At 43.0% G+C, this 113,060-nt stretch overlaps 3 protein-coding genes and 1 long non-coding RNA gene across 9 annotated transcripts; 3 read left to right on the top strand and 1 right to left on the bottom strand.

Moving 5' to 3' along the window:
- Nucleotides 1-39,642: 39,642 nt before the first annotated feature.
- On the top strand, nt 39,643-62,186 carry LOC129868331 (protein FAM114A2-like). Of its 4 annotated transcripts, XM_055942219.1 has the most exons (15): nt 39,645-39,754; nt 43,545-43,598; nt 44,230-44,512; nt 45,255-45,354; nt 45,543-45,644; nt 45,819-45,922; nt 46,024-46,158; nt 46,262-46,417; nt 47,036-47,159; nt 50,944-51,029; nt 51,242-51,340; nt 51,432-51,571; nt 51,749-51,821; nt 57,967-58,020; nt 61,424-62,186. In XM_055942219.1, exons 3-15 carry the CDS (start codon nt 44,309-44,311, stop codon nt 61,523-61,525), a joined length of 1,479 nt encoding a protein of 492 aa, XP_055798194.1. In that variant the 5' UTR covers nt 39,645-39,754; nt 43,545-43,598; nt 44,230-44,308; the 3' UTR covers nt 61,526-62,186. The 4 variants fall into 4 exon arrangements, with proteins under 4 accessions (XP_055798193.1, XP_055798192.1, XP_055798194.1 ...); XM_055942218.1 differs by lacking the exon at nt 43,545-43,598 and having other exon boundaries at nt 39,643-39,754; XM_055942217.1 differs by lacking the exon at nt 43,545-43,598 and having other exon boundaries at nt 39,644-39,754; nt 44,207-44,512.
- A 376-nt stretch (nt 62,187-62,562) lies between these two features.
- LOC129868332 (CCR4-NOT transcription complex subunit 8-like) lies at nt 62,563-66,967 on the top strand. 2 transcript variants are annotated; one of them, XM_055942222.1, is made up of 7 exons: nt 62,563-62,672; nt 64,412-64,612; nt 64,735-64,928; nt 65,088-65,249; nt 65,397-65,541; nt 65,884-65,994; nt 66,170-66,967. In XM_055942222.1, the coding sequence occupies exons 2-7, from the start codon at nt 64,496-64,498 to the stop codon at nt 66,296-66,298; spliced, it is 858 nt and encodes a 285-aa protein (XP_055798197.1). In that variant the 5' UTR covers nt 62,563-62,672; nt 64,412-64,495; the 3' UTR covers nt 66,299-66,967. The 2 variants fall into 2 exon arrangements, with proteins under 2 accessions (XP_055798197.1, XP_055798198.1); XM_055942223.1 differs by having other exon boundaries at nt 62,564-62,672; nt 64,434-64,612.
- Nucleotides 66,968-67,380: 413 nt separating this feature from the next.
- gemin5 (gem (nuclear organelle) associated protein 5) lies at nt 67,381-88,503 on the bottom strand. 2 transcript variants are annotated; one of them, XM_055942216.1, is made up of 29 exons: nt 88,439-88,503; nt 87,604-87,773; nt 87,345-87,499; nt 87,034-87,215; nt 85,044-85,195; nt 84,096-84,197; nt 83,817-83,949; nt 83,515-83,680; nt 83,086-83,298; nt 82,894-82,979; nt 82,642-82,724; nt 81,947-82,083; nt 81,711-81,784; nt 81,306-81,487; nt 80,856-80,995; nt 80,408-80,579; nt 80,014-80,220; nt 79,765-79,872; nt 79,466-79,588; nt 78,747-78,842; nt 72,079-72,216; nt 71,686-71,833; nt 71,346-71,465; nt 70,988-71,198; nt 70,591-70,851; nt 70,243-70,405; nt 67,892-68,399; nt 67,688-67,772; nt 67,381-67,606 (listed from the first exon to the last, which is right to left on the bottom strand). In XM_055942216.1, exons 2-29 carry the CDS (start codon nt 87,764-87,766, stop codon nt 67,445-67,447), a joined length of 4,470 nt encoding a protein of 1,489 aa, XP_055798191.1. In that variant the 5' UTR covers nt 87,767-87,773; nt 88,439-88,503; the 3' UTR covers nt 67,381-67,444. The 2 variants fall into 2 exon arrangements, with proteins under 2 accessions (XP_055798191.1, XP_055798190.1); XM_055942215.1 differs by lacking the exon at nt 88,439-88,503 and having other exon boundaries at nt 87,604-88,384.
- Nucleotides 88,504-102,185: 13,682 nt separating this feature from the next.
- LOC129868333 (uncharacterized) lies at nt 102,186-107,134 on the top strand. The gene is made up of 2 exons (XR_008761748.1): nt 102,186-104,460; nt 104,850-107,134. It is a non-coding gene; the product is annotated as an uncharacterized LOC129868333 (long non-coding RNA).
- Nucleotides 107,135-113,060: the final 5,926 nt, after the last annotated feature.

The raw sequence follows: 113,060 nt of genomic DNA on the forward strand, positions 1-113,060 counted from the left end.
CTTTTTCATTATGTCTTTTTGATGTCGTGAAAAATACATCATATTTTTTGTTGATATCTGTTTTTTGGTTGAAATCTGATTTAACTATCGACCAAGGCCCAGTTTCCCAGTTGCAACGTAACTTAAGCATTACGATGATCGTAACAGTTACATCGTTATTTATGTGCCAACTTTTTAAGAGTGTTTCCCAACCAAGCACGCATAGAGAATGTTTGCTACTGTAAGTGCGCCGTTAGACCATTTGCCGATACTGATAGGATCGAAAGAAAAGCAACGCTGCTCTCGGATCAGCCTTTTCCATTCAAATCTTACCTTAATATTATAATTATTCCACAGTACTGACGACGGATCAGCTTATAGAAAGATATTACCACCTATGGCTGCAAATATTGAGGCGTCTTATTATGCTTACCAAATAATAATGCACTAAAATCACAGATTAGGCACATTATTGCTCACATCTTGTCACACATCATGAAACATATTTTGGCAAAAATGACAGACAGTAGTCTGGTGGCAAAATAAAACTCAATATGATTTCAATATGATTGAAATATATAGGCCCATGTAGCCTATTAATCTTTTAATACAGTCATATCTGTTATCATTTGAAGCATCTTTTTATATTTCACTTGTTTGTAACAATTGCAAATACTTTTCCAACTTTGTATTTGTAGTCAACTTCGTTCTAAAGTTTTCAGCGGTCACAGTCAGACAGATACCTAGCCTAAACATCTTGATTCTATAATTAGCGGATTCTGTGAATAAAGTGACGTGGAAGGGCAAAAACCCTTGGAGTCAACATGGGCCAGCATCCCTTTGGAACGCTTTCAACACCTTGTAGAGTCCATGCCCCAAACACTTGACACCTCGTAGAATCCATGCCAACCAAAAATTGAGGCTGTTCTGAGGGCAAAAGGGATGGAGTGCAACTCAATATTAGGAAGGTGTTCCTAATGTTTGGTATACTTAGTGTGTATAAACATGTGCATAGTGTTTGTGGTTCATGCATCCATTTGATATAAGACGCTAGAACCATTACAATTATTACAATTGGAGTGATGTTCTTTTTCAGCAGGGTTTGCATGATTCAGCTTAGCACAGTTGACAAACAACAGCTGGCAGAGTGCACCAAAGCGGGTTAGGGTCTCATGGCATACTGTACCCAGTCAACCCGCTGGGCTCGGGCCTATACCGCTTGAGACTCGGAGAACTCAGCCTGGACTTGGACTCGGGGGGTTTCATGCGGGTCGAGCTCTTCCTGAGTCTGGCAGAATCATATTACTCTGGGCTCTGGCTAATCGTACTCGGGCTGAGTCCACTTCAGCTTTTCGGATCCAATTAACTTTTTCAGGAGTAGGGCAATTTTAGGTTTTTATTCGGCAAGGTGATGAAATAGCAATTTAAAAAAAAAAGAAACTTGATATATTTCACCTTCAAGTCATAGAATTTGCTAGGTCATTACAAGCTAACATTTGGGACAGTCTCTGCATACTATAGCTATCAGATATGGTCCCTAATTTAGAGAATCTCCGATGCTATAAATGCTTTTGCTTTTACTACAGGCTATAGTGTTTTTTGTAGTTGCAGTCCACCCAATTGAAAAGTGCACATTCACTTCTGTAACATTTGTTCTAGGCTACCTGCATGTAAACATGCGCAATAATACAGAACAGCCTTACAATTTAACAAATCATACATAGGCGTATATCTTATTTCAATATCCAACTACACTCCACCAGGATTTACAAAACCCAATTTTTTCACATTAATTTCCATCAATAATTAGTCAAATTATTGCACCTGAATTTGATCCTGGAAATATGACTTGGCTATTATAGTTTATCTTAAAGCTTTTAAGCTATTGACAGAATGCATGCAGTAATTACATTTTAATTTCAGTAGCTAAATAAGGAGGTATGTTAGGCATATCAGTTCCAGCTAAAACTTGGATTGGAATCTGTGCCTTGCACACAGCAATAGATCTATGCACGCATGCAGCCTGTTTGCTCGAGCTCATTGCTCGAGTGTCAACATTCCATACAGTCGTTGGGACAGAGCGCCCGGTAGTCTACACATCAAATCAGCTGGAAAACAACAGTTTCTCTAAAGTTTTCATTTTTACCAGTAGTAGCCATAGGTTGTAGCTAGTTACCAGGTTTTTAAAAATTATGTATAAATGGGTCTTTCAAAACTTACCCGAATCAAAAACCATGGATTGATGGTAGCCTTGTTGGGAAACTGAAGGAGAGAGATGCTGCTTATAAACAGGGCAAGGCGATGGGGACAATTGGTTAAACAGTGCAAATAAACTCCTATGTAGATCGATCAAGAGGTCAGGACACAAGAATAGGGACAAAGTGGAGGAGCAATTCAGTGGGTTTGGGCACGAGGTGTATGTCACAGAAGCTTCCAACGATCACAGATGACATAATCTCTTCACAGTCTATGCTGTTCCATAAGGTGTATTTTATCTGTTTTTTAAATCTGATTTTACTGCTTGCATCAGTTACCTGATGTGGAATATAGTTTCATGTAGTCTTGGCTCTATGTAGTACTGTGCGCCTCCCATATTCTGTTCTTGACTTGGGGACTGGGAAGAGACCTCTTGTGGCATGTCTTCTGGGGTATGCATGGGTGTCCGAGCTGTGTGCTAATAGTTTATAGAGACGTACAACTAAACAGAAGTCCAGGTGCGACAAAACTAGGGCCTGTAGGACCTGCCTTATTGATAGTGTTGTTAAGAAGGCAGAGCAGTGCTTTATTATGGACAGACTTCTCCCCATCTTAGCTACTGTTGTATCAATATGTTTTGACCATGTCTTGCATGCCAGCATTATACCAATCCTTAATTTATTTTATTCTATTTGTATTCTTAGTAGCTGTGTTTCCATCCAATTTGGCGACAGATTTTCTCAAATCTGTATAAAGAAAATATGCTTATTTTCCCACCAGTGGTGAACGTTTGAACATTGTGGCCATCTATAAACATCTATGAATGTTTGAACATCTTGGCCATGTACTGTTATAATCTCAACCCAGCACAGCCAGAAGAGGACTGGCCACCCCTCAGAGCCTGGTTCCTCTAGGTTTCTTCCTAGGTTCCTGCCTTTCTAGGGAGTTTTTCCTAGCCACCATGCTTCTACATCTGCATTGCTTGCTGTTTGGGGTTCTGGGCTGGGTTTCTGTATAGCACTTTGTGACATCGGCTGATGTAAAATGGCTTTATAAATACATTTGATTGGTTGCAAAATCAATGTGTGATGACATAGTGCACACAAAATGTACTTTTTTGCTTACATTTTCATGTACCAAATAAAATCTAAATTTCATTGTTCAACTCTTCTGATAGTTGTCACAAAAACTGCTGCGTTAAATAGCAAATATGCCTACTCTGGTCTTGGCATGTGCACTCTAGCCAACAGCTTTCAGATACAGGTAGTCTACATGAGATTATTATGGATAAGAGCGATAATATTTGTATTTGTCAAACGGCAGTCAAGCATCAATCATCATGCCACCAGAATCAGACCCCTGATATTTATTGTAAAGATGCATCACGATCACCATGCACTTTTAAAAAAATATTTTTTTTATTTATATAACCTTTATTTAACTAGGCAAGTCAGTTAGGAACAAATTCTTATTTACAATGACGTCCTACACCGGCCAAACCCTGACGACAATGGGCCAATTGTGCGCCACGATATGGGACTCCCAATCACGGTCGGTTGTGATACAGCCTGGAATCAAACCAGGGTGTCTGTAGTGACGCCTCTAGCACTGAGATGCAGTGCCGTAGACTGCTGCGCCCCCACCACATACACTTGCAGGGGAGATAGTTATGTTGAAAAGAGATAGTTATGTTGAAAAGAGAGAGAAAAAAAAGCACAGCAAACCACGCGGAATAACAAAGAGGAAGCATGCAAATTCCTAAAACAACCACTACATGCCAAGAGTATTTAAATATAAGAATGTGCACAAAATCATATCATTACAAAACAGCTTGTGATAAAATCCCCGACACACCGAAATGGAAGCAGTGAACAGAGTGTGGGAACCTTACCTGCTTGCCTGCTAGAGCGGGAGAAACAGACAATCCACAAGATTAGTGCAATACACGCATAGAAAAAGAACACAATTCAATCACACATCTAACAATGTTTCTCTTTATATGAATACTCTGGTGTCTAAAGGAAACAGTGATTGGTACACATTTTGCAGGCTCTGTACATGCGCCTGCACTGGCTCCATTTCCATCGTCCCTCCTAAACTCTGTCTTTCAAAGACAATTTGTTAAAATCCAAATAACTTCACAGATCTTCATTGTAAAGGGTTTAACATTGTTTCCCATGCTCGCTCAATGAACCATAAACAATTAATGAACATGCACCTGTGGAATGGTCGTTAAGACACTAACAGCTTACAGACGGTAGGCAATTAAGGTCACAGTTATGAAAACTTAGGACACTAAAGAGGCCTTTCTACTGACTCTGTAAAACACCAAAAGAAAGATGCCCAGGGTCCCTGCTCATCTGCGTGAACATGCCTTAGGCATGCTGCAAGGAGTCATGAGGACTGCAGATGTGGCCAGGGCAATAAATTGCAATGTCCGTACTGTGAGACGCCTAAGACAGCGCTAAAGGGAGACAGTACGAACAGCTGGTCGTCCTCGCAGTGGCAGACCACGTGTAAAAACACCTGCACAGGATCGGTACATCCGAACATCACACCTGCGGGACAGGTACAGGATGGCAACAACAACTGCCCGAATTACACCAGGAATGCACAATCCCTCCATCAGTGCTCAGACTGTCCGCAATAGGTTGAGAGAGGCTGGACTGAGGGCTTGTAGGCCTGTTGTAAGGCAGGTCCTCACCAGACATCACCGCAACAATGTCGCCTATGAGCACAAACCCACCGTCGCTGGACCAGACAGGACTGGCAAAAAGTGTTCTTCACTAACGAGTCGCGGTTTTGTCTCACCAGGGGTGATGGTCGGATTCGCAATGCCACCAGCCATACTGTCGTTCTGTGCGTGATTTCCTGCAAGACAGGAATGTCAGTGTTCTGCCATGACCAGCGAAGAGCCCGGATATCAATCCCATTGAGCACGTCTGGTACCTCTTGGTTCGGAGGGTGAGGGCTCGGGCCAGAAATGTCCGGGAACTTGCAGGTGCATTGGTGGAAGAGTGGGGTTACATCTCACAGCAAGAATTGGCAAATCTGGTGGAGTCCATGAGGAGGAGATGCACTGCAGTACTTAATGCAGCTGGTGGCCACACCAGATACTGACTGTTACTTTTGATTTTGACCCCTCCTTTGTTCAGGGACACATTATTCCAATTCTGTTAGTTACATGTCCATACAAATATGTATACATGTTAAGTTTGCTGAAAATAAACACAGTTGACAGTGAGAGGATGTTAATTTTTTGACCTAGTTTATTAAACTTTTGTGGACACAAGTTTAGCACAGGTAACGGGTGCATTAACCTCACTAGGGTATGTGGAACGCTAGCACCTCGTCAACAACCAGTGAAACTGCAGGGCGCCAAATTCAAAACAACAGAAATCCCATAATTAAAATTCCTCAAACATACAAGTATTTTACACCATTTTAAAGATACACTTGTTGTAAATCCAGCCACAGTGTCCAATTTCAAAAAGGCTTTACGATGAAAGCACACCAAACGATTATGTTAGGTCAGAGCCAAGTCACAGAAAAACACAGCCATTTCTCCAGCCAGAGAGTAGTCACAAAAAGCAGAAATAGAGATAAAATTAATCACTAACCTTTGATGATCTTCATCAGATGACACTCATAGGACTTCATGTTACAATACATATATGTTTTGTTCGGTAAAGTTCATATTTATATCCAAAAATCTCAGTTTACATTGACACGTTATGTTCAGTAGTTCCAAAACATCCGGTGATTTTACAGAGCGCCACATCAATTTACAGAAATACTCATAATAAACATTGCTAAAATATACAACTGTTATGCATGGAATTTTAGATGCATTTCTCCTTAATGCAACCGCTGTGTCAGATTTCAAAATAACTTTACGGAAAAAGCACACCATGCAATCATCCAGCGCTCAGAGTCCAGCGCTCAGACACAAAACCAAGCCATACAGATATATGCCATGTTGTGTAGTCAACAGAAGTCAGAAATAGCATTATAAATATTCACTTACCTCTGATGATCTTCATCAGAATGCACTCCTAGGAATCCCAGTTCCACAATACATTTTTGATTTGTTCGATAAAGTCCATCATTTATGTCCAAACACCTCCTTTTTGTTCTAGCGTTTAGCCCAGTAATCAAAATTCATGAGCCGCGATAACTAGGTGCAGACGAAAAGTCAAAAAGTTCCATTACAGTCCGTAGAAACATGTCAAACGATGTATAGAATCAATCTTTAGGATGTTTTTAACATAAATCTTCAATAATGTTCCAACCGGAGAATTCCTTTGTCTTCAGAAATGTAATGGAACGCAAGCTAACTCTTACGTGAACGCGCGTGGCCAGCTCATGGCACTCTGGGAGAGACCTTACTCAATCTCCTCTCATTCACCCCCACTTCACAGTAGAAGCCTCAAACAAGGTTCTAAAGACTGTTGACATCTAGTGGAAGCCTTAGGAAGTGCACCATGACCCCATAGACACTGTATATTTGATAGGCAAAGAGTTGAAAAACTACAAACCTCAGATTTCCAACTTCCTGGTTGGCTTTTTGCCTGCCATATGAGTTATGTTATACTCACAGACATCATTCAAACAGTTTTAGAAACGTCTGAGTGTTTTCTATCCAAATCTACTAATTATATGCATACTCTAGCTTTTATGGCAGAGTAGCAGGCATGTTAATTTGGGCACGCTTTTCATCCAAAATTCTGAATGCTGCCCCCTACCCTAGTGAAGTTAACCGTATGAATGACACCAGATAAAACCAGATAAAACCAGTTCTGGATCTGAAGATTCCCTGGCATACCCTAAACAGAACATTGGATTAATTCATATTACATTTTACACATTTTACACATGACCTCCCAACCCCTCCCTGAAATAAAATAAAACTATTAAATGAGTCAGCCAGAAACTCACAGTATAGACTACTCATCGCCATCCATGGTGCTGAAACAGCGTCATTTCTATGCAGCTGCCTATTGAATTGATGATAGCCTTTCTGTGGTGCCAGGGCATGTAGCTTATAGCTGTGCTTCTGTCACAGTTCATGAATCCACTGCCTCTCTCTCTCTCTCTCTCTCTCTCTCCTGTGTTTGTGTGGGCGTGGTTTCCAATCTTAGCCTGATTGTCTGCGCCAGCTGGAATTAATTATCTTCCCCTTTATATGTTCTGTAACCTGTGCTTCTTGTTGTCAGATCGGTGTTTCTTCCCTGAGGTTGTGTCGTGTGTCAGTGCTCTTTCTCTCGCAGCCCTTGTGGGGATTATCTGCTGTGCTCCTTCCTACCCAGCCGGACTCACTCCCTTGGATTTCTCAGCACGCTATCATCAGAGGATGTGCCCTAGGCCCTGGGTTGGATTCTGTCTGAGTATATTCTGTCTGTCCTGTTGATGCTGTAAACTATTTTATTAAACCATCGTTGCTTGCATCTTGCATCCGCCTCTGTATTGTGACAGAACGATCTGACCACATCATGGATGCAGCGAGTTCAACGAGTCTGACCGAATTCATTTCCCGCAGTATCACGAGAATGGACCAACAAGAGGAGAACATCTCTAGCACAGGTCGGGCAGTACAAGCTATTGCGACGCAGGTATCCCAGCTGACCCAACAATTACAACAGCTGGGGGGTCTCGCTGCGCCACCTACACCGGCAGTTCAACACGCCCCGCCAGAGCCGGATTCCCAGCTAGAGCCACGGCTACCGACACCAGAGGGTTATTCAGGTGATCCTGACTATTGCAGAGCTTTTCTGACGAGATGTTCCATGCATTTCTCGTTGCAGCCACGGACCTTCAACCATGAACAGTCTAAGGTAGCATTCGTACTCACACTGCTATCAGGCAAAGCGGCCCTTTGGGGATCGGCGGTGTGGGCGAACCAGGACCCATGCTGCACCTCCTTCCAGACACTCTCCGAGGAGATGAGAAGGGTTTTCGATCGGGCCGTGGCGGGTAGGGAGGCGGCCAGACTACTCGCTGACCTTCGCCAAGGAGACCGTTCAGTATCGGAATACTCCATTCAATTCCGCACTCTGGCCGTAGAATGTCAGTGGAACGAGGAGGCGCAGTGGGACATGTTCCTGCATGGGCTGGAGGACCGGATCCAGAAGGAGATTTATGTTCTGGACCTTCCCAGGAGTTTAAATGGACTAGTGGAACTAGCATTGAGGGTCGACGCTCGTCTGAGTCGTATTGGCCGCCGAGCATACCCTAACAGACCGCATAACGACACGGAGGGTTGGCATGCCAGCAGCGGGAACACGGCCAGTTCAGCCTCCGCTCACGAACCCATGCAGGTGGGGAGAGCTCGCCTCTCCCGGGAGGAGAGGGAGAGGCGGAGATCCCAAGGACTTTGTCTCTACTGTGGTAGAGCGGGCCACTTTATCCACTCCTGTCCGGTAAAAGATCAGGCCCGGTAGTAAGTATGAGGCTACTATCGGGTGGTGTCATCACAGAGAAGACCTCATCATCTACTCTCCTCCCGGTAAGACTAAGATGGGCCACCCACACGCACGACACCCAAGCTTTACTGGACTCAGGAGCAGAGGGTAATTTCATGGACTTCAAGCTCGCTCACAAGCTCCAGATTCCTATCACCTCACTCACGCACAAGATATCCGTCAACGCTCTCAATGGTCAAGAACTCCCCAACATTTCTCACACCACTGAACCTATCACACTCATCACTTCTGGCAATCACACTGAGACACTATCATTTCTACTCATGGACTCACCCCTTGCACCATTAGTTCTCGGCCACCCTTGGCTCACCCAACACAACCCCAGAGTTGACTGGGGTCATAACTCTATATCTATGTGGAGTAACAAGTGTCTTGAGTCCTGTTTAGTGTCTGCTTGTTCATCTGTGTCTGATTCTGTGTTTCTAGAGGAGGCAGTGGATTTGTCTAACGTGCCCGTTGAATACCTCGACCTGAAGGAGGTGTTCAGCAAGTCCCGTGCTGCTTCTCTTCCTCCGCATCGTCCCTATGACTGTGCAATAGAGTTATTGCCAGGTGAGTCTCCGCCTAAAGGCAAGTTATATTCACTCTCTGTTCCTGAGAGAGAGGCTATGGAGAGATACATCTCTGATTCTCTGGCATCTGGATTCATTCGTCCTTCCTCTTCTCCAGCGGGGGCGGGGTTCTTCTTTGTGGGGAAGAAGGACGGATCTCTGCGTCCTTGCATTGATTACCGTGGGTTGAATAACATCACAGTGAAGAATACCTATCCCTTACCGTTGATGTCCTCAGCCTTTGAAAGGTTACAGGGAGCATCCGTGTTCACTAAGTTGGATTTACGTAATGCTTATCATTTGGTTCGCATAAGGAGGGGGGACGAATGGAAGACCGCGTTTAACACCCCCAGAGGGCACTTCGAGTATTTGGTCATGCCTTTTGGGTTATCCAACTCCCCAGCGGTTTTCCAGGCACTCGTCAATGACGTGCTGAGAGATATGATTGATCAGTTCATATATGTTTACCTGGATGACATACTGATTTTTTCTTCTTCTCTCCAGGAACACGTTCAGCACGTCAGACGAGTGCTTCAGAGGTTGTTGGAGAATGGACTTTTTGTCAAGGCGGAAAAATGTATTTTCCATGCACAATCCGTTCCATTCCTAGGTTACATCGTCTCGACTGAAGGTATTCGCATGGATCCTGACAAGGTTAAGGCTGTGGTGGATTGGCCAAGCCCAGATTCCCGTAAGGCCCTACAGAGGTTTCTGGGATTCCCCAATTTCTACCGGCGTTTCGTTCGCAACTTTAGCCAGATAGTCGCTTCTCTTACCGCCTTAACCTCCCCCAGAGTGACGTTCAGGTGGTTCGATGCAGCCGAGGCTGCATTCACCAAACTCAAGAGCCGCTTTGTTTCGGCTCCCATCCTCATAGCTCCCGATCCCTCGCGTCAGTTCGTGGTGGAGGTAGACGCTTCAGAGGTGGGGGTAGGTGCGGTACTTTCCCAACGTTCCTCTTCTGATGACAAGATGCACCCTTGCGCTTTCCTTTCCCATCGGTTATCACCTGCGGAACGCAACTACGACATTGGCAACAGAGAGTTGTTGGCAGTGAAGTTAGCACTGGAGGAGTGGCGCCATTGGTTAGAGGGTTCGGGGGTACCTTTTATAGTTTGGACCGATCACAAAAATTTGGAATATATCAGAACCGCCAAGCGACTCAATTCCAGGCAGGCGCGGTGGGCACTCTTTTTCGGACGTTTTGACTTTTCTCTCTCGTATCGGCCGGGTTCCAAGAATGTCAAACCCGATTCCCTTTCTCGTATTTTTGACCATTCCGAACGTCCATCCACTCCCGAGTGCATCCTACCCGGGACCCTAGTGGTCTCCACTCTCACATGGGAGGTGGAATCGAGGGTCAAAACGGCCTTAGAAGGAGTAGAGCCTCCGCCCGGTTGTCCGCCTAATCGGTTGTTTGTGCCGGAGGGGTGTCGGTCCGATGTTATTCGGTGGGGGCATTGCTCCAACGTAGCGTGTCATCCAGGAGTCAGCCGTACTAGCTTTTTAGTAAAGCAACGCTTTTGGTGGCCGCTGATGGCTCGTGACATTCACAGTTTTGTCTTGGCTTGCTCGGTTTGTGCCACTGGGAAGAGTTCTAATCGACCCCCAGATGGGTTACTCCAACCGCTGTCGGTCCCTTCGAGACCCTGGTCCCACATCGCGCTAGATTTTGTTACCGGTCTCCCGCCCTCCCAGGGCAAGACGGTTGTTTTGACCGTGGTGGACCGGTTCTCGAAGACGGCTCATTTTATTCCCTTGCCTAAATTACCATCTGCCAAGGAAACAGCGGTAACGGTCGTGGATCATGTCTTCCGCTTACATGGCCTGCCGATGGACGTAGTTTCTGACCGGGGGCCCCAATTTGTGTCCAAGTTTTGGCAGGAGTTTTGTAGGTTACTGGGAGCAAGTGTAAGTCTTTCTTCAGGGTTTCATCCCCAGAGCAACGGTCAAACGGAGAGGGCCAACCAAGATTTGGAGAGAGTGTTGCGATGTTTGGTTTCTAAGAACCCCTCTTCCTGGAGTCAACAACTCTCTATGGTTGAGTACGCTCACAATTCGTTGCCAGTGGCAGCCACGGGTCTCTCTCCGTTTGAGTGTAGTTTAGGTTACCAGCCACCTATCTTTCCCAGTACTGAGTCCGAGGTCACTGTTCCCTCCGCTCACGCTTTCATCCAGAGGTGCCGTCACGTATGGAGCAGAGCCCGTGAAACTCTCCTCCGGGTGGGGGCGCGCACCAAGGCTAAGGCCGATCGCCACCGGTCGAAGCCTCCGGTATACGTCGTTGGACAAAGAGTGTGGCTTTCCACGAAGAACATTCCACTCCGATCCGTTTCTAACAAGCTTGCCCCCAAATTTATCGGGCCGTTCAAGGTCACCAGGATCATTAGTCCGGTGGCGGTCCGGCTCAAGCTTCCTCCGGCGTATAGGAGAGTTCATCCAACCTTCCATGTGTCCAAGATAAAACCGGTGTTTCAGGCACGCATTAACCCGCCGGTCCCGGTTCCCCCGCCGCCACGACTTGTTGATGGGGAGACCACCTTTTCTGTCAATCGGATTTTGAACTCGAGAAGGAGGGGACGCGGATTCCAGTACCTGGTAGACTGGGAGGGTTACGGTCCGGAGGAGAGAAGTTGGGTACCCGCTAGGGACATTCTGGATCACTCCCTTATCGATGATTTCAATCGACAGGTAAATTTGTCTGGGAACGCCAAGAGGCGTTCCTAGGGGGGGGGGTAGTGTCACGGTTCATGAATCCACTGCCTCTCTCTCTCTCTCTCTCTCTCTCTCTCCTGTGTTTGTGTGGGCGTGGTTTCCAATCTTGGCCTGATTGTCTGCGCCAGCTGGAATTAATTATCTTCCCCTTTATATGTTCTGTAACCTGTGTTTCTTGTTGTCAGATCGGTGTTTCTTCCCTGAGGTTGTGTCGTGTGTCAGTGCTCTTTCTCTCGCAGCCCTTGTGGGGATTATCTGCTGTGCTCCTTCCTACCCAGCCGGACTCACTCCCTTGGATTTCTCAGCACGCTATCATCAGAGGATGTGCCCTAGGCCCTGGGTTGGATTCTGTCTGAGTATATTCTGTCTGTCCTGTTGATGCTGTAAACTATTTTATTAAACCATCGTTGCTTGCATCTTGCATCCGCCTCTGTATTGTGACAGCTTCAGCTAATGCATACATGTCTATTGGTAGGCCTATTTGGTCATAATTTTCTCATGTTAACCTGTCTAGGATCAGCGTGGCGCTAGCGGCACACCCCCCCCCCCCCACTGAAAAACCAGTGCCGCGAAATTCAAAAAAAATATTTTTTTAAAATATTTAACTTTCACACATTAAAGTCCAATACAGCTAATGAAAGACACAGATCTTATGAATCCAGTCAACATTTCCGATTTTTAAAATGTTTTACAGGGAAGACACAATATGTAAAGATGTACATCTATTACCTAAAAACACATTAGCATAATCCACCATCTTTTATTTGTCCACCAACACCAGTAGCCATCACCAATTCGGCTAAACTAAGATATTTATAGCCCCTAACCAACAAAAAAACTCATTAGATGACAGTCTGATAACATATTTATGGTATGGGATAGGTTTTGTTAGAAAAAAGTGCATATTTCAGGTATATGGCATAGTTTACAATTGCACCCACCATCACAAATGGACTAGAATAATTACAATGAGCAACGTGTTTACCTAACTACTAATCATCAAACATTTCGTAAAAATACACAGCATACACGAATCGAAAGACACAGATCCTGTGAATACAGACAATATTTCAGATTTTCTAAGTGTCTTACAGCGAAAACACAATAAATCGTTATATTAGCTTAGCACATAGCAATTAGCAGCCCAGCATTGATTCTAGCCAAAGTGAGCGATAAAAGTCAACATCGCCAAAAGATATTAATTTTTTCACTAACCTTCTCAGAATTCTTCCGATGACACTCCTGTAACATCACATTACAACATGCATATACAGTTTGATCGAAAATGTTTATATCTAGCCACCAAAATCATGGTTAGACAATGTGAAATGTAACTCGGCTGGTCAGAATTTGTCCTTGCGCCACTTAGACAGTGATCTACTCTTATACATAAATACTCATAAACGTGACTAAAAAATATAGGGTGGACAGGGATTGATAGACAATTTAATTCTTAATACAATTGCGTTATTACATTTTTTAATTTATCCTTACTTTTCAATACAGTTTGCGCCAAGCGAAGCTACGTCAAAAAACATGGCGTCCTAAGCCACTAAAATGTTTCGACAGAAACACGATTTATCATAATAAAAATGTCCTACCTTGAGCTGTTCTTCCATCAGTATCTTGGGCAAAGGATCCTTTCTTGGGAGAAATCGTCTTTTGGTGGAAAGCTGTCCTCTTGCCATGTGGAAATGTCAACTACGTTCGGGATGAACTGAAAAGCGTGCCCAACTTTTCACATCGTTGCAAAAATAAATGTCCCAAAATCGCACTAAACGGATATAAATTGCTATAAAACGCTTTAAATTAACTACTTTGTGATGTTTGTAACTCCTATAACGAGTGAAAAGATGACCGGAGAAATATAACAGGCTAAACTAACGCTTGGAACAGGAGAGGGTCGGTGTCTTCCACGCGCGTTACGCAGCAAGAAAAGACTTGCTAGCTAAAGGTTTTTTTCATTTGTAGGGCCTGTGAACGAGCAATCGAGCCCGTTGGAATCGTCATCACGTAAAGGCATCCAGGGGAAGACGTAAGAAGTGTCCGTATAGTCATAGCAACGACAGTGCCCTTTTAACTGACTTCAGAAAAGTGCCCAACATTTCTCAAATCTGACTCCATGTCAGGGAAATTGCTGTAGAATGGGCTCTGTTCCACTTAGAGACAAAATTTCAACTCCTATAGAAACTATAGACTGTTTTCTATCCAATAATAATAATAATATGCATATTGTACGATCAAGGATTTTGTGGGAAGCCGTTTAAAAAATTAGCCACATTAGCATAAATAGTCTAAACAGCGCCCCCATCCCCAACAGGAAGCTATTACGTGGTGTTGCAAGGCTGCCATGATTTAGACTGCTGGCCGGTGGCAGAACAGGTGCCAGGATAAAAGTGACTAAGGGGGCAGTTGAAATTGTGAGGGGGCAAACATTTTTGGGGGTTCTTGCATTGGAATTATATTGAATTCTGCTTTTTTAATCACACTATACCACAATAAACATAAAGTTAAAATGCCATTGATCAGTGAGTGCTTTTGAAATCTGTAGCCTATCTCTGCTGCACTGTATCAGCACAATGGACAGCACCCTAAAACAGCAAGGCCGTTTTGGTTATGAATATAGGCTACAATATAGATAGGTCGTTTGTAATAAGTAAATTGCCCTATGTGAATGCAGCCAAACATACGGCTGTCTTACCAAAATAATGCTAACTAAATACTGAAGGTTGTAGCGTAGTTGTTCATGCATGCAAACAAAAATACTGAATAGCAGTTTGGCTTAGAATACTGATAACTGCGAATGAAGTAATGCGAACAGAACAAAACAGCGGTACCAAGTAGTAGGCCTAGTAAACAAAATATCAGATCGATAAAGGCATGATGCAATCTATATATAGACTAGTTACATTAACAGTAAACAAAAGGTAAACGGAGATCCCAAAAAATAAAACATAGCCTATAGCCTACTACAGTGAGATGCAGCCATGCACAGCTGTCTTGCCAAATAAACAGGTCCGCTTCAAACATGAAATATCCTGCCGCTCGCTCATGAGTTCAGCAACACGTTGTGATATGGCACAGTACACTTGCATTTACAGCAAGGGTAACCAATAGGCTACCAAGAAAACCATAATAGAATGTATATATTTCTATGACGAAACGTACCGATTCGTGCATTGGAATTATATTGAATTATGATTAAATCACGCTATACCACATTAAACATAAAAGTGCAAATGCTTTTGATCAAGAAGGTTCAATGGCCATGGACAGCGCCCTACACATTAAAGCAAGATTTTGATTAAAAAAAACAACCAGCTAGATTTTTTCAGTTTTACCTTTTCGAAAGAGTTGCAGCCTCCTTGATGTTCTGTGGAACTTCCTGAGTAATCGATCATTCCATTCTTCCTGAAATCTTCTGGTAAGATCCCCCCCAAATGCCAGTTGGATTAGTTGAGCTTTCCTTGGGTGTAGCATGCTTCCTCTGTGTTGACTGAACATGTTTGTCAAAGTGGAAAATGAGTTCTCGCATGTACCTGTGGATGGCCCAAAAGTGTTTCAGTGCAGTAAGCACGGTCGGCATAGCGAAGACAGGCCCAGAGAATCATTGCAGGACATTTCACCATTGACAGCATCCCAACATGCTGAAGAACAGTATTTTATATTCAGTCTCTCCTCCTCTGTCCTTACTGTATTGCTGGAGATTTGTCGTTACATAAGGTCATAATTTGTTTGGAGCTGGTGCATCAAATCCTTTGGTACTATCAATGTTATTCTTCCAGTTAGAATACCCAGCTTGAGTGAAGGCCTTGTCTGTGTTAGCATTAGACCCAACACAGCTTTCCACAAGGGAAACAAAATGCCACATCGGCAGTAACCGAGTATTTCAGCCAGTCCTTCCTCTGAACCAGTTGCTATTAAATGAAGGTGTTTGGACAGAAATCCTGCAGCTAGGGTAGAATTCTAGGCTAACCTGGGCTGGCCCCTCTGTTCCAAGATCATCAGGAACAGTCGGAGGTGGAGGCAGCAGTGGAGCCATTATCCTGGGGCAGCTTATGGAAGGTTGGGTAGGCTCTGCACACAGAGACAACTGGAGCGTGCCAGCATCGTCGCTGCTGGGCTTGGCAGCGGCTTCGGTGGGTTGATGCTGCTGCTAATCGCTGTCCTCCTTTGTTTGGGTACTTTGACAAAGCCAATTTCTGATATCTATTGTGGCAGATTAGCTGGTTCGAGCTAGCTTAATAGGATAAGGCTAATAACACTAACGCTTTTTACAGCTAGCTAAGAAGCTAACTAAACTCGGTAGTGGTGGGGTGTGAGGCAGAGTTGAGTGAAGCAGCTTCAACTGTAAACTTGACCCCGCCCTTATAAATCAAAATAAAATATTAGAGGCGGAGGTGTATCGCATTATTTACTTAACCAACCTTAGAGATGAGAAGTGTTTTTCCCACTTTTTATGGAAACCCAAAGGAGTCATACCTAACCGCTCAGTGGCTTTCCATAGCCCCCCTACACACACCGAAACGAGACCTGTCAAATGTGTGCCAACCTGTTAATCATTTGAACTTTTTTGTTAGTTTTATATAGGGACATAAAGTAAAACTAAAACTGAGGGGGCTCGAGTTTGAACTGAGGGAGCTAAGAGCCTTTTAGCCCCCTCAAGGTGTCGGGTCCATAATCACTTGTTCAGTAATGCAAACTCTGCAGATTATAACATTTATGTGATATAACAGCATACTAATCAGCAACCAATTGATTAAAAAAGATATACAACTGTCCTGAATAGCCTACCTGAACCTGCATGACATTGGTATGCATCTCGTGATTTTAACCAATTATGAGTACGCATTGCCTCCTAATTGTCTACTATTTAGTTGATGATGTCACTGGAAATGCTTATCTTCCCCTATCTTAGAAACGGGCCATTTTCACATATGCTGATGTTGGGGTGGTGCTTGAGATTATGAAGTTGACATTTCCCCCCCCCCCCCCCCCCAAAGTATATCTGGAGGATGGATTTCCAAAAGTTGGAGGGGCTTTGGGGACAAGGCTTCAGACCTTAACTGGGCTTGTAATACCCACATTAACGTTTCATTTAATGGAAGAGATAATTTAGGTTAAGAATTACTCTGACAAGTTGGAAGGTGTTGGGGCTCTGATTAGAAGCAGTGCATGCAGGCATGCTAAGTATGAGAGGTGGTTTGTGTATACAGTTGTGTGTCAGAGCTGGATAAGGGTAACCCTCACACTGCAATTGTCCATAAGAATTGACCATGTTGAATTGTATTTGCATCAGACCGTAACAGACACGTACGTCAGCCTTACAGTTGACCAATGTCATAGTAGAGTAAACCCAATTTGGAAGCTTGTGAAAAATACTAATCAAATCATACAGGCATGAATATCTTGAGTATTTATGTAATTACACTATTTAACATTTTCCTTCCTACTTTTCACTCTGCTGACTTGGTTCAAAAGCTGAGGGATGTATTTCCTAAACCCTTCACAGAAAGCAAATACAAGTATTGTTTGTTCTGAACAAATTACCCAATAATGCTGTTCCTAATCCCCCAGCCAATAAGGATTTTTACCATAGCTAATGCCACAAACAAATAATCCATCATCCGAACTGTGAGATGATCCATTGCATAGATGATATTGTTTGATGCGGGCATTACATGTCACACCTGAAAGTTATGCACTTAGGTCACTAATTAGTAAAGAACTCCCCTCACCTGGTTGTCTAGGTCTTAATTGAAAGGAAAAATACTAAAACCTGCAGAAACTAGGCCTTCCATGGAATGAGTTTGACACCCCTGGCCTAGAAAGTGCCAACCCTTCCTGCCTCCTCTCTTCATCACTTCTACTTCCTGTACCACTAAGGACAGTTTGAAATCACCTGACATCACCTGGCATTACTCATTCATAGACAATGATTAAAGTCATGATGGTATTTATGTGGAGAGGTTGCTGGTGGTAGTGGTGATGGTGGTATTTATGTGGAGAGGGTGCTGGTGGTAGTGGTGATGATGGTATTTATGTGGAGAGGTTGCTGGTGGTAGTGGTGATGGTGGTATTTATGTGGAGAGGGTGCTGGTGGTAGTGGTGATGGTGGTATTTATGTGGAGAGGGTGCTGGTGGTAGTGGTGATGGTGGTATTTATGTGGAGAGGGTGCTGGTGGTAGTGGTGATGGTGGTATTTATGTGGAGAGGGTGCTGGTGGTAGTGGTGATGATGGTATTTATGTGGAGAGGGTGCTGGTGGTAGTGGTGATGATGGTATTTATGTGGAGAGGGTGCTGGTGGTAGTGGTGATGGTGGTATTTATGTGGAGAGGGTGCTGGTGGTAGTGGTGATGGTGGTATTTATGTGGAGAGGGTGCTGGTGGTAGTGGTGATGGTGGTATTTATGTGGAGAGGGTGCTGGTGGTAGTGGTGATGGTGGTATTTATGTGGAGAGGGTGCTGGTGGTAGTGGTGATGGTGGTATTTATGTGGAGAGGGTGCTGGTGGTAGTGGTGATGGTGATGGTGGTATTTATGTGGAGAGGGTGCTGGTGGTAGTGGTGAGGGTGCTGGTGGTAGTGGTGATGGTGGTATTTATGTGGAGAGGGTGCTGGTGGTAGTGGTGATGGTGGTATTTATGTGGAGAGGTTGCTGGTGGTAGTGGTGATGGTGGTTGAAACAAGTGACATTCAGAGAAACAGGAAGATCAGAAAACAATGATGTTAGGTACAAAGTTAATGACAGGATTTTACTACACAGCTCAACTTTGAAATCTCATATTGGTTTAAATGTCTGTCTTTAAATATGTAAACAGTCTGCTGTAGCATGATGGTAGTAGTCACACTGAAAGCACATAATCAGACGAATGTGTTCAAATCAAATTGTATTGGTCACATGAGCTGAAGACAACAGGTGTCGACTTTACAGTGAAATGCTTACTTACCAGCCCATTCTCAACAATGCAGAGTTAAAAGGTAATTTAGGTAATAAAGTATGTACATGTGGGTAGGGGTAAAAGTGACTAGGCAATCACGATATATAATAAACAGAGTAGCAGCAGCTTATGTGAAGTGTGAAAGTGTGTCTGTGTGAATGTGTGTGTACGTGTGTGTGTGTGGTGTCAATATGCATGTGTGTGTTTTGTGTGTGTGAGCATATTTAGTGTGTGTGTTGGAGTGTCAGTGTAGTATGCGTGAGTGTGTGGGTACCAAGATTTAACGCTCCTGTACTGCCTGGTATAGAGATCCTGGATGGGGAGGGAGTTCGGCCCCAGTGATGTACTGGGCCGTATGCACTATCCTCTGCCTTGTGGGCGGATGCTGAGTAGTTGCCATACCAAGTGGTGACGCAGCCAGTCAAGATGCTCTCAATGGTGCAGCTGTACATTAGAATGTTTTGAGGATCTGAGGGCCCAAGCCAAATCTTTTTAGCCTCCTGAGGGGGAAGAGGTGTTGTCGTGCCCTCTTCACGACTGTGTTGGTGTGTTTGGACCATGATAGGTCGTTAGTGATGTGGACACAGAGGAACTTGAAGCTCTCTATCCACTCCACTATAGCCCCATCGATGTGAATGGGGCGTGTTTGGCCCTCCATTTCCTGTAGTTCACGATAATGTGTTGCATAATTGTTCTCAAACTCCTAATTAGTTTGCAGCTTACTGTACTGTCTTAACCTGCAGTGAGCAGACATCAAATAGTTCCTTGCAGATGAGCGTTAGACAGTTGTTACAAGCGAAGGGTTGGTGGAAATGGTGGGGGGGGTTTTTGTTACACAAGGTGGGGTTCCCTTCCGGAACCCATTCCGCAGAGGTCTTCTCTGTGAATGTACTGCTGAACTCTCGTGTTTGTCTACAACTGCATCCAATTCCAGGACTAAACGATAACACAAGGCATTTGATTTCCACGATTGATTCTCCACTCACCCTTATTTTGGGGTAATTGGTGCTCTGAGTCAAGATAATGCCTTTTATAAATGGACATCAGCCAACCCACTAACTAATCTGCTACAAATGGACTGGTGTGTTTCTATATGTTGTGGGTTTGTGGAGATTTTCCACAAAAATAAAGGTTTCATTGCCTTTCTTATTGTCTTTACATCAAGCAACAGAGAATGTGCATCTCACCATGCACACTTGACACTAAGAGACGTGCAATAAGTAATCACATTAAGAGTCGGCTTTATATAGAAGTGTGTAATACTCTAGGGACACAGCACACTGCAACACTCAAGTGGACTTAGACATGGACTGTGAGAAATGAGGCACAAAAATGATGTGCAAAATTGATTTTGAGGAAGCACGCTTTCTTTTTGCACTCTGTCTACCAAAAGGGCACTCGTCTTTAATCTTCAAACCCAGTCTTTATGTTCCACTCATCTCAGTCTTCTCTATGTGAGGCCTGTGAAGGCTCACAGTGCTGCCTTGTTGTGGAGTGCTGCCCACCTCGACAGATGCTTCAGTTGCGGGCTGCGGAGTGCATTTCAAGTCACTGATCAAGTGCAACAGTGTTTTTCTCTACTTCACATAATAAACACTCATACGTGCATGTATGCACACATACATCTTCACACATACACAAACACACATGGGCGCTCATGTGTTTACACATGCAAATGTACCCATGCATGCATACGCAAGTGCACACGCACACACACACAAACACACACAGATCTGCATTTTCCCTGGCTGTTGTCTTTTGATCTTGCTCTGTTTTTTCTTACCTCTCTCACTCTGTGCAGTCACAAATACTTAAGGTTTGGTGCATAAACAAATTACTTTTTGTTGACTTATTCATTCTGTCCTCTCCCTGTGTATCAAGCTGCTGTAGAGAAGAATGGGAAATGGCTTTGATGCTCCGTTGCCTAGTGGAAGCTTTCAGTTTGCTTACTGAATCCCTACACTGAGCCCTCTCATTCTCCTTGGCATGACAGGGGCTATTGACTGCCAATGCAGATGGGATCACAGGGGCCTGGGCTTCCAAAAACTGTTAGAGGAGGCAACTAACTTAGCCATTCCACTTACATACTGAGCGTGATGCAACAGAGGGACCACTCTCCATGATCTAATTCAACAGCTCCAAAACCAAGCATTGCTACTTTGAGGATGTCTTGGAAATCTCACAGAGACGTTAGAGAATGAAATACACTAGCAGTTTAGTTAGTGGATATATGGGGCTCTTGGCCAAACAGGTTGAGTATTTGTCATGTAATTTGTCATGGCATGGAACATAAGCAAGCAATGTAAAAATAAGAAAGAAACACACACACACAAATCTAGTTTTTTCAACTAATTATTATTGAGTAATTGGTTTCATAGCCTTTTTTTTTGTTTACTCAAATTTTTGATCCAAGTGTTACCTGAACAAAAAAGTATTAGTTGGTCTAAACTTTTGTCAATTAAAAATGATGTGTTTGCTAATTATTTGGTCATCCTAACTAAAAAAGGCTGAACATCTGGTTACACACATCCACAAACAGTGCTTTTAACATACAATTTACATATTTGACACACAATCCCATTTTGCATGTTCATTTATACAGTAATTATTATTCCCCTGGGATTAGAACTCACATTCACAACCTCTTGGTTCATCACATTCCAATCTTGCTGCTACGCCACCATGTCTGTGTCAATTTTCAGTTCCTCTGACTATTCCCTCATTATTGATTTGATTTACTTATTTAAACATTTTTAGGTTTTTCAGTATAGTTGTCTAATGTTGGTACTCTGTTTTTAATGTTACTCCTTAATCATGTCACGTTCCTGACCTGTTTTCTGTTATTTTTGTATGTGTTTAGTTGGTCAGGACGTGAGTTGGGGTGGGCATTCTATGTTTTGTGTTTCTATGTTTAGGTCATTGGGAATTAGCCTTATATGGTTCTCAATCAGAGACAGGTGTTTGACGTTTCCTCTGATTGAGAACCATATAAAGGTAGGCTGTTCACACTGTTTGTGTGTGGGTGGTTGTCTTCCGTGTCTGTGTATGTTGCACCATACGGGACTGTTTCGGTTTGTTCATTCGTTTGCTTTAGTCTGTACCTGTTTGTGCGTTCTTCGTGTTATATGTAAGTTCTCATAGTTCAGGTCTGTCTACGTTCGTTTGTTATTTTGTAGTTTGTTGAAGTGTTTTCGGTTTTCGTCTTTACTTTAATAAACTTCATTATGTCCACATTCCACGCTGCGCTTTGGTCCAATCCCTACTCCTCCTCTTCTTCTTCCGAAGAGGAGGAGGACAACCGTTACAAATCACTATGATAAATGGTCTGTGGCCTTTTAACAGAGCTGAGATTTACTTTGAATTGGACAGTGTAACCATACAATTGAAATCAGTTAATGACACAGACATGGTGGCGTAGCAAGACAATTGGAATGCTGAGTACCAAGAGGTTATGAGTTTAAAAACCAGGTGAGGACATGTTGAAAATGAATTACTGTATAAATGAACATGCAGAATCATGTGTCAAATATGTAAGTTGAAAACATTGTATGTTAAAAGCACTGTGTGTGTAACTAGTTCCACAGCCATTTTTTAGGTAAGATGCCCAAATAATAATTTCTAGTTGAACATAGGAGACTTTTTGCCTATGTTTTCTCATGTTGTAGCTTGGGTGAACTAAAAATGTTAAGTTCAGGTAACACTTTGATGAAAAAGTTGAGTAAACAAAAAAAAGGCTGTGGAACCAGTTACACAATAATATTTAGTTGAAACTAGATTTATTGTGTGTGTGTGATTACCACGGAACTTTGGCAACAGACACTTTGGCGAACAGAGACTTTGGCAAACCTTAAAACAATTCTGAAATACAGTGAACTCCTTAAGTGCCTTAAATGGGGCCTGCTGATATCTGGAGAGCTTGTAAAATTATATATTTGAAGTGGGACTAGTGAACAGTGAACTGTACTCTTAATGATATAACTGGCTAAGAAATGTGTTTCTCTTTCACATAACAGTTATGAGACGGAACATGGAAAATATCTTCTACCTGTCTCCAACAACAAGATGGAAGAAGAAACTGTTCAGTAAATGTTTCATGAGTTTCATTACTGCATATCTCATAGGGAGCTTGCCACTCTGTAAATCAGCAAAGTCAGCACAATGAATCTTTTAAGTTCAGAGCTAGAAAGTGGAGCAGTGCAGTCAGACCAACTCATCTAACTTATTGTCTCATTGCAACTAAAAGAGCCCAGCTATTATTCAGAGTAAAATCGCAACACCAGTAAAATATTCTTAGCTTATCTATTCTGGTGTGAAATTCCATTTTGAAACTATTACAAGATAGAACAAAGGGAACTACAGATAACGGCTCAAGCATATTGCAAATTGGGCTATGATAAATCACAGAGAATAGTTAGTGAAACACACTCCCATAAAGCGCTTGCCTTATAACTTCTATGAAACTTCAGAATGGGCTGGAGCTGAAATTATACTACAACAATCAACAAGATTGTAAGCATACAGTCTTTGGTAGTCTGATGAGGAATAGAAAAATGTGGTTGCACTGAATGTGATTTTTCAACAGAAAGGGACCAAATCTCCTGTTATTTTATTGTATGCAGTTACTATTGACATGAAGAAAGGATTCCCTATGCTGAATACGGTAAGTGTCCCTGGTAGGCCAACACAGTAACCATATGAATAGTAAATGGGCTGCAATGCGGCACAAGCCTTCACAATCACACTACCTAACATTTTCACCTGCTACCTTAGTGTCTTATGGAGATGTCCCTTACACGGCCATGTGCCACCCTACAAACATATCGAATCGAGAGATCTGACCCCAATATGTCCCCCCGAGTCCCCAACCTGCCACCACTCATCATGCTTTCCATTAGTATATGACAGCAGGCCCTTCCTAGACGACCCTATAGAAGAGCAGGTTAGCAGTAATTATTCAACAGAAAGGTTATGAGTGGAACAGTCCTGTCACCCCCCTTCATTTCATGGTCTTAGTGAATCAGAGCCCCCAAGGACTTCCTGTCACAGAAGATATTAGTCACTCCAGTAGCTCCAACCTCCCCAGAGGACTCAGACACACCACTAGTACTGCTATGGGACCACTGGATTGGCTTCTATTCTATTAGTCTTACTCTGACTTACCAGGCCCGGTATGATAACAAGTCTTGTCTTTATATCTTGGCTGGTACATATGACTAATGCTTCTATTAGGCTGGTTCAGCCATGTGCTAATATGATGCTCTTTATCGTGACCCATTTCTGCAAATATATTCCAGATAAGAGTAAGATAAAAGCCATCGCTGGGGGTTTTCTAAATCATTGCAGGATTCAATTTACATTTTTTGTTTCATTTTAGTGTCAGCCTCATATCTCTTTTTCCCTTTCATGCTGTCAGATGTTCATATCTCATATCATCAGGAGAATTGGTAGCAATTAAGAGGGTGTAGGCAGAGTGCATAATGTTTTAGAAATGGGATGTAAAATGAATGTGAGGTCAGTCACCCCGCACAAAACCGACTTGTGTTTCAAATGGATTGACAGTTGGAATAGTTCAGGCAAAACAGTTAAAGATCTTGGTCAAACGGTTCAAGGCTCAGATGTCAAAGTTCATTGGGAGGAAAGAAAATGCTTCAGGGCTTTTTCTACTCATTTATTTTTCTCAAAACTTGAAGCAGAATATAAACTCAACATATTTGAGTTTCTTATCTATTCTATTTCCTGAATCAGATGCTTGTATTTCCATTCCTGCCACCTGTATCCAGAATAATCACTAGATTATATACTGTATTATTGCATTGTTCTGTGTCTGAATACATTACACATTGGTAAAGTACTGCTGGGGTTCATTACAATGATGCTTCAGAGGCAGCCAATCTTTAGTCAGAAATTTCTGTGATTTGCAAAGGAAGAAAATAAATAATCTCAGACATTTATGTATTTCTATTTATTATTATTTTGAAACATTTCATTTGTGAGCTCTTGAAATTAACCTTCAAGGTCTACAATCCCAAACATTAAATTAAGTAGGTTATAAATGTTAAAGCAGATTAAATCTGTCGCTTAGTCCTTGAGCATGGCACTTAATCCTATTTTGCTCAAAGGGCGCAGTACTACTATGGCTGACCCTGTAAAACAACACATTTCACTGCACCTATCCGGTGTATGTGACAATAAAACATATTTATTATGTTTTATAATGAGTTGGCACCTAATGTTTTCACCCAAAGCACCAAAGCCACAGCAGTCCCAGAAAACACAATATTAAAGCTGATAAACTCACATGGAAACAATGTTTGGCACTGGCTTTGTATCTGAGTAACCTTCCAATGATTTTTCAATTCAAATTTAATTTGAACTAAACTAAAACCTGCTTAGCCAAATTATTTCTATGAAACAGACAGTACAGTAAATAATATTTCCAAAGGTCATTGAAAATCTTTAAATTATGTTTAAATTATATATTACATGGGCAGTGAATGGAATGAACCCACTGGGAAAAAACTGGTTGAATCAATGTTGTTTCCACGTCATTTCAACTCAAAATGTATATGTGATGATGTTGAATGACTTAGAAAAAGTTATAAATGTAAGGACGTTTTGTGTTTTGTTTTTTAAACTTTTAACCTAAATTCAATGACATGGTGACATTTTTTGTTGATTTCATGTTGAATTCACCAGAGGTCAGCAGCAGCCCATTCTACTGCAGAGCTCATGGAGGCCTCTGCTTATGCTTCATCAATGAGTTTTGTAAACCACATTGTGAATGCCTTTACTGCTTTTCAGTAGCTTTGAATGGAGTTAAACAATGCTGTATGTTCACTGTTCATAAAGCCAAGGTAAAACTAATCAAAATAATAATTTAAAAACATCAGTTACATGCTGTAGGTTTGAGTTCATAAGACCTTGTTTACAATATTAATGTTTTGTTTTTTTACTTCATATTTTCACATCTGAATATTACTGAGCCCAAAGTTGCAGTCCTGAGGTATACGATAATCAATTATTTGGGACTGCGGCAATGAATCACTGCACCTAAACACGCAAACAAACATGTAAACACATACTATCACACACCACCACACACAAGCACACACCTTTGGACCAACAGCAGTGAGAATTTGAGCTAGTCTTCTGCTGTTGAAGTGCATTTGTTCAAAGTCCTTCAGTAAGATAAGAGAGTGCCAGAGAAGCACAACTTGTTCAGCCAATTCAGAATTTGTTCTATGCTTGAGATTTGTTCTATACTTGAGATTTGTTCTATGCTTGAGATTTGTTCTATACTTGAGATTTGTTCTATACTTGAGGCTGATGAAGGAATTAAGAAATTAGCACTAGTGTATTACGCATCTTAGGTTAAATTCAATGAATCATCCCTCAAACATTCCTTTTAAACTCGGACAAAACAGAGTTGCTAGTTCTAGGTCCCAAGAAACAAAGAGATCTGCTGTTGAATCTGCCAATTTATCTTGATGGTTGTACAGTCGTCTCAAATAAAACTGTGAAGGACCTCGGCGTTACTCTGGAATCTGGTCTCTCTTTTTTCCATCTTCGTAATATTGCAAAAATCTGAAACGTTTTGTCACAAAATTTTGCAGAAAAGCTCATTGATGCTTCTGTCACTTCTAGATTAGACTACTACAATGCTTTACTCTCCAGCTACCCAGATAAACACTAAATAAACTTCAGTTAGTGCTAAACACGGCTGCTAGAATCTTGAATAGAACCCAAAAATGTGATCATATTATTCCAGTGCTAGCCTCTTTACTGTACAATGACTTCCTGTTAAGGCCTATGATTGAGTGTAGTCTGGCACAGCGGTGCGAAGGTGAACGGCAAGGCACTGAAGCGACGGACCGCCATTGCTGTCTCCCCTCTTTCCACTGGGATTCTCTGCCGCTGAACATATTACGGGGGCTGAGTCACTGGCTTACTAGTGCTCTTCCATGCCGTCCTTAGGAGGGGTGCGTCACTTGAGTGGGTTGAGTTACTGACGTGATCTTCCTGTCCGGTATCTTCGTGGGCTATACTCAGCCTTGTCTCAGGGAAGTAAGTTGGTGGTCTGTTGATATCCCTCGAGTGGTGTGGGGGCTGTGCTTTGGCAAAGTGGGTAAGGTTATATCCTGCCTACGGGAGGGGTCGAGGGACACTGTGGCCCCGTCCGACGATACCCCCGGACAGGGCCACAGTGTCCCTCGACCCCTCCCGTCTCAGCTTCCTGTATCTATGCTGCAATGGCCTATGTGAGGGGGGCAAGGGTCAGTCTGTTATATCTGGTGTAATTATCCTGTCTAATCTGGTTTCCTTTGTAAATTGAAGTATGCTCCCTCTACTTCTCTCCCTCACTCTCCCTTTCTCCCTCTCCTCCCGGAGGACTTGAGCCCTAGGACCATGCCTCAGGACTACCTGGCCTGATGACTCCTGGCTGTCCCCAGTTTACCTGGTCGTGCTGCTGCTCCAGTTTCAATTGTTCTGACTGTGGCTCTGGAACCCTGACCTGTTCACCGGACGTGTTACCTGCTGTTTTCGACTCTCCATCTCTCGCTCTCGCTCTCTCTCGCTCTCTCTACCGCACCTGCTGTCTTGACCTCTGAATGCTCGGCTATGAAAAGCCAACTGACATTTATTCCTGAGGTACTGACCTATTGCACTCTCAACAACCACTGTGATTATTACTTGACCCTGCTGGTGATCTATGAACGTTTCAACATCTTGAAGAACAAGCTGGCCTAAATGGTAATATATCAATCAATCAATCAAGTTTATTTTATATAGCCCTTCGTACATCAGCTAATATCTCGAAATGCTGTACAGAAACCCAGCCTAAAACCCCAAACAGCAAGCAATGCAGGTGTAGAAGCACGGTGGCTAGGAAAAACTCCCTAGAAAGGCCAAAACCTAGGAAGAAACCTAGAGAGGAACCAGGCTATGAGGGGTGGCCAGTCCTCTTCTGGCTGTGCCGGGTGGAGATTATAACAGAACTATGCCAAGATGTTCAAAATGTTCATAAGTGACAAGCATGGTCAAATAATAATCATGAATAATTTTCAGTTGGCTTTTCATAGCCGATCATTAAGAGTTGAAAACAGCAGGTCTGGGACAGGTGGCGGTTCCATAACCGCAGGCAGAACAGTTGAAACTGGAATAGCAGCAAGGCCAGGTGGACTGGGGACAGCAAGGAGTCATCATGCCCGGTAGTCCTGACGTATGGTCCTAGGGCTCAGGTCCTCCGAGAGAGAGAAAGAAAGAGAGAAGGAGAGAATTAGAGAGAGCATACTTAAATTCACACAGGACACTGGATAAGACAGGAGAAGTACTCCAGGTATAACCAACTGACCCTAGCCCCCCGACACATAAACTACTGCAGCATAATACTGGAGGCTGAGACAGGAGCGGTCAGGAGACACTGTGGCCCCATCCGAAGATACCCCCGGACAGGGCCAAACAGGAAGGAAAAACCCCACCCACTTTGCCAAAGCACAGCCCCCGCACCACTTTGTACTTTTTTATATACTCTTATAATCTCCACTCGGCACAGCCAGAATTTTTAAAACATTTTTATTGAACCTTTATTTAACAAGGATAAAGAATAAATTCTTATTTACAATGCCGGCCTACACCGGCCAAACCCAGACAACGCTGGGCCAAATTTCCACCGTCCTATGGGACTTCCAATCACAGCCAGTTGTAATACAGCCTGGATTTGAACCAGGGTGTCTGTAGTGACGCCTCTAGCACTGAGATGTAGTGCATTAGACCATTGCGCCACTCAGGAGCCCAAGAAGAGGACTGGCCACCCCTTTGAACCTGGTTCCTCTCTAGGTGCCTTCCTAGGTTCCAGCATTTCTAGGGAGTTTTTCCTAGCCACCATGCTTCTACATCTGCATTGCTTGCTGTTTAGGGTTTTAGGCTGGTTATGACATCTGCTGATGTAAAAAGGGCTTTATAAATACATTTGATTTGATTTGAAACACACACCGATGATAGAAGAGGTAGGTAGGAAGAGGTGTCTAGAGTGCATTCGGAAAGTATTCAGACCCCTTGATTTTTTCCACATTTTGTTACGTTACAGCCTTATTTTGAAATGTTTTTTTTCCTTCATCAATCTACACACAATACCCCATTATTACAAAGCAAAAACAGGTTTTGAAATTTTTGCAAACGTATAAGAAATACAAAACTGAAATATCACATTTACATAAGTATTCAGACCCCATAACTCAGTACTATGTTGAAGCACCTTTGGCAGCGATTACAGCCTCAAGTCTTCTTGGGTATGACGCTACAAGCTTGGCACTTGGGTCACTCAAGGACATTCAGAGACTTGTCCTGAAGCCATTGCTGCGTTGTCTTGGCTGTGGGCTTAGGGTTGTTGTCCTGTTGGAAGGTGCACCTTCGCCCCAGTCTGAGGTCCTGAGCGCTCTGGAGCAGGTTTTCATCAAGGATCGCTCTGTACTTTGCTCCATTCATCTTTACCTCGTTCCTGACTAGTCTACCAGTCCCTACCACTGAAAAACATTCCCACAGCATGATGCTACCCCCAGGCTTCACCATAGGGATGGTGCCAGGTGTCCTCCAGAAGTGACGTTTGGCATTCAGGCCAAGGAATTCAATATTGGTTTCATCAGAGATGGTTGTTCTTCTGGAAGGTCCTCCCATCTCCACAGAGCAACTCTCGAGCTCTGTCAGTGACCATTGGGTTCTTGGTTACCTACCTGACCAAGGCACTTCTCCCCCGATTGCTCCGTTTGGCCGGGCGGCCAGCTCTAGTAAGAGTATTGGTGGTTCCAAACTTCGTCCATTTAAGAATGATGGAGGCAACTGTGTTCTTGGGGACCTTCAAAGCTGGAGACAATTTTTGGTACCCTTCCCCAGATCTGTACCTCGACACAATCCTGTCTCAGAGCTCTACGGACAATTCCTTTGACCTTATGTCTTGGTTTTTGCTCTGACATGCACTGTCAACTGTGGGACCTTATATCGACAGGTGTGGGCCTTTCCAAATCATGTCTAGTCAATTGAATTTACCACAGGTGGACTCCAATCAAGTTATAGAAACATCACAAGGATGATCAATGGAAACAGAATAAACCTGAGCTCAATTACGAGTCTCATAGCAAAGGGTCTGAATACTTACTTATGTATTGTGTGTAGATTGATGAAGAAAAACATTTATTTAATACATTTTAGAATAAGGCTGTAACGTAACAAAATATGGAAAAAGTCAAGTTGTCTGAATACTTTCCGAATACACTGTATATCCCTGTAATAGTTTATCCCCATAGTTCTTACTGTTTACCCACTGAAGCCAAGTAAGTTACAGTCTTCAATTGCCATTTAATCTGAATGGTATTCAAATGTAATTTTAACTATGTATAGTCCTTGCTAGAATACAAAACCCATTTCACATGTAGGCAAGTAGGAATCATGTATGTAGAGCACACGTGTGGTGTGACTCAACAGTAAGAATGAAATTATTATGCAACCTTACTATCAATTGTCCCTATAGTTATCCAATATGGCATTTAATTTCACGAAGTATTGCTTTTGTCCCACTTGAGAGACCCAAGCTGGCGCTGTAAAAGTTTTGTGCAGCACCCCCACCAACTGGAAATATAGTAGAATTACACCAAATAATACTTTAAATTATTTTTCTATACTGAACAAAAACATCAACGCAAGATGCAACAGTATCTAATATTTTACTGAGTTACAGTTCATATGAGGAAATCTGTCAATTAACATAAATAAATTTGGCCCCAATCTATAGATTTCACATGACTGGGAATACACATATGCATCTTTTGGTCACAGATATCTTTAAAAAATGTGTCCTAACAATGGGCTTCAGGATCTCATCACGGTATTTCTGTGCATTCAAATTGCCATTGATAAAATGAAATTGTGTTCGTTGTCCTTAACTAATTAATGCCTTTGTCAGCAAACCACTCATCCACACGACGCCTTACACATGGTATGCGGTTGTGAGACCGGTTGGATACACTGCCAAATTCTCTAAAATGACGTTGGAGACTTTGGAGGCTTATGGTAGAGAAATGAATATTCAGTTCTCTGGCAACAGCTCTGGTGGACTTTCCTGCACAAATTTGTTTACATCCCTATTAGTGAGCATTTATCTTTTTCCAAGATAATCTATCCACCTGACTGGTGTGGCATATCAAGAAGCCGATTAAACCGCATGATCATTACACAGGTGCACCTTGTGCTGGGGACAATAAAAGGCCACTCTAAAATGTGCAGTTTTGTCACACAACACAATGCCACAGATGTCTAAATTTTGATGGACGTGCAATTGGCATGCTGACTGCAGGAATGTCCACCAGAGCTGTTAATTTCTCTAAAATAACGTTGTTTTTGAGAATGTGGTAGCATGTCCAACAGGCTTCACAACCTGCAGACCACGTGTAACCACACCAGCCCAGGACCCCTTCATCCGGCTTCTTCACCAACGTGATCATCTGAGACCAGCCACCCGGATAGCTGATGAAACTATGAGTTTGCACAACCAAAGAATTTCTGCCCAAACCATCAGAAACCGTTTCAGGGAAGCTCATCTGTATGCTCGTTGTCCTCACCAGGGTCTAGACCTGACTGCAGTTTGGCGTCGTAACCGACTTCAATGGGCAAATGCTCACCTTCGATGGCCACTGGAACGCTGGAGAAGTGTGTTCTTACATTTACATTTACATTTAAGTCATTTAGCAGACGCTCTTATCCAGAGCGACTTACAAATTGGTGCATTCACCTTATGATATCCAGTGGAACAACCACTTTACAATAGTGCATCTAACTCTTTTAAGGGGGGGCGGGTTAGAAGGATTACTTTATCCTATCCTAGGTATTCCTTAAAGAGGTGGGGTTTCAGGTGTCTCCGGAAGGTGGTGATTGACTCCGCTGACCTGGCGTCGTGAGGGAGTTTGTTCCACCATTGGGGTGCCAGAGCAGCGAACAGTTTTGACTGGGCTGAGCGGGAACTGTACTTCCTCAGAGGTAGGGAGGCGAGCAGGCCAGAGGTGGATGAACGCAGTGCCCTTGTTTGGGTGTAGGGCCTGATCAGAGCCTGAAGGTACGGAGGTGCCGTTCCCCTCACAGCTCCGTAGGCAAGCACCATGGTCTTGTAGCGGATGCGAGCTTCAACTGGAAGCCAGTGGAGAGAGCGGAGGAGCGGGGTGACGTGAGAGAACTTGGGAAAGTTGAACACCAGACGGGCTGCGGCGTTCTGGATGAGTTGTAGGGGTTTAATGGCACAGGCAGGGAGCCCAGCCAACAGCGAGTTGCAGTAATCCAGACGGAAGATGACAAGTGCCTGGATTAGGACCTGCGCCGCTTCCTGTGTGAGGCAGGGTCGTACTCTGCGGATGTTGTAGAGCATGAACCTACAGGAACGGGCCACCGCCTTGATGTTAGTTGAGAACGACAGGGTGTTGTCCAGGATCACGCCAAGGTTCTTAGCACTCTGGGAGGAGGACACAATGGAGTTGTCAACCGTGATGGCGAGATCATGGAACGGGCAGTCCTTCCCCGGGAGGAAGAGCAGCTCCGTCTTGCCGAGGTTCAGCTTGAGGTGGTGATCCGTCATCCACACTGATATGTCTGCCAGACATGCAGAGATGCGATTCACCACCTGGTTATCAGAGGGGGGAAATTGATCACGGATGAATTGCGGTTTCAACTGTACCGGGCAGATGGCAGACAGCCTGTATGGCGTTGTGTTGTCGAGCGGTTTGCTGATGTCAGTGTTGCATAAACTACAAACAATGAACACAATTGCATTTTATCAATGGCAATTTGAATGTACAGAGATATTGTGACGTGTTTCAGCAGGATAATTCACGGCCCCGTGTCGCAAGGATCTGTACACAATTCCTGGAAGTTGAAAATGTCCCACTTCTTTCATGGCCTGCATACTCACCAGACATGTCACTCTTTAAGCATGTTTGGGATGCTCTGGATCGACGTGTACGACAGAGTGCTCCAGTTCCCGCCAATATCCAGCAACTTCGCACAGCCATTGAAGAGGAATGGGACAACATTCCAAAGGCCATAACCAACAGCCTGATGAACTCTATGTGAAGGAGATGTGTTGAGCAGCATGAGACAAATGGTGGTCACACCAGATACTGACAGTTTGTTTTCATCCACGCCCCTAACTTTTTTTTAGATGCATATCTGTATTCCCAGTTTTGTGAAATCCATGGATTAGGGCCTAATGAATTTATTTCAATTTCCTTATATGAACTGTAATTCAGTCAAATCTATGAAATTGTTGCATGCTGTGTTTATATTTTTGTTCAGTGTATTTGTGTGATGAAAAATACCATTATGTAGTAGCTCTATCCACGGGTGCCATTTGAGTTCTTGCATTGGAATTATAATGAATTCTGCTATTATCACGCAATACCACAATAAACATTAAATATCAAACAATTATTTTGACCAAGAAGTGACAGGTTCAATGCCACGAAGCCCCATGGACAGCGCCCTACACACTAAAGCAAGATTTTGATAAAAAAACAACCAGCTAGATTTGGTTTCAATCTTCCCTTTTCAAAAGAGTTGCAGCTTCCTGGATGCTATGTGGAACTTCCTGAGTAATCAATCATTCCATTCTCTCCAAAATATTCTTGTAAGATCCCCCTCAAATGCCAGTTGGATTAATTGAGCTTTCCTTAGGTGTAGCATGCTTCTTCTGTGCTGGCTGAACACGTTTATAAAAGTGGAAAATTAGTTTTACGGGCTACTAACCAACTGTGCTATTTCACATTGTTTGTAACTTATTTTGTACATAATGTTGCTGCTACCATCTCTTACGACTGAAAGGAGCTTCTTGATATCAGAAGAGCGATTACTCACCTCGAACTGGATGAAGATTTTTTCTTTACTGAGTCCGATGCAAAGGATATACTACTTCTCCAAGACCAGGCCCAAACCCCCATCATTCGCGTGAGGAAAAGATGGAAATACAGGGGGCAGAGATCAGGGTGCCTTGTGAGAATTAGTTGGTGAGTGTGTAACCCGCCTCTGCCATCCGTTCTATTGGCCAATGTGCAATCACTGGAAAATAAACTGGATGTTATCCGCTCGAGACTATCCCACCAACGGGACATTAAAAACTGTAATATCTTATGTTTCACATAGTCAAGGCTGAACGACGACATGGATAATATTCAGTAGGCTGGGTTTTCGTGCATCAGCAGGACAGAACAGCTACGTCTGGTAAGGTGAGGGGTGGGTCGGTGTGTCAGCTGGTGCGCAATGTCTAATATGAAGGAGGTCTTGAGGTATTGCTCGCCTGATGTAGAATACCTCTTGATAAAATGTAGACCACACTATATACCAAGAGAGTTTTCATCTATATTTTTCGTAACCGTCTATTTACCACCACAAACCGATGCTGGCACTAAGACCACACACAACGAGCTGTATAAGGCCATAAGCAAACAAGAAAATGCTCATCCAGAAGCAGCGCTCCTAGTGGCCGGGGACTTTAATGCAGGCAAACTTCAATCCGTTTTACCTCATTTCTAGGAATGGTACTTTAAAATCATATTTCAACAGGATTCTACTTTATCAGGTACGTTTTGATGATATTAATACAATAGTGAAAATATGTTTGTCCTGGCTAGTATATCTTGGGGATCCGTGTTATCACAGAGTTTCTAAACCTTGCGAAACAGACAAAACCAAGCAAGACGGGATTTGGGATATGAGAAGTCAATGAGAAAAGTAAAAAAATCTTCCTTAGTTGTTAATTTTATTGAAATCTAAAGGCACAACCTAGATTTGAGACAATATCTTAAATAGTTGATTATGTTATTACTCCAATATCGTGAAAATGACAAACGGAAGTTTTCATTTTTGTCAAAAACAACTTGATATTGAAGAAGTGCCTTTGATTTGTCGTCCTGCACATGCGCAGTTTGGTGCGAGACGACCGTTAGACTTAATGATATATTTCTGCGCATGAGCTTAGCTAGCCAACGCCACCATGACACTGCCTACAAGTGTGATCAGGGATTTCTATTGGAGAAGCAGTCAAATTTGGTGCGGTCTTGATTTCAACGTTCACGGACATAGATTTTTGGTCTGGTCTGTCTATGATTGGTTCAGATTTGGCTCGGACCAGACCAAAAATCTATGTCCGTGAATGTTGAAATCAAGACCGCACCAAATTTGAACAAACATAGAAGTCTATGTTTGGGTCAAATCAAGGCTGGTCCAGACCGGACCAAAAACCAACATCAGTGGAAGTGGAAATCAAGGCCGGTCTGGACTGCACCAAAAAAAGACTGCTGGTCTGGAGAGGCTACCGTATAGCCTACCGTGTCGGCCTGCAATGGAATTTGATGATTGCCCATCCATGTGTTAGGCCCACCATTTGTAAAACAGGCCGTTGCATTGGCTTTACTAGTCCTTATTCCTGTGACTAATCAATTTGGCAATTGAAGCTCTGAATATTAGGACGCTTAGATGGTGACAGACAGGTGCACTGGTGTGCATCGTGGTGGTGTGGTGCTGAATGAAATTGCTGGCTTGGAGGCGCTAGCTAGCTAACGTTAGTTAGCAAATGTCAGCTACAATGTTGCTCAGTAACGTTAGCAAGCAAAAGTGCCCTGATGAAGATTAATCATAGAATACTTATAGATTCTCACAACACAGCTTAGATACAATCGACAACAAAAGGCATAACTACAGCAGCCAACAAACAGAAAATGAACTATACACTTTCTTTGTTTAGCTACCATCATGAACAAACAGTAACTGGTGGCTTCTGTATTCGAGAAGGGTGCAACTGCAGCCTGCAATTCGGGGCGTTCCTGCATGTGGGCATTTCTGCATCTCCAGGAACCCCTCTTTATACTTCTATTAGTACATTTTTAAGCTATGACTCCGGTACATAGGCGAGGGGCAGGTGCGCTCCAGTACTGTAGTTGGTGGTAATGAACCATAACGTTGGATGCCAACTGCCGATAAACCCCACAGAAGACGAGGCGGGGTTGACAACGGTAGCCGGCTATAGCTACAACACACCGGTAGACAGTGTCCTTCGCCCCACCTGTTGGGCACTTTCCCCCCGCAGTTCTGTAACAGCGGCACACTATTGCTGCATTCAGCTGGCAGTCGGCGTGGTCACCGTAGATATACAGTGCCTTCAGAAAGTATATGTGCATTTTCAAAGGATAAAGCTAAGAACATTAACAACTTCATAATTAAAAACACTAGAACAATATGGAAGAAAATTAAACGTGTTCTACAAGAACCAATATCAGTGCCTAAAAACACAACCTCATGGAACAATCCTTGGACAGCTTTTCAGAATTCACAGATAAATAGGTCCACATGGAAAACCAAAGGCATAGAAACCGTAAATGACTTGGTACCAGGTAATACATTTATTTCCATGATAGAATTAAAAAGTAATTTTAGACTGACCAATGTAGATAGTTTAAAATACTGTACATGCAACTTAAAAGTTACATATCACAAAATGTAATTTTTAAATGTTTTGGACATCAGAGCAACCTTGAGGGAATCTTACTTGAGTGAGAAAATGATATTGTCACTCCCTAATCTGTTTCACCTGTTCCTGTGATTGTCTTTACCCCCTCCAGGTGTCGCTTATTTTCCCCAGTGTATTTATCCCTGTGTTTCCTGTCTCTCTGTGCCAGTTCGTCTTGTATGTTTAGTCAAATCAACCAGTGTGTTTTTCCCCGTACTCCTTTTGCTATTCTCCTTTTTCTAGTCCTCCTGGTTTTGACCCTTGCTTGTTTCTGGACTCTGTACCCACCTGCCTGACCAGTCTGCCTGCCTTGACCATGAGCCTGTCTGGCACTCTGTACCTCCTGGACTCTGATCTGGTTTTGACCTTTTTCCCTGTCCACGACCATTCTCTTGCCTACCCCTTTGGATTATTAAACATTGTAAGACTCCCGTGTTTACATCTGGGTCTTGCCTTGTGCCTTGATAGATATGATATAAAAATATATAAACTATTGGAACCAAGACTTCAAAAGAACTGATGTTGGCACAATATGGAGGAGAAGTTGAAGCTTAACTAATGAAATTACAGTTAATAAAAATGTACGCTTAATCCAGTATAAACTAATGTATAGAATTTATTATACAAGAGACAAAAGCCAAAAATTCTACAACACAATGGCAGAGTTATACCTTAAGTGTCAAAATAATAATGACTCAATAATCCATGCTTTCTGGGAATGCTAGAAAGTCCGGAAGTTGTGGGTGGAGCTAGAAAGTTGCCTGTCAGAATATTACAATGTAAATGTACTTTTAATCTGTCTCTCTGCATATTTCAAGACATGGCATATGGAGGTGTAGTGAGATACCCAATGGGCTGGACGATTCTCTTCTCATCACTCAACTTGAAAAAAACGTGTACTAAAAACATGGAACTCAATCAATCCGCAATCACTAACACAATGGAAAAATCGCATGGGCGACCGAGAAAAACAAATGTATACAATTATGGCCAAGTGGCAAACAATAATGTACTTACTAAGGATGGGGGTGTGAGCATGTGGGTCTGGACAGATGAGATGTAGTCATTGTTTATGTGCGTCTGTAAGTTGTTGTTCATATGTATAAGTTTGTATATGGAGATTTTTAAAAACCGTATTCATACCCCTTGACTTATTCCACATTTTGTTGAGCTACAGCCTGAATTCAAAATTGATTAAAAAAAAATATCTTACCCAGCTACACACAATAACCTATAATGACAAAGTGAAAACATGTTTTTAGAAATGTTTGCACATTTATTGAAAATGAAATACATAAATATGCATTTACATAAGTATTCACACAATAAATGTTAGAATCACCTTTGGCAGTAATTACAGCTGTGAGTCTTTCTGGCTAAGTCTCTAAGAGCTTTGCACACCTGGATTGTACTATATTTGCCAATTATTCTTTAAAAAGTTATTCAAGATCAAAATGGTTGTTGATCATAGATACAACCATTTTTAAGTATTGCCATTGATTATCAAGCAGATTTTAATCAAAACTGTAACCACTCAGGAAAATTCATTGTCTTCTTGGTAAGCAACTTCAGTGTAGATTTGGCCTTGTGTTTTAGGTTAATGTCCTGCTGAAAGGTGAATTAATATCCTAGTGTCTGGTGGAAAGCACACTGAAACAGGTTATCCTCTAGGATTTTGCCTGTGCTTAGCTCCATTCCGTTCCCTTTTTATCCTGAAGTCCTTAATGATTACAAGCATACTCATAACATGATGAAGCCACCATATGCTTGAAAATATGGAGAGTGGTACTCAGTAATGTGTTGTATTGGATTTGCCCCACATATAACAATTTATTTTCACATATGCCACATTTTTTGCAGTATTACTTTAGTGCCTTGTTGCAAACATGTTTGAATATTTGTATTCTGTATAGGGGTCCTTTTTTTCCCAGTCTGTCATTTATGTTAGTATTGTGGAGTAACTACAATATTGTTGATCCATCCACATTTCTCTACTATCACAGGAATTAAACTCTGTAACTATTTTAAAGTCTCAATTGGTGAAATTCCTGAGCGGTTTCCTTCCTCTCTGATAGGAAGGATGCCTGTACCTTTGTATCTTTGTAGTGACTGGGTGCATTGATACACCATCCAAAGTGTATATAGTAACTTCAACATGCTCAAAGGGATATATATATATATTTTTTTACCCATCTACCAATAGGTGCCCTTCTTTGAGAGGCATTGGAAAACCTTCCTGGTCTTTGGGGTTGAATCTGTGTTTGAAATTCACTGCTATACTGAGGGACCTTACAGATAATTGTATGTGTGGGGTACAGAGATGAAGTAGTCATTCAAAAATCATGTTAAACACTATTATTGCACAGAGTCCATGCATCTTATTATGTGACGTGTTAAGCAAATGTTCACTCCTGAACTTATTTAGGCTTGCCATGACAAAGGGGTTGAATACTTATTGACTCAAGACATTTTAGCTTTTCATATTTAATTCATTTGTACAAATTTTGAAAACATATTTTCACTTCGACATTATGGGGTATTGTGTGTAGGCCACTGACAAAAACTATATTTTGAATCCATTTTAATCCATGTAACACAAATGTGGAAAAGGTCAAGGGTAGGGTGACCACATTTAAAATACCCAACAGAATGATTTTGTGGGACATTCGCGGGACAGTGTGGCCTACATGAATACAACATGTTGGCAGCATCGTATGCCAATCATTTCATCGCAATAATTTTCATGGGAATATGCATTTAGTCTAATACGGCCATTTACTTAGGCTACTTTTGTAGCTCTTCATCAGAAGCACACATTTTGTAAGTAGTTACACCTAACTGTCGTCTCCAAGTTTAGCTGGAATTTAGCTCGAAAGGATTTTGATAAAAATTGGTTGCCTATGATATTGGCCTATGTCTCTAAGGGCCAAAATACGGGACTGTCCCGGACATGTGGTCACCCTAGCACTCAAGGTCAGTAAATACTTTCTGAAGGCACTGTATGTATGGTGGTCAGAATCTGCATAGATAGACCAACATAGAAGTTCAAAGTACAGTATGCTGATTGACATTTACAATGTTCATTCTCTTGCAAGTTGTTATCTCTAGTTATCTAGGCGCTATCTTTGGTAATTTGATTTTGGCCCTAATAAACTCATGAAACCAACTGGCGAATGTTTTTTTCCCTCCAGCTCAGCAGGTGGCGGTGTGTAATATTTTGTACAGGAAATCCACGCGCCTAGCAGTAGAGGAAACTCTCAACCCAAACAAATCATCGTGTGACGTGGCTAGTCGCAAAAGCCCTTGCAAGATAAAGAATAAAATCAAGATTATGACTTTTGGGATACAATTGCTAGGTTTGTAACGTCAATAGTTTGTAGCCTTTATTTAAACAATGTAACTTATTTCGTAGACTTTTATCTGTCACCTTTCTAGAAGAAATTATAGCAATATTGGATTAAAAACAAGCTAGAATAAAGTGCAGTGTCTAGAGTGGAACTGACAGCGTTTTAGCTAATTAAGAACACATTCTTATTTACAACGATGGGGCAAGAGGTACAGATTTTTACCTTGTCAGGTCGGGGATTCGATCTAACAACCTTTCGGTTACTGGCCCAATGTGCTAACCACTAGGCTACCTGCCTATCTGTACTTTTCAGTGCAACTGCAGTTACATTGAAGTATAACTGCAGTTCAACTGTAGTACTTTGCAGTTATTCTGCAATTACTGTGTCCAAAATACCACAGTCAACAACTACTTTTATTGCAGATTCAAAACTGCCATCTTTTTTTGTAAGGGCTCTGGATGGAGGGTGTGACGCGATTGCGAAGCCTCGCAGAGGCCAAATTGCACTCCATACCGCATCGCTTTGCGCCTCCAAAATGTTGTAACAACGCGGAGGGCACCATATAGCTCTTTATTGACATGATTGATTGACTGTAGGTGGGGGCGGAAGGTCCTGTATAAACACAAACTCACTTCCTTGACAACGGGACAAGCGGGTAATTATCCCCCATCGGTTATCAGTGCACTTTTGACGGCCAACTAGCTGAAAAAGTTTGAGAGGGATAAACCCTCATTATATTTTTAGCTAATCTTGCTCTGCTAGCGTTAGTTGTTGATCTTGTTGTTTTTGATGTGCATGGGCAACTGAGGGAAAGAGCCTTCCTTTTAATGGTTGTTTGGACTGTGATGTTCCCAAATGTAAGAGGACTCCCGTGGTATTTACACCGAACAAAAATATAAATGCAACATGCAATCATTTCTAAGATTTTACTTAATTATAGTTCATATCTGGAAATTAGACAACTGAAATAAATACATTAGGCCCTAATCTATTGATTTCACATGACTGGTAATACGGATAGGCATCTGTTGGTCACAGGTACCTTAAAAAAAAGGTAAAGGCGTGGATCAGAAAACCAGTCAGTATCTGGTGACCACCATTTGCCTCATGTAGCGCTAGATCTCCTTGGCATAGAGTTGATCAGGCTTTTAAATGTGGCTTGTGGAATGTTGTCCCACTCCTCTTCAATGGCTGTGCAAAATTGCTGGATATTGGTGGAATTTGGAACATGCTATCGTACTGGTCGATCCAGAGCATCCCAAACATTGTCAATGGGTGACATGTCTGGTGAGTATGCAGGCTAGGGAGGAATTGGGACATTTTCAGATTCCAGGAATTGTGTACAGATCCTTGCGACTATCATGCTGAAACATGAGGTGATGGAGGCAGATGAATGGCACGGCAATGGGCCTGAGGATCTTGTCACTGTATCTTTGTGCATTCAAATTGCCATCTGCCTGGTACAGTTGAAACTGGGATTCATTCGTGAAGATCACACTTCTCCAGCGTGCCAGTGGCCATCGAAGGTGAGCATTTTCCCACTGAAGTCAGTTACGACGCCGAACTGCGGTCAGGTCAAGACCCTGGTGAAGACGACGAGCATGCAGATGAGCTTCGCTGAGATGGTTTCTGACAGTTTGTGCAGAAATTCTTTGGTTGTGCAAACCCACAGTTTCATCAGCTATCCGGGTGGCTGGGCTCAGATGATTCCGCAGGGGAAGAAGCCGGATATGGAGGTCCTGGGCTGGGTTGTTTGTAGTTGTGAGGCCGGTTTGACATGCTGACAAATTCTCTAAAACGATGTTGGAGGCGGCATATGGTAGACAAATGAACATTACATTTTCTGGCAACAGCTTGACATTCCTGCAGGCAGCATACCAATTGCTCGTTCCTCAAAACTTGAGACATCTGTGGCATTGTGTTGTGTGACAAAACTGAACATTTAAGAGTGGCTTTTTATTGTCCCCAGCACAAGGTGCACTTGTGTAATGACCATGCAGTTTAATCAGTTTATTGATATGTCACTCCTGTCAGGTTGATTGATTATTTTGGCAAAGGACATATGCTAACTAACAGGGATGTAAACAAATATGTGCACAACATTTGAGAGAAATAAGTTTTTTTTGTTGTTGAGAGAAATAAGCTTTAAACATTTCTGGGATCTTTTATTTCAGGTCATAGAACATGGGACCAACACTTTAAGTGTTGCATTTATATTTTTGTTCATTCTACATATTTAAAAAATTTGTTCAGGTGTATTTTGTCACTTTTGGCGAAAGTGTTCTAATGCTCTCTGTTGCTACTGCCTGTAAACACACAGTCCAGTTCAAAGTGAATGATGGCAGGCCCGTGTGGCAAATTGCTTTTTTGCATATAGGCCAACTGTAGCCACGCTCAAGGTCCTAAACGATATCATAACCGCCATCGTTAAAAGACAATACTGTTCAGCCGTCTTCATCGACCTGGCCAAGGCTTTCGACTATGTCAATCACCGCATTCTTATCGGCAGACTCAACAGCCTTGGTTTCTTAAATGACTGCCTCGTCTGATTCACCAACTACTTCTCAGATAGAGTTCAGTGTGTCAAATCGGAGGGCCTGTTGTCCGGACCTCTGGCAGTCTCTGGGGGTGCCACGGGGTTCAATTCTCGGGCCGACTCTTTTCTCTGTATACATCAATGATGTCGCTCTTGCTGCTGGTGATTCTCTGATCCACCTCTACACAGACGACACCATTCGGTATACTTCTGGCTCTTCTTTGGACACTGTGTTAACAAACCTCCAGACGAGCTTCAATGCCATACAACACTCCTTCCGTGGCCTCCAACTGCTCTTAAATGCAAGTAAAACTAATGCATGCTCTTCAACCGATTGCCGCCCGCCCGTCTAGCATCACTACTCTGGACGGTAAGCTCTCCTTCCAGACTCACATTAAGCATCTGCAAGCCAAAATTAAATCTAGAATCGGCTTCCTATTTCGCAACAAAGCATCCTTCACTCATGCTGCCAAACATATCCTCATAAAACTGACTATCCTACCGATCCTTGACTTCGGCGATGTCATTTACAAAATAGCCTCCAACACTCTACTCAGCAAATTGGATGTAGTCTATCACATTGCCATCCGTTTAGTCACCAAAGCCCCATATACTACCCACCACTGCGACCTGTACGCTCTCGTTGGCTGCCCTTGCTTCATATTCGTCGCCAAACCCACTGTCTCCAGGTCATCTATAAGTCTTTGCTAGGTAAAGCCCCGCCTTATCTCAGCTCACTGGTCACCATAGCAGCACCCACTCGTAGCACGCGCTCCAGCAGGTATATTTCACTGGTCATCTCCAAAGCCAACTCCTCCTTTGGCCGCCTTTCCTTCCAGTTCTCTGCTGCCAATGACTTGAACGAATTGCAAAAATCACTGAAGCTGGAGTCTTATATCTCCCTCACTAACTTTAAACATCATCAGCTGTCAGAGCAGCTCACAGATCACTGCACCTATACATAGCCCATCTGTAAATAGCCCACCCAACTATCTCATTCCCATATTGTTATTTATTTTTTGCTCCTTTGTACCTCACTATCTCTACTTGCACATTCATCTTCTGCACATCTATCACGCCAGTGTTTAATTGCTAAATTGTAATTATTTCACCACTATGGCCTATTTATTGCCTTACCTCCCTAATCTTACTACATTTGCACACCTGTATGTAGACTTTTCTATTGTGTTATTGACTGTACGTTTGTTTATCCTATGTGTAATTCTGTGTTTGTGTCGCACTGCTTTGCTTTATCTTGGCCAGGTCGCAGTTGTAAATGAGAACTTGTTGTCAACTGGCCTACCTGGTTAAATAAAGGTGAAATAAAAAATAAATATTTTTTTTAAAACTCTGATTGGCTATGCAGCACCGGTCTGCGTGGACTCTGGTCCTGGACAGGACAAATGTTTTTAATTTTATTAGGTTTTATATACGGCAGTGTCTATTAATTGTCAAAACGCACGGCTGCTTTCCCACTCTATATTGCTATATAATTTTCACAAATGCCTTACTATAGTAATTACCAAACATTCTATGCATTTATGAGAACGTGAAAATTACCACATCTAAGTGCTCGCTTGTCAGAAAATGTAAAAAAAAAAAAATACAAGTAATATTCCTCCAGGGAATGTATAATTACTTCCACTTGAATGTGTTTTATGTAACACTGCCTACCTTGCCATCTTACGTTTGGCTCAGACAACTGTTATCTTAGTTTCTGAGTATCAGTCCCTAATCTGTCATTTAGCTAATCTAGCTAGCTAGGTAGACTAAATCTGCAAGAAAAGCTTATGCCTTGTCAATATTGCACGAGACCTCTACCTCCAGCTTAATGATTGGAAAGAATGTCCTTTTTAAACCTGTTTTTAGTTGCCATTGTACATTGCACATGAAGTTCTTATTTTATTTTCATCAAATAACAACAGGTATGTGTTAATATGTCGGACAGCGAAGCCCCAGGTGACACTGCTGGGAGTTCTGAGTTCGCAGAGCCATTCGCAGAGACAGAGGCCCCACTGCAGCAACCCATGCCTGTGACATTAACAGACAGTGCTCAACAGACACCAGACAGCTCTCCACAGATACCACCTGGAGACAGCACAGATAACTCCACAGATGTCGCCCCGACCAGGAAGGAAAGGAAGACCAGGAAAAGACCAGAGCCAAAACCTCCAGTTGAAGTCCAGGAGACTCAGGAGGAGAAACCCAAAGTAGAAGAAGAGCCTGCCATGGTAAGACATGATTTGATACAGCTGGGTGAAAGATTCAATAAGCTTAACTTCTAACCTTAAAAGACCAATCAGCAGTTGAAAGAATAACAAAGCGTGCTCCCGCCACTGTTTTGGTAAAAAGCTGAGGGATGGGTCTGGAGAAATTTTTACTCTCAAATTCATAGACAGAGCTATGGATGCAGGGACGGACCATCCATGATATCAAAATTATAGTTTTAACCATGTTTTGAGGCTATATAGTGTTTGTTAATATTTACTACCGTTCAAAAGTGTGGGGTCACTTAGAAATGTCCTTGTTTTTGAAAGAAATGCAAATTTTTTGTCCATTAAAATAACCTCAAATTGGTCAGAAATACAGTGTAGACAATGTTAATGTTGTAAATGACTATTGTTGCTGGAAACGACTGATTATTAATGGAATATCTACATAGCCGTACAGAGGCCCATTATCAGCAACCATCACTCCTGTGTTCCAATGGCACGTAGTGTTAGCTAATCCAAGTTTATCATTTTAAAAGGCTAATTGATCATTTGTGGGTTCAATTACAGGCTCAAAATGGCCAGAAACAAAGTGACCCCAAACTTTTGAATGATAGTGTATATCTAAAAAAACTGATGTAGCAACTGCTGATTGTCCCTTTTAAGGTCTGGATATGGTTTAGGTTTTATTATAGCCGTATAGGCTAGAAACGGTAGAGTCTGGTACAAACATTTTCTTTTTCCATCTCTCGCTCTCCTCCAGGCACCCAGTGAGTTGACAGTAGCCCGGGGAGGATGGGGCTACTGGGGGAGCTGGGGAAAGTCCATCATGTCAACGGCCTCGGCCACTGTGGCCACTGTAGGTGAGGAGATCCAAAAAATGGATGTACATATTTTAATGTCAGAGTTTTGGGTTTGTCTCTGTCTGAGTATTAGTCAGTTTGTTTTATCATTATGGTGTCATGTTAAACAATATGTCTGCTCTTTCAGTCAGCATAGGTAAACTTTCAAAGATCTAAAAATACATTTATTCCTTTCTTTTCATTCTGAGGCCAAGGGATCACCCAGGCTATTGAGAAGGCAGAGACTTCACTGGGAATCCCCAGCTCCACAGAGCTGTCTGCACCAATTAGAGAGGAGGACAAACAAGAAGGTAATGATAGCACACGTTGGTCATCAACATTATCAACACGCGTCATCACTCTGGATTTAGCATCAGCCGTGATAAGCCTTAGTATATTTAGGATGCGTTTGTTGTGGAGATGTAGAGTGCTTCACTGTTGTAACTGCACATTAGGTTGATGTCTGACATGTATATTACTTCTAGGTGAACCCAGTAATGAGACTGATAAAGGGGAAGGAGATGGAGCATCAGCCATGGGAAGCGCCATGGGAATGTTCTCAACCCTCAGCAGTGTTGTTCAAAGCACTGTAAGAAACAATGCTTCTCTGATCTTTTGACGATATCTCTTATAATATGTTGTTTATGGGCAAAAGTGACTTGGTTACTGACTTAAATATCTATATTCCAGGGGAAAACAGTCCTAACGGGGGGTTTGGATGCCTTGGAGTTCATAGGCAAGAAGACCATGGATGTCATAGCAGAGGGGGATCCAGGTTTCAAGAAAACAAAGGGTCTGATGATCAAGACTAACACTCTTTCTCAGGTGAATGGATGTAGAGAAGCCACCTCCAGTGTTGTGCTTACACTTTATTTGCGTTTGAAAGCTTTCTGACCAAGATTGAATAAGGTTTTTGCTTTTGCTGAAGGTCTTACGGGAGGCCAAGGAGCGTGAGGAGCATCAAACAGCCGAGGTTTCCTCAGACACGGAAAAGAAGGCCCATTACGGAATGCTGTTCGATGAATTCCAGGGCCTAGCCCACTTGGAAGCTCTGGAGATTCTCTCCAGGGAGAGTGAGTCAAAGGTAATACTGAGCAAGTTCCACATTTTGTACCTTGTACAAAGAAACAAGTAAACAGCCTCTCTAAACATTATTGATTGATCACAGCACACAGCCTTCCGTTGAAATGAATTCAACATCTTGTTAGCTGTATTTTTGCTCACTTGTAAATGGAGAACCTACAGCGATTGCAACCTCTTGAAATATAAAAACAGGTCCATGGCACTTTAAAATCCTCCTGGCTCCTTTTAGTACAGGGGCTAGCAACAGGCGGCCGGCAGGCAAGTGATTTTCTTTGAGAGGGTAGATAAAAAAAAGACTAAAATCACCAAGAATTCAGCTAAAAATGAGTTTAATTTAGGAAATCTGTTCCCAAGTATTCCCACAAATAAAGTAAAAATATACATATGTGATCATGTCTCATTGTGTCTGTCTCAAGGAATGAAATTATTGTTAGTTTTTAAATATAATCTCTTTTTGGGCCTAGTTGTAGTCAATTTTCAGTGTACCAATTAGTATATTATTTTCCGGCCCCCCGACCATTCGGGCCGACAAAAATCAGCCCACGGGCTGAATCTAGTTGCCTACCCGTTTTAGTAGATGTTATTTATGACTGAATCAGTTGTATGTTGTGTGGTGTAGGTGAAGTCTGTTCTAACCACTCTGTCTGGAGAGGAGCTGGCCCAACTCAAAGAGGACCTGAAGCTCATCAAGGAACCCTTCTCTCTGGTAGAGTTTGACGACGAGGAGGTGGAAGAAAAGAAAGGTAGCCTACCGTCACAGAACAGTCACATAAAGTCTATTATCACAATGTTACATTTACAGTCTTTTAGTACTCAAACTGACAATTTTAGCAAGTAAATCTTGCTGGGGCAAACTCAACCAATTTTTTTTTAGATGCATGCCAACAAAGTCACTACACAACATTAAACAATACATTAAACAGCACTATAATAGTGACAAACAGTGCCCACAAACTGTTAGGGGCTACATAAAGCTGTCACAACAGCAGAGCTTTCCTTTCAGCACCATAGAGTGAATCCATACCACCGCTACACCTGGCTTTCAGTGGAGTCTGGCGGGAAAACAGTTCCATCATCCTCATTTACTGTCTTTTTATAAACCATAGCTGATATGGCTGACTTGCTTAAATAAATATGGTTTCCACTGACTCTTTGTGGATTTGTGTAACTCAATTAAGAACCGCATTTTCCTTCAATAATAACAAATTTGTTTTTACTTTTGAACCATACACAAACATTATCCAATGTATGTTCAGTAAATTCATAATGTTTGTTCTTCTATTATTAACACTTAGCTCTAAGTATAAGCAAGTGCAAGCAAACGAGGTAGGCCTTCATTCTGCAGTTTCGAAATGGACACAGACAGAAATTCAGATGTTAGTTTAGATAAATTCAGCAAGATGTTCAGGCCTTAACTCTAGTCTTCTTTAAGTCACCACACAGAGAGAGAGAGAGCAACACGGTAAGCCTAACATTTGATGTATTTTATTAGGCCTATGTCAAAATCAAATCAAATCAAATTTTATTTGTCACATACACATGATTAGCAGATGTTAATGCGAGTGTAGCGAAATGCTTGTGCTTCTAGTTCCGACAATGCAGTAATAACCAACAAGTAATCTAACCTAACAATTCCACAACTACTACCTTATACACACAAGTGTAAAGGGATAAAGAATATGTACATAAAGATATGTGTGGTCTAAAAAGGAAGCAAAATACAATCACGAGTATCCACTTACCACTATACCAACGCACAGAGAGCGCATTGCGCAAACAAAACAACCCTCGCAATATCAACTGGAATTACATGGGTCTATTACTGAACTTTTTGTTGAAAATAAATATATATTTGAATGGGAAGAAACTGTCACTGGCAAACATGACTACAGACCACAACATAATTGCATAATTTCAACATTGCCTGAAAATGATGAATAAGATACTAATGAGATATACCTATATAAGCAATATAACAGTTGAGATGTACAAACTATGGCATAAGGGAACGATGAGCTGATAAGAGGCAAGCCGTAATTTCGATAAAGACATTAATGAGCGAGCGAGCTGTCCTTCTTCTGGGCAAACTTTGCCATCAAAGTCTGGCATTCTCTGGATTTATGGTGCTTTCAAGACAACTGGGAACTCAGGGAAAAAAACTAGAACAAATCATGACACCAGTGATCTTTAGGTTGGAGCTCTAGAAAGAGGGCCGAGTGTCCGACTTGGAATTCCAAGTAGGATGACCATTATAAATGTATTTTTATCAGTCAGAGCTTGTTTTTTTCAAAGTTCCCAGTTGTCTTGAACGCTCGGGAGTCTGAAATTTCCAAGTTCCCAGTTGTTTTGAACGCGGCAGAAGTTATGCTGGATTGAGTGTATAGCCAATGTATTCAACCTTTTCTGGGACATGGTGTTGCGCGTGAATATTTATCCTTTTAAGCTCGGAAAAGAGACCCTTTCAGACAGATGTTTTAAATCCTTAAACACAGACTTGGACCACACACTCTCTCCACCAAATAGCAGGCAGGGGAAACAAAATAGTGATTGCTTTGCAACGCTTGCAGTTAGCCACTGATTTCTTCAAAACTACTCATTGTTGAATTTGCGATTTCCGACTTGTTGTGTAATGTTTATGGCCAATGAGCACCGATACGTTTTATCTATAATTTCTCTTCACATGACATAAATTGAAAAGGATTTGTCAGTAGATTGTCTACATGATTCATGATGACTGCTTATCTAGCTAGCTAGCTAAGATTTTGAAGGTATGATGTTAACATGATCAGTCCAATCAAAGCTATGGTGGATATAATGTGATTTGAAGTCATTTTATCTGTGGCCAATGACCTTGAGCCTTCTTGGAAGGGAACCTCTATTGTACATCTATGGCAGCACCCAAGGGGGCTTGAACTGCCAAGCTCTCCCTGTAGATTCTGCAGTGTCCCCATGAGTCACCAAACACTAAGCCAATCACAGTGCAACTAGAGAACATTACCAATGCCTTCGCTCTGTGCTTTCGCTGGCTGCCCCTCCACCACTGAAAGCAATGAGTTAGTCTGAAACACCTGCTTTTGGAGCTGCCTTACTCAAGAAAGAGAGTATGTGGCTTTATTAACTCAATTATTATAGTTGTTTACTTTGTTTGAAAACTGATATGTAACACGAATGAATGCCAAAATAGCATGCAAAACAGGCAATATACAGTACCAGTCAAAAGTTTGGACACACCTACTCATTCCAGGGTTTTTCTTTATTTTGACTATTTTCTACATTGTAGAATAATAGTGAAGACATCAAAACTATGAAATAACACATATGGAATAATGTAGTAACCAAAAAAGTGTTAAACAAATCAAAATATACGTTTTATTTGAGATTCTTCAAAGCAGCCACCCTTTGCCTTGATGATAGCTTTGCACACTCTTGGCATTCTCAACCAGCTTCATGAGGTAGTCACCTGGAATGCATTTCAATTAACAGCTGAGCCTTGTTAAAAGTTAATTTGTGGAATTTATTTCCTTAATACATTTGAATCAGTTGTGTTGTGACAAGGTAGGTGTAACAATCTTCGTTGGGAGAAAGAGAGGAGGACCAATTCATTTTCTTTAATAACGAACGAACACAGAAACAAAACAATAAACGATACGTGAAATACAAACCGAAACAGTTCCGTGTGGAACAAACACTGACGCGGAAAATAACCACCCACACAACCCAGGTGGAAAAAGGCTACCTAAGTATGATTCTCAATCAGAGACAACTAACGACACCTGCCTCTGATTGAGAATCATACCAGGCCAAACGAAAAAACCAACATAGAAAAACGCACATAGATAACCCACCCAACTCACGCCCTGACCACACTAAAACAAAGAAATAACAAAAGAACTAGGGTCAGAATGTGACAGTAGGGGTGGTATACAGGAGATAGCCCTATTTAGTAAAAGACTAAGTCCATATTATGGAAAGAACAGCTCAAATTAGCAAAGAGAAACGACAATCCATCATTACTTTAAGACAGGAAGGTCAGTCAATCCGGAACATTTCAAGAACATTGAAAGCAAGTGCACTCGCAGAAACCATCAAGTACTATGATGAAACTGGCTTTCATGAGGACCGCCACAGGAAAGGAAGACCCAGAGTTACCTCTGCTGCAGAGGACAAGTTCATTAGATTGCAGCCCAAATAAATGCTTCACAGTTTAGAAAATAGTAAAAATAAAGAAAAACCCTTGAATGAGTAGATGTGTCCAAACGTTTGACTAGTAGTGTATATATTTTGCTAAACAGGTAGGGCTCAAAACAGGTGGGTCTCTGCCCTACCTGCCCAGAATGATGGGTCGCCACTGTACTCACAACAGAAACAAAATACTTTTGATCTATGATTTTTTTTCTTCTTTGGGTGATAATTCAACTGATAAACATCAGAATTGTTATCTTGTTTTAGGCAAAGATGGCAGTATGTTTTTGTGATAAATACAATGAGCAAAAGCAATACATTTTGTTTATTCATATTTATTTTCAGAGGAAGATGGCGCTGAGTTTCTGAGGGAATTAACAGAGGCCCTTGATGGACTACACATACCCACAACAGCTGACAAACTTGGCAAGGTTGGCACAATACATTTCTGTTTTGATTGAATTTCAAGCCAGTGATCTTACGGTCTCATGCTAGCAGTACAATAATATAGCAGTGTTTGTTGCCATCTTCCGAGTTTTGGCAGGATTGCGTTTTGAAAGGACTGAGCACTACTCGACTTTGCTTTTTCGGCATGGTAGATCACTAATCTCAAACCTATTTTTTCTCTGCAAACACTCATCAGGTGAGTAAGAATGCATGTGACCAGATTGCCCAAATGACCAAACCCATAAAGGAAGAAGAAAGGAATGAAGAGGAAGTGGCAAAAACCTATACTGTTGAGGTATGGAAAATTATTATCTGACATCGTGACTATTGGAATGGAGCTTCTTTCTGTTGTAACTACTGATGTGAGTGTTGTTGATTCCTCTCAGAATGTCCACTCGTCAGCCATCAAAAGCCTGGCTGAGCTAACAGCCAGATCCATAGAGCAGTTCCACAAAGTGGCCGAGATGATCCTACTCTGTACCAGCCAGAAGGTCACCACTTTGGAGCAGGCCAAAATCCTCTCGCAGTAAGTTCCTACACACCATCAGCCATCTACAGAGTGTTATATTACTAGTCATAGATATAGCTCTGGTTCACACATCCCTAACCTTCAGACATAACATGTGTGTATTGATACCCTTATTGTTGTCATATTCCAGAATGTGATTGTGCTCTAACTCAACATTTTGTTCTCCCCTTACAGAATAACAATTGTTTTGTGTAAAGAGATATCACTACTTTCCAAGAAGTTCACCTCCTGTTTAACTACAATAGGGGTAAGATAGTGATTCTATACAAACTATATCACAATGTATATTTAGCCTGTCACTAAGCTTACACTCTTGGAAGCCACATTCACAGAACTCAGCTTCAGATGTTAGTATTCATGGTCTTGCACAACAACTTTTCATCACTATGAAAATGTATAAACTGTCTTTTGAGTTTCACAAATACTGCTTTCGCATAGGATTTAAGGTATTTTGCCTGTAAACAAAACAGATAGGGCGATGTTTATATGACTCTCTTATGCATACGCCTTTTATGCCGGCATGCCGGGGACAAGTGGTAGTTGTGGTGGGTAGGTGTCTATTTTAATAGCGTATTTTGAGTTTAATTAGGCCTATGGTACGGGTCTGTGAAGCCATGACTGCGCCATCCAAATGAAGTCAATAATTTGTTATTTTGTTGATTAAACAGACAAGACAAACCTACCCGATTACAGTCAACAAACATATACACTGAGTATAAAAAACATTAAGAACACCTGCTCTTTCCATTACATAGACTGATCAGGTGAAGGCTATGATTCCTTATTGTTGTCACTTGTTAAATCCACTTCAGTCCGTGTATATGGGGGGGCCTTGAGACAATTGAGATGTGGATTGTGTATGTGTGCCATTCAGAGGGGGAATGGGAAAGACAAAATATTTAAGTGCCTTTGAACAGTAGTAGGTGCCAGGCGCAACGGTTTGTGTCAAGAACTGCAACCAAAGGACATCCAGCCAACTTGTGGGAAGCATTGGAGTTAACATGGGCCAGCCTCCCTGTGGAACGCTTTTGACACCTTGTAGAGCCCATGCCCCAACGAATTGAGGCTGTTCTTAGGGAAAAAGGCGGAGGGGGGAGACAACTCAATATTAGGAAGGTGTTCCTAATGTTAGGTATACTCAGTGTATACTATAGTAAGAATATAACAGAATAAAAAACAAATAATATCTTTCCCACACAACTTGTCACAGAAAATGTTTCTGATCAGTGATAGATTAATTTTTTATTTAACTAGGCAAGTCAGTTAAGAACAAATTCTTATTTTCAATGACGGTCTAGGAACAGTGGATTAACTGCCTTGTTCAGGGGCAGAACGACAGATTTTTACCTTGTCAGCTTGGGGATTCAGTCTTGCAACCTTTCGGTTACTAGTCCAACGCTCTAACCACTAGGTTACCTGCCGCCCCAAGATGAGCAAACTAATAGATAGATGAGCTATACCGCCTCCAAATAGCCTGTACAGATGGAAATTCAGTGAAATAAAATCACATTGATTGATTATCAGACATAATTTTTACATTTACATTTTAGTAATTTAGTATACACTCTTATTCAGAGCAATTTTCAGGAACAATTAGGGATGAGAAGTCACAGGTTTTTGGCCGGGAGTAGGCCTAGGCTACTAAGCGACTGCTAGCAAAATAATCCACTTGTTAAACTACATAACATGGCAACATTTTCTAATAAATGAGCCAACTAGACAAGATGATCATGAGCAGCACTCACAGCAATTTAGCTAACATTTTCCCAGACTAATTGTAGCTTAACCAATATCCAAACGGTGATTCAGTGAAAACAAAAATCTTACACTGATAAATGTATCAAGATGATTCGCTTGTCTCAAAGCAGTGCGATGTCGCTGTCCCAATCAAAATCATGCTGAAATGATCATCTAGTTGACCACACACAACGGGGTCTCAGATAATTACAAATTATTCACACTCCATTTAGTATGATATGGTATGTATTAATTTGTGGATGTCGTCACCCATTTTGTTTGATATATTACGAATTACAATGTGTATTATATGTTACAAATTTGCTAAACGTACAGTATGTTACAAATTCTAGCTAGGTGGCTTGGTGGCTAACATTAGCTAGCTGGCTAACGTTGGCTAGGCTGAGGGTTAAGGTTAGGATTAAGTTTAGGAGTTAGGTTAAGGGGAGGGTTAGCTAACCTGCTAAGTAGTTGAAAAGTAGCTCAAAGTAGTATGTAGTTGAAAAGTTGCTAATTAGCTAAAATGCTAAAGTTGTCCGTGATGAGATTTGAACTCGCAACCTTTGGGTTGCAAGATGTTCATATTATACTCACACCCATCCACCCTGACCACCACCGTACTTTTGTTTTTGCCTTAAGTAACCTTTTTTCTAATGTAACCATACCAAATGTAACATCAATCAAATTTATTTATAAAGCCCTGTTTACATCAATCGATGTCACAAAGTGCAATACAGAAACCCAGCCTAAAACTCCAAACAGCAAGCAATGCAGATGTAGAAGCAAGGTGGCTAGGAAAAACTCCCTAGAAAGGCAGGAACCTAGTAAGAAACCTAGAAAGGAATCAGGCTCCGAGGGGTGGCCAGTCCTGTTCTGGCTGTGCATATCATACTAATCTAAGCACCATCACACCTCCTCCTCCATGCTTCACGGTTGGAACCACACATGCGGAGATCATCCATTACCTGCTCTGCGTCTCACAAAGAAAAGCTGGTTGGAACCAAAAATGTCAAATTTGGACTCATCAGACCAAAGGACTTATTTCCACCGGTCTAATGTCCATTGCTCGTGTTTCTTGGCCCAAGCAAGTCTCTTCTTATTATTGGTGTCCTTTAGTAGTGGTTTCTTTGCAGAAATTCGACCATGAAGGCCTGATTCACACAGTCTACCCTGAACAGTTGATGTTGAGATGTGTCTGTTACTTTAACTCTTTGAAGCATTTATTTGGGCTGAAATCTGAGGCTGGTAACTCTAATGAACTTATCCTCTGCAGCAGAGGTAACTCTGGGTCTTCCTTTCCTGTGGCGGTCCCCATGAAAGCCAGATTCATCATAACACTTGATGGTTTTTGCGACTGCACTTGAAGAAACTTTCAAAGTTCTTGAGATTTTCCAAATTGACTGACCTTCATGTCTTGAAGTAATGATGGACTGTCATTTATCTTTGCTTATTTGAGCTGTTCTTGCCATAAAATGGACTTGGTCTTTTACCAAATAGGGATATCTCCTGTATACCACCCCTACCTTGTCACAACACAACTGATTGGCTCAAAAGAATTAAGAAGGAAAGAAATTCCACACTTTTAACAAGGCACACCTATTAATTGAAATGCATTCCAGGTGACTACCTCATGAAGCTGGTTGAGAGAATGCCAAGACTGTGCAAAGCTGTCATCAAGGCTAAATGTGTCTTCTTTGAAGAATCTCAAATATAAAATATATTTTGATTTGTTTAACACCTTCTTTTGGTTACTACATGATTCCATATGTGTTATTTCATAGTTTTGATGTCTTCACTATTATTCTACAATGTAGAAAATAGTAAAAATAAAGAAAAACCCTGGAATGAGTAGGTGTGTCCAAAGTTTTGACTGGTATTGTATGTATTTATGTTAAAAAAATGACCACAATGGAAATAAGTCCCAGACTTTATTGCCCAAACAATATTTTTGTATATATGTACTATTTTAACTGACAAATAAGTCGATCAATGAATCAATCCAAACTGTGCAGCGGCCAATTGATGAACGGAAAGAGACATCTGTTACAAAACACCAAAAGGTTTAATGACATTCTGAGATGTCTTCATAATGGGTAAGCCTGCTGGGTAGTGAGGGATGTATTTTCTCTTTGTTGTGATTGACAGTCTATTTATTTTGGTGTTGAAAACACAAACCATGATTTTGAAGTGCCCAAAGTCTGTATGCTTTGTTTATTGGTTGTGTAGTGCATTGGCACAGAAACCTGTTTGTGGAAAATAAGTTTCAAATATTTTATACAGTGCATTTGGAAAGTTTTCAGACCCCTTGACTTTTTTCACATTTTGTTACATTCTTATTCTAAAATTGACTAAATAGTTTTTTCCCCTCATCAATCTACAGACAATACTCCATAATGATAAAGCAAAAACAGGTTTTTCAAAATGTTTGCTAATTTATTATTAATAAAAAAACTCATATCACATTTACATAAGTATTCAGACCCTTTACTCAGTACTTTGTTGAAGCACCTTTGGCAGCAATTACAGTCTCGAGTCTTCTTGGGTATGACGCTACAAGCTTGTCACACCTGTATTTGGAGAGTTTCTCCCATTCTTCTCTGCAGGTCCTCTCAAGCTCTGTCAGGTTGGATGGGGAGCGTCGCGGCACAACTATTTTCAGGTCTCTCCAGAGATATTTGATTAGGTTTAAGTCCGGTCTCAGGCTGGGTCACTCAAGGACATACAGAGACCTGTCCCGAAGCCACTCCTGCGTTGTCTTGGCTGTGTTCTTAGGGTCGTTGTTCTGTTCGAAGATGAACCTTCGCCTCAGTCTTTGGTCTTGAGCTCTCTGGAGCAGGTTTTCATCAAGGATCTCTCTGTACTTTACTCCGTTCATCTTTGCCTCGATCCTGACTAATCTCCCTGTCCCTGCTGCAGAAAAACATCCCCACAGCATGATGCTGTCACCACCATGCTTCACCGTAGGGATGGTGCCAGGTTTCCTCCAGACGTGACGCTTGGCATTCAGGCCAAAGAGTCTTTAGGTGCCTTTTGGCAAACTCCAAGCAGGCGTCATGTGCCTCTTACTGAGGAGTGGCTTCTGTCTGGCCACTCTACCATAAAGGCCTGGTGGTGGAGTGCTGCAGATATGGTTGTCCTTCTGCAAGGTTCTCCCATCTCCACAGAGTAACTTTAGAGCTCTCTGAGTGACCATTGGGTTCTTGGTCACCTCCCTGACCAAGGCCCTTCTCCCTTGGTTGCTCAGTTTGGCCGGTTGGTCAGCTCTAGGAAGACACTTGGTTGTTCCAAACTTCTTCTATTTTAGATTGATGGAGGCCACTGTGTTCTTGGGGAATTTCAATGCTGCAGACATTTTTTTGTACCCTTCCCCAGATCTGTACCTCGACACAATCTGTCTTGGAGCTCTACGGCCAATTCCTTCGACCTTTGTTTTTGCTCTGACATGCACTCTCAACTGTGGGACCTAATATTGACAGGTCTGTGCCTTTCCAAATCATGTTCGATCAATTGAATTTACCACAGGTGGACTCCAATCAAGTTGTAGAAACATCTCAAGGATGATCAATGGAAACAGGATGCAGCTGGGATCAATTTTGAGTCTCATAGCAAAGGGTCTGAATACTTATGTAAATAAGGTATTTCTGTTTTTAATGTTTAATACATTTACAAAAATTTCTGGGGTATTGTGTGTAGATTGCTGAGAATTTAAAAAATATTTAATACATTTTAGAATAAGGCTGTAACGTAACAAAATGTGTAAAAAGTCAAGGGGTCTGAATACTTTCTGAAGGCACTGTATAATTATAAATGGCATAAAAAAATCTGATTTCCCCCTAGCTGATCATTTTCTGCACCAGGCTCTGATTGTAGTGTAATGAAACAGGCAGGGAGAGTGAGCTCTTCTGTGATGGTTGACGAACACTCATCCTCCTGGCCCGTAGCCCTGCGTGGCATTGACTGCATGCTGAAATGTCTAAGTCGAGTTATTGTTATTTGTGGCCGTAAACATTATTTTGAGATAATTCTATGAGGGGGGAGGGTCATGTGAAAATATTTGTAAATTTGGGAAGGGGAGTGCAATTTATTGTTTTATGACATATTGAGTTGGACTATCCACTACCCCCCAGCACTTTTCGATCTATCTCTAACTAGCGTTAATGCAATGAATAGAAGTCTATGGTAACTGCTAGCAAGCTAGTAGTTTTTTTATATGTTCTATTTATATCTGTAAATCAACCAATAAAATCAAGCAACACTTGGCCATGATTACAGACACCTGTGTGTGTTCTTTCAAAGTATATAAATTAGTGAACCGCAGTGTTTGTCATTATACACTGATGAAGACAGCTTGTCTGTCGAAAAATTAATTATAAAATGATTGCATCCGAGCTCTCCTTTTCTTTTTCAAGCATGCTAGTAGATACCATAGACGTTCAGTCATTGTGCTAACACTAGTTAGCATTGGCTCGCAAAACTACCTCTAACTTCCTTCATACTGGATGCAGAGACATAAAAATGGTATCCGTGATTGAGTTCAGCTGACTCTGGGGAAGTAAATAAAGGGCTATATTGCCAAAATCCCTAAGTATCCCTTTAATAGGTGTATAAGATTCCTTGTTCACTGACTATTAAGACTAAAACATTTTGTTTTTCAGTCAAATGAAAAGGGAGATGTCCTCAATCCACTCATAACGGGAGTATTTTTGGAGGTTCGTATCGAATTCATTATCGTACATTGCTGCATATCACATCCTCTTCATTCTGTCTGAAAGCTGAATCATAACAATGTGTGTTTGTGTGTGTGAGAGATTTACAAATGTGGTGCATCGTTTATGAACAGTTGAAGTCAGAAGTTTACATACACCTTAACCAAATACATTTAAACTCAGTTTTTCACAATTCCTGACATTTAATCCTAGTAAAAATTCCATGCCAGTTAGAATCAGGTCAGTTAGAATCAGCACTCTATTTTAAGAATGTGAAATGTCAGAATAATAGTAGAGAGAATGATTTATTTCAGCTTTTATTTCTTTCATCACATTCCCAGTGGGTCAGAAGGTTACATACACTCAATTAGTATTTGGCAGCATTGCCTTTAAAATTGTTTAACTTGGGTCAAACGTTTTGGGTAACCTTCCACAAGCTTCCCACCATAAGTTGGGGGAACTTTGGCCCATTCCTTCTGACAGAGCTGGTGTAACTGAGTCAGGTTTGTAGGCCTCCTTGCTCGCACACGCTTTTTTAGTTCTGCACACACATTTTCTATAGGATTGAGGTCAGGGCTTTGTGATGGCCACTCCAATACCTTGACTTTGTTGTCCTTAAGCCATTTTGCCACAACTTTGGAAGTATGCTTGGGGTCATTGTCCATTTGGAAGACCCATTTGCGACCAGGCTTTAACTTCCTGACTGATGTCTTGAGATGTTGCTTCAATATATCCACATAATTTTCCTACCTCATGATGCATCTATTTTGTGAAGTGCACCAGTCCCTCCTGCAGCAAAGCACCCCAACAACATGATGCTACCACCCCCGTTCTTCACGGTTGGGATGGTGTTCTTCAGCTTGCAAGCTTCCCCCTTTTTCCTCCAAACATAACGGTGGTCATTATGGCCAAACAGTTCTATTTTTGTTTCATCAGACCAGAGGACATTTCTCCAAAAAGTACGATCTTTGTCCCCATGTGCAGTTGCAAACCGTAGTCTGGCTTTTTATGGCGGTTTTGGAGCAGTGGCTTCTTCCTTGCTGAGCGGCCTTTCAGGTTATGTCGATATAGGACTCGTTTTACTGTGGATATAGATACTTTTGTACCTGTTTCCTCCAGCATCTTCACAAGGTCCTTTGCTGTTGTTGTGGGATTGATTTGCACTTTTCGCACCAAAGTACATTCATCTCTAGGAGAAAGAATGCGTCTCCTTCCTGAGCGGTATGACGGCTGCGTGGTCCCATGGTGTTTATACTTGCGTACAATTGTTTGTACAGATGAATGTTGTACCTTCAGGCATTTGGAAATTGCTTCCAAGGATGAACCAGACTTGTGGAGGTCTACAATAATTCCTCTGAGGTCTTGGCTGATTTTATTTGATTTTCCCATGATGTTTAGCAAAGAGGCACTGAGTTTTAAGGTAGGCCTTGAAATATATCTACAGGAACATCTCCAATTGACTCAAATGATGTCAATTGGCCTATCAAAAGCTTCTAAAGCCATGACATAATTTTCAGGAATTTTTCAAGCTGTTTAAAGCAAGTCAACTTAGTGTATGTAAACTTCTGACCCACTGGAATTGTGATACAGTGAATTATAAGTGAAATAATCTGTCTGTAAACAATTGTTGGAAAAATTATTTGTGTCATGCACAAAGTAGATGTCCTAACCAAAACTATGGTTTGTTAACAAGAAATGTGTGGAGTGGTTGAAAAACGAGTTTTAATGACTCCAACCTAAGTGTATGTAAACTTCTGACTTCAAATGTATCTACAGTGGGGCAAAAAAGTATTTAGTCAGCCACCAATTGTGCAAGTTCTCCCACTTAAAAAGATGAGAGAGGCCTGTAATTTTCATCATAGGTACATTTCAACTATGACAGACAAAATGAGAAAAAAAATCCTGAAAATCACATTGTAGGATTTTTTATGAATTTATTTGCAAATTATGGTGGAAAATAAGTATTTGGTCACCTACAAACAAGCAAGATTTCTGGCTCTCACAGACCTGTAACTTCTTCTTTAAGAGGCTCCTCTGTCCTCCACTCGTTACCTGTATTAATGGCACCTGTTTGAACTTGTTATCAGTATAAAAGACACCTGTCCACAACCTCAAACAGTCACACTCCAAACTCCACTATGGCCAAGACCAAAGAGCTGTCAAAGGACACCAGAAACAAAATTGTAGACCTGCACCAGGCTGGGAAGACTGAATCTGCAATAGGTAAGCAGCTTGGTTTGAAGAAATCAACTGTGGGAGCAATTATTAGGAAATGGAAGACATACAAGACCACTGATAATCTCCCTCGATCTGGGGCTCCACGCAAGATCTCACCCCGTGGGGTCAAAATGATCACAAGAACGGTGAGCAAAAATCCCAGAACCACACGGGGGGACCTAGTGAATGACCTGCAGAGAGCTGGGACCAAAGTAACAAAGCCTACCATCAGTAACACACTACGCCGCCAGGGACTCAAATCCTGCAGTGCCAGACGTGTCCCCCTGCTTAAGCCAGTACATTTCCAGGCCCGTCTGAAGTTTGCTAGAGAGCATTTGGATGATCCAGAAGAAGATTGGGAGAATGTCATATGGTCAGATGAAACCAAAATAGAACTTTTTGGTAAAAACTCAACTCGTCGTGTTTGGAGGACAAAGAATGCTAAGTTGCATCCAAAGAACACCATACCTATTGTGAAGCATGGGGGTGGAAACATCATGCTTTGGGGCTGTTTTTCTGCAAAGGGACCAGGAAGACTGATCCGTGTAAAGGAAAGAATGAATGGGGCCATGTATCGTGAGATTTTGAGTGAAAACCTCCTTCCATCAGCAAGGGCATTGAAGATGAAACGTGGCTGGGTCTTTCAGCATGACAATGATCCCAAACACACCGCCCGGGCAACGAAGGAGTGGCTTCGTAAGAAGCATTTCAAGGTCCTGGAGTGGGCTAGCCAGTCTCCAGATCTCCAACCCATAGAAAATCTTTGGAGGGAGTTGAAAGTCCGTGTTGCCCAGCAACAGCCCCAAAACATCACTGCTCTAGAGGAGATCTGCATGGAGGAATGGGCCAAAATACCAACAACAGTGTGTGAAAACCTTGTGAAGACTTACAGAAAACGTTTGACCTCTGTCATTGCCAACAAAGGGTATATAACAAAGTATTGAGATAAACTTTTGTTATTGACCAAATACTTATTTTCCACCATAATTTGCAAATAAATTCATAAAAAATCCTACAATGTGATTTTCTGGATTTTTTTCTCTCATTTTGTCTGTCATAGTTGAAGTGTACCTATGATGAAAATTACAGGCCTCTCATCTTTTTAAGTGGGAGAACTTGCACAATTGGTGGCTGACTAAATAATTTTTTTGCCCCACTGTATGTACTGTATGTATCTCATCTTCTTTAGGCTTCAAACAGTGCATCGTACATCCAGGATTCCTTCCAGCTCCTCATGCCTGTATTAGAGGTGTCCCACATTCAAAGTAGTGCTGACTCTAACCAACAGTGACCACATCTTTCTGCCAGCTGTGTGAACAAGGGACCCTGACAAAAAGCATTGACATGTCATTGCGGTTTTAAAAATACTTCCTCAGCTTTATATTATATTTATTTTGAAGCCTATCTAAAGTGCCACGCCTCGGAAGAAATGTACCTTTGACAAACAGTGTTTACTCGTCGTGGAGTATTGTAGTGCTGTTGTTGTATAGCACAGTAGATATACCAATGTACACTATTTGAGGAGTCTAGAGCTGACATGTTTGAATGACATTGATGTTTGCATTTCTCATACAAATACTGTGCTTATGTACTGACATTGAGAAATTCTGAATATAGACTTTTCCATGTCTCTGTTTCACAATTACCATGATTCAATGCATTATTCATAACACCAGGACTTCAGGATAACCCCAAGTACTTCAGGTGTCTGTATTGCAAATTAATGTGATATCGCTTTGGCACACATGCCTCCCTGTTTATCTTCAGGTGTAATTGTATAACCAGAAAATTAGTCATTGAATGATGACAACTATTGTAATTGTATCTTAGTAGGAAAAGTGATTGTGGTCATCTGTGTCTTGGAACTGTATCAGGTTTTCCTTGGACTTTTGGGGCTATTTTACGGTCAGGTATTTTACGCTTTTCAAATAAAGATAATGTCTTAAACAACATCCTATTAAAGCTTTGCATCGATTATTGTGTGACATTGAATGATCCAACCAGTTGAAGATTTGAGAAAATGTGACACAATTTAGAAAGCATTTCATTTGTAAAAACTTTTACAAACCAATTAACTCCTGGATAATTAGGTAATTATTGTGCTGAAACCTTGATATACTGTATATAGGGTCATGACATGAAACCAACCACATTGGCAACTATAAAGTTACACACTATAGATATGTAGCAATTTAAGTTTGTATTTCTCTGGGGTAAAACGGGTGGATAACACTGAGGTGGTTTATGCTCCACAGTCCATACTCTAGCTACTGGTCAGAGCATCATGTGAGACGTGAAGGTGAGTTTTTTTTTTTTTTACTGCGCCTGCCTAGATGTATTTCTATGACTTCCGATAGAGCAAGGAAGCCAACGTTATGCAGCAACGTTAGCAAGGGCTAGCAGTAGCCCCAACGGAACAAGATCATACGACAGATCAGGTGGATATTGTTATTTGTGCTTTACACGTTTCATAGTAGCTAGCTAATACAATAATGTTTAACTCAAAACAATTACCAAAGTGAGTTGGATAGCCTGGTGGTTTCCAGCTAGCTAGCCATCTTGACTTCACCAATGCTGGCAAACTGAGCTAGCTAGGTATCCCAATGTAGCTTGGCTACGTGCTGTTGTAGCTAAATATGTGTAATAGAAGACTGATTCGAGGTAGCGAACATTTTATTTTAGTCAACTTCCAGTGTGGCTCACTAGCTAGCTGCCATTGGCATACTATATTGTTTCCACTGTAACTGGGCTAGTTAACGTCAGCTAATGCTACATGTCATTTGGATGTCCGTCATTTAATTGTTGCTAGGTAACCTTAGCTAGTTCAGTGTTTATACAATAAACTAATTCATTTGCAGAAAACCAAAATCGGGGTTGTTTTATCCAGCCAAGTTCGTTTGCTCTTAATCTAGCTAGCATCACTCAGGCCAGTCAGGTTTTGATTTAGGCGCCCAGCCATGTAGCTACATGTACACCACATGACCAAAAGTATGTGGACAGCTGCTCGTCGAACATCTCATTCCAAAATCATGGGCATTCATATGGAGTTGGTCCCCCGTTGTTGCTATAACAGCCTTCACTCTTCTGGAAAGGCTTTCCACTAGATGTTGGAACATTTCAGCGTAGACTTGCTTCTATTCAGCCGCAAGACCATTGAGGTAGGGCATTGATGTGAGGCTCGCAGCCGACGTTCCAATTCATTCCAAAGGTGACCGATGGGGTTGAGGTCAGGGCTCTGTGCAGGCCAGTCAAGTTCTTCCATACTGATCTCGACAAACCATTCCTGTATGGACCTCGCTTTGTGCACGGGGGCATTGTCATGCTGAAACAGAAAAGAGCCTTTCCCAAACTGTTGCCACAGTTGGAAGCACAGAATCGTCTAGTATGTCATTGTATGCTGTTGAGTTAAGATTTCCCTTCACTGGAACTAAGGGGCCTAACCCGAACCATGAAAACAGCCCCAGACCATTATTCCTCCACCAAACTTTACAGTTGGCACTATGCATAATGTTCTCCTGGCATCTGCCAAACCCAGATTTGTGAAGCGTGATTCATCACTCCAGAGAAAGCATTTCCACTGCTCTAGAGTCCAATGGCGGTGAGCTTTACACAACTCCAGTCGATGCTTGGCATTGCGCATGGTGATCTTAGGCTTGTGTGTGGCTGCTTGGCCATGGAAACCCATTTCATTAAGTTCCCTACGAACAGTTCTTGTGCTGAAGTTGGAACCAAGGACAGATTTTTACATGCTTCAGCACTCGGCGGTCCTGTTCTGTTTCATCTTCACAATAACAGCATTTACAGTTGTCCGGGCAGCTCTAGCAGGGCAGAAATTTGACGAACTGACTTGTTGGAAAGGTGGCATCCTATGACAGTGACACGTTGAAAGTCACTGAGTTCTTCAGTAAGGCCATTCTACTGCCAATGTTTATCTATGGAGATTGCATGGCTGTGTGCTTGATTTTTATACACCTGTCAGCAATGGGTGTCGTTGAAATAGCTGAACCCACACATTTTGAAGGGGTGTCTACATACTTTTGTGTGTGTGTGTGTGTGTATATCTTATGTGTTAAGTCTAGCTACTGCACACAAATTTAATAACTATCATTTTGCATTTCAAATGCAGTTAATTGATGATTAGCATAGATAACGTTAAACCTCTTCTTGCTACCCACAGAGTGATTGTTGTTTTTCAACAGACTGTTCCCTGAAAGTGCTGCAGAATTGTCGGGGTTTTCAGTCCTTTCCTCAACCTGCAAAAATGCCAGCTGCACTGGCAGATACCAGTCAGATTATCTGTGAGGTCTGGGCAAGCAATGTGGATGAGGAAATGAGGAAAATCCGACAGATAATTCAAAGCTACAACTTCATTGCCATGGTAATATATCTTGCTAAATGCGCCTTACTTTTTCATTGATTCTTAGTAGATCTGTGAAGGTTTTGGTATGTATTGCGTAAACTTTTTTGTTGTTGTCATTAATGATGTCCTTGTTCCAACAGGACACAGAATTCCCCGGAGTGGTGGTTCGACCCATTGGCGAGTTTCGCAGTACGGTAGACTACCAGTACCAGCTCTTGAGGTGCAACGTGGACCTTCTGAAAATCATCCAACTGGGACTGTCATTTATGAACGAGGATGGAGACTATCCCCCTGGAACGACGACATGGCAGTTCAATTTCAAATTTAATTTAACGTGGGTCTTAATCCTTGTTATAAAACAGTATAGCCAGTAATGAGATTAATACTATGCCATGCTTATGTTTTTGGGGTAGGATCTGATGCCTCATTAGAGGGCTCTTGAGTAATAGTCTGTTGTTTCACTGTTTGCTCAATTCTGTTATTTTGTAAACAGAGAGGATATGTACTCCCAGGACTCGATAGACTTACTTCAGAACTCCGGCCTCCAATTCAAAAAGCACGAGGAAGAGGGGATTGACACACTCTACTTTGCTGAGCTCCTGATGACATCTGGTTTAGTGCTGTGTGAAAATGTCAAGTGGCTCTCCTTTCACAGGTAGGGATGTGTTGCGATGTCAGTGGGCCTAGCATTTTTTTCTGGTAAACAGGATAAACTCTGGGCCCTAGTCATGAACACTCCCAACAGTGCCCATTTGCGAAATCAAGTTGTAATGAATCTCCATGCCGTGTTTCTCATTTGCAGCGGGTACGATTTTGGCTACCTGGTGAAGCTGTTAACAGACACTCGGCTACCTGAGGAGGAACATGAGTTCTTCCAGATCCTCAATCTCTTCTTCCCTGCAATCTATGATGTCAAATATCTGATGAAAAGCTGCAAAAACTTGAAGGTAAAGAGACATTCCTGGTAACTTGATTATGTTATGGTATTTGCAAAACCAATGAAAGCACTGTTGGCTGCCAAATGTCTCAACTTTGTTAGCCTGCTGAGCTGAAGCCTAGGCATTAGCTTGATTACCTAATGCAAGTCGTCAAGTCTCCTCCATCACACAAGCATGGCTCATCAAACCACCTCAGTTAGTCAATGGTGGCCTATAGTGAGGTGTCCACCTTTATAAAATATATATTTTTTAATTTCACCAAAATGTGACTGACATTAAATGTCCTTTGACTTCCCCCGAGGCAGAGCATATGTCTCCAGTTAGCTGAATGTCAACTGTGTGTTTGTTCAGGGAGGACTCCAGGAGGTGGCTGACCAGCTGGAACTAAAGAGGATCGGGAGACAACACCAGGCCGGTTCGGATTCGCTGCTCACAGGGATGGCCTTCTTTAGGATGAAAGAGGTACGTATTGTCTGTCTTCCATGACAACTAATAGGTGAAAGGACTGAGATTTAACATAGTACTTACACCTGTCAAGTCTTTTTTTGAAGAGTGGTCAGGAAGGAAAAAATGATTGGGAAGTTTGAGAACTAGTCTCGATGAGGACTGGCATGAAACAAGTTGTCTTCTTTTGCAGCTTTTCTTTGAAGACAACATTGATGACGCAAAGTATTGTGGGCGATTGTATGGATTGGGCTCTGGGTCCACTCAAAATCAGAACGGCATCTCAAGCTCTTCCCAAGAGGAAACCAACAACAAGCACTGATCGACTGCAAGGCCATCAAGTGGAAGCCGCACTTGTTTTAACCCATCCAGTAGATGTTTTTCTCCCAGAAGACATGAGATTAATTTCTGTATCCAGCATTACCAGCTGCAAAAAGGACATTGGTTACCAGACTCCCCTCTTGAACCCATTTTGTTCTGTCATAGTTGATTTTACTGCGCATTGTCACATTCAAATTCCCTATTGTACCACTATTGAGCCTTTATCACCCAGGACCAGTATTCAGAAACCTTTGTTTATCAGCATTGCAGTAACAACTCTTTTAAAAGCATGGGACCAGCTCTTGTATTGTACTGCAAATAAGAAGTTTAGCATTTGAAAGTGCTCAACAATTCTCTGCACTCCTGCTTTTCAAAACAAACGTTATTTAAACCCAACTGTAGCTCAAGCCTTGGTATCAATCAGAAAACCACTTCTTTGTTGGATACATGCTTGTAGGGATCGTTCCATTTTAAAGTAAAACTTCACTGAAGCTGGCATGGGTGCCAGGCTGGTCTGAGTAAATGTGTTAGGGGCACACTGCAGTTCTGTGCAACATTTGCTTTTAATTTGTTCACTGCTCTGTTTAAAAACAGATGGTTTGTGGTTGCTATTGTTTTTACAACATGCATTGTTTGAAACAGTTGTATATTAAAAAAAATCTATTTTCAATGTTTGATGGCATGCCTTATTGAACCAATTCTGTTGGTTTAATTGGACTACGTAGGCACGCAAAATGAGATGCTAAAATTCCAGGATCATAGCAACACATTCAGGTGCATATGAGTGAAATGGTCGCACTGCAGAGCCTTTTATCCATATCGTGCCCGTGCTGCTAGAGCCAGACATGCAACCATTTTTTAAATATTTTGCTGTGTGACCTGGAATTTTTATTTAGAGCCTACTAGACATCAGGTCCTATGATCGAGGGATACTCTAACCATGGTAATGTACACGTGTGGGCCTAGGCCCCCAGCAGTAGAATTAACAATGATTGAACAGTTACGTCAGACTAAAATCCTACTTTATCAAATTTATTACAAGGCTGGTATTCATATACCCATGTATAGTAAATCAGACTTAGCTTAGTGAAAATGTTTATTGATGTGCATTTTACATTGACTTTGTTCAGACTGAAGAAAATAACCATTAAGATAGGAATCGCTGGGAGGCTTTGCGGAGAGAGGTATTTCCATACTTGCGGATCAAGGCCACTGCTTTATTCTTTAGGTGATCAGGAACAAGAGCAGAACTCTTACTCAAAAAGAGCAGAACTAAGCAGCACTCCAGAACATCTGGGTAAGGATATTTCTGAAAAAATTAAAATAATAATATTTGAAAAACAATGGCATCAGGAAAGAGTTCAGTAAAAAAAGTATGAGGGTGTCTTACTTTGACATGTTCTGGGATGTCAGCCAACTCTTTGTGGTGCTCAGAAACCATGGCAATCAAGCAGGGTAGAGATTCAGTGTCAGCTCTGAAAAACAAAAGATGACTAAACTCTGACAATCATAACTAACAAATTATTGCAGTTGTCTTTATAGTCTAAACAGCTAACTAATGTCCAAAGACACAATGAGAAAAATTATGCTGTACCCTTGTCCTGCATCAGTGGACTCTTGGCTGTCTGGAGTGGAGCCCTGGGCCGAGGTGGGCCTTTCAGTCTGTCCCTCCCCAGGGCTGGCTTTAGTCTCCTGGGTTTGGCTGTGCTGGTGCACCATGGAGGCCAGTCTCTGCTGGATCTCTGCTATAACCCTCTGTGTGGCCTGGCAGGTTGCGTGGGGCTCAGACAGCAGCACCTGGCAAGCGTTCACACGCACTCCCATCTTCACATCTCCATTCTGAGCGCTCACACACCATCCCATCCCATCTCCATTTGGAGTGTCAGTAACGTGGCTGTCTAATCCATTGATGTGGTTCTCGCTGGCTGAGTGCAGTCCATTAGTCATGTCTCTCTGAGCTCCTGCTGTGTTAGTGCTGAGGCTCCACCACATGTGGTAAAGGTCCTGGTAACACACAAACGCCTCCAGGCTCCGAGCTGCAGCCAAGGCCTTCTCATCCGAGGGGTCCACCATCTTTTTGTGTTCTGAGATGGAGTCGATACCTGGCAGAGAAAGAGTAGAATTAATATGAGAATTTCACATTGGTTCAAAGGATGCATTTCTTTCATACATTTGGAAGACGAGGACCATACAGCGTTAGTGTCCACACTTCCAGTGATATTGAGTACTGTAGGCACAGATTGCCCTGTTGTCACCGGTCTGTGCACATTTTAAAGAGTGCGACTGCAGTTAAAGGGTTGGGCCTTTTGTCCTGGAGTGGACTAGTTCACACAGATTAAAAGTATAACAGAATATTTTATCAAATGTGAGGCCTCTTGTGAATGTTATTGATAATCAACTAGGCTTATCATTGTTTTGCCATTCTTGTTATCAACACAATTTTGCTGAGATGGGCTAGTACTTTCCAGTAAATCCTTATAGCTTTCTTTTCAGTTCTCTCTCAGACATGGAAAATAAGAGCATATGGATAAGACATGGGTATAAGTAGAAGAATTGCCAAGACTTGAACACAAACAGAACCTCCTGAAGTCAGAGACTCAGACATTTCTCTGTGTTCTCCTGTTGATGATCCCCCTCTACTGATGGTTCAATATATAACATGTAGACTTATAACTCATTTCACTTCACTGCCTCAACTTGCACATGCAGTACAGGAGGGCAGGCATGCAGTGGCCAGAACTGACTTTAATAGTCTGGAGAGGCTTTGAAACAGATGCCGTTGCCAGAAGCTGTATTACCTAACCACAGCAAGTGGGATCATGTACCAGACCTTCAGTGATATGACCACCACTGGCAGCTGCACACTTGTGGCAAGCGTGCACGAGAACAACATTTACGGGAAGTGCGAGGTAGGCAACCGCTGGTCCAGCCAGCAGGGCAGCAACCCTAGGGTTCGGCAGGGGTAGGCCATCATTGTAAATAAGAATGTTAAAGGACTTTCTTAGTTAAATAAAAGTTTGTTAAATGAAATAAAAACAAACCGCCCAGACGGAGAGGGGAACTGGGCCACTTTTGGAACACCAGAGGGCGCAAGCACCAACAACTTCCAAGAGCCCTGGATATTATGACACCATGTCAGTGAAGCAGGTCCCTAACAACTTCTACAGAACACTGGAACCTGGTCTCCACCTACTCTACCACACAGAGACACTTCCTCACCCTTCAAAGGGGAAACCAACTCTTCAAGTGTTCCCCGGTGAGATACAATGTGGGGTCTTGCAGCAGAGGACCAGCCATTCTTATCTACAACCACAGAGACACACACCAGAGACTTTTATGGACCCAAGCCAAGAAATTAGTTTAAGCCTGGCGTCATCACATTCAGAGCGATCAATAACGAACGAGCAGACATGGCCATCTGCTCTGGGATTAAACCAACTGGCTGCAACTCTGAACACTACGGTATTGGAGGAGGTGGACACTTCCCTGGGGCTGCTCCTACGCTAGGATGTCCATGGACTGGGATGTCCATGGACACGGCACAGGCTGGAGTGCATCTAAGGAGATCTCTGAAGCTGCCATGCCTCTTACACCGTTAAAATCCATAATCCATATTAAAACATGTTATCAATGCATTATATTACAGTAAAACAATGTTTAACTTACTAACCATTCTGTGCCACCAACTGTATAAGATTGGTTTATGGATTTTGTATAAGACTGAAGAGATTGGCTGTTGTATGTAAAAATAAAAATACCTGTTTTAAAATGAGATGTATTGGACATTGCTCTATGGTAGCATTTCTAAATTGAAGGTACTGTACAAATACAGTATATGTGAAAAAAATAATCCATTGTATACATTTTCATTTATATTCTTATGTGTGTCAGTGTGTAATCCTTGCCATGGATAATAAAGATGGGTAAACTAAGATGTTGAGTCACCTTGAGGAAACAGCAGCCTGCAGGTCTCTGACATCAGCAAGAAGTGACCCGCCTCATTCCCTCTGGCCACGCCCTGCAACAGCTTCTCTAGGGCCGCCCCCCAGTCACCTAGCAACCAGCTCACTGCACCCAGGGTCAGGTCAAGGGACAGAAGGATCAGAAGCTGGAGGGGGACAAGAGCATTACAATGGGTTCAGATGAATACACAGAGGCACCACTGTCTACAGAGTAGATCTTCCCCTAAATGTCTACAAACTTACATTTGCAGACTAAGATCTATCAATATCTCTCCATCCCATCAGCAGAATAATTTTACCCCAGCCCAGCCTCTGTCCACTGATGACCTACCTGTTTCATAGGAACGTTAGGTGTTGTCTGAGGATTCTCTATGGCCTTCAGTTGTTGGTGAAGAGCTTGGAGTATCTCTGGGTTGCTGGGGGAGACAGCAAACACCCTCTCCCACACAGCCCTCAGGGTAGCCAGGAAGCCATCTTGATTATTACAGGGAGCAGACCAGGGATGGATGGAGGAACAGGTCCAAGTCACTATGTCTGTCCCTGTTAGACTCACAGTGAGCAGCTCAATAGTGCAGTAATGTAACCGATGGGCCTATAGCAGAGGGGGACAGTATAGATAAAGCATGAAAATCAACACGCAACTCTATCTGACCATCATCTATAGCTAATCAATGAGACTATATATAGTATCTTCATCTATAAGCATCGGCCAGTTCAGGGCAACTTACCAATAGGCTCTCATGTGTGTTGAGGAGTTGCTGTGCTCCCAGCCAATCCTGAGAGGACGCCAGGTCTTTGGCACATCTCAGGGAGAGTGAATAGGACAGGTCGCTTTCGCCAGCGATCTTCGCCAGACTGGCGGCCGTCTTCAGTGAGACAGGGTCGTTTTTCTTGGCGATGACTTTGGCTGCGTCGAAGCTGGAGTCCACGGCGAGATAACTGTGTGATAAATACACAGCGAGTTCCTTTAGCATCAAGTCAGCTATTTCGAGGAACCAGCTTTTACTCTACCTGCATTGCACAGTGCACTTTTACACCAAGATGCAGTTTTATTAATGAAAATAGGTAAATGTTTGTCTTAATTACCATTTAGCAGCAGTAGACAAGTGGCCGTCTTTCTCCAGCACGGCTGCCCAGGTGGTGTAGAGCCCCTTGAGCACAGGGTCATCTGGCTGCAGCCTAGCCTTGGCCAGGGCTATGGCCTCCCTGAGAAAGCACAAACATTACACTCACAGCTTAGAGATTACAATGATCACTCTCATTGATAGGTCAGTCACAGGTAGCACAATCTAAAATCCTAACACTTAGAAGTTACTCTAATGGAGTAACAACACTAACTTTGTTATTCTTTATTTCATAATTTATGTGTAAAATAAACATATGAACGTGTGTGTGTGTGTGTGTGTGTGTGTGTCTGCTGAATGACCTGTAGAGCTGGTGGGACTTGAGGAGGTCGATGGCCTCGTAGACCTTGTTGATGGAGAGAAGATGGGAGGCAGCCTTGAGGAACTGCTCCTGAAGACACAGCTGCTTCACATAGACCTCCACGGTCTTCAGCCACACCTGGTAACCAGCTGAGAGGGTTTCACAAGTGTTATTACACACCTGCATGCATCCATACATACAGCACTTCACCAAAGAGAAACACATTACCATGTCAAAGAGCAAGAGAACAAAACAATTATACTCATCAAAAACTAACTAAATTGACTAGTTGGTTGTTGAATCAGAACCACTTAATATTCGAAATATGCATTCTAAAATGGAATAAATATTAAAGAAATATAACCATTTCACAATTAAAATTAGTGCCCTTTACCCATAGGTGCAACTGAGAGCAGGTGATCACTCAGCTCTCCTTTCTCAGTGGCCACCTGCAGAGCTCCAGCGATGTCACCTTTCCATAGTCTCAGGTACACCGCAGACTCATAGTGACCTGCCTCCACATGGCCCTCCTCTACAGGATTAAAAAGGGACACCACAACATAAGGAGAATGGAAGTGATTTGTCAGTCACCTTTTATCCGCGCACACACAGTGCAGTCGGAAAGTATTCAGTCCCCTTCACTTTATCAACATTTTGTTACGTTACAGCCGTATTCTAAAATGGATTAAAACATTTAAAAAAATGTAAATCCTCCATCTACACACAACACACCCCATAATGACAAAGCAGAAACAGGTTTAGAAATGTAACATTACAAATAAAAATACAAAAACACCTTATTTACATAAATATTCAGACCCTTTACTCAGTACTTTGTTGAAGCACCTTTGGCAGCGATCACATCCTTCAGTGTTCTTGGGTATGACTCTACAAGCTTTGTACACCTGTATTTGGGGAGCCCATTTTTCTCTGCAGATCCTGGGGAGCGTCGCTGCACAGCTATTTTCAGGTCTCTCCAGAGATGCTCGATTGGGTTCAAGCCTGGGCTCTGGCTGGGCCACTGAAGGACATTTAGAGACTTGTCCCGAAGCAACTCATGCATTGTCTTGGCTGTGTTAATTTATTTTATTTCACCAGGTAGGCTAATTGAGAACAAGTTCTCATTTACAACTGCGACCTGGCCAAGATATAGCAACGCAGTTCGACACATACAACAGAGTTACACATGGAATAAACAAACATACAGTCAATTATACAGTAGAAAAAGTATATATATACAGTGTGTGCAAATGTTTTTTTTTTTTTTTTTTCACCTTTATTTAACCAGGTAGGCAAATTGAGAACACGTTCTCATTTACAATTGCGACCTGGCCAAGATAAAGCAAAGCAGTTCGACACATACAACAACACATAGTTACACATGGAGTAAAACAAACATACAGTCAATAATACAGTGAAAAATAAGTCTATATACAATATGAGCAAAATGAGGTAAGATAAGGGAGTTAAGGCAATAAATAGGCCATGGTCGCAAAGTAATTACAATATAGCAATTAAACACTGGAGAGATAGATGCGCAGAAGATTAATGTGCAAATAGAGATACTGGGGTGCAAAGGAGCAAGATAAATAAATACAGTATGAGGTATTTGGATGGGATATTTACAGATGGAGTATGTACAGGTGCAGTGACCTGCTCTGACAGCTGATGCTTAAAGCTAGTGAGGGAGATATGAGCCTCCAGCTTCAGTGATTTTTGCAGTTCGTTTCAGTCATTGGCAGCAGAGAACTGGAAGGAAAGGCAGCCAAAAAGAGGAATTGGCTTTGGGGGTGACCAGTGAGATATACCTGCTGGAGCGCGTGCTAAGAGTGGGTGCTGCTATGGTGACCAGTGAGCTGAGATAAGGCGAGGCTTTACCTAGCAAAGACTTGTAGATGACCTGTAGCCAGTGGGTTTGGCGACGAGTTTGAAGTGAGGGCCAGCCAACGAGAGTGTACAGGTTGCAGTGGTGGGTAGTATATGGGGCTTTGGTGACTAAACGTATGTCACTGTGATAGACTGCATCCAATTTGTTGAGTAGACTGTTGGAGGCTATTTTGTAAATTACGTCGCCGAAGTCGAGGATCGTTAGGGTGGTCAGTTTTACGAGGGTATGTTTGGCAGCATCAGTGAAGGATGCTTTGTTGCGAAATAGGAAGCCGATTCTAGATTTAATTTTGGATTGGAGATGCTTAATGTGAGTATGGAAGGAGAGTTTACAGTCTAGCCAGGCACCCAGGTATTTGTAGTTGTCCACATATTCTAAGTCAGAACCGTCCAGGGTAGTGATGCTGGACGGGCGGGCAGGTGGATCAGAGAATCACCAGCAGCAAGAGCGACATCATTGATGTATACAGAGAATCAAATCAAAGTTTATTTGTCACATGCGCCGAACACAACAGGTGTAGACCTTACAGTGAAATGCTTACTTACAGGCTCTAACCAATAGTGCGAAAAAAGGGTGTGTGTGTAAGTAAGTAAAGAAATAAAACATTAAAAATACGATAAGAGTAGCAAGGCTATATACAGACACCGGTTAGTCAGGCTCATTGAGGTAGTATGTACATGTAGGTATGGTTAAAGTGACTATGCATATATGATGAACAGAGTAGCAGTAGTGTAAAAGGAGGGGTTGGCGGGAGGTGGGACACAATGCAGATAGCCCAGTTAGCCAATGTGCGGGAGCACTGGTTGGTCGGGGCCAATTGAGGTAGTATGTACATGGATGTATGGGTAAAATGACTATGCATATAAGATAAACAGAGAGTAGCAGCAGCGTAAAAGAGGGGTTGGGGGGGGCACAGAATGTAAATAGTCCGGGTAGCCATTGGTTACCTGTTCAGAAGTCTTATGGCTTGGGGGTAAAAACTGTTGAGACGCCTTTTTGTCCTAGACTTGGCACTCCGGTACCGCTTGCCATGCGGTAGTAGAGAGAACAGTCTATGACTGGGGTGGCTGGGGTCTTTGACAATTTAATAGGACCTTCCTCTGACACCGCCTGGTGTAGAGGTCCTGGATGGCAGGCAGCTTTGCCCCAGTGATGTATTGGGCCGTACGCACTACCCTCTGAAGTGCCTTGCGGTCAGAGGCCGAGCGATTGCCGTACCAGGCAGTGATGCAACCGGTCAGGATGCGCTCGATGTTGCAGCTGTAGAACCTTTTGAGGATCTCAGGACCCATGCCAAATCTTTTTAGTTTCCTGAGGGCGGATAGGCTTTGTCGCGCCCTCTTCACGACTGTCTTGGTGTGTTTGGACCATTTTAGTTTGTTGTTGATGTGGACACCAAGGAATTTGAAGCTCACAACCTGCTCCACTACAGCCCTGTCGATGAGAATGGGGACGTGCTCGGTGCTCCTTTTCCTGTAGTCCACAATCATCTCCTCAGTCTTGGTTACGTTGAGGGATAGGTTGTTATTCTGGCACCACCCGGCCAGGTCTCTGACCTCATCCCTATAGGCTGTCTCGTCGTTGTCTGTGATCAGGCCTTCCACTGTTGTGTCATCTGCAAACTTAATGATGGTGTTGGACTCGTGCCTGGCCATGCAGTCATGGGTGAACAGGGAGTACAGGAGGGGACTGAGCACGCACCCCTGGGGAGCTCCAGTGTTGCGGATCAGTGTGGTAGATGTGTTGCTACCTACCCTCACCACCTGGGGGCGACCCGTCAGGAAGTCCAGCCAGTTGCAGAGGGAGGTGTTTAGTCCCAGCTTCCTTAGCTTAGTGATGAGCTTTGAGGGTACTGTGGTGTTGAACGCTGAGCTGTAGTCAATAAACAGCATTCTCACATAGGTGTTCCTTTTGTCCAGGTGGGAAAGGGCAGTGTGGAGTGCAATAGAGATTGCATCATCTGTGGATCTGTTTGGGCGGTATTTAAATTGAAGTGGGTCTAGGGTTTCTGGGATAATGGTGTTGATGTGAGCCATTACCAGCCTTTCAAAGCACTTCATGGCTACAGACGTGAGTGCTACGGGTCTGTAGTCATTTAGGCAGGTTGCCTTTGTGTTCTTGGGCACAGGGACTATGGTGGTCTGCTTGAAGCATGTTGGTATTACAGACTCAAATCAGGGACATGTTGAAAATGTCAGTGAAGACACCTGCCATATGGTCAGCACACGGAGAGTGGGATCCCACAGTCGTCCGGAAGAGCTGATGCTCTCATGCATGCCTCAGTGTTGCTTGCCTCAAAGCGAGCATAGAAGTGATTTAGCTCGTCTGGTAGGCTTGTGTCACTGCGCAGCTCGCGGCTGTGCTTCCCTTTGTAGTCTGTAATAGTCTGCAAGCCCTGCCACATCCGACGAGCGTCGGAGCCGGTGTAGTATGATTCAATCTTAGTCCTCTATTGACGCTTTGCCTGTTTGATTGTTAGAGTCCCACACCTTGAAAGCGGCAGCTCTACCCTTTAGCTCAGTGCGAATGTTGCCTGTAATCCATGGCTTCTGGTTGGGGTATGTACGTACAGTCACTGTGGGGATGACATCCTCAATGCACTTATTGATAAAGCCAGTGACTGATGTGGTGTATTCCTCAATGTCATCAGAAGAATCCCAGAACATGTTCCAGTCTGTGATAGCAAAACTGTCCTGTATTTTAGCTTCTGCTTCATCTGACCATTTTTTAATAGACCGAGTCACTGGTGCTTCCTGCTTTAATTTTTGCTTGTAAGCAGGAGGATAGAGTTGTGGTCGGATTTACCAAATGGAGGGGGAGCTTTGTACGCGTCTCTGTGTGGAGTACAGGTGATCTAGAATTTTTTTCCCTCTGGTTGCACATTTAACATGTTGATAAAGATTTGGTAGAACTGATTTTAGTTTCCCTGCATTAAAGTCTCCGGCCACTAGGAGCGCCGCCTCTGGGTGAGTGGTTTCCTGTTTGCTTATTTCCTTATACAACTGACTGAGTGCGGTCTTAGTGCCCGCATCTGATTGTGATGGTAAATAAACAGCCACAAAAAGTATAGCTGAGAACTCTCTAAGCAAGTAGTGTGGCGAGTCGGGCAAGAGAATTGAAGCCTGTGGCCCCCCATAGAAACTGCCAGAGGTCCGGACAACAGGACCTCCGATTTGACACACAACTCTGAGACGTAGTTGGTGAACCAGGCGAGGTAGTCATTTGAGAAACCAAGGCTGTTGAGTCTGCCGATAAGAATCTGGTGATTGACAGAGTCGAAAGCCTTGGCCAGGTCGATGAATATGGCGGTTATGATATCGTTTAGGACCTCGAGCGTGGCTGAGGTGCACCCATGACCAGCTCTGAAAACAGATTGCATAGCGGAGAAGGTACGGTGGGATTCAAAATGGTCGGTGATCTTTTTGTTAACTTGGCTTTCGTAAACCTTAGAAAGGCACGGTAGGATAGATTTAGGTCTGTAGCAGTTTGGGTCTAGAGTGTCTCCCCCTTTGAAGAGGGTGATGACCGCGGCAGCTTTCCAATCTTTGGGAATCTCAGACGATACGAAAGAGAGGTTGAACAGGCTAGTAATAGGGGTTGCAACAATTGTCAGATAATTTTAGAAAGAGAGGGTCCAGATTGTCTAGCCTGGCTGATTTGTAGGGGTCCAGATTTTGCCGCTCTTTCAGAACATCAGCTATCTGGATTTGGGTGAAGGAGAAATGGGGAGGCTTGGGAGAGTTGTTGTGGGGGGTGCAGGGCAGTTGACCGGGGTAGGGGTAGCCAGGTGGAAAGCATGGCCAGTCGTAGAAAAATAATTATTGAAATTCTCAAATATAGTGGATTTATCAGTGGTGACAATGTTTCCTAGCCTCAGTGTGCTTAGGGTCGTTGTCCTGTTGGAAAATGAACCTTCACCCCAGTCTGACGTCCTGAGTGCTCTGGAGCAGGTTTTCTTCAAGGATCTCTCTGTACTTTACTCTGTTCATCTTTGCCTCGGTCCTGACTAGTCTCCTAGTCCCTGCTGCTGAAACACATCATGATGCTGCCATCACCATGCTTCATCGTAGGGGTGGTGCCAGGTTTCCTCCAGATATGACGCTTGGCATTCAGGCCAAAGAGTTCAATGTTGGTTTCAACAGACCAGATAATCTTGTTACTCATGGTCTGAGTTTCTTTAGGTGCCTTTTGGCAAACTCCAAGCAGGCTGTTATGTGCCTTTTACTAAGGAGTGCCTTCCATCTGGCCATTATACCATAAAGTACTGATTGGTGGAGTGCTGCAGAGATGGTTGTCCTTCTGGAATGTTCTCCCTTCTCCACAGAGGACCTCTGGAGCTCTATCAGTGTGACGATCAGGTTCTTGGTCACCTCCCTGACCAAGGCCCTTCTCCCCTGATTGCTCAGTTTGGCCAGACAGTCAGCTCTAGGAAGAGTCATGGTGTTTCCAAACTTCTTCCATTTAAGAATGATGGAGGGCAATGTGTCCTTGGGGACCTTCAACGCTGCAGATATTATTTTGTACCCTACCCCAGGTCTGTGCCTCGACACAATCCTGTCTTGGAGCTCTACCGACAATTCCTTCGACCTGATGGCTTGGTTTTTGCTCTGACATGTACCGTCAACCGTGGGACGTTATACAGACAGGTGTAACGTAACAAAATGTGGAAGGGGTCTGAATATTTTCCGAATGCACTGTATATACACTAAGGTTTGTAGACAGCCAATTCCACTCATTTGAAAGGGTATTTCAGCCACACCAGTTGTCCACATACTTTTGGTCATGTAGTGTGTGTAATATATATATACACACACAGTACCAGTCATAAGTTTGTGGGTGTCTACTTGGAAGATTCTAAAATAAATTTTGATTTGTTAAAAAAAAAAAGTGGGTTACTACATGTTATTTCATAGTTTTGATGTCTTCACTATTATTCTACAATGTAGAGTATAGTAAAAATACAGAAAAACCCTGGAATGAGTAGGTGTCCAAACTTTTGACTGGTACTGTATATACACACATACATGTATACACAGACACATAGAGAAAGCATTATATCACATGTATGTATTATGAAAGTGTTATAATAAGTGTTATTAAAGTGTTAAAAAGTATGTAATCGTTATGAACGTGTAATAACAATCATATAATACAACATAAGATAGTGTACTCACCCTCCTCTTGGAACATCCTGTAGAGGGCATCTCTGTCTGCGAACAGCCCCAGTTGGATGTGATCTCCCAGGCCTGGGACACAGTGGGCTGGAGACGCTGAGGACAGACAGGGATGGACAAAGTCAGGGTCAGAGTCAAACGCTGCTCTATGGAGGACAGAAAAAAATGATGACCACTCTTTTCTTTCTGGACCATGTCTCATGAATCTTATGATGTAGACTTAAATAAAGACAAATCCTTGTGCTTTTTTTTATGCCGGCGCATACACATGAAAATGTAATCAGGAAACAATAGTTGAGTACTTGTTCATTGTTTTGGTCAGGGTTCCCCAACTGGCGTTTATTTGGCCCCCTAAGTTCTGAGCAAAAAAAAACAGACTAAAAACATCAGGAAATCAGCGCCAAGTGATTTTAATTTAAGAAATCTGTTCCTATATATATTCCTACGCATAATAGAGAGACACGTGATCGTATACAAATGTAAGTAAGGTTTGAAATTATTACCTTTTAGTCAAACATAACTGTTTGGGCTTCTTGCGGTCAATTTGCAGTCTACCACCTATTTGTAATTATGTTCCGGCCCCCCGACCCCCCCAAAAAATCATCCCACAGTTGAATCTAGCTGATGATCCCTGATATAGGTCCTCAAAAGGTGTAACTACTGGGCTACATGTCTAATCTTGTGGTATAATCCACAATATAGGATGGATTGAGTCTCACCCTCAGAGTGCCTGACTGCGGCCAGGTTGAGACAGTCCTGCTGGAGGTCTTCTCTGGGGCGGTGGTCCATGGAGGTACTGAGGGGCAGCATGGAGCGAGGTTTCCTCTTCTTCAGAGACACCTCTGGAGGAAAGACAGACCGCAAGAGGGGTTGGAGTGGATGGAGATGGATACTTGCACTTGTCATTTAATAAAGGGCCCTATGTTTTTCTTGGTTAGATCACGTGGTTAGGAAAAACTCTGTGCCCTATGAACAATTTTCTTAGTGTATTTTGATAGGATTCCATAACATACAGTACCTGTTTTCTCCACTTTTTTAATTTCTTTCTTTACAGTGAGTAAGGATTTCCCTCCATTTTGCACTTTCTCCATCACAGGTCTGTCCATCTGATTACTGGATGAAGAGACTAAAATAAAAAGAGTACTATGTGTGAGCTGTATGACATTGTCATTATTTACTGATTGCATATGGCAGATGCAATTGAAGGAGATGACTGAATTGAGACAGACTGAATGTAATAGTAGATTGGACATGACTGCAGTGCTACCTGTCACTGAGGAGATGCTAGTGGTCTCGCTCCCCTCCTCTTCCTCCTCCTCGTTGTCAGATGGTCTTTCTCCTGGTGCTGGGGACGCCCCTTTATTCCCCTCTCCAATTAGAGACAAGCTCTCCTCCGCCTTTGCTCCTCCTTTCCCGGTTGCCTTCTTCTTCTTCTTGGCCTTTAACTTGGCCTTCTGGTCAAGTGTCTTTTTCGCTAAGAAGAGAAAGACATTTTTACCTTTGTATTATCATTAGAAAAATATACAATTCATTGCACTCTAAATGTTATGGATCTTTACAATCAAATATATGAAAATGCTCAAATGTTGACCATTTACACAACCAGCAACTTTCTAAAAATCAACTTTGTGAATAAAACTAGAAATAAAATGTTTTGTTACTTTTGGGGGGCTTGGTGAATTCCTGCTTGGACACTGCCCACTCCTGCACAGTGAAGTCATCTGCTCCCGTCCAGACCAGGTCCGGGTCCACAGGAGACCATTGGACACACAGCAGCCGGCCCCTGTGACCCCTGTAGTTGCACAGCCCCTCCTCCTTCTGCACGTCCCACACCTAGGGACCGTATAGCTTTAATTTGCTATATATGGCACAGGTACAGCCAACTAGCAGTAGCAAACGCTACCTAGCAACAACAAAAAAGAAACGATACTTGGAGTCCATGTATCAATATAATAAAATCGGTCAAAATAATATTGCGACATGCAACTGCATCAATTTTTCCCTCATCACTATATAGAACCACATGGAAGAAAACAGTAGGAACTAGTAAAAGGTGTAAAGGCTGGGTCCGTGTAGCTGTCGTTAGGTAAATAACACATTGGGACAGACCTGTGCTGTACCGTCGTAACAGACGGTAACCAGTCTCCCGTCGTGGTGGGGGCTCCAGGCCAGGCCAGTGATCTTGGCTGTGTGACCCGCCAGGCTCCGATACGCCTCGGTCATCACAACGGGAATCTCTGGAGGAGTCTCTGAACACAGACAAAGAAAAACAGTGACCACTTTAAAATACTGTGAAATTAACCAGAAATTGCTAACTCCTGCATAGCAAAAACATCTTCCAAGACCATTAGTTATCATAGCTACCGTTCACAATGGAGACCTCCGCTGGCCTACTGCTGTCTCTACATCCCATAATACCCTCACTGCATCATACCTTGAGATATGCACACTTGTCTTTCACACAGATCAGACAACATCTCAATAGAATATTTAAGTTAAACACTCAGATCTCAAAATAAGATTCAGCCCTAGAATACACCCCTGGGGAACTCTCCTCACCTATGACAGTGCGGAGGTCGTGGACATAGACCAAGGCGTTGCTGGACCCAGAGGCCAGGAGGTACTGCAGCTCGGGCAGGGAACTGTGGTCATGGTGCCAGCGCAGCACGTTGATGATCTTATGGTGCTGCTGGATGGTACACAGCAGCTTGAGAGTCGGAGCCTGGTATACCTCTACAGACCTGAAAGAGACAAAGCCAGGAAATATTGTTAGCCCCATATCATTTCAAGAACTTTGTGACCTAGTGTAAATGGATACATAAATAAAATCTACCACATTACAGTAAATCCATCAGTACAGCTGTAGTCTTATTTTAGACAGGCACTCAATCATTCTAGATGACAGTTGGTTCCAGGCAATTGTCCAGGCCTATATACACAGTTTAAGGGAATGAGAGGACTCACCCGTCCTCATTGCCGATGGCCACAACTTTACCATCTGGTTTCCAGCTGAGATCTGTGTGGGGTGACAGCTTGTGCTGCAGAAAATAGAACATGACCTTCAAAACCTATTCAAATGACCAACATTATATTCAATTGCACATCGCCACATGCAGTGATTGGGTAAAATACTTAAGGAATTAAGTAGAGGGTCCTGCTGAAAACTAAATGCATAAATGTAGATAGCCTTTCCATCTCACCTTGATGCTGTTGGTGTCCTTGATGACCCTGTCAATGTCGGTGGCCTCTCCCGCCAGTTTCCAGGGGTCATGCTGTAGGATGATGCCCTCTCCAGCACAGCTATACAGGCTGTAGGACAGACGGTCTCCTGCTCCACCTGGATGACACGCTGACTGTTACACACTGTTCCAGCAACCCCCTTGCCTCGCTTATTCACACACAATCATACTCATCCAGCGTATATTATGGTATATTATCTGATGGTTGCAGTCTGACAACACTAATCAGTTAATGATAAACCTCAAGACGTCGCATCTCAATCTCCACATGACATTCTGGAGCCTTTCCAGCAGAAAGTGTCTAAACAAATGAACAGGTCTTTATGTTGGTTTAGAAACCATCAGCAGATCTTTCTCACAGGAGCAATTATGTTTACTGCTTCAAAAGACTGAATGACTGATACGGTAATCAAAATGTCATCTGCCGGCAGCTGGTAAAATGTACTTTCCACCATCTTGATTTCCCAATGAATGGCTCAGGGAGAGAGATAATTGTTTTCCCAACTCATTGAATTATGGAGTATATTAAAAAAAGTGTCAAGAGATGCATGCTTTCTGCTGACTCATGGCTTTGGCACAACGTCCACTCAGAGAAGTTGCTGGGTCAGAGGGTGCTCAGCATACAGTACACACACTTACACTTATTAAGAGCTTACCAAATGACAGAGGAGGGACTGGGGGTCCCCAGGCTAATGTGTACACAGTCTTTTTGTGATAAGTGCTGGATACCTGAGGCGGCCTGGGAACAACACAATAAAGACCTTTCATTAACATCATAACAGACATGAAATGTCATTATCTTGGTGAGAAGTGTTGATAATCACTAACAGTAGGAATTTGATTATACCGCCAACATACAATATCTCAGATACGAGAGTTAAGAGAAAGTTGTAGATGAAGAGTTTTACTTGTTAGAGAAAGCATCGTAAATGCCAACTTTGCCGTCATCGGTTCCAAAAGCTAAGGATCCTTCTTTTGTTGGATGCCAGGACAACTGCAATGAACAAAGAATTGTCACACACACACGGGCTAGCCAACTTCACTTTTACCACAAACCATTAGTCAATAACTGATATCAATATGCCCTAAGAGTCTCTTACCGCTGTGACTTTGGACTTGATGCCCTGCCAGAAGGTCTTGGTGTCGTACTTGTTCTGGATTGAGAGGGTGCTCCACACGCGGATCATGCCATCTCCCACCCCCAGGGCCAAGCAGCCCGTACCCACAGGAGAGAAGGTCAGGGTGTACACAAACCCCCCCAGGGTGGGAAGGGTCCAGCAGCAGTCCAACGATGACAGATCCCAACATTTTATCTGGAATAATGATAAGCAAATTTCTTCTTGCCAACATGGATTCTGTAATCACTCTCGGCACATATGCACGCTAAGTACTGCTCATAAACTGCATGTTTGATTGACCACTTATAGGGCCCAATTTCACACCGTACTCAAAGTGTCACTGTTGTCAATAGACACAGTCAGTAAATTGCTTGCTAAAGCTACACCGAGAGAGTTTAACCCCCATCTCACCACTCTGTCCATTGAGGTGCTGAGCAGGAGCTCTCGGTTGTCCTGAACACACACTGAGCTCATGTTGAACACGATCCTGCTGTGGTTCTGGCCCTCTGAGGATGCTCCCAACAGGCTCCACTTCTGCTTGCCTCCCTTGGTGAGGTCCCACAAGATCAGCTCACCCCTTCACATACAGGGGGATGTTAGTACAGTCTGGGCAAAACAAATGATCAAAAGACTTAAGTACAGCGAGTTGCAGACTAAATCATATTTATCACAATTAACTGTACCATCCTCAATTATGTTTTTATAGTTCATACCCAAAGCAGCTTGATACGACTTGCGTTGGCTTCCCCTTGGGCCAGTGCACAGTGAGCCAGAGTCTCTCCTTGACCGCAGGATCCACCCCTGTTCCTCTTCTCTTCAGGAACGGTAGCTTCATGGTCATCACACCTGACAGAGAGAGACATAATCATCTTTAACTCCAAGAGATGGGACCCTCTTAAAGAGCATACTGCACCAACTCTCAATAGTAGTATGATACGCAGATAAAGCAATGGAGGATGCAGGTTGATAACTCAGTTAGGATATCGTCTCACCTTTACCCTTCAGCGTGCTCCAGATTCTTATGGTCTGGTCCTTGCTCCCAGATGCAAGATAACATCCCTTTTCTTTGCCCTCGGTCATCTCATTGGTCGTTTCTGAAAATATAATTTTTATTATACGTAACAAATTAACAAAGTGATTCACAAAATAATAATAAAACAGTACTAACAAAGAAACAAAAAGACAAGAGAAAGAAAAGCTAATTAAACTCATACATTGAAAGACACTGAACTCCTGATCTCCTCTGGCAGACCATTCCAAAGTCTAGGGGCCCTAAAGGGCAAACGCTCCCTCTGTTTTCAACCTAGACTTTGGAATGGTCTGCCAGAGGAGATCAGGATTTCAGTGTCTTTTAATGTATGAGTGCCTTGTCAACAGTGCTTTGCCAGAGGATCTCCGGCTGCTTCCTGATTCGTAGGGAGATAAAAGATCTGATATAGGATGAGGCTAAACCAAGCCTTAAACGTGTAGTACAATTTTCTATTATTTTCGAAGTGACTGGTAGCCAGCTAAGAGAAGCTAAAATAGGTGTGATATGGTAATGGCTACACTTCCTAGTGCTTGTTAAAAGCCAAGCTGCATTTTGAACTTAATATAGATGGAGTGATTTCTGACTGAGTTACAGTAATATAGGTGTGAGGAAATAAAAGCATGTATAACTTTCTCCAGATCAGTGACTGAAATAAAATACTTGACTTTAACTATATTTCTTAGATGAGCAGGACTGGACAACCTTCTTCACATGCAGCTCGAGGTTTAGGTCAGGGTAAAAAATAAGACACCAAGGTTTCTGGCCTAAGGCTTTACATTGGTGGACAAAGGGGTAAAATGTATCTTAAAAACATTGATGACTAAAAATAGATAGTTCTCTCATCATGCCACTTGTCACTGACTGAATACATTTAGGATGGCTCGGCACAGCATCTTTCATAATACACCACCTGTGTTGTCGTCTACTCTGCTGTAAAGCACCTCCTCATTGGGTAGTGGAGCCCAGGCCAGGGCGTGGATCTCGTCGTCATGGCCACGGAGACGATGCACCACCTCACCTTTCTTACTGATGTCAATCAGCACAATCATGCCATCTTTGTACCTAAGAGAGATTAAGATACATAACCATATGGGATGTTTTCCTGGGAAGTAATTTGTCGCTGGTATTTGCTGTTCGTGATGCATATCGATGAATGCTGTGAAATGTACTAGGGCTGACCCCAATTATTTAACGGGTCGATTGTTTGGTCAATAGGCTGTTGGTCAAACTAGATTGTTTGTTGTTGTCGAGCAGTAGAAAATATCAATATATTGAGTTAATGGCACACGAGACACCTATCTTATTCACGCCCATCTCTGTGACCTAATCCATTGCGGAGGCTGCAGGATGGGACAGTCCAAGAAGGGGAGTGTGGCTGTACAATGCACATCTCTCTCCAGAATGCACATTCATTGTTTCATAACTTCATTGTGTGAACTGTTTGCGTTTGATTGTTAGTGTATATCAATTCCCCATTACATATATCGCCAGTAGTATATTTACCGTTAATTCCTAATCTACAATGTTTGGTTACGGTAATGTCTGTTAATGCATTCAATATATTATTACTCCAGTCTTTTACTCTTCTCATTGTCAGAGTGGACACATTGTTTGCAGGGCGCACAACCTATGCTACACAAGAAACACATTTTGTTTCATTTCATTCCATTCATGAGTTTTGTAAATTTAGTCAGTCTTTTGTTTGGAGCGCTCCTGTCAATGTTGAGTAAGGACGCGCACCTGATTACGCATAGAAGTAGGCCTATAGGCTACCTGGCCGGTGCGCAAATGTAGGAATATAAATATGCCCATTTGGGGATCTGAAAATATTTCTGATAGGTTTAATGCACCACCACTAATGAGCTGTCGAGCTTCTTAAAGTAATATTTTCTTCACCACAAACAGCAAGCAAACCCAAAAATATTTTTACATACATTGAGAATGACAATAACTCCTCAATATAATTTGATAAATCTTTCCAGCTCTCTCCCTTTCAATAACCACTCAGCATGAAAGGGAAAAAGATATCATACTCTGACCCATTGGAAACTTCATAAAATAGGCCTACCTGATTACTTCTTATCCCTTGCGCAAATTGCCTACAGCTGTGTATGTTCCAAGCTCACTGGTGCGGGAAACTGAGGGCACAGAATAATTTATACAATGTTGCAAGGAGCTTCAGGCCGGAGCCAAGTTAATAGTTGATACAATATTTGAAGTTCGTTGCAGACGAACTTGCCAATGTGACTTATAGGATATTTATTTTTAAACTCAAGATATTTTCTACCTGCAGGCTGGAATATTTTTATTTGTTAGCTTTATAGGCTATTTTTACATAGTTGGCAATGGGAGTTACTTTTTAGGTTTATAATTTTCATAGAATTTTGATTAACCACATGACAATGATGTTGAAATACAAAGACGTTATTATAAATTAAATGAAACTGTTCCATGAAATTGTGCATAAGAAAACCACAACTGGCACACAGATCGATAGAAATTGTAAGATAAATTGGTATTCCACATGAGAAAGTTTGCAGACTCCTCGTGTAGCCTATTGCCGGCAACTTCAGGAGAGTAACGACAGAATTTGGGGAAGCCAGTAGGAGCGGGAGGATGGTTGGAACATGTTACGTTTATCTTGATCTCTGGCTCCCCTTTGATTATTTGTGTCTTATTTCATCAACCAGTGAGCTTAAAGCATCAGACAGCTCATTGCATTTATTGTTTATTTTATTAAAACACATAGGGTGTATATTTACATGGAAAAATACACGTTTTGAGCAGACGACTTTCGGTCGACCAAGATTTTCTTTAGTCGAGGACAGCCCTAAAATGTACACTTCTCAGCATAAGCAATTATTGTGCATGCATGCACCATTAGAGGTTAAATCTCATACCCCACAGCAACATAGTGCCAGTTGTGAGGGGAGCAGGACAGGCAGAAGATATTCCTTGGTTCGGGGAAGAAGCTTTGAGATTCACCAGTGTTGTACTGGTAGCAGACCACAATGCCCTTCTCATCCCCTGACACCACAAGGTTCTTCTCCACGGGGGACCAGTGGAGGGCTGTGATGGTGTTCTGTACACATAATAGACTTAGATACAATACTTTGAAAAACGTTTTCTATGAGAAAATGTATCTTATACCTGGGAGAGAGAGACAAGATGGAATCAACACTATTCTAAAAGGTCTCAGAGTGGAACTAACCTGGTGAGTTTTATGCTCCTTTACCAGCACCTTCTCATTTGTGTCCCAGAATTTAACAGTCCCATCATCTGAAGTACTGGCACAATTATGGCTTTGGCCGGCATGCTGGCAGAATGAGAAGCCAGACACTCTCTCTCTGTGGCCAACCAGTTCACCTGAAAGCAAGACAAATTAGAATTAGCCATGTTGATTTGATACATGTCCACTGACTGACTTCTAGAACACACAATGGCTAACATGAGAATAATAGGGTACTTACCAACAACTGTAGAGGATGATGCTGTAACGTCAACCAAATATATGGTGTTTTTAGCTCCAAACGCCAATATACCCTTGTCATTCGTGTCACTGCATCGCGAAGAGTACCAGTTTGGAGAGGCTGGAAGAAGTCTCTCGTGCATTGTGAAAGGAATGGTCGACATTCAGAATCTAAATTGATATACAGTAAATCAAAATCTATTCACATCACCGGGGTATAAAGAACGATTTAAAAGCACATGTCTTATTCAAGTGGAACGTTCATGCTGTATCATAAACATAACGAAAGCCGTATAATTGACCCAATTGTCGTAAAGAGTACGGAACCAGAGAAGGGTTAAACTATGTCAGTATGCTTGCATTTTTTCCTTCGCATTTGATAAATACATTTTGTCTTATCAGCTCATATTTGTATATTATGCATTTTAATAATTGACTGTATATGAAGATTTTAACAATGGTAAAACGGAACCACACCAAAGACAGTACAGTATGAAGATAGGCTAAACGCGGGCTATGTTCGAATACTTATACTAACTGCACTAACTATACTTTTTGTGACGTATTTGAGTATGTAGTATGCTTATTGATTATAGCATGGATATCGTACTAAATATGCCAACATGAGACGTGTTCAAGCAGTGCACACTATTTACGTGCTTTTAGGGGCCATTACGCCAATTCTTCAGGGAAGGGCGTGACTTCACAAAGGTTTCAGATTTCAAGAAAATTGTGGAAAATATGCAGCCGAAGTGTGAACGCTGCGTGTAACACATCCGGTGTCAGGATAAATAAAAAGCAAGGTCTGCTAACTTTCTTTAATTATGCTTAATTACCGCAAACAATGAATGGCAAATGCAATTTTCGTATAAACGGGTTCGCTGCATCACCACGCAGGGTAAACAGGGAACTGCAGGAAGTATGTAAACAGCTGTTCTTATACCGTGATGGCGTAGTTCCAACGCGTCTGTTGGCCTATCACAGTAGAGGCTGGGCGCGGTTTAGACTTTGCCCCGCCTTTGCTGGCCCTCGGATTTGTCCAAGCCCCTTTGCGCGTTCCTTTTGTCCACATCTGGTTGCTGGGTAGATTAGATCCGTCTTGTGTCTGTCGATTCTACACTGAAACAGTTCCTAATATGGTATTGTCCAGTATTCTAATCTCCTGGTTGGCCTAGAGAGATGCACCCCTCCCCTCTCCAGACTGTCCACAGCTTTTATGGCCTGTGTTGGTCAGTCCTTACACCTACACCCCCCCCCCCCCCCCCTCTGTATTGTTTGTGTGTGTGTGTGTGTATGTGTAACAAAACAATATTCATCTTCAAACAGGCTATAGTGCATAAACATAAATCCTAACAGAAGTCCGACGATATCGGATACAATTTCATTGCTGACAATTATGACAAATGTTAAGAAAGGTTGAGCAATGTGATAAAGTATTGACTTTTAAAATAAATTACGTTGGCTGACAACGTGTTAGCTACGCTATCCTTACAAACCGCAGCAGCAGTACTATTGTTGTCTCTACCTTCTTGCCCATTGTGCTGTTGTCTGTGCACAACAATGTTTGTACCCTGTTTTGTGTTGCTACCATGCTCTCTTGTCGTGACGTTTGTATTGTCCTATATTTTAATTTAATACATTTTTAATCCCAGCCCCCATCCCCGCAGGAGGCATTTGTCTTTTGGTAGGCCGTCATTGTAAGTAAGAATTTGTTCTCAACTGACTTGCCTAGTTAAATAAAAGAGTTAAACTTGGGGCTCCCGAGTGATGTTAGCTAGCTACCTAACGTTAGTTGGCTAGTACCAATACATCGAACTTGCCAGTATATTAACTATATGTCATTCTTAGCTAAGTGTTATAGTCTTTGTGCGTTTGCGATGGTCATTGTTAATTCGAGAGCGCAGAATAACTGATTAATTTACGAACACTCGACACCAGCTGAATATGGCCAGTGTTAGGGTTTATGCACTATAGCCTGCTACCATATTGTATGAAGATGAATATTGTTTGTGTATGTGTGTAAAGACTGAGCAACATAGAGTGACATGCTATAAAAACTGTGGTCAATCTGGAGAGGGGAGGGGTGCATATCTCTAGGCCAACCAGGGAGGGTAGGACACTGGACAATACCATATAAGGAACTGTTTGAGTGTAGCATCTGGGGAGCGGAACAAGACAGATCTAATCTACCCAAAGACCAGATGCGGACACCTGCGAGCACCAAGAGACTGGGACCAGTCTGAGTGCCAGCGATAAGCTTAACAAAGTTTAAACCACGCTCAGCCTCTACTGTGATAGGTGTAACAGTATAACTTTCAACCGTCCCCTCGCCCCGACACGGGCGCGAACCAGGGACCCTCTGCACACATCAACAACGGTCGCCCACGAAGCATCGTTACCCATCACTCCACAAAAGCCGCGGCCCTTGCAGAGCAAGGGGCAACACTACATCTAGGTTCCAGAGCAAGTGACGTAACTGATTGAAACGCTACTAGCGCGTACCCGCTAACTAGCTAGCCATTTCACATCCGTTACACTCACCACCCTTTCAGCCTCCTCCTTTTTCCGCAGCAACCAGTGATCCGGGTCAACAGCATCAATGTAACAGTATAACTTTAAACCGTCCCCTCGCCCCGACACGGGCGCGAACCAGGGACCATCTGCACACATCAACAGCGGCCAAAATTGTACAGAAGTACAATGGGAGTCTGTATCTGAATTTAAAGGATGGCTAATTGGAGATGTTTGCCGGGCATACTGTGTGTACTGCAAATCAGATATGCTTGCAAAAATGTATGACATTTTCTACAGCAAAGCATATAAATAAATCAAAACCGTACAACCACACAACACAGTCTACATTACCACAGTTGGTTAAGAAAGTGGATGACTGCAAAAGTGCAGAAGCTATTGCGGAGCATTGTTCACTGCTAGCATGCGACCATTTAAGTATGGCTTGCAAAGCTGCCTTTTCAGATTCTGTGGCAGCAAACTTCCAAATGTACCGCACCAAGTGCACAGAAATGATTAGGGGAGTACTGGCTCCTTATTTTCTCAAAAGGGTAACATCAAATGTAGGGGATGAGAAGTTCAGTCTCCTTTTGGATGAGTCCACTGATATCAGTGTCTCAAAATACCTGGGTGTGGTGATTTGTTATTTCAGTGCTAAAAAAAGAACCGTTGTGTCCACATTGCTTGGGCTGGTTGAATTGGAGGGGGGCGATAGCAGATCAATTAGCAAAGGCAGTAGTTGAGTTTCTTGAGAAGTGTAACCTTAAAAAAGAGAATCTTCAGGGTATTGGCACTGATAATGCGTCCGTGATGACTGGGGTGCACAAGATTTTAAAGGAAGAATGTGCATTCCTCAATTTGGTACCCATCCGCTGTGTGTGCCATTCTTTACAATTGGCTGTCAGTGCAGCATCCAAAGAAACCATCCCTAGGAGTGTTGAGTACTTAATCAGGGAAACCTACAACTGGTTTTCGATTTCCCCAGAATGGGGAAACAATCGTACAAAGCAGTGTACGCCACCATTAATTGTGGCCAGAAACCCCTGCAGATCACCAAAGTGTGTGCCACATGTTGGCTATCGATTGAGCTTGCGGTAACTCGTATATTGAGCCAGTGGGAAGAACTGAAACTCCACTTTGAGCTGACCAATGCCAGTGAGCATTGCTACATGGCTGATGTGCTCCACGCCATGTACATGGACAAGACCAACTATGTCTACCTGACATTCTTGAAATCAATCCTGTTTGACGTACAAGTTGCAGTGAAGTCAGTTGAGGGAGAGCAAACAGATCCTTTCAAGCTTTTGGACAATCTGGTACACCTCTTAACATCAATTTGCAGCAGAGTAGTCAACCATATGGCAATAATTGATGTCCTGAAGGATGCCATTAATGGACATCTCAGTCCATCACCATACCTTGGGTACCTTTTCGAGAGCCCGGTGTACCAACTCAGTCTTGCACCAGAGAACGAAAAGGTCATTCGGAGACAGTGTATCAACTACATTGTTGCTTTAAGCAAGGAGCTGCAAGCAAGGCTCCCAAACAACCTAGACGCCTTGCGAAAACATGGCCTTGTTCAGTGTTAAGGAAACGCTAAAGCACAATATAGGCACCAGTGAAATTATTAAAGTAGCTGAGCTAATGGGGTACCATCCCCAAACAAATTATAAAATTGCTTCCCAATGGAGAAACATTCATCTGTTTAGGTGGGACTCAACTGAAAATACAGTCGAGTTTTGGAGTGAAGTGAATAACTACATGGACTCTTCCGGGTCAAATCCTTATGAAGAACTGTTAGGACTTCCGCCGAAGTTGGTGCCTCTCCTTGTTCGGGCGGCGTTCGGCGGGTTGACGTCACCAGCTTTCTAGCCTCCACCGATCTACATTTATTTTTCCATTTGTTTTGTCTGTATTGTACACACCTGGTTCCCATTACGCTTTAATTATTTCCCTATTTAATCCTCTGGAGCCATCATGGTTTTGTGCGTGTTTATTGTTGTCAGTTGTCTCGTTTATGTGATTCTGGATTTTCGTTCTCCTTGTTGGAAGATTATTTTTGAGTAAAGTTACTATTATTACTCATCTCTGTGTCCTACGCCTGACTCTGCCTTACCCACATCACCTAGACTCTGACATAAACACGCACCACCTGTGGAGTCAGCAGGTGCACACAGCCCTGCTCTACCTATGGAGGAGCGCGTCCAGCAGCACGCGACTATGTTGCAAAGTCTCGGCACAGCCATGGAGAGAGGGGGTTTTCCAGCAACCCCATCATCATCACCACAGCTCCCACAACATCCCACACCGCTGTCCACCCCTCCTTCACCTGGATCCAGTGGGATTCGGCTCACGCTCCCGAGGGTATACGATGGAACGGGTGCCAGGCGTTCCTACTCCAGCTGGGGCTCTACCTGGCAACCGTTCACCCAGCTCCTTCGGGACACGAGAGTGTAAACGCCCTCATCTCCTGTCTGACTCGTAGAGCACTCAAATGGGCCAACGCAGTCTGGCGAAGGGAAGGACCGACGTTGGACAATTATAAGGATTTTACCCACCGCTTCCGGGCGGTTATCGATCATCCACCTGAAGGGAGAGCGGCGGGGGAACGCTTGTATCATCTCAGACAGGGGATGAGGAGCGCACAAGACTTTGCTCTGGACTTTTGAACTCTGGCCGCCAGCGCGGGATGAAATGAGCGGGCCCTGATTGACTACAACAGGTGTGGTCTACGCAAGGACGTTCGTAGGGAGCTAGCCTGCAGAGACTCCACCCTTACCTTTGACCAGCTGGTGGGCTTATCCATCAGGCTGGATAACCTGTTGGCCTCCCGTGGACATCCAGGTCTGTCAGTTCCATTCCCCAGCACCTCAGATCCGACGCCGATGGAGCTAGGAGGTGCTGCTATGTGGGGGACCGGAGGGGGGGCCATTCCCTGCACCACCTGTGGCCGCAGAGGGCACACTGCTGGTCGGTGCTGGGGAGGTTCTTCAGGCAGTCGAGGCAGCAGGCAGGGCACTGGTGGATCATCCCAGGTAAGTAGGCACCCGACTCACCCAGAGCTTCCTGTTTCGCACCTGTGTGTATGTATAGAATTTCCTGAGTTTTCCCCGCATTGCCAGCATAAGGCGCTAGTAGATTCAGGTGCAGCTGGGAACTTTATTGATCGTTCATTTGCAATTAGATTAGGGATCCCTATTGTTCCTGTTGATGTGCCCTTCCCTGTACATGCCTTAGATAGTTGTCCTTTAGTGTCGGGACTGATCAGGAGGTCACAGCTCCACTATGTATGATAACGAAGGGGGCCCTTAAGGAGAGAATTAGTCTCTTTCTGATCGATTCACCTGCGTTTCCTGTGGTGTTGGGGCGTCCCTGGTTGGCCGATCATGACCCCACTATTTCGTGGAAACGGGGCTCTCAAGGGATGGTCAAGTCAGTGCTCAGGGAGGGGTTTAGTTGTTTCCATAGGTGCAACTACGGTGGCGAGTCCAAACCAGGTCTCCACCATGCACATCTCCCCTGAATATGCCGATTTGGCTCTCGCCGACTCAAATACCACCCCATCGACGGGGGGATTGCGCGATAAATCTCATGGTAGACGCAGCACTTCCCAGGAGTCACGTGTATCCTTTGTCACAGGAGGAGACGGCGGCTATGGAAACATATGTCTCCGAATCTCTGGGACAGGGATACATTCGGCCTTCCACTTCACCTGCCTCCTCAAGTTTCTTTTTTGTGAAGAAGGCTGGAGGTTTACGCCCGTGTATTGACTATCGAGGTATAAATCCAATCACAGTGAAGTACAGTTACCCGCTGCTTCTCATAGACAGTGTGACAGTCATTGCACGGGGCGCGCTTCTTCACAAAATTGGATCGCAGAAGCGATTACAACCTGGTGCGTATCCGGGAGGGGGATGAGTGGAAGACGGCATTTAGTACCACCTCTGGGCACTATGAGTACCTTGTCATGCCGTACGGGTTGATGAATGCTCCATCAGTCTTTCAAACCTTTGTAGACAAGATTTTCAGGGACCTGCACGGGCAGGGTGTAGTGGTGTATGTAGATGACATTCTAATATACTCCGCTACACGCGCCGAGCATGTGTCCCTGGTGCGCAAGGTGCTTGGTCGACTGTTGGAACATGACCTGTACGTCAAGGCTGAGAAATGTCTGTTCTTCCAACAGTCCGTCTCCTTCCTATGGTACCGCCTGTCCGCGACAGGGGTGGAGATGGAGAAGGACCGCATTTCAGCCGTGCGTAATTGGCCGACTCCAACCACGGTAAAGGAGGTGCAGCGTTTTTTAGGGTTTGCCAACTACTACTGGAGTTTTATCCGGGGCTTTGGTCAGGTAGCGGCTCCCATTACCTCTTTGCTAAAGGGGGGACCGGTGCGACGTGGTCAGCTGGGACGGACAGGGCTTTTGGTCACCTGAATGCTCTGTTTACCTCGGCTCCCGTGCTGGCTCATCCTAATCCCTCTTTGGCATTTATAGTGGAGGTGGATGCGTCCGAGGCTGGGATAGGAGCTGTGCTGTCTCAGCGCTCGGATACGCCACCAAAGTTCCGCCCCTGTGCTTTTTTTCCCGAAGAAGCTCAGCCTGACGGAGCGAAACTATGATGTGGGTGATCGGGAGCTGTTGGCTGTTGTCAAGGCTCTGAAGGCGTGGAGGCATTGTTTTGAGGGGACTAAACACCCTTTACTCATTTGGACTGACCACCGCAATCTTGAGTACATCCGGGCGGCGAGGAGACTGAACCCTCGTCAGGCAAGGTGGGCCATGTTTTTCACCCGTTTTGTTTTCACCCTTTCCTACAGACCAGGTTCCCAGAATGCTAAGGCAGACGCACTGGATGTATGACACAGAGGAGCGGTCCACGGATCCCACTCCCATATTTCCGGCTTCTTGCCTGGTGGCACCGGTGGTATGGGAGGTGGACGCGGACATCAAGCGGGCGTTACGTACGGAGCCCACTCCCAACCAGTGTCCAGTTTGGCGTCTATACGTTCCGTCTGATGTCCGCGATCGTTTCATCTGTTGGGCTCACACGTCACCCTCTGGTCATCCTGGCATCGGTTGGACAGCGCGCTGTCTTAGTGGGAAGTACTGGTGGCCCACTTTAGCTAAGGACGTGAGGGTTTATGTTTCCTCCTGCTCGGTGTACACCCAGTGCAAGGCACCTAGACACCTGCCAAGAGGGAAATTATAACCCCTACCCGTTCCACAACAGCCGTGGTCACACCTATCGGTGGATTTCGTGATGGATCTTCCTACGTCACAGGGAAACACCACGATCCTGGTTGTTGTGGATCGGTTTTCTAAGTCCTGCCGTCTCCTTCCTTTGCCCGGTCTCCCTACGGCTCTACAGACTGTGGAGGCCCTGCTCACCCACGTCTTCCGGCACTACAGGGTGCCTGAGGATCAAGATTCTGATCGGGGTCCCCAGTTCACGTCTAGGGTCTGGAGGGCGTTTATGGAACGCCTGGGGGTCTCGGTCTGCCTCATCTCAGGTTTTCACCCCGAGAGTAACAGGCAGGTGGAGAGAGTTAACCAGGATGTGGGTAGGTTTCTGCGGTCCTATTGCCAGGACCGGCCGGGGGAGTGGGCGGCTTTCATCCCCTGGGCAGAGATTGCCCAAAACTCCCTCCGCCACTCCTCCACTAACCTATCCTTTTCAATGTGTACTAGGTTATCAGCCGGTCCTGGCACCGTTCCATCAGAGCCAGATTGAAGCACTTGCAGTGGACAAATGGTTTCGGCGCTCGGAAGAAACATGGGACGCTGCCCATATGCACCTCCAACGGGCCATCAGGCGGCAGAGGACGAGCGCCGACCGCCACCGCAGTGAGGTCCCGGTGTATGCACCGGGGGATCGGGTCTGGCTCTCGACACGAAACCTACCCCTTCGCCTGCCTTGCTGGAAGCTAGGCCCGCGGTTTGTGGGGCCATTTAAAGTCCTGAAGAGACTGAACAAGGTCTGTTATAGGTTACAGCTCCCTCCTGATTACCGTATTAACAACAAATCAATACAGGAAGTACATGTGGGAACACAAGTATATATGAATAATTTACAATGGACAATTGGGCTAGGGGGTACAATATTACATTACACAAGGACCTTAAGGGACACACATCCACTTATAATTCTAACAGCTTTTCTAACAGCTTTTTTGATAGAGTATTTAATTGTCTTAAAATATAGTTCAATTTATTTTTGTAAGGTAAGAACATTTTGTTTGTAAATGTACATTTGTGAATATGAAATTTGGCCAAAAGAATAATGAAATTAATTACATAAAAATGTTTCAGCTTATTTCTATCGTAGGTCAAGAATCGAAGCAGTACATCTCTCCACAATAGCGTAAGATCTTCATAAATGTGTACAATTATAAATCTACTGATGTCTTGCCAGTTTTCTTACATGAATACAATGCCAAAAATGATGCAACACTGTTTCTGGGTGGTCATTACAAAAGAGTTGACGTTTTCCTTAAACTTCTTCATATAGTGGCTGGCAGGATAATATTTATGAATAATTTTAAAGGAAACTTCCTTAATTTTGTTAACAAGTAGGTATGTGTGTGGCAACATCCACATTTTTTCCTAACAGATATTATCAATAAATTCATTCCAATAAGGCATGACATAAGGTATATAGATACAACATCCTGCTGAAACAAGGTTCGTATCGCTCTGTTGTTGAATGGTACAAAAGAGAAACAAATCTTTCCTACTGATGAGTCAACAGGGTCAATGGAAGGTAGGCTCTGAGGGTCAGGTCTTGACACGTTCCTGAATAATAAAGCAACACCTGATGGAATGGCATCTAAAACAATTGCAAAATCTTTAGGTGTTACAGGGACCTTGTAACGTGATAAGAATTCCTTATAACTGAGTAAAAGACCCTCTGCATTTACCAGTTGGCTCACCAATAGGATATTATTTCGTAACCAAAATTCTAAAAACAAAGAAGTATTTTTATACAATATATCCCGATTAGTCAATTTGAGTAACGTTATTGTGTATTCTACGTAATGACGCAGTTTTACGTTATTACGTAATGACGTCACCACGCAATGACATCACAACGTAATTTAGCAACAAATCGGCCTGCCTTTAGCAACTTCCCCTGAAAATGTGTTGGCAACACTGGACGTGCCCTTGCCGCAAAGCAAAACGTGTTGACGACGTAAAAGAAAATGCAACATGGCGACCTCCGTAATGGCAGGGGGTGGTAATACGAATAATATTTTACTTAAAATGCCACCCCATCAGGGATGCCAACATAGCAATTTTTCAGATTACCCTGGCAACTTTTTTTTCAAACAGCACCTAGCAACACATTTTGCTACTTTTAAACATTTATTTAGAACGTTTAGCAACTTTTGAAAATTGACTCAAAAGCTAAAATGCACGCATTTTCCCTCTAGATGACACAAAAATGATTTTCTCTGTCACACACTCAGTCACAACACACGTGCCTGGCTGCAAAAGTGCATTGTGAGTGACGTCAGCAGCAGGCGCTCAGCTCGTGCACAGGCAGCAGTAGGCCAGCAGCAATTTCAGCAAATTGCAAATCATTGTTCGCTGACTGCAGCAGCAGTAGCACGGGTTCGACGAGCCAAACCCAATAAATATAGTTGGTCACGAATGTTTGATCTTGAACAGAACTTACAACATCAATCAACATGTCTAAATCAAAATTGTACAGCCAGAAGTATAGAAAATAGTGGGAGTCTGTACCTGAACAAATGTCAAATCAGATTTTTTGCCGAGATGGCCAGTCAATTTGAGTAACGTTATTGTGTATTCTACGTAATGATGCCGTTTTACGTTATTATGCAATGACATCACAATGTCATTTAGCAACTTTTAGCAACAAATCAACCTGCCTCTAGCAATTTACACTGAAAATTAGCTGGCAACACTGCACCCCATACAGAACCAATCAGTCGATATAATCGAGAACTAAAGTATCATCATAAATCACCCGATGTGAATCAGACAGAGGGGTGCCAGGTTCAAAACAACGTTTCATATGGTCATTTCCGAGTAGGCAAAATGTATCAACCACAGCTTTTATTACACCCCGTATAAGTTTATTGTACTGTAACTAAAACTAGAATAACGTTTTATGTCGTCGTCAAATGTACGTAATCTGATAATTTTTTTAACTGATTTACAAAGCTAATGTAATGGATTTTTTTTTTTTAAAGAAAGTGTTTTTACCTTGGGATAGCCCGCTAATATGTACTAGGGGATAAAAAATTTTGAGTGCAATTTGATCTGAATTTATAGTCGTTTTCATTAATACACTTTCTGATGTGGATTTAAACTCCTAGCCAATGCTTACACCGTTCATATAATTTTAAATACATGACAGGGTGTGTGCAAGTGCACACTTCTGAAAAGGGGTGGAGAATTAGGATGTTGCTTACAGTGCATTCGGAAAGTATTCAGAACCCTTGAGTTTTTCCACATTTTGTTACGTTACAGTCTTATTCTAAAATTGATTTAAGTTGATTACACACAATACCCCATAATTACAAAGCAAAAACAGATTTTTATACATTTTTGCAAATGAAAAAAATAATAATCACATTTACATAAGTATTCAGACCCTTTACTCAGTACTTTGTTGAAGCACCTTTTGCAGTGATTACAGCCTTGAGTCTTCTTGGGTATGACGCTACAAGCTTGGTACACCTGTATTTAGGGAGTTTCTCCCATTATTCTCTGCAGATCCTCTCAAGCTCTCAAGTCAGGTTGGATGGAGAGCTTCACTGCACAGATCTCTCTAGAGATGTTTCGGGTCTTTCCAGAGATGTTCGATCGGGTTCAAGTCCGGCTCTGGCTGTGCCACTCAAGGACAGAGACTTGTCCCAAAGTCACCCCTGCATTGTTTTGGCTGTGTGCTTAGGGTTGTTGTGCTGTTGGAAGGTGAACCTTCACCCCAGTCTGAGGTCCTGAGCACTCTGGAGCAGGTTTAAATCAAGGATCTCTCTGTACTTTGCTCCATTCATCCCTCGATTCTGACTAGTCTCCCAGTCCCTGGCACTGAAAAACATCCCCACAGTGTGATGCCACCAGCACCATGTTTCACCGTAGGGATGGTGCCAGGTTTCCTCCAGACGTGACGCTTGGCATTCAGGCCAAAGAGTTCAATGTTGATTTCATCAGACCAGAGAATCTTGTTTCTCATGGTCTGAGAGTCCTTTAGGTGCCTTTTGGCAAACTCCAAGCTGGCTGTCATGTGCCTTTTACCGAGGAGTGACTTCCGTCTGGCCAGCTCTAGGAAAAGTCTTGCTGGTTACAAACTTCTGCTATTTAAGAATAATGAAGGCCACTGTGTTCTTGGGGACCTTCAATACTGCAGAGTTTTTTTGGTATCCTTCCCCAGATCTGTGCCTCAACACAATCCTGTCTCGGAGCTCTACGGACAATTCCTTCGACCTCATGGCTTGGTTTTTGCTCTGACAATGCACTGTCAACTGTGTGCCTTTTCAAATCATGTCCAATCAATTAAATGTACCACATGTGGACTCTGATCAAGTTGTAGAAACATCTCAAGGATGATCAATGATAACAACACCCACCCGTAGCACGCGCTCCAGCAGGTATATCTCACTGGTCATCCCCAAAGCCAACACCTCTTTGGCCGCCTTTCCTTCCAGTTCTCTGCTGCCAAAGACTGGAACGAATTGCAAAAATCACTTAAGTTGGGGACTTATATCTCCCTCACTAACTTTAAGCGTCAGCTGTCAGAACAGCTTACCGATCGCTGCAGCTGTACACAGCCCATCTGTAAATAACCTATCCAACCAAATACCTACCTCATCCCCATATTTGTTTTTGTTTTTCTGCTCTTTTGCACACCAGCATTTCTTCTTGCACATCTTCATCTGCACATCTATCACTTCAGTATTAATTTGCTAAATTGTAATTACTTCGCTAGTATGGCCTATTTATTGCCTTACCTCCTCACTCCATTTGCACACACTGTATATAGACTCTTTTTCTATTGTGTTATTGACTGTACGTTTGTTTATTCCATGTGTAACTCTGTGTTGTTTGTTTCACACTGCTTTGTTTTATCTTGGCCAGGTCGCAGTTGTAAATGAGAACTTGTTCTCAACTGGCCTACCTGTTAAATAAAGGTGAAATAAAAAAAGAACAAAATGGAAACAGGATGCACCTGAGCTCAATTTCGAGTCTCATAGCAAGTGGTCTGAATACTTAAGTAAATCATGTATTTGTTTATTTTTATTTCTTTATTACGAAAAACCTTTTTTTGTCTTGTCATTATAGGGTGTTGTGTGTAGATTGACGAGGGAAAAAAATAATTTCATCCATTATAGGATAAGGCTTTAACGTAACAAAATGTGGAAAAATCAAAGAGGTCTGAATACTTTCCGAATGCACGGTATGTTCCTCAGCATGAAGGTGCTCTTGATCACTCGCTTTAAGAAATCATATGACTGGTATAAGTTTTATGGTGGAAAATCCCCCTATCCTTTGTTTACGCCAATCAAATGAGATGACAATTGGGATGAAAGGAACAGATAGACAAAGTCATGACCTAATGTGGCTTATGTAGATAGATTAGGCCAGTGGTTCCCAACCAGGAACCAATATCCAAAGTGAGTACTTATATAAAATTTGTCTTTCTGATATGCCTACATTTAAAATGCATATGAGACCGTTCTTTCTGGGTATTATTGGCAGAGCAAGATGTGATCGGTGCTATAATGACCCAAAAAGTTGATTACCACTAGACTAGGAAAGTATTAGATATTACATCATAACAATTCCAACAATAATCATCCATTAGCCAATGTTCCCAATATATTCCTGTCTCATGCTTGTTGAAGCCCAAATATGTTTCATCACCTGTCTCTGGAGCCATTTCAGACTACTTATGGCCATGCAAATCACAACTTCCTACCCATAACCGTCTTTACATTCCCTATAAGCAAATAATTGAGTGTAAGCAAAGTAACTCTACTAGTCATGAATTATGATAGATAATTATGTGTCTTATGTACCAGTTGTCATTGTTTTTCTTTACAGATGCCTGACTAGAGGCGCGATAGCGCCTACACCCCTGCCATCACCTTGGGTTGGTGAGAAAGTTAATCTGTTCAGTTCTTGTCAACTTAATTTAACCAGGATAGTCCACTCAGTAACAATTGTCACTACTCTCTAGTAAGTACTGGGAGAACAGACGCTTCCCTCTGTAGCAGAAGTTGTGCCCAGCTGCAGTGATGCACCTCCTCCACATCCACCAGCATAAATAAAGGAAGGTGGCATATGTTGAGGCCTGGAAGGTGTTGAGGGAGCTACTACACATGCCTGCAGTGGAACTGGAATGTCTTCCACCCAACACGATCTGCAGTATGTGTGGAGTTTTGGAGGCTGATCTATGGTGCTGTGGGTATTGTGGCTCAGATAAGTATTTCTGTGCCACCTGTGCTGTGAGAAAACACAGCACTCCCAACATTCTCCACCAGTTGGATTTATGGAAGGTAATCTATTTTAAGTTATGTCAACAAACCTATCAACTTCTGGCTTCCCAGTCCAAAATGTTGAACATGTATAGGGCTGTGGGGTCACAAAATTGTCAGCCGGTGATAATGTTGCGTTAGGAGGTAGGTGAAGGAGTCAGGCGCAGGAGAGCAGAGATGTCTGAGATGCGTACTTTTAATAGGCAAGTCCACCAAATGCTGGTATGGCACAATCCAAAAGTCAAACACTATCGACAACAGAGACACCCATTACTCACGCAAGGAAGAACAAACAAAGCTCCTAAATAACACACTCTATTAAAATGCGTGAAAAAAAATAAATAAATAGGCACAACCTCACCGCGATACATCACAAAATAAAACAATCCCAGGCAGGCAACAGGGTAAATATATACGAACAGAAATTAAGGCAAATTAAACCAGGTGTGAAAGAACCAAAGACAAAACAAACAGAAAAGGATCGGTGATGGCTAGTAGGCCGGCTACTCCGACCGCCGAGCGCCGCCCGAACAGGGAGAGGAACTACCTTCGGTGGAAGTCGTGACATTGTGTCCTGATCTGGCTATGCCAAATGGCTGTGGGCTACACTAGCTAATTTAGCAGACAAGATTCGTTTCGAAATCCGGGACATTATTTTATAGTATTATAATGACCTGACTAGATCATAAAGGAACAATTGTCCAGACAGAGGAATGAGTTTACGAATTGACGGTTTATTAAACCAACTTTACACAGGCTACTGTTTGGCCGTAAACCACGCCAAATAAGTGAAAGATAACAAAAAAATAAGTATTCCTGTATGCTTTTTTTGTTGTTATTAATATAACTTTAGTTCTACAAACGTTGGGCTATATGTTTTGATGTTTAATACATTGTAAGGCTGAATGATGCGACTCTAATGATGATTTGAAAAAAGTTGCATGAAAGGTATGAGCTCTGCTTTGGATTTTGCGCAGGCTGTACACGCTACATCAGTCACTTATTCACAATTTGACAAGCACTTAATAATGCCTAGAATTTCAAGGCGGCATCCCCTTTGTGTGGCCGTAATGCACCCGCTGTGTATATTGGAAGAACTGTCCACATTTACTTTTCGTCAGCCGACAAGATGAGTAGGCCTATCGAACAGCAAAAGCACTAGTTTATGTCAATCTACTATCCCCAAGGTACAAAAATCGACCTATTCTATTCTGTGCGAGAAATAAATATTCCAAACATTGTCTGGGACAGTTGTGGGATGCGATAGATCGCAAATTAATACAACCACTTGTTTACACATATGAATATTACACCACTAGCATAGAAAAAACTGTTTTACGCAATGTGGCTGACGCAACAGATCAGAACGTTTAGCTTAAAATGTTGATAAACTATTAGGCTATTTCTTTCCATTATAAGCGCAGCAATGCGCATACGGCAGTAGGCTATAAGCGCGAATGTTCCATTAGCAGGAAAACACCATTCTAAAGTGACCACAAATGCGATTATGCATGCATTGCTTTTATTATAAAGGTGCATTTCTATGCTGAAAATTACCTTCCCCAAATTTGAAACCGACACGCTTCGAACACACGGACTGCGTCTGAATCACTGCTGCATAACATTTTGCGCAGCTAGGCAACTACTGATGCAGGTACCTTTTGCAGATGTTCGCATGCGGTTGGACACATGGAGGAGAGAGTCATTTTCGCAGTATCCTCAAAGCTGTGTCTTTTTGACACAACTGCTGACAGCTACAGGGACATAAACACAAAAAATGCTGCTTGGAGACAAGTGTCCACGATAGTAGGATTGCCAGGTCAGTTTAGTAGTGAGCTTGTGCTAGATGTAGCTAGTTAACGTTAGCTAGCTAGCTAACCTAGCAAATGAGGTGTGTGTGTGAAAGAAATAGTCAAATAAATAATGCTAGTTACTACCCCTAATAACTTTACCAAATAATCATGTTTGAAAGAGTGTGAGTGTATGCTAGATAAATAGTAATAGAAATGGTAGATACGACTGTACCCCTGATAATTTGGTCAGATAACCATGTGTGTGTGTCTATGTGTACAGTAGGTGACATGTCCATGATAGCTATCTAATAACTATAGTTATGCTAGGTAATGGTTTGGCTTATCATGTTCATGTCTGTGTAGAAGAAGACTGTAGGGGGAAGTGGATAGGACTCAGGGACAGGTATCAGAGAGAGAGAAGGGCAGAGAAAGAGAAGAAGAGGTCTGGGTCAGCAGCTTCAGGCCAGCAGCCTTGGCGCTTCTGCCACATTCTTTTTTTTCTGGATCCATTTATTGTACCTAGGGCAATGAGTGGCAATTTTACAGCCAGACCCTCTACTACGTCATCCACAAGTGTTGTCGCCACCAGTGCATCAAGACCCTCAACGTCACCTACAAGTGCAGCGAGACCCTCTACAACGTCTACATCATCCACGAGTATGACCACCACCTTTGCAGCCATGGAAGATGATGAAATGGAGGAAGCACCTCTGGATCTAGGACCACCTGAGATTATTATGAACCTCACGGAAGTGACCTCGTTGAACAGGATGTGGCCGTGGAGAGAAACAGGGAGAGAATTGAAGAGGAACAACGTCACACCAGGCGTCATCGGAGGTACCAGCCCCCAGATCCACTCAACTCATTTCAGCAGAGGCTCCTCCAAGCCATCGAGAGGATTGCAGCCCAACCTGCTGCTCACAGGAAGGAGGATGAAGAGACCCTCTTTGCCATGAGCCTGGTGCCAACACTGAAGAGGCTGCCTCAACAAAGAAAAGCCGCAGTCAAGGTTAAAATGTATCAGCTGCTTTTCGAAGCCGAGTTCAATGGTACGTTTTTTCTCTCCACATCACAGGTAGTGTCATAAGTGTGCGACAGTGAAGTAAAGTAGGTAATTTTTTACAGTATAGTCATGTAGGTTAATTTGTATTTCAGATCAAAGTATTAATAGGAGGCAAATGTATAGCTGTTGTTTCTGGGTTAGATAATATCTTAAAACAACAGTTTGCTGTCTAAATATGTGCCTGTCACATTCATCTTTTGATCTGAAATACAAATTCCATAAGTAAACAGCAGGTATTACCAACTTTACCACACTGTTCCTATATTTATGCCACTAACTACACTATACAAGCAGTATTTAGTAAACATAAATCTCACCTTTTATGGTGTCATATTATGTTAAGCTTGTATGTGTTGTTTTTCTCTTCCCTTTCAGAAATGGAGTCAATTTAGCCGACCAGCTCACAGGAAGGACAGGAAGAGGAGAGGAAGGACAGGAAGAGGAGAGGAAGGACAGGAAGAGGAGTTGTCTGTTTGTTGTTTTGGCCTCCCTCATTGTACCTTTCTTTTCACACACGTCAGTTGTGTTTAAATTCAGGCAATTCATAAAGTCATTTGTTTATAAAGTCATAGGATAGCATTCATTATTAGTGTTACATAGATTTCTGAATTGACAGAATTGAAACTCATACGGAGTTTTCACAGATGCTCTTGTTGGTCTCTTACGAGACTAAAGGTGAATATATTTCTTTCATTCAAAATCACTTGAAAACCAGGGTGTTGAAACTGTTTGTGAAGTTATGTTCCATCGACTGGTCCATGACGTCCAGGGGCCATTTGTTTGTTTAGCTGTGTTATGGCTACACATTCCATTCTTTCTTTTTTTCCAGAGACAGAGACACACACACACACCTCTCCTCCACTCCTCTCTGTACCTCAGATCTCCAGTGCCCTGCCCTCTCTCTCTTTATAGCCATGTCTGAAGTTCCCCTACTACGTCTAGGCTTTATGAGTTGTCCCTGTATCGGTCTGCAGTTGTGCCAAAAATACATGCTCTTGTTGTTCTCTTACAGATTACAGGCTACACATTCATTTTATTTATTTTTTACACGCACATACACACCTCTTTCAATAGTTCTATTTTTTTAAACATTTTTACAACACACATACCTGTCATGTTCTTTCCTGTACTTGAATACTTATTAAATTATGTTTTCATAGTCAGTTGTTTATTAATATCTCATTTAGACTTAATCTGCTTATTTCTTGATGAAAGTAAAAACACACATTATTTTCCTAATTTGTTTTTTTTCCACCTGTATTTTGTTAGGCCAGTGAACATGGTGGTAAACTGTACTGTTTGTATGGACCCTAGGTTACCCTTTCCCTTTGTTATCATACTAACTGGATGTCGTATAACCTTAATTAGTGCTCCTGCTCACCTGATGTACCATGCCAGGTGTGTATAATACTGACGTTAATGAGAGAGGGAAGGGGTTTTAAGGTGTGGTCTTTACTCCCAAATTTCACTTAAATATAACTTCCAAATGAAGAGAGACAATGATACATAAAGTAATCTGAGGGGAAAATGCAACTTTATGGACAACGGTGGATGGTTCTTAAAATAACCTTTGTGTTAGGGGGCTCTTAAAAGAGCAGTTTCACTCCACGGCATACTGCCATGGGACTTCACCTGCTGGCGATGAGAAGTAGGTGGTTAGCTTCTCCCTCACCTGGAGTACCTGTCTGGGGGCGTTGTTGGCACCTGCCCTGGTGACATCAGGTAGGTGACCATTTGGCTTGCCCATCTCCATCCGGAGCGGCTCCTGGAATGACCTCCGCAGGTAGTTATAGAGAACACATGTGGCCTTCATGCAGGCATCGACATTTGAGGGGCTGAGACCAAACACTCTCCAATACATTCTCCACCGGGCTGCCAGAATCCCAAAGGCGCATTCAACAACTAACCTTGCCCTGGACAATCGTTTGTTAAAGATCCTTACAGGCTTTGGCAATGGCAGCTGGCGTCCAGCGTAGGGACTCATGAGGTTGGGTCTTAAAGGGAAGGCCTCGTCGCCGACAAAGATGTGGGGAACAGGTCCCAGGTCTTCAGCTCCAGGGAGTGATGCAGGTAGTGGAATCTCCAGGGTGCCATCCTGAAGTGCCTGGCCGAAGGCAGAGTCCCGGAGGGTCCCGCCATTACTTCCCTTGCCGTAAGCACCAACATCGACAACATGGAAACAGTAGATGTACTCTTGGCTGTAGTAGATGCCAACTGAATATGTACCCTTGTAGTTGTAGAATTGCGAACCCGAGCACGGTGGAGCCTGGATTACTACATGTTTCCCGTCAATGGAGCCAACAGTTGGGGAAATTCCACCTCTCCAGGAACTCTGCAGCGATGGCCCTCCAGGCTTCCTCCTTGGAGACAGGCATGTATTCACCAACCAGACAGTCCCAAATGGTTTGTGGCACAGAGAGGACAATGCCTGCCACCGTGGAGCGTCCAACTTAGAAGCTGAATCCAATGGTCCTGTAGGATTCCCCTGTCGCCAAGAATCTAAAATATAATTCAAAATAATTATCAATATTGCGTGTAAATTGAATTCCACCCACATATTATATCTACTCATATATCTACCTCATTACAGTTTATTATGCTCTACTAATTATATTGTAATACTCATCAACCATCATTAACAATGCCTTGAAACACTACAATTCAGTCTATGACTATATCAATAAACTGTGGTCCAGGCCAACTCTACTCTTAGAAAGAATGGTACTATCTACTTAAAAGGGTTCTCCGGGTGTCCCCATAGGAGATCCCTTTTTGGTTCCAGGTAGTACCCCTTTTGGTTCCATGTAGGACCCTATTGGGTTCCATGTATAACATTTTCCCCAAAGGGTTATACCTGGAACCAAAAAAGGTTATCCTATGGGGAAAGCAGAAGGACACTTTTGTAACCTTTTTCTCTAAGTGTATGTGAGTCCAATAAGAATGTGATGAATGGCTGTAACTGTGTTGAACAACAATGGGTCCTGGAGAAGACTAGCCTACCTTCATCAGGACAGAAGGCACCTCAACTTTCTTTTCATTTGGTAACATTGCATAATTAAAAAAGGATTATAAACCAACTTTGGGAAAAGTTATAGTCCAAATGAACATTCTGTAAAAGTACATCTGATATCAAATAGGGACTATTAACTAGAGAGCCCTTTAGCTAGCTAGGTTGCACATAAAAATAATGTATCAATCAATTATGGTATCAAAGGATTTAAAAATGTACTCAAATGTAGCTTACTGGAGACAAATCGCCAGGCGTTCAACTGGGCTGATGGACTCCCGGTAGTTGGTATCCATCCGGGCGATCCTGGCTCCAACCATCTGGAGCAGATGATCGAACTGGCTACAGTCCAGACGAAGTAACTTCGGAATTCCTCTCCAAACATTCGAAGCTCTTTAATGAGACGGTGGAACTTCCCTGCCTGGTTTCGGGACTTGAACCATCTCTGGAACCACACAGACCTGCTCTTTCAGCGGGGCTGGTCCCGGCCCAACAGCGCGATCAAGACCACTTTCCTCAAAGTTGGTCTCATTGTTGAAAGAGCCTACGCTGCTATCTTGACTATTTATTATTGCATTTCGCTCCAAAACTGCATTTGAGGGAAATTATATTGTAGCGACCCGCACAGACAGCTGTGTGTTATGTGTTAGGCTAGTAGGTGGTTGTGTTGTACTTACCAGTACCCAGTGTTCGCGGGGTCCGACATGCCAATCAACCTGCTATCTGCCAATCACGGGAATGCATGGAATGTTCTGATGCCGGGCATCCTGGCGGTTGGCGGAGTGGCGTAGAGGGAGGTTGGGCAGGGGGATGGAGCATTGGAAGTTAAGACCAGATTTAGCCTTTGTTCTCTCTTATGTCTGGCCTTCACAAGAGAAGGTCACGGTTGGCTTGTGTTTATCTTTCATTTATTTGGTGTGGGTTACGGCCAAATAGTAGCCTGTGTAAAGTTGGGTTAATAAACCGTCAATTCGTAAACTCATTCCTCTGTCTGGACATGTCACGTTCTTGACCTTGTTTTCTTTTTGTATAGTTGTGTTTAGTGTGTCAGGACGTGAGCTGGGTGGGCAGTCTGTGTTGTTTGTTCTATGTTAATTAAGTGTCAGGTTTAATTGACCTTGTATGGCTCTCAATCAGAGGCAGGTGGTTGTCGTTTTTCCTCTGATTGAGAACCATATATAGGTAGGTTGTTTCACATTGTTTGTTGTGGGTGGTTGTCTTCCGTGTCTGTATGTCTACCACATGGGACTGTTTCGGTTTGTCGTTCGTGTATGTAGTCTGTTCCTGTTCGTGCGTTCTTCGTATATTGTAAGTTCTCAAGTCCAGGTCTGTCTACATCGTTTATTTGTTTTGTAGTTTGTTGAAGTGTTTTCGTGTTTCGTCTATCATTTAAATAAATCATTATGTCAAACTATCACGCTGCGCATTGGTCCTCTGATCCTTCTCGCCTCTCCTCGTCTGAGGAGGAGGAAGAAGTAGACGATCGTTACAGGACAATTGTTCCTTTATGATCTAGTCAGGTCATTACAATATTATAGGCTCTCACAATTCTTTTGTGGATGTCATCGAATAAATAATATACTTGGCAAATAAATGAATAAAAAATGTAAAGAAATTCTCCAGTCAAACTGTTTTTATTATGTAATCCCACATTTTTTTTACTGGATATGTGTGCAACAAAAATTAAACATTCACATTTTGCTACTTTCAGTCAAGTAAGTCTACGCATACAATTTGATGCATATGTTCGATAAATTGAATGTATGCACCACACAGAACGTACTGCAACTGCCTCTGCAATGCAATGCTGTATGGAAAACGCAGCGTTCCATTGGAAATTAATGTACTTCTGGTGTGTTCGAAGCGTCAGGCTCTACACCTGTTGTAAACCAGATTAATTAGCTTAATTTTAAGAAGTTATTTGGTCACTTTAGTTGTGATACAAACCTTATCAAAACATATAGGCCTATGGGTTATAGGCTACATGAGGTGATTTGAAAACGTATTTTTAAAAAAAAGCCATTATTTCTTATGGTGGTCCTCATTCACAAGTGATAATATATAATTCACAAGTTATTGGCTAATCAGACTATTCTTGATTTCATTTTGGCTTTACATATACTAAATAATATATGTGTGAAATTCGTTTTGATTTAAAATTAACCATTATCATGCACCTGTCTCAAAACGGGCAGGGGAAAAAATATGTAATCTCTGCACTTAAATAGCGAATGGAGGATGCTTTTCCTGTGGTTCATTTTCATGCCAGCCAGGTAGGCTATACTCATGTTGTAAATTCAAGCAATGCGCTTAATATTAGGAAGGTTGAGAAAAAAATATAGTAGCAAAGTAGGTTGATCTGGAAGTCTGGCCTTCCGATTGGTCGATCTGGGTCTTGGGTAGTCCTGAACAGGCCTGGTGTCAACGTTCCATTGGTTCCTGAGATAGTTCTTTGTCTTGAGCTCCAACCTTGAGTTGTGTGTGTCTGTGGTTATCATGGGGGAGGGGAATTATGTGTGTCTGTAGTTGGTGTCTTAATAAGTCCAGCATATGTCCAAGAGAAATGAGGAGTATGTGTATTTTGTATAAAAGATGACTTATGTTGTTATTACTAGTTTCCAGTCTCTATTACAATTCCTTACAACAGTACAAATAGTTTCTAAAAAAGTTACAGTTCCCTGCAGCGGTAAGGTAAACGTGACAAAATCTGTCGTGCCAAGCACCGAGTTGATTTCAGATTTTCTTACAACTTGTGTAATGAAATATTCCCCTCATTGTGTAGTTTCTAATCTTTAGCTACTGTAATAAATACCTTTTATAATAACACAAGCATATTGCTATTACGTTGTTATAACCATCTTCTTTCAAAACAGGGTTTCTCACAAACTCATAAGCAGATACTGTGACCCACACACACCCAGAGACAGATGGCTGACACAAACCCCACACAAACACTGATTAAAACAGGAAAGGCCTTGATCAAAAGGGTGCTTGGGTCTGCATTTCCCGAGATACTGTAACGGCTGTCTTTCGGTGAGTTAGTAGACCAAGGCGCAGCGGGTTGTGAATACATAATGACTTTATTTCAAGACGAAGAACAGACACGAAATACACTTGACTAATTTACAAAATAACAAAACGAACTAGACAGACCTAAACTACGAACTTACATGACTGTAGGGCAGCTCATGACTGTAGGGCAGCTCATGACTGTAGGGCAGCTCATGACTGTTGGGCAGCTCATGACTGTTGGGCGGCTCTAATGGCTCGTGGCAGACGGATGGCTCAGAAGGCGCTGGGCAGACGGATGGCTCAGAAGGCGCTGGGCAGACGGATGGCTCAGAAGGCGCTGGGCAGACGGATGGCTCAGAAGGCGCTGGGCAGACGGATGGCTCAGAAGGCGCTGGGCAGATGGATGGCTCAGAAGGCGCTGGGCAGACGGATGGCTCAGAAGGCGCTGGGCAGACGGATGGCTCAGACGGCGCTGGGCAGACAGATGGCTCAGACGGCGCTGGGCAGACGGATGGCTCAGACGGCGCTGGGCAGACGGATGGCTCAGACGGCGCTGGGCAGACGGATGGCTCAGACGGCGCTGGGCAGACAGATGGCTCAGACGGCGCTGGGCAGACAGATGGCTCAGACGGCGCTGGGCAGACAGATGGCTCAGACGGCGCTGGGCAGACAGGCAGTGCAGAAGGCGTTGGGCAGACGGTCGACTCTGCCCTGCTGAGGCGCACAGTAGGCCTGGTGCGTGGTGCCGGAACTGGAGGTACCGGGATGACGGCACGCACTTCAAGGCTAGTGCGGGGAGCAGGGACAGGGCACACTGACCTCTCGAAGCGCACTATAGGCCTGGTGCGTGGTACCGGAACTGGAGGTACCGGGCTGAGGGCACGCACCTCAAGGCGAGTGCGGGGAGAAGGAACAGTGCGTACAGGGCTCTGGAGACGCACAGATGGCTTAGTGCGTGGTGCCGGAACTGGAGGCACTGGGCTGGAGACACGCACCATAGGGAGAGTGCGTGGAGGAGGAACAGGGCTCTTAAAACGCACTGGAAGCCTGGTGCGTGGTGTAGGCACTGGTGGTACTGGGCTGGGGCGAGGAGGTAGCGCCGGAAATACCGGACCGTGCAGGCGTACTGGCTCCCTTGAGCACCGAGCCTGCCCAACCTTACCTGGTTGAATGCTCCCCGTCGCCCGACCAGTGCGGGGAGGTGGAATAACCCGCACCGGGCTATGTAGGCGAACCGGGGACACCATGCGTAAGGCTGGTGCCATGTAAGCCGGCCCAAGGAGACGTACTGGTGGCCAGATATGTAGGGCCGGCTTCATGACATTTGGCTCAATGCCCAATCTAGCCCTACCAGTGCGGGGAGGTGGAATAACCCGCACTGAGCTATGCACCCGTACAGGAGACACCGTGCGCTCTACTGCGTAACACGGCGTCTGCCCGTACTCCCGCTCTCCACGGTTAGCCTGGGAAGTGGGCGCAGGTCTCCTACCTGCCCTCGGCCCACTACCTCTTAGCCCCCCCCCCCCCCCCCCAAGAAATTTTTGGGTAGTACTCACGGGCTTTTCGGGCTTCCGTGCTAGACGCGTCCCCTCATAACGCCGGTTCCTCTCTCCGGTTTCCTCCGCTCTCCGAGCTGCCTCCAGCTGTTCCCATGGGAGGCGATCCTTTCCAGCCAGGATCTCCTCCCATGTGTAGCAACCCTTACCGTCCAAAACATCCTCCCATGTCCATTCCTCCTTCTTGCGCTGTCGTTGCTGTCCGTTAACCCGCTGCTTGATCTGGGTTTGGTGGGTGATTCTGTAACGGCTGTCTTTCGGTGAGTTAGTAGACCATGGCGCAGCGGGTTGTGAATACATAATGACTTTATTTCAAGACGAAGAACAGACACGAAATACACTTGACTAATTTACAAAATAACAAAACGAACTAGACAGACCGAAACTACGAACTTACATGAAACGAAGAACACATGAACAGGAACGACCGACCGAACGAGACGAGACAGTACCGTGTGGTGCAATAAACACAGACACAGCGACAATCACCCACAAACAAACAGTGAGAACAACCTACCTTAATATGACTCTCAATTAGAGGAAAACGCAAAACACCTGCCTCTAATTAAGAGCCATACCAGGCAACCCAAAACCAACATAGAAACGGAAAACATAGACTGCCCACCCAACTCACGCCCTGACCAATAAACACATACAAAACAAGAGAAAACAGGTCAGGAACGTGACAGATACTGAGACACACACACACCCAAGGACAGAGGGCTGAGGCAAACCTTTCATAAACACTGATAAAACAGGAACATCTACGCACACACAAAATCTCCTGTTTTAGCTGAACATTTTACAGAGACACACAGATATGTCAAAATAGGAACATCTACGCACACACCTAAACTCCTGTTTTAGCTGAACATTTCTGAAGACAAAGAACTCTACTCAGAGCCAATGGGACAGTGATACTAGCCTGAAGGGGACCTCGCCCAACTCATCAGGACCAACCAGAAGACCAGACCAGCCAGACTCAACCTACTTTATTACCTGTATAAAATA

Source organism: Salvelinus fontinalis, chromosome 13 (assembly GCF_029448725.1).
Source record: "Salvelinus fontinalis isolate EN_2023a chromosome 13, ASM2944872v1, whole genome shotgun sequence".
Lineage (NCBI taxonomy): Eukaryota > Metazoa > Chordata > Actinopteri > Salmoniformes > Salmonidae > Salvelinus > Salvelinus fontinalis.

Bases quoted from the DNA above. Each gene is read 5' to 3' on its own strand.
- LOC129868331 (XM_055942217.1), top strand. From the start codon at position 44,219: ATGTCGGACAGCGAAGCCCCAGGTGACACTGCTGGGAGTTCTGAGTTC. The intron at 44,513-45,254 runs GTAAGACATGAT...GCTCTCCTCCAG, and splicing joins TAGAAGAAGAGCCTGCCATG to GCACCCAGTGAGTTGACAGT. The intron at 45,923-46,023 runs GTAAGAAACAAT...TCTATATTCCAG, and splicing joins GCAGTGTTGTTCAAAGCACT to GGGAAAACAGTCCTAACGGG.
- LOC129868332 (XM_055942222.1), top strand. From the start codon at position 64,496: ATGCCAGCTGCACTGGCAGATACCAGTCAGATTATCTGTGAGGTCTGG. The intron at 64,929-65,087 runs GTGGGTCTTAAT...TTTTGTAAACAG, and splicing joins AATTTCAAATTTAATTTAAC to AGAGGATATGTACTCCCAGG. The intron at 65,542-65,883 runs GTAAAGAGACAT...GTGTTTGTTCAG, and splicing joins AAAGCTGCAAAAACTTGAAG to GGAGGACTCCAGGAGGTGGC.
- gemin5 (XM_055942216.1), bottom strand. From the start codon at position 87,766: ATGTCGACCATTCCTTTCACAATGCACGAGAGACTTCTTCCAGCCTCT. The intron at 81,488-81,710 runs GTGAGTCCTCTC...TGTCTCTTTCAG, and splicing joins GCCATCGGCAATGAGGACGG to GTCTGTAGAGGTATACCAGG. The intron at 79,873-80,013 runs GTAGCACTGCAG...TTTTTATTTTAG, and splicing joins TAGCATCTCCTCAGTGACAG to TCTCTTCATCCAGTAATCAG.